Source organism: Anas acuta, chromosome 3 (assembly GCF_963932015.1).
Source record: "Anas acuta chromosome 3, bAnaAcu1.1, whole genome shotgun sequence".
NCBI lineage: Eukaryota > Metazoa > Chordata > Aves > Anseriformes > Anatidae > Anas > Anas acuta.
In genome coordinates, this window is record NC_088981.1 from 35,020,026 (window position 1) to 35,164,204 (window position 144,179).

At 38.3% G+C, this 144,179-nt stretch overlaps 3 long non-coding RNA genes across 4 annotated transcripts; 1 reads left to right on the top strand and 2 right to left on the bottom strand.

The window, feature by feature from the left end:
* Window positions 1-6,912: 6,912 nt before the first annotated feature.
* Window positions 6,913-19,752, bottom strand: LOC137853812 (uncharacterized). 2 transcript variants are annotated; one of them, XR_011094725.1, is made up of 4 exons: window positions 19,574-19,752; window positions 14,971-15,031; window positions 11,559-11,681; window positions 6,913-7,257 (listed from the first exon to the last, which is right to left on the bottom strand). It is a non-coding gene; the product is annotated as an uncharacterized lncRNA (long non-coding RNA). The 2 variants fall into 2 exon arrangements; XR_011094726.1 differs by lacking the exon at window positions 14,971-15,031 and having other exon boundaries at window positions 19,574-19,748.
* An 80-nt stretch (window positions 19,753-19,832) lies between these two features.
* On the top strand, window positions 19,833-21,194 carry LOC137853814 (uncharacterized). Its single transcript, XR_011094728.1, has 3 exons — window positions 19,833-20,121; window positions 20,450-20,539; window positions 20,782-21,194. It is a non-coding gene; the product is annotated as an uncharacterized lncRNA (long non-coding RNA).
* A 68-nt stretch (window positions 21,195-21,262) lies between these two features.
* Window positions 21,263-60,465, bottom strand: LOC137853813 (uncharacterized). Its single transcript, XR_011094727.1, has 3 exons — window positions 60,338-60,465; window positions 51,121-51,226; window positions 21,263-21,394 (listed from the first exon to the last, which is right to left on the bottom strand). It is a non-coding gene; the product is annotated as an uncharacterized lncRNA (long non-coding RNA).
* Between the last annotated feature and the right edge of the window lie 83,714 nt (window positions 60,466-144,179).

Consider the following 144,179-nt stretch of genomic DNA (forward strand, 5'->3'; position numbering starts at 1 on the left):
TCAGAAGGGACTGTGCCATGTAAAATACTGCAGGAGTAGCAAACTCCTGCAACAAAAGGGAGATAATAGCTTTTTTTTTTTTTTTTTTTTTTTTTTAATTCCCTGAGTAAATTTCTTCCTCCTTTTTTAGTTTGGGAAGAAATTATATTCCTTTTCAGTGCTTTATATTCCTGTGCTGTAACAAATTTCTTTTATCTCTCAAAGTTTGCCCTTTCAAACTGAGTAGCTAAGGACTTTAATTTTAAATGAATACAGTAATGGGGAGTATAGCCATTTTCTTTGGATTCTTTTGTAATATCCTTTCATACCAAAACCAAGTCTAAGCAGCAGCAGTTATTAGTTAAGGGGCTGGTGGAAAAAAATAAATAAAATCTCTTGTCCATTGGATCAAGGAATGTCTAGGACAAACAGATATTTTATTTTATTTTATTTTATTTTATTTATTTTATTTTATTTTATTTTATTTTATTTTATTTTATTTTATTTTATTTTATTATTTTATTTTATTTTATTTTATTTTTTTCTTATCCAATTTCTATGTGGGAAACCGTATCCAATAGTATGGATGCATACTGCAACAGTATGTTTTTCTTTTACCCTTGTGTCCTCTGGCATGTTAAGTTGCCCCAAATGTATTTATTTTCTCACCTTTCCCTAAACTTATATTGCATAGAGCCACAGAATAGTTTGTGTTTCAAGGAACCTCTGGAGGTTCTGGACCATCCTCTGCCTCTTGGGTCCACGTCCAGTTGAGCTTTGAGAACCAGTAAGTATAGAGATTTCCAGACCCCCTTTGGGCTCCTGGTCCAACAATTAATTACCCACATTTCTTTATAATCTTTTACATCATTAAAGCACAGAGTTAGTCTACTGCCTTTATCTTTCCTGAACAGACTACAGCTAGCACGTGCTCCCTTGTAATCACTACTGCAGCAGGTTTCTATCATTTAGGATTGGACATGGCATCATTTTCATTGTTTAGATTCCCTGTATTAATATGCAGATTCAATTACCTCTCCCTGACCTGTATCCTTATCTTGACATAAGCAGGAGTCTAAAGGCCTCCAAATTAAAGGTAAATCCTTTCCAGAATTTAAGGATCAGAGATAGATCATTTCCAGCTAATAGCAGCACGTAAACAGCAGTGGCATAAATCACCCAGCACAGGAGAGCATATAAACAAGCATATGCACATGAATCCTCAGAATATTGTATAGTGGGACCTTTCCCTGGGAGAATCAGGAGCCATTTATGGAGTGTTAACATGAGACTGCATCACGCAGTAAGGAATTATTACATGAGGAACAGGAAATCAAGAACTCATCAACAGAAAGTGGAAGAAAAGGGAAGTGACTGTTCCTGTTATTCTTTTCTTGGGGGAGTTTGGTTGGACTTTATGTCTGCCTTTATTTTTTTTTAAATATTTTTTTTATTTGTGTGTGTGTGTGTGTATGTGTGTGTGCATACACACACAATAGCTTGCTTACTTGTTAGCAGTTACCCCCACTTACTTAGTCTGGAAGCATGAGCCATTAAGAATACTGAATTCTGTCCCAAACCATTGCCCTGAAATTCATTCTAAACCTTCTTGAAAGCTGGAAAGAACACATGACTTATTCAAAAGTTTTCTCCTCCTTTAATTTTTGGGAAATTTCAAGAGCAGCTGGGAAGAGCTGTCAATGCACTCGTGTTGTAAGGAGGATGCGATAACTTCACTAAGCTTTGGAAAAGCAGTTGTGTATACTGTGCAGGTAAATGTTGATTTCTGAGTCCCATTAAGTTTCTACGTCAATAGAACTGATGAAATGCAAGGCAATCACCTCTCTGGTTCAAACGGCTTGCCTTACTGCAGTGCAACAGCCTTGCTGTGCTTAATAAAAATCTTACAACTCTGGGTCACTGCGTGGTTAATTGCTAACAGAAAACTTGCTTGGGGAGAAAGTGTGCACATTTTGTTGTGTTTGTGGTAGCAGTCTTTGAGGACTGGAGCATGAGATTTAAGGTATTGGTGTTATGATCTCTTGCTTTTGCTTCCTTCAGCTTCCAAAATAAATCTTCTGAAGCACCAGAGATGGGTCTAGGAGCTGGCTGCATGCTGAGAAAGCACAGATCCAACTGTACTAAAGCTATCATTTCAACTTCTCTGAAGGACCTTTGATAATAATATGGAAAGAAAAGCCTCTGTTGTTTATAAATCTCTCCAAGTAATTTTTCACAATGTCCTAAGTGAATCCTGTATCCATATTATGAAGACAAAAGAAAGCTGACATGTCTAAAATGATATCTTTAAGAAAAAGAAATTCCCCAAACTATTCTCTGTACTCTAAAGCATGTACTCTATCTTCCTTGAAGGCATTTTTCTGAACTTTTTTTAAGATGAACACTGACAAAGTAAAACCTCCACTTCCTGTTCTTTCACCAAATCTAATAACGTCCCCTGATACAATGATCACTCACTCATGAAGACCTTTCCATTACCACTCAAGCATCTTTGCTGACTGCAAGGCCACTGAGTACATAAAAGACCAATTTTGTAAATGTCAAATTTTACTTCTTTTATGCCAGGTTTCTGGGAAACAAATCAAGAGCAATGAAGATACTAATACATCTTGATGTGTCTCCAGCCTTCTTTGTGCAGTTGGCTAAATAACATGGTATTTGATTTTGTTTGGTGGCTGTGCGAAGTGCTTCAGAATAGAAAAAGAAGGAACATTGGTTTAGTTTAACATAGAAATTAATATCCATTTAAAGAAAATAGAGAAAACACCATTTTCTATTAAGTAAAAATATTTCTTTTGGCTCCCTCAACTGTTTCATTTCTAAGTTTACTTTTTCCTTTAAACTTGAATATTATAATGCTTCATTTTGTTTTTAAACAAAAATACATTTGTCATGTTTTTAAGAAGTTAAATGAAAGAGACACCATTTGGTACACTTACCCCTTTATGAGAAATTGAAACTCTTTTCTAAATTTGATCCACAGAAACAAGTACTTCCAATTTCCATAAAACAGCATAGTTTGGTAGACTTGTTTGTTAATATTTGAAGGACAGCCATAATTCCTACTTTAAAATAATATTTTGTGTGCTTAGTTTTAGATTCCTAAATCTTGTTTCTGTCTGGCTTGGTACCACAATTTTGTAATTAAACATAAAACTTAAGCATGTGTTCCAATTCAGAAGGAAGAAATACAAGTTAGGAACTTGGCTCAGATGAGCAGTTTTGCAATTTTTAGTTAGCCCTAGACAGCTGCATTATCTCCACTAAGTCATTGCACATAGCTGAGCACTCACGTACCACCCTATCACAGATCGATTACAAGCCAGCACATGCAGAAGACCTGGAAAATATCTGGGCAACCATAGGTCAGACCATAAGCAGATTTGTAGGAACTGCTTAGTCAACCCCTCTGTTTTGTGCTAGCTGAATTAAAGCTGACAACCAAATTGAAAGATGCTTCTTTAAGTGTAAAAATTAAAACTAATTAAACAAATAAACAAAAATCAAGTGTTTGCAGCTAGATGGTGCCATAGCCTTATGCAAGCCTGACAAAATCATCAATGCTGTGTAAGAGCACTTGCACTTTACACGTGATATTGTACAAAAGCTGGCTATGATCTGAGTCAGAAATTGCTTCAGAGTCTATTTTGCCATCTCTAGTGCTGCAGAAATAGCAGGTACTTTAGAATTCTTCCCTGTCCTACAACACCCCCAAGGCAAATGAGAATCACTGCAAGATCCCCCTGTGCAGCAGCAGAATTGGTGTAATAATGGAGAATTTCTGTACCAGAAGAGAGATGTTTCCTGACATACTTAAGTTCTGTACGAGCTCTTCATCAAGCTCATTCACATGAGTGCTAGATGTGAAATGAGATCTGCCAGAAACACACAGCAGATCATCTTGCTTGGACTGGAGTTGAACGTTACGAAATCCTAGAAGAGATTACATGCACTGAGGATTTGTGTTAATGCTTGTGGTCTTGTTGTGCACATGGAAGAATGTGCTCTAATGACATCCTCCTGAATGTCATATATAAATTTTATTCTTTTTCCTGAATAGTTATCCAGTTCTTTCAGTTACTTTTCCTCGACTCCCCTAATTCCTCAAAAAGAGTATGAATTTTGTCAAGAAACTCCCACAGCAATCTTATGTAGCTGGGGGAATGAGTTAAGTACATTTATAAATATTATTTTCCAAAGAGAGTGATTCAATACTGCTCTTGAGGTTCACAGAACCATTTTAGTTGGAACTTTTCCATCCTTTCTAACAACTTAAAATTTGAGGTCATCTCCTAATTTTTAGATTATGACATAGTACAGTATAAATGACATGGAGTGCAAATGCATCATTACTACATGAATGCATTTAATAGAGCACTGGGATCGTGTGGCTCACCAGCTTGAACTTAATGGCAAAACCCAAAGAGAAGCAATGCAATTGTTAGAAGGCAGTGTTCAGTTGACCTAGGTGGTGTGCTTCATTTCTAATTTTAGTCAGAAACTAAAGGCAGACTTCAGCTAGACACAAATTTTGTATCTGTATTTAATAAGGAAAAATTCAAAGTTGCATCCCAGAGGAAGATTCACTCTCCTCTTACAGCTATTGAGTAAGTCTCTCCTTTTCTGCCCTGATTGAAATCTCTTTGCTCACTTCACAAAATATGCAGGTTATGGATTTAGATGAAGTCTGACTGCAAAGAGGTACGGCTCTGTCCCTTTGTGTGTCCTAGGAAGATGCAGTGTCAGGGTAGTAGGTAGGCCCTTGTCAGTCTCTGAACTTTTATTACTGTTAAGATATTCAAGACATTACTTCCAGTTTCTGTAGCTTCCTGTTGATCACACAATTTTAAAGACAGGAACAGCATTTTATAGGGCTTAAATAATAGAACATCACTGGCTATAAGTAGATATTATAACACTCAAATTTTAGTTATCTTGAATCTCTCCATATACTGCATGCATCCCTCTAGAAGTCAGGCTCATTTTCTCTGTTGTTCTAGAGCTCACTGCAGCTCATGTGGTCACATAGCCCCTTTGGGAATTATGCGCAAGCGCACTGGGAGTAGGATTCCATCTGAATTGAGACTGAAATTCAGATGAGTTTCAATGAGCCACAGAGACCAGCTGCTTTCAAGCACTGCCTAGATATTATACTCCTATTTTTGGGCTACTAAGGAAGGATTCTTAGTGTCTAAGCTTAAATTCATGTGCTTGCTTTGAAGAATCCCTGTCAGAGCAGGCACGTACCTAGGCTGGGCTGAAACTCCACAACACAGATGTGAGCAGGAGAGGGGCTGTACCTCTCTGCTCAAGGCCCTAGCAGCAAACTTGAGGAATGCTCTGAAAATACCAGACACATCTGGTAAATTAAATTCAGCAGAGAGCAAAATAGTCAGTTATATAAGAGGTTAAAAGGCAGAGGAGAAAAGTTTTAGATCTATAAGCCCTTTTAAGCAAAATAATGAGCATTCATATGCATAAGAGAGCATTCATAGGGGCAACAGAATCCCTAAGGGCAACAGAACATTGCTGGCTACATGTATTGTTTACAAAACTTAGCCTTTAGTTTCAAGGGGATTGAAATCACTTAATGGATTGAAATCTGTGACTTCCCCCTGCACTAGAAGGGTCTCAAAACCCAATTTCTTAGCTAGGTCGCCCTTCCACTAATTTATGTTTCACATTCCTCCTGTGATGGAGAGATATGTTCCTTCATTCCCTTTCTAATTCTTCTACCTCCCTCCCTGCTCTTGAGTCACCACGTCACGTAGAACCATATCATCATAGGAAAAGCAATCTCACCACAGGTGATCCATTTCTCAGTGTTCAGTACACTCTTTACACTTCAATAAGTACAAGCTGTATGTCTTGCAGCAAGAGGGCTATTGTATTTATTCTGTGCTCTTTATTTGTGCCGTGATTATATAGTTCTTTCTTGTAGTGACATTTGCAGTGAAAATGTGTACAGAGGAATTGTATAGAAAAATGTTACCTACTACTTATCTGTGCTGTGTCTTGTTTAGTTTTATGCCTTTACCAGTCAAAACTTCCTGAATGTAAAAAATAAAATAAAATTACTAATGCCATTAGAAAATCCATTATTCTTATCACAGGGAACATGAGGTAGACAGGATAGTGACAGGAATGAGGAAGGTTTCCATTAGTGCTTCTCCTAATCACACTTGCAAGCTATGTGTGACAGTCAGGTGCTTGGCTCCCACTCAGTGAAGGCCATACAGGTTTATTTTACCCTAGAAGTTGTGCACATCAACCTGAGAATGCAGCCCTTCAAGTTGGATACACATCTGTGGGCTGCTGCAGGCTGCTGGCCTCTATTTTCCATGGAAACTCTGCGAGGATAGCCTCACGCACAACCAGAGCACTCCAGAGGCTTGCAGGCATCCTGCCAGGCCCACTTATGCACGTATCCATCTTGGAGGTGGCAGGCTGATGAAATGGCAAACAGGGCAAGTACTGAGCCCACACTGAAGCCTCTTTGTCACTGTGGTATCAGTGTGGCCGCAGTTATTCATCAGAGGATTGTGCTCTGGTGTTCAGCAGAACTATTTTTCCACTGCTGTCACACAGATGTTGGGGCAGATGGGTGGGTCATTGGTTACGCCTGGTCTTTCACAACACAGAGCTTTTCACAGGCATTAGCCAGCTGGTTTGGAAGAGTTTTAGCTGTACAGGTAGAGGTGTCAATAAAAAGTAAGTCAATTTAGGTTACTCAAGAACAAATAGACTATGAGGGCTATCTGTTGGGATATCTGTAAATATAGTAAATATAGGAAAACCCTCAGAGGTAATATATGGATGCCAAATACAGGATACACCATTTTGTATGTTTAATCATCCAAACATTAATTGGAAATTAGATCCCTTAAGTGTAAGAAATAACAGTCTACAGAACTGAATGCCAGAGATTTGCTTTCCTCTATGTAAAAGCTTCAAGATATGACATGCAAATCATCTTGCTCCATCCAGCATTTGGGAATGCTGCACACTCTGCAACATCAACAGAAATCAGACATAAGAATTTCTTTTCATCATGTCTTCTTTGCTGGCAACACACAGTTAGCTGTCAAGATGACCAAGAAACTGCTACAAAAAGGTAACTCCCCCAGGCTGTATTTCTAAACTGCAGGAATACAGTGAGAGCAGGCAGCATCCAGGTGTAGCACATGATGGCATTCCTGTCGTGTCCTCCTTTGCCTGTGATGACAAATGTTTGAAATCAGCAACAATGAAGGGAGGCTGGAAAGCAACAGGACAAATTTAGTAGTTGTGCCTACAAGCCAATGCTACTTTGCAAGAGAAACCAGATTTTTTTTCCTTGAGGTCCAGAACAGCTGAAATCAGTACAAACAGTACTGAAATGACCCAGTGGTTGGAGATAGCAATACTCTGATGAGCACTGTCATCAAAGACACTTTAGTTTGGTCATAGATTTAAATTAATTCCTTATACAGAAAGATTTCCTCATTTATTGACTTCAGTGTTGCAGCAATGCTATAAAGACCTGAGAAGAACCTAATGTGTTTGTTGCAGGTTTTAAAATGAAATACAGAATGACTTTGAGAAAATGATGAGTAAGCAGGTAGACACAGATCAATAACTTGGGTGTCAATTGTCCTTCAAAATGCCAATAAAACTCCACAAAAAGAAGTTCTTGTTTGAAGGAATGGATGCAAAACAACAACAACAACAAAAAAAAAAAAACAAAAAATGTCCCAAAGAAATACATATGTAAAAAACCCGAGGTTGTTTGCATAATATGATTCATAAAGAGTGAAAATGGATTAATCTGTATGAACAGCCATTTTTCCTGCCTCCTCTAAAATCTTTCTGGAGAAGCTGAAAATGTTTTTCCTCCTCCCTGGCACCTTTAGAGAGGCTATGAAGTTACTTCTCTTAAATAAATCTTCTGTATTTGCCATTCCACTAGAACCCTCAGTTTCCAATGAACTGCAAACCTTCAAGGAATTTTACACACATTTAATAAACACATTTAGAATTGTTTTCCATATATATTTTATTCATTGCAACTTTCTACTACCATAGTGTAAGACCTTTCTCTACTTTTGTGTTAAAGCTGTATCTTTCTGCCTCATGAGCTGAATAAAATTCCTAATTTCCTCTCCTGCCTTTTAATTTCTTGATCCTTCTATCTAATTTAAATTCATAAAGTACTTTGAGATCCCATTTACATCAAAGACATTCTGCAGGATACCTCTGAATTGTATTCTGTTCATTCATCAAATTCTCGCCCACTCCATTTGGAACACACACTATTGAGTTTCTCCTTCCTTTCAGAACACCAGGAATTAAAGAAAGAGAACTGGCTTTTTAAAGCCCAGATGTTTGCGTATTTTAAACGAGACACATCACATTATTTGGACGCTTTCTTCTGTTTATCAGAAAGGTTTGCATCAGCTGGAAATGAAAACATCAAGCTTCAATGAATTGAGTTGGTGATAAAAATTGAAAAAGACGTAGAAACCTTTCAAAGACAGTAAAAATGAAGTGACACTTATCTCGTATTATTTGAGTGACTGCACTATAAGTCTAAATAATGTATTCTCTATGCCCAGGTCCTGATTAGAATTTTGTTCTAAAGAAAAAAAAGAAAAAAGTATAGTTTTAAATACCCTTTGCTTTCTCCCACCCTTCCTCCCCCCTTCCTTCTCCACAGACCACATGAAAGCCATTTCCAACATCACATTTTTGTATATGACCTTGCCTTCTGCCCCTACATGTGCATCATGTTATGTTAAATTCCCTGGGATCTGTACACCCTGGAAGTGCAATAACAAGTCAATGTTTTATTTATAAGTGTGGCAAATGCATATACCATTATATTATCTCAGCTGGGCTAGTTCATTTCATTTCACCTCATTTCCTATGTAACTTAAATTTTGTTTCTTTCTACCCTCCAATTTTGGCAGCTGCCTCTAATCACATTCTCTTTTCCTGTAATTCTCCTCTGGGCACATAGGAGACCACAATAAGCTTATCAGGAGCAGTTGTTTAAAAGTAAAATGCCATCAGTAAATGAGTGATAATAGGAACATAAACAAAGGGAGTGATCAGTGTAGCTTCAGCTCTGTACAGCATGGGGAAGTTAGCAAGTTATCCTGTACTGCATTTTCTGTCTTGATCTTGCAGCATGCTATTATTTCAGTCCTGAGATTGCTGTTATGGTTGCCTACCATACCTCAGTTCTGATTTGCATTTTTCTGCTACATCTCTAATACATGTATAGCTCCTGCCATCTGACTGAAACAATCCATAAGCTATTTTAACCTTCCCTTCCTGTAGAACATAATTATCATCTCCATTTTAGAGGTGGGGAGTAAAAGAACATCCCTACAAACCTGGAGGCAAGGGGGAAGTAGGCTCGTGGGACCAAATACCTTGTTCACAGTCCTGTTTTATTCCTAATGGAAACATGAGCTGTCAAGAAGGCAGTACAAAGAATTTGCTGACATTTAAAAGAAAATGTTTTTAGTGAGCTGCTGTCAGTAATGAGGTGATCAGTAGTAGAAACAGCAGAAATTAAAACTGAAAATGAAGGAAAGACCTGCTACTAACCAGTCCTTTTGGTTTACTAGAAGAACAGTGCAAGGAATGACTAGATGACATGACAGAATGGGGTGGGAGTAATTCCAATTTAGACAGAAAACAAGCAGTGCAAGGTAGAACACAATAGTTTGAATACATAGAGACAAGCTGTACGTTAAGCATTAGAAGAGAGAGTACTCAGCTTTGGCCAGAAGTGGGCTATGTGATAGTTTCATACATAAATTTGCAAGTTCCTTATTTCTATGGTAATAAGCCTGGTGTTTTCTGTGTTGTCTCTAGATGTCTGGCTGATGCTTAGAAAGATACACAGTAGAGAACACATTACATTTTTGAGTGTTCTGCGACTTACTGTCAGCTGACTTAAAACTCCCCTGCCAAAGCACACACTCACCTAACCAACACAACTCTAAATGAGCATCTGTAGAGTCACTTGCTGCATACTTACCTGATGCTGTTATCTGTTATTGCAAAATTCAGGCTGGGACTTCATGATGAAATACATCAGTCTGGTGTCCCTAATCTACGTAATTTAAAGTAAAAATAAATTGAAAGAATGAAGCAGAGAAAAATATTTTTAGCTGGATATCATTTATTCTGGTCTATACTAATCACTCCCTGCCTTTGTTAATTAAGTGACTCATTTTTAACACTGTGTTTTTAAGCTCATGCTGGTTAATACCCTGTGTGACCAGGATCTAGCTTGTGTTAGTCACTGAATCCCACTGTTCAAGAGTGAGTGAAATTCAACAACATTCTCTCCCCACAACAAACACCTATTAATGTATCCAAATATGCAACAAAAGAGGGAACAAACTTAATTCTGTTGCAAAATAAAAGAAGTCAATAGAATGACTTCTGTGAAAAAAAAACAAAAACAAAAACAAAAACAACAGCGTGCAACCAGAACAAGATTCCAGAGGACTAATGATCATCATGCCCTCATCAGATCAAAGTCCCAAGAGTATATTGCATTGCTATTTGTTGACCTTCTCATCCAGATTCCTCTTCAGGGCAAGTCCAGTGATATCAGTAAGATCTAGAACAAGTTGTAATGGTAGGAAGACAGGCTTACTGACTAACACACAGCAGTTTGCAAAACTAAGTTAGACCATTGCACAAATTTCATAAGATGAACTGCAAAGTCTTGTATGAGCGCACGCATTTGAATCAGAAGAATTCATGGAATACCATTTCAAAAGGTAAAGAAAGTATCCCCTATGCTTCCTATTACAGGCATCAAATCAGGAAGACATTTAATGAATGTTAAAAGGTTTTGTTTGCCTCACTGAAGCAAGCGGGCTTGCCAGAATTCTTAAAACTATATTTTGATCAGGTTATTCCTGAATCAGATCTATTTTACCCACAGAAACAGATAGATGCATGCTTTTGGCATTGTATTCTTGAATCTGCTTGTTTATGAGAAATTGCCAAAAGCAACTTATTAGTCCACTTAAATGGATGTTCTTTTTTCTCCCCATAATGAAGTCATGATCACAGCTGAATATTTCATTGTGCATTGTGACCAAAAAAAAACAGCCAAAAAAAACAAAAAAAAACAATCCAACCAAAAAAAAAAAAAACCCCAAAAAACTGAAAATAAAATCACAATACCAAACCAAAGCCAGTATTGACAGTATTCATTTATTCCAAAGCAAAACTGAAGACATCCACAGAAATGGTCTTTTCTTATTCATATATTTTCTTATTCATTCCCAATGATTTAAATAAGAATTTACCTATAACTTAAAATATCTTGCATCTTCGTTTGTATCTTGAGATTAATGTATCTATTCAAATAACACATTTCCTACACCAGGCTGTAGTGGTTACTGTTGTATAAAAACCCATGGGATTCATCTTAGCATATCATGGGAGGCAGGGTGGGGGGAAAAGACATAGTGGAAAGCTTCTTCACATATCTAGATGATCTGGCTCTTTTTGAACATCAAACAACAGAAAAACATGACACTGACCTTTCTCAATACACCACAAGACATAGGCTGAATTCTGTCCATAGTGTCAACATCTCCTGGGTGAATAGGATACTGGCTGCTTCCACTTTTGTGAACATTGTTCTACTGATGACTCAGAGCCAACTAGCAAATGGAAAACCACCATCAGCTTTGATATAGTAGCAAAACCCTCAAAAATACCATTCTGGAATAAAACAAACCCAATGAAATACTCCAAAAGAATAGAAGGCTTAAAATGAAGTGACATGCAAATGCACATTTATATTAAAATAAAGAAAAAAAATGCAAGTGAATATTTAAAGTAAGAGAAGAGACAATCAAAAAGAAAACAGTATAGCTTATTGAACAGGAGGTAAGGGAGGGACCCTTAAAGATTTGACTTCTTTAAGTTTCATGCAGTCACATATCAAAACAGGCTGTTGACTGACCTCAGGGGAATCATTGTTTTCCTACACCACTTGTAAAAATATTGATTCTCATCTGCTTTATGAAATGAGCTCTGCTTTGAAAAACAAGCCTCTAAAGGCTGCTACATAAATATATGACTACTTGGCATAAACCAAGCTGAGAGTAGGATATGCACTACAACTAGAAATACCATACCTGCACATGAAATAGAACTATGTGCTTGGAAGCAAGGTTAACAGCTAATACACTCCAATCTCCTATTCTTTCAAAAGACCAGCTAGCTGGAAACCATTCTCAGATTGTTTAGCTTCTCTTTTAAGCTATGCATAAAGGCGATTCCACATCTCTGAACAGCCTGGTATAGTTTTTCATTAGTCCACTAGATAGAATGCAACTCCTTGTATGTAGCCCAAATCTCTTTGCTAAAAATAGTCAACTTTTCTCAATTTCCCTTGGTGTATATGTAGAAAATCTTTTATTTATTGGAAAGCTTATATCTCTCTTTGCAATGCTTTTATAAATGATGAAAACAAATCCAAATCTTTGAAGAAATCCTCAGTTGTTATTTTCACAGCCCCGATTTTTCTATTTTGCACCCTAAAGGGCTCTTCACCACAACTATCTTATTTGTTTTTGGGATTATCAGCGGTTTTGTGATTACTTGTAACATTTTAGCCAAATACCACATTAGTTATAAGGAGCAAAAAAAGCATCTGAGATTTCATCTGTGTGTGTTAGGCAGGATTAGGAAAAGAAATGGACTTATTTTGTAAGGAAGGAAGAAAGTAGCAGAAAAATTAGAACAAGGATCAAAACCTTTCTGTACTTAAAAGCTGTATTCCAAAACCATGCTATTGCCAAGAGGCATGCGGCACATATATAGCGTAACCTGGTATTAGTTTGGGTGGATTTCACTTCCATTATCACCTAAGTATGGGGAAAGCATAAGCTGGTGCATGGTGTGGTGGTGGGGTATATGACTCTTTTTGGAGCTGTGTGATCCAATGTATGTTGAAGACTTCAGGTGTGCCATTTACATTTGTCCTGTTAACAGTGATTAGTTACGGACTTGAGAAATAAATACGGACTTGAAGGTCTCACTGTTCTCAGTAGGCAGGCAAAATTTTTAGATAAACCGTATACATACAGAACTAGAGAATTAGACTTTTCATGCCTTATCTTTACAGACCTTTACTGTCAAAGCTAAAAGACAACTCTGATAGCAAGATTTGAGTGTTCTTGGTACCAGGGTCTAGAAGGGGACATTCCTCTTCTTTAGAAAGATAACATCATTTGACAGCTATGGGGAAAATGTCTGCTTAAGTTAAGCTTTCTCTTAGCCTGTCCACTGCATGAAGAAAATAAATAAATAAATATGTTTTGGATTCTAATTGGAATATGCATTTTCTCCAAAACCTGACATAGAATCTCAAAAAACATGCATTTGTGTCATTAAGTCCTTTGTTTCCTTTATGTGCACTGAGAATTTCAGGCTAAGATAAACAGAAGATGTTAAAGACAATATATGTTCTTAGAAGGAAAAGCAAGTAAGCAAGCTTTTATATATTATCTGAATTAAACTGGTGTGTCAATCCCCAAATTTTATCATCTTTCACATATTGTGAACAAAGAAGGACTGGTCTTGAGAAAAGTCTGTTTATCCAGCAATACAACAATACTTTGAATTTGTGTACAGACCCACATCTAAGGCTTTCAAAGAGCTTTACAAATGTTAATCCATTAAGTATCGGTGTAAAGCATTCCCCTGAGGTAGGCATTTTTAATTACCTCCATAGTACAGAGCAGAAGAAAGCAAGGCACAAGCAAATCTGACCAACTGGTTTGTAAGGTAACACAGCAAATCAGAGCATAACTGCGGAAAGAACCAAAGAGTTTTGACACAGACCTGTTGCAAAGCTTGCTTCTTTGTAGGACTTTCATTAATTTTTACATGCTAGGAGGAAAAGAGGGAAGTTTTAGCAAGTGGATAAACTAGCTAGACTTTGGTATGAAGTTACACCATAGACTGAACAGAATCTTTGCCCCAGAGATCATTGGTTAGATTGCTGTCCTGAATGTCTTTAAAAGAACTTTCCTGCAGAAAATATTTAAAAAAAAAAAAAAAAAGAAAGAAAAAAACATGAGTGAGAGAGAAATAAACTATCTGATTTCCCTAGAGGATAATGTAGAAGTAGGCCTTACTTCTTCACTTGAAACAAGTAGTGTATGAGTTTAGAATTAGTCAATTCACCTGTCATCAAGTGCTATTACCTTCAAGAAATGCTGGTATCCCTCTTGGTTCTGCTGGGGGGGACTTACTAAACAATCTTATTGATGCGGTTGTAGAATAACCTTATGACCCCACTCTTACAATTCTACACTTTACAAGCTATTATCAGTGATTTCTTATTTTTAGAGGAGGCAAAAAAGTATTAGAAGGTCACATGTAATGGTGTTTATGCTTCATATAAGAAAGATGACAAAACATTTTTTATGAAGAAATGAGTTTTGTTATCCTCCCCCCAATGGATCTGTTGAAGGGTTTCCTTTCATATTTGTTTTCATAATTTTATGGAAAAACAGATACACATACACAAACAACCACCCTCCTCCTCCATGGAGCAAGAAATGTCTCTACAGAGAACCCATTTGAATATTCATAGACACTTCCGCCCCCCCCCTCAACTCCTCACACAGCTCTGTGTGATGGATGAAGAGAAGTAGCTTCTTAATTGAACTTATTGGAAACTGATTACTTAAGTATTTAAGTGGAGTTATAAGGAGAGGGCAATATATTAATATTAAAGATATGCACAAGTCTTCCTTAGATAACCCCTGAACTGACATAGATAGTTAAGGGTATGCTATCCATATATATGAGTGTATATATATATATATATATATATATATATATATACACACACATATAAACATATATAAATATATATATATATGGTATATGAGTATATATGAGTAAAGTATTCCTCCTCTTCAGTGATCTTACCAGGGCTACTTTCACTGAGTATCTTGGAGCAGGAATACAAGCCCTCTTCCCAGTTTTCTTCCTAGCAGGGATATGCAGCATTAAAATACACTTCTTAATAATGTTATTCTTTATAATAACTCTGAATAAGCTTACTCTTTTTTATATCTAACATTACCTTAAATCTCTTTATCTTCCTCAAGTAGCTTTCCTGTGATTGAATCAATAAAGACTGCATAGCTACAATCATTTTTTACCTTTAGGCCTCTGTCATGATGTATCTTTCTCAACCCTTTGAAATATTCCTACTACCCAGAATACTTTCACTTTGAAATTAAGTCAAGCATTCTGGTTTGCTCAGAGCTGCTGACTCTCTGAGGTATTTGACACCAGCAGTATCATCATTTGCCATCAACCTGGACTCTGTAATCTGAATAAGATAGATACATTCCAGCTCTCTCATCTCCTGCTGTTTTTTGTTGTTCTTTGGTTGTTTTTTTTTAAACATGGTGAAGAACAATGTAATGATAGTGGGTGACATTTACACAGGGTAACATTTGCTGAAGTTATTTGCTCGAAATGCAAATCTACAGTCACTTGGGAATTCAAGGATGCCTTGTTTTTGTGTAGTATGCCAGAGGAAAAAAAAAAAAATCTGTGATCTATCTGCTCCAAGAGTGAGTAGTGTTGAATGAAGTTCTACTTCTTGCTAGTAACAAAGCAGCTCTGGAAGAATTACCCATCACTACTCACATTTACTCTGCCTGCCTTTTTCAGCCTAATTGTTTCAGATCTTCCTTGCCACATATTTGAATTAGTACCAGAACCACCATTTAGATGTCTTTGCTTTGGCAAAGACAAACATGAAGTAGCACAGCATTCATGTGCTCCTGTGAAGTGACTCTTCATACAGTAGCTAGAACCCAACGCATGCTTGCCAGGACTTCCTACATACAAAAACTTATGCTCTGTCACTGCATGATCGGTTTGCTGAGGGCTCCAAGTGTGTTTAAATATTAAACTATCCGCTGTCTGATAAGGGCATCAATTGTGTGTTTGGCATATATCTTCCCTGTTACCTTCAGAAGGATTTTGACAAAAATATGCTGTTTTGGAAAAAGCTGATAAATAAGTCTAACTTTGTTCAGGTGAACTACAGACCTCTTTCTGCTAGCATTACTGAATTCAGCATAGGTCTCTTTAGAAGCTGAGAGCTTTTCTGCTAGTTGCCATGCATAATTTCAATGATCAGTTCAGCCCAGGTCTGCAAAATATGTCAAGGGGCTGCTGAGAAAAATAGCAAGCAATCACAGAACTGAAGTGTGCCATGACAGAGACACAAGAGAAATGAAGTTCTGTTTTTGTCATCATTCTGCCACTTTCTAACTTTGCATTGTGAATTTTCAACCGTAATAAAATGCTTTTTGCTTCTTAAAGTGTGTATAGATCTAATTTACAATCAGGATGGAAGTGTATTGTTGCTTTCCCAGACATGGCATTTAAATGCCCATGCTTTATCTTGTACCACAAAAAACACAGAGCAGTTCATGTGGGGAGCTTGGAGAGGCCTTTGGGGGAGGTGATGGACACAGAAGTGATAGACAGTCTCCATTCATCCTCCTTGCTCATCTCTGTCTGGTGTTATTTCTTTGCACTACAAATGAAATGACTTTCCTTTCACCTCAGTTTATTTCAGATTATTAATTTAGACCTGGGGCTCTTTTATACTTTTGCTCGATGCTTGGCACAGCAAAGGTCTGATCTCAGCTGGGGCCTCTGGATACTTAAATTTTAACAATTGCCCTCAAGATGCAGAGTTTAGAAAGAAGCCCCTTGCAGTCTACCTGTAGGCCATACAAAAATAGGCTCAGAGTAGTGTGTAATAGTTTGCAAAATGAACACTCTTAGCCAAGCTATTGATATTTACAGGGACAAGAATAAGAATTTGAACGGTACGTATGTGGCTATGGCAGCTACACTCCTTCTCCTGTGCTTCTGTCCTCAAAAGGACAGCTCTTGTGGGAATAAGTAGCATTTCTGTATAGTAAATCCTCAGGTTTTAAATACCTGCCATTAATCATACAAGCACAGCTGAGGCAGAATTCCACATTTGGCTTTGTGTCACAATCACAAGTTTTTATAGCCCAGTTAGGACTGGACTGTTCTGTTTCAGTCAGTGAACTGATGCAAAGGCCAAAAGACCAAATCCCTGGGTTCCCCCAAATTTATCTTGTACCCATCACTGCCATTTGATGGTGATGATTCTGGTGGGGAAGTGACACAAGCAGAGCTCCAAAAGACTGAAGTTTTGTGACTGAGATCAGAGATTTGCTGCTGACCTGGCTCGGAATAGGTGACACTCTTCCTCTGTAGCACACTTTATCACCACCTCACTTATGAAAGCAGTCAGTCCACCCACAAACCGCTGGCATGAAGATGCAGTTTTCCCTCTGAACCACTAGATGCCCTTAGATCTCTTTGGTTTAAGATTTCTTCCACCAACCAGAACTGTTAATAGGGAGAAGAAAGCAGCAGCATCTCAGCTAAGCCATTAAAACAATAGCACGTTCGCTGGTGGGGTAAGTTTTCCAGATTAGAATAATATCTGCTCTATAAATGTATTCAGTTTAAGCACTGAAAAGGAGAGCTGTATACATAGTAAGGAATTTATCAGTATCACTCAGGGATGAAAGATGGCTCCTCAGGGCCACTCCGATAGAAGCAAAGAAATTAATATTACCAAGATAGAAGTCTCTCAGTTGCCCCAAATAATAGACAACTCTGCAGAAATTTAACATCTCTGGCAAAGGTATCCTCAGAAGTGCAGAGCACAATAAGAGACAGTTAATACAGCCAAGTTCTGGTATTATTGCACAGTGGTATAAGCTAAAGTAATGCCACTAATTTCAGTGGAGTTATTGTAGGTTTACATCAGTGTTATGTGAAAGTAGAATCTGACTGCTTGAGTACTGAACTTAGGGCATGGGGGCCCTTTGCCACGTACAGCAAAAGTACGTACTAGTCTTTAATCCTTGCACGGAGTCCGTTGCTGACTGTGACAAGAGCACCCTTCTGCTTAAGCATACCAAGCTTCACCCTAGATCTGATCAATAGGCATCTTGGTGTAGACTTGGGGAAGATAAAGATCATATGTCAGGTATTCCTCAAGAATTTAAAGATTTGTGATAAATATTTGTTAGGCACCTCCACCTCATGTTCCAGGACTTTGTCTGAGCCAGCATAAACTGACAGAGCTTCCTTGGCTTCCCCTGGGTTTTCTCAGCCTGCATGCTCTGTTTGGCGAGGCGGCCTTCAGTTTTCATAACACAGGTGTTTCTGCCCAAACATTTCAGCAGCCTTCACATAGTAAGGAAGTATCGTGAGGTCTGATTTCAAAAAAACAGCTTGCAGTGATCAGTTCTGCCACTGAAAATTAGTACTAGAGGAGGAAAAATAGCAAAGCTAGCTGGACTCATACCTTTTTGCTTGAGTGCTGCATTGGTATAGCTGCAAAAGATCACCTTTCTTTATTCTCAGCTTAGGGGATCCCTACTACAGAAGAAAATTCTTCTGGTAAGATAGGTAAATCTGTTCTTAATTGAACAGTTGTTCCTGATTTCTACAAAAGCAATCATATTACAGGAAACACCTTCCTATTGCAAAAAGGATGTTGAACCAGGCTAACATACACCAAGATTTAAGGCACCACCTCTCCATTTTTATTTATATTTATTTTTGATGGAAGAATGTATTCGCTTCAGTTTGCAGCTTCAGGGCCTTGTGAGACCAAACTTTTCTGAGGAACTCAACAATAAATCACTTGGCAAGCGATTCTCAGAATTGCCTAACACAGAGATGAAACTCAGCCAGGCTGTGTTGTTGTATAATCACTGTAATCTGGTTTACACTTATGACTTTATACATTATGCATCTATCCACCTGGATTCTTTTTGAAATCTGACCTTTCTGAGCATGAGGGGGGAAAAGCAGCTTGGTGACCTGAAGACTGTGGTTTTTTCAGCATGACTCAGAATGTCCTGTCCCTTTGAGAAGTGCAATATTCAAATTGGATTTGACAGAGAGTGATTAGCTAATTTAGAAGTTCCTTTAGATGCACAGATGTTGTCTATTTCCTAAGGAGCTCTCCGTTACTGGATATGAATACACTGAAAAGCTTGCTAAGTTGAGGTCTTAAACTTGTCACATACAGAGGCTGGCTAAGGTCTATGTCTTTGTAGATGTTCAGGGATTTATACGAAACCGTTCTCAACTTACCCCATCCACCAACATTCCCCTCCAGATTTGCTAGCACATTTCCTTCAACTTCTGTTTGTGGTTTTTTTTTTTTTTTTTTTCTTCTAAGTTTCTCACCTCTCACAGAAGCTTAAGGGACCTTATATTTTCAATATTTAATCCAGTTAATCCAGGAGCCATAGCAGCTTTGTGCTTGAACAACAGTATCATACAGGAAACATTGCCCTGTGAGTGGAGCTATCAGCAAGAAACACAGATAGGTCTTAAGCCCCAAATGCCTGCTACCTTTTAGCTGAAGGATTGCCTCCTTTCATCACCACTGTAGTAAAGTCTCAGCAGTTCTAGCCAAGAAAAGCAAATAAGGACTTACTTTTCTCCAGACCCTCTCACCAATGCTGGAGTGTAGAGAAATCACTTTGCTGTTCTTGTGTAAAAAGACTTTGTAAAAACACTTGCTGCTCCTAGAAGACCATATGGAGAGGTCAGGTTAATGGCTCTGATGAGCAGAGACCCCATGAGCTTAGGTGTTCCCTCCTTAGGTTTTCATTTGATTCTGAACACCTGATTTTATAAGAGTGAAAGCAGAGGGTGGCTCTTTCAGAGTTAAAGGGTGCTTTCTGAATCAAAAAGACAGAGACACTAGAGATAAAAGGAAGGCAGATTTTGCTTGGTACACTTTACTACTAGGAAGGAGAGGGTTGTTTTTTTTTGCTGCAGCTCTTTCCTTGTGAAATAAGTGGCCAGTGGTTATAGATTTTGACCTGCAGAGAAAGGCATGGATACTCAAGCCTTATACTTTCCTAGGTATTAATACCAGAATAGACCATGAGGGTTATTCAGTGGGGCTTTATGTGCTACAGGTATTAGTTTTTGTGAGATGATTCCTGCCTCTTAGCACAGGGGCTTATGAATAAGCAGGTAAGGGGTGACTGTAAAATTACTTTATAGAAGCTGTTATGGACTCGTGGTGTAGTACATACTGTGTAGATGATTCAGTCCATGAATCCTGACACCAGATAACCAGACAAACTTTATGGAGGACGATACTGAGTAGGCCCAGAATCTGTGGAAAGGGGCTTTGTAACTTCATTTTCTTAGTAGGGATAGGACTTGACAACCATCCCAGTGGCTGCTAAACAGCTCTGATACTTAATGATATTCAAATGGAGTCTTTGGGAGCAGCATAGCAGGAGTAGTAGTCTTTCAAGCTATGCTCAACTCCTAAGAATTGTGTTCTCTTTCCCAGTGTAAGTTTTTTAAGACCAGTTGACGTTACTCTCTGCGACTGTAAGACCCATGAGGATATGTTACATGTGTTTCCTGTTACTTCTCCTAGGTAAGGTAATACTCCTTGGGTGACCTAAAGATCTCAAAGATGAGACCCAGGCATGATCTTCAGGGTTTAGGCTAGACGAGACATTTTTATTTATTTATTTTTCCTCAACCACTTGCCTCAACTTCTTGCCTCCTGACTAGGGTAGCATTCATCATGCGTTTCACATTTGCCACATGTATTCTTTGGAGGCAAACCAGGCTGCATGAAACTGGTTTAAAAGTACCCTGTGCCTTCTTTACCAGGGATCCTGACTAGGATGAAGGGAAGCCCACCTGTCTCCATTAGATGTCCTGCAGCCTACAGAGCAATGCAGATCTCAGGCTCAGCATGCTCACACAAGAAGGTTTGGGCTTCTGCTCCAGTATGAGATAATGACAGAGTCAGAGGAAACTATGTCATCCTGTGATCTGATTTTCATCTTGAAGGCTTCGCTCGGGTTTTGGAAAAAAAGTGACATTTTTCCAGTGACATTTAATCCACCCTCATGCACACTGTTTTTTGTCTTTCCTGACTGAGTTCTGTTCAGGCAGAAACTTTTCTCAGCTACAAATAGCTGCATTTATTACAGGCATCTGTGCTTCCTTTAGGATACATTGGAAAATCCATTACAAATATATAATAGGACAGAGTCCAAACTTTTATGTTTTGGGGGATTGGAGAAGAGGACCCATTACCTGGAAGAAGCTTGGAGTAGGCACAGTTCTGATGCAGTTGTAACGTCCACAGTAACATATGTTGCATAAGCCATTTGTCCATCTTTTATGCCTGTTCCTTAGCCAAGCATGGCACAGTCCTGATCCCTTCTGGATGGCAAAAACACGGAGGAGAGAACAATGCTCTCTCTCTTTCTGGTTACTACAAAAGGGAAGCAATTAAGATTTAAATGAATGTAGGAGAATCAATCTTTAAGTATTTGGAAGTGGGAGTCCCAAAGAGAATCACGAAGGAGTGATTTTAAAGTGAGTACAAGAAGGTAGGGGGAGGATAAATATATTAAGAAGGGAATGCTTTAGCAGAACAGCAAGAAATGAGAGAGAGCTGTTTGATTACGGGATAGATATTAAGGGTCTGGTGGCGGCTCTGTTACACAGACCATTTGAAAAAGCAGACTAGACAGAGTGCTATTGCATATACTCCAAGGAACCATCCCGTCTCTGCAGGGAGCCTGCCTGTTACCTGGTAAATGGTCTGATTTTCTAAATGTGTCACGTGGCTATGCCTACAGTTGGCTTTAGCAGGACTTCTGACAGTTGAATTCTTTGAGGAGAAAATGGCTTATCAGCAATGGCCTTGTTCCCATCTATGTGACCATGAAAGCTGCAATGGATTATTATTTTTTTTTGTCATGATACATGCCTGAGATTCATGGCTTGTCCTGGATGCAGTAGACAACGCCACTTTTTTTGAAGGGCTGGTGTCCCACTGCCCTTTGCTTGTATCTGAGATAATATAAAGTGCACCAGCAGAAGCACCTGGCACCACCTGCCTCATTCGTATGGCATTTGAACCACCATCTGCAGCTGCCTGAGGCTGGTGGAGTTGCCAGGAGCAGAAGAGGTAGATGCATTGCAGAGCCAAGCAGCCCCATGCAGTGGAGAGCAGCAGGGCTACTTTAGTTCTGCAAGGTTTCCCCTGCCTCCCTGGGCTGGGGATGGCACACGCTGCGGGCGTTGTGACGCCAGCACTCTGGTTAAATATTTAAATTTCATTTACTAGAGCAACAGGGGAAGCTGCAATTATGCTTTACTGGGAAAATTATTTTCCAGCGTGCAGGTTAATTTTTAATTTGTCAGATCTTTTGCTACCCCATTCTCCTCTGTTAGCCATTGTCCCTCTTCGACCTCCATTTTTAATTCCCTTTTAATTTGCTTCAGTGACAGAGAAAAAGGAGGAAGACTGGAGGTAAAAAGCAGGCTTCTTTGGACTGAGCAACATGTGCTTCCCACCTGCACGGTAACAAAAAATAAATCTGCAACACAGCCAGTAAATTAAAAAGATTACAAATAGACCAATTTCTGAGCCATTTAAAATATGTGCTGTTGGTGCCCTGTTTAGCAATATATATACACAGAGAGCAGGATTTATGACGGTTTGCTATGCACTTTAAATATCATGAAAACCAGTCAATTTCTTTTTGTTACAGGCTAAATCTATCTTGGCAGCTCCTGCTACAGCCTAGTTCCCGTTGCAAAACAGAGAAGTGAAAATGGTGTAGACTGCTTGCTAACTGGATTTAGTTAGAGACTCTGCTAAGGACTGTAGTTCTTTATTATTTAACAAAATGTCAGGAGGCAAAACAGAGCTTTAGATTTCAGTCAGTATGAATTAAGGGACCTTCTTTACTGGTCTGAATGGATATTCTCATCTCTGTGTACGTATCCTAACGTACGTGGTCTGGTTTCTTATGCTAGTGAGTCACAATGGCATCTGAGCTGTTTGATGGAGGAATGCGTGTGCTATACAATGTGCAGTAAGTGTTGCTCCTCCCTGAACTTAAATTAATTTTACCATATCTGTCCTTTCTTGTATTTTCAACCTTCTTTGAGATAATCATGTAAAGCAGATCTGCAAACTTCAGTGTGCAGCAGGGAAGAGGGAAAGACACAGCTTGGGCAGTAACTAGGAAATGTCTAGATAAAGAAAATTCAGGGTGAGCACCAGAAATACCATCTTTCTAGTGAACTGTGGTTTCAGTAGAGTCTCCAGGTACATCTTGGGGCCTAAAATTACTGAATGTCTTAACTCAGTGCAGCCCTCACAAGATTAGCCCTAATGGAAGAGCAGTATGGGTAAACACTGGCTGCTCATTTACCTTTTGCTTTTTTGAAAGCTTCACAAAAATGACTTCTGTGCTGAAATGAAGTATAGGAGGGAACTGCAGTGCAGTGTTTGCAGGACTGCAGTCACAACACTTTTCCTGACAGCAATAATTATGCATCTGTATTTCACAGCTGTAGGAATCCTTCCAGAGAGTCACTGTCAGACAGGTGTAGGACTCTGCAGGGCAAAACTCTAGATAGCAGCTTCATGTGGGTTGCACCGATCCTCCAGGAGGCTTTAAATCACTTATTGAACAGACACAAATAAATTGTTCCACTTTCACCAGAGGTGTCAGGCAGCAGAAAGCTTGTGAGTCTACTGCTCTGCAGCAGGGTGGATCCATTGCTGCACTGCAGCAAGGCATAGCAGGAGTAGGAGTGCCTGATTTGAAGCCATTTTTCCAGATTCATCATGTATAATTTCTACATGTCTTTTCTTTGATGTCTCAATCAGAAACAGAAAAAGAAGAGTGTAGCTGTGGATGTAAGGATTTGCCAGGAAAGCACAGCAATTTTTATAGCTACTCTGCTACCTGGTTATACAGATGACTGAGTTTAGTCTTCATTAACAGAGTTTTACAGCAGCTGTTAGGTAGATTTACAGGTAAATCTATAACGCTACATGTTAAGAAAGTTTTTGTATGCCCATCCAGAGGCATTCCATCCAGATGATCCCACTGAATGAAAGAAGACCATTGCCTGATCATTTTGGCAGTCCATTTAACATTGCATTATCTCTGAAACAGGACTCTGCAGTGAGTACTGTAAGTGTCTGAATGATAGACAGTTGCAAACAACTTACCTTCAGGTTAGTATTATCCCATTTTCAGAGCTGGTAATAAAGTCATAAAGGTTTCCAAGTCCCTTAATTTCTGTAGACTTTCAAATTAGCATATGGATGTCCTCATTACCTGTGTCAATATCCAGTTATTTTTCAGTACTGCTAAATATTAGGTTTTGTGAGTTTTCATGATGCAACAGGCTTCACAGATTAACTTTGGATTGCTCTAAAATCTTTTTCTTTAAGCAGCTGCTGCCCTTACTGCGTCTTATGTTATCTTTTGATAAGAATATTTTCCCTGTAAAGTCCTTAGCATCTTCCAGGAAGTACCAGTATGACAGCAAATTTGCAAAATGTGTCTCTATCATAGATTATACCTCAGCTTAGGCTAGTGGAGAGCTGGCATTCTGATCTAATGCCTGTGCAATTACTCTGTGAAATGAGTTCCTGTTATGCCCAGTCTAGACAAGAGAGCTCAGCAAAAAACAGGGCTTCTGTTTTGTACCAAAACCTTCTTGTGTTCCTGGATTTATAAGAACGTGAAATACTGAGCCTTTTCCACATGACCAAAACTTCATTGCATTTTTTAAAATTCAGATAGAGTGCAGTATTTCATTTTCAGTTTTCTCAAGGAACAAGACATTTCCATACTTCTAAATCTGAACTTGGTTGCAATGACTTAAATCTTTCCCTCATTAAATTGTATTTCCTTTGAGTGCTGTAGTGATGAAGATATTTGCTAGAGTGGAAAGAGAATGTATGTCTTGCACACCTACTTATTCTCATGAGCCAGGCACTTTGCAGTTTTTCAGATGTTGCTTTTCTGTTCTCAAGTCATGTTGGTTGAAAATTTCTTCTCAGATCTTCTAGACACCATTTTTTACCATGCAAATGGCCATTGTAATTCACACTAATTGTCGTGTCTGTTGCCAGCTTCAGCAGTGAGGCTGGTGATTAAGTGGTCATGAAAGAGTAAGTCCCAGCCTTAGTGATGATCACAGTGGGTCTGAGCTCAGGCATATTGCAGGGCAGCAAAAGACAAAGGTGTGTGTGAGCAGTCGAACTGAATAGCATCTTGAAACCAGTGATCTAGATGGCTTGTCAGGACAAAAGTAGAATTGAAATATTGTTGAGCTGTAATCTGATGACAAAATGGATCACTTTTGGGGGCAAGCTCATATAGCAATAAGTAAGCTACTAACATTAAAATATTAAGAAAAACATAAAAATGTTTTTTTTTTCTTCTCCCCATAATTCAGTGCAAATGTGAGATGTTGATACAGCCATGTTATAATACTGTTGTCCTCTTTTGAGCAACCTGGCTTTATTTTTGAGTACCCAAACCCATCTATATTGCCTAGATCAAATGCAGGTGATAAAACAGGTGATAGCAGGAGAGGCCTTTAAAACCTCAGGCCAGTGTTTTCCTTTAAGATCACAAATGTATTTGTGCCATATAATCTAAGTTTGAAGGTATCTTTTCCCTTCTGACAAATTGTATTTACCATTAGATTTGAACTCCCCTGCATTTATTGATTACTAAGCAAATCAAAATGCAGTTTTTGAGGTATTAATAGCATCAAAAGAAGGGACTGGATAGAAATGATAGCCATGAACCCTGCAGGTTAAAACCCTCCAACTCCTCCTCCCCACTTCCAACCAAGTATAAAGACAAATGAAGATGAGAAAAGTGAGCATTCAATGTGTCAAGTGTAAAATCTGAAACTGCAGCTGCTTGCATATTAGTTCTGTTAAGACTTAGTGGTTCATACCACAGGTCAGTGTTTTTCCCCAGTGCTGTAAGACTGGGTAACCTGGAGTCCTGTGGAATCAGTATGTCAGAGGCTGGGCCTGGGTCTCAGCCATCATGTCATGTACATGTAAAGTAACCTTCGCTCTCTTATTGTAAGATAAGGCTGTTGGAGAAGCTGATCCATACAGACTAGAAGATATTAAAGCTGAAAGGGATTATCACTAGGTGCATCTGACTTTCTGCACAGCACAAACTCTGTGTTTCAGTAGTCAAATTCTGTATCAATTTCATAACTCTTGCTGGAGATATAATATATTTCAATGGCACAAGACAATATTAGAAGTATCATTGAGGGTGGGAGGAGAATTTGTCCATGCCTCAGAAGTCAGGGATATCGTTAGAAAGAAAGGACAGATGGATTTACTGCTAAAGTGATGACATGTAGTATTGCCATCAGCTGTGTTCCATCTCCCAGTTCTTCTGAATTCCTTTCTCCTTACTCTTAGTTTGTCGCTTCTTCTAGACATCTTCCTTGTTATGCCTGATGCACAAATATGCTCTTTTTTGTTTTCCCTACATACGCTGTTACTCCATTGTCTACTTTCTCTGTGGTTTAGGATAATTGTGTTGCTTAAAGGCTGCTGACAAAGCTGATGGTTTTGAAGGGTGGATAGTAGAAAGGGGCATCTACATGTAGTTTCTGACCAATCCCTTATTTCCAGTCTTTCCAAGCTTCCTGTATTTTGTGTTTGAATAATTCACAAATTACAAGCTAGGCCTTATTACAAATTGGGTCAAACTGTTAACTCTCTATGGCTTAAACTTCAGCCAAAATCCAGCCTAAACCCTGTCAGCTGTGTGTCCTTACAGCAGCTGGTTGTTTTCTGCAAGGTATGAGCTAACAGCCTGTGACTGGAAGCAGGAAATGCATGTCCCTTGCTTTGTCTCACTTGGCTTTTCTGGATCCAATCTTTATAGACTTCTGCTGTCTCCATGATCTCACAGTGAAGCTTCTTCAGAAACAATTTCCTTTTATTTGATAAGCAGTTATAACTGTTTAACTGTTTGTTTTTGTTTGTTTGTTTGTTTGTTTTTCTCATAGTGCACGCTTCAGTTACTGTTAAGTTTCCTTCAGTGTTGGTGTTGCACCTGTTGATTCTCAGCGTGGGCACCGTAGATGTTAAAGGTGCCATCCTTCAACAGCTTCTCTGGTTCTACATTGTTTTCAGGAAAGCAATGTAATTTTTAGTTTTTAAGAATCTTTGTTGGAATGACATTTCCCTGGCTTTTAAATTTGTCTTGAAGACTCAGCACCAAGGTTTAGCACATTGGATGCCAATTGCAAAAGATTTTACATGAGTTGATAGGCAGCAGGATAAATGCCCAATCTGCCTAGTATACAGCTATTCTGTGCTAGTTTGAAAAGAAAGAAATAGCTTTTGATTGGTGCCAGTTTTCCCCCTTCTCTTCCTACCTGATAGAGCTTTCTCTGAAAATGCTATTGAGCCCAAAGTTTGCCTTTTCTCTGTTGGATTGCTGCATTATGCTAAGTTTCCAGGTTTTAAAGTACCTACCTTATGTTCTGTCTCCAATCTGTTAATTTTGCATAACTTGAATCCGAGAAAAGATGCATCTTCAGCCCTCATGTCAAATCCTTATATCATATAAATCCATATTATATTTTCCCAAGCAGAATATAGTACTTATTGCATGCTAACCTTTTCCATATCACTATTGACAGTTTAATCATGGATTGTTAGAATCTATTTTTTTCCTAAAATACTAAATTTAACTTTGCTGATCAAAAGTGGTATTTTATACACTTTGGCATGCCATATCAATTTATTACAGCTGAAAAAACATGGAAACATTTATATTAAGTGTGTGTATGTATATATATATAGATAGATAGATGTCAATAGGTGGAAGCAGTTTTCAGGAATATAGAAAAGCATAAATGTATTCAAATATTTCTTTTTGGTGTTTGGAGAGAATATCCACTTACATGAATTGCATAATGTAATCATATATGATGTCACCGAAATAGTGTTTGATTTATTTATTTTTTTGTCAGTAATAACTCAGCAGAAAATTACTGCTTTAAATTACTTACTAGAGGTATCAGCAGGGTCTAATTAGATAAGTGCATTCCCTCTGCATTTGACCATAGTGGAGTTACTCCTACAAAGTGGTGTCCTGGTTTGATGTCTGAAAGTGGAAAAAGTGACTGATAAATCTCATAATTCAGTATTTCTCACTCTACATCAGATATCCTTGCATGAGTATACAGATTGCAGTTCATCCTCCTCTGGCCCAGAGCTGCAGAGATATGTCAATGCCTTACCTCATTGTAATTATTATTTTCTTAGTAAGTTAAGTTTGTGTGACTGGTACTTCCGCTGTGGCTGTACAACACGGTAGAAAGTCACTGATCAGAAGGGATTTTTTATTTTTTATTTTTTTTAAATCCTTTTAATCTATCCTATCATGAAATTTCAATCTACAATGTTGATAAACAATTCTATGTCAATTTTAAACAAGAAATTTCCATATTAAAGCATAGAATTTTCTACTTTATTTCAGGGAATGAAATCTGGAACAGCTGGCAGAAGAAGTTAGCTTCTTTTTCATGTAAGCCAACTTCTGTATTGGAACATGGCACACTTAGCCAGGAATGTGAAAATATATTTGTGCTTTTCTTTGAGGCGTTCTCAACAAATTATGAGGTCTAAGACATTTGTCTCTTAAATGCACATGTCAAGTCTTGTGAATGCTGGGAGAGCTAACTTCTGCCTACAACCTTGACAGTAGTGAGGTAAAGATGTATAAAGTCCTGACATAGTCTAAGGAGAAGTCAGCAGAGCTACACTAAAAAGAAGCTAGAACAGAGGCCTTTGCATGAGGAAAGGTTAAACACAGTAGGTTTTTTGGCTTGCAAAAGAGAGCCAAAGAGAGGTTCGGTAGAGCTCTATACATTGAATAGTGTAGAGGAACTAGAGTACAAGTGAAAGAATCAGCTGGATGCTTTTAAATTAAGAAAGGAAAAAAAGAAAGGAAAGTATCTTTCATACAATGAAACTGAAGAATTTGCTGGTTCAAATTGCTGCAGGGCTCCGACATGTGTTTAAATATATATATATATACACGTGTGTGTGTGTGTGTGTGTATATATATTAATGGAAGACAAGTCCACCGACTGCTATGAAGTTTGAAGGTGTTGAAGGTGGAGGTACAGTGGCTCAGGAAGTCTGTAAACCAGTGACTGAGGAAATCTTGGATGTTATAAAAGGGAAGTTTTATTGCAGACTTATCCTTTTCTTATATTTTTACCCCTTTGTGCCACTGACCAGTGATAGATTGCTGTTCAGTATGGCTATTCAGTTATTTTTATTTTCTGTAACAACACAAGTGCATTTTTTTTACAGGCTAATTCAGTCTAGCTGGGGTAATGATCCACTGTGCTTTAATAAGGGAAAATGCTGTATTCTCTCCTGGATAGTGAGCAGGATTAACAAGGTTGACTACAAGAAAGTGAAAGCTTTTCTTATTATTATTTAAATAAGTGTAAAAAATAATAATAAAAAAAAAAAAACTGTGAGTGAAATAGAGCACCAGAAGCAGCAGCAAGTCCAGCATGATGCAGGGAAAGCTTCATGATATGAATAATAAATACAGCATATAAGATGAGAGACATGTAGGGAAAGTGCTGTATTGAATAGTTTGACTCTTGATGCTCTGAAAAACATAGGGTCTGCTCAGCAGACCTTTGAAGGTTAGTTGCCAAAATTCAGAATCAGATAGAACAAGGATGTGCATGCATTTTGCACAAGAATAAGTGGGATTTGAACACTGTTCTGCTTGCCCCAGAAAATCATTTTCCCTAATGGTTAAGAAACCTTGCTTATGGTTTAGACACATGGACACGTAGTAGGGTAACAGGCAAGACAGTATTCGAGCTGTGGAAGACATTTTATGCTTTTACTTCCAGCCCTTGGCAGCTGAGAACTATTTCAGGTTATCTTGCTTTGTATTAGAGTCATTTAACGGTTTAGATGCATGCACAAAGTATCATAGGTAACAGGTTATTGTGCATCAACTGGTCTGCAGCAACTGTCTCTATTCATCCTCTTAGCCTCAAGCAGATGCAAAGTAATTCGACATAGCTGAGGACTCAGTGAAATATAGCTAAAATAACTCTCTGTCTAATGCCAGAAGATAACATAATGCAGAAAACTCGTTCCATATTTCATCCATAGCATCCACATATTCCATGCACAACACGGAGTTAGGCAATAGGTCCCACAAGAACAGACAGCTACTGGGTGCTCTGTCATTCTCATCAGTTTGATGGCCAAGGAATGGGATTCAGTTATCTTGATTGTGTGCCTTCTACTCATATAAAATGTTGGTATCTCTAGGTCCAGGATGAAGGCTCTGGGATGTGGAGACAGGACGTTCCTCAAAAGAGGCCTGTCTTTGCAAACAACGTGCATCAGAAATGCTTGGAAATATATCTGGATCTTCTCAGGAATTATTACAATTGTACTTCCATGTGTGGGCTGATCTGAAGAAATGAGCTTCTGTTTTTTTAGTTCACTGGCCAAAAACACTTTCTTTGCCTTTCAGCTATAGAGTACAGCAGAGCAGGATAGCAGGAAGGTGTATTTTTCTCTCTTTTTAGCTATTAATGACCTAATATAAGCTATAAAAAGTGCTTCCAAATATCTTGGTGATAAGTGCCTTAGAAATGCCTGTAATGATAAATAATTCAAATGATAGTGTTCTTCATGAAGCTTTTAAAGCATATTAACCAGAAACTTATATAAGCAATGAAATCTACATTACACACACATGCATATGCAAAAAGTAATGACTAGATGCAGAAGCATGTCTGCAGGAAGATAACTTTTTTTTTTTTTTTAAACTTGTTCATTCCTCTTGTTCAGTCACTTGCTCACCCTCTTCTGCTCCCCTACCTAACCAAAGCCAAAAGCCAAAGCTTCAACTCAATTTAGAAAACAGGTAATTACCACTGTCATAAATGGCAAGAGTACGTAACAACAATTTTGTGGAGGATATACTACCCATGACAAAGGATGCTCTGTTTAGGAGCTTTTTTAATAAAGTGGGCATACACATGTTGCACAGATGTGGACAGAGTGTTTAAAATCCAAAAAAAATCTGTTGGGTTCTTTGCATGCTGTAATGTTCATGGGTGATATCAGAGCTCTTGAGCAGGACAGCCAGTTGCTATTCAGATAGCAAAAGGAGTCTCTGTTTCAAGGGCAGTTGTATTCTTCAGTAGATTAGGTGAAACATTTCCAAACTGCTCTTTTCTTGAAGTCTTATATCCAGCTTGCTGACTTTCAGTGTGTTTAAATCACAGAGGTGCTTGACTGAAAGCAGAATTTTGAACTCACATCCTGGGCACTAGTAATGGGTTTCTGACTGTTAATATGTGCTCATCTCCCTGTATGTCCATATAGACACAGGAACTTATGTCTCTATGCCTCTATATGTCTGCAAAAGCTGCCTCTATATGTCTGCAAAAGCTGCACTTTGTATAAATCATGAAGTATTCACTAGGCCCAGGAGTAATATTACCTAATTCTATAGGCCATTAACAGAGTGATTTTTGGAGGTACAGAGGTTCAGGTCCTGCATCTAGTGATATTCCTTGAATGCTGGATTGAGATGCTCACTTCAAGGCTCTGAGTGTCTTCTAAAGGATACAAAACATCCTTTGGGACTGATTTTTCACGCTGTTTGGCTCCATTCACTGTCTATGAATTAGGCTCATGTCTGTAAACCCTTTACAATTATTATGTCTATAAAATATATGTCTCCAGCTGGCAACTAGTAAATGTTACATATTTACAACAGCTTAAAGAAAATGCCCCCCTTCAGCTTTTATACAATTAATTCTGAATAAAATGATTACATGTGTGACTCAGGGAGGAAAGACACCCTCCCAACACAGATGCACACAACTTTCTGAATTGCTGGCCTTCCTCAGGAAATGAGTTTTAAATTTGTGTGGGGGAGTCTGTGACACACCTTCAGCCTATGACGAACCAGAAGTGAGACCATTTCCTGCCAGAGTCTTTGGAATATCAGCAGCTGCTTTTACAACTATGCTGTGTCTCCAGTGCAGATTGCAAGTAGGAATGAACGAGAACCACTGCCCTTTGTGTTGTCGCTCCAGGCGTCCCCCACCATCACCTTGCAGGTTTCTGCACATACACATTTCTTGAAAGATGGTTGGCATGATCCTTACTTTTTTTTTTCTTGCTATGCTGCCTGAAAACTGTAGAGAACCTTCAAAGTCTTTTCATAGCTATTCAATACAAAGGCTGGGTTACGACCTCCATCTCAGGGAGCCTTTAAACTGTGGCGCTGGGATGGGAAGATGTAACAGGAGAAGAAACACCATCAGTGCGCTCTGCTTTTGCACATGATGACAGGACAACGGACATGAGGAACATACTCTACTAAAATCTCCACCAGACATCCAGTGCAGTGAAACAGTTCCTTTAAACATGAAAAAAGTAACAGAATTGCTTACTGAATTTTCTCAGTTTCCAGGAACTAAACAGATAAAAATGGACAATAGCAAAACATGCTGTAAACAGGTATTTCATATTTTGCTCCAGGGAACTGGTACAGTTCCAGGATCTCCCAGCAGCATTGACAAAGCATTTGGTATAGAGCACCGGTATTTAGGTTGCCTTTTCCTCTGTCTTTGCCTTTAGGCTCACAGGGGAAAACAAACAAACAAACAAAAACAAAACAAACAAACAAAACATTATGAAGCAAGTGTAAGATTGCTTTGGACAAACTCAGTAAGCTTCAGTGGAAGACTTCAGTAAACTGTAATATAATGAACCAAATCTACGTTTTTAACTTATTTGTAAGATTTTTTTTTTTTTTCCCCAGCAATTTGTTCAAAGACACATCTGTTCCAAAAACAACAGAGCAGGTATCTGACTTACACTTTAAATGCAGATGTATAATGAAGAAGGAAGTAGCTCAGAGAGCTGTGAGAAAATGACACATGCTGTGGATTGTGACTATTTTACTAACACTGCATGCGTTGTAGGATCAGTCATGCCACTCAGTTCTCATTGGATTTTCCCTGCAACTTTCTCAAGATTCATTCTTTTTCTGGAAGAAAAAGAGAAATATATTTAATAATCATTAAGTTCTCCATCTAAACCTGTTTCTACATATATGTTAAGAAAGGAATGATTCCACAGGACCTGTCCCCCTTCTCTCTCTTTCCCCCTCAGTATTTCAGATGTATTTTCTCTCTTAGTTGAGAAACACCTGTGAGGTCAATTCCCATTAGAGCTTCAACATGATAACTTGCATCCTTCTACAATTCACACACTGAACTCCTTGTGTCTCCGTTTATCTCTTTGTATATGGGGATAACCCTGCTGACCATCATTTGTGGAACATTTTGTGATAAATGCATGAGTAAAGTTAGAGAGAGAAGTGTAATATGTTATATGAGTCAAGTACGTCAAGTGCTTTGGTGAAAATTTGCAGAAACCATATTTGAGGTGGTTTAAAGATCTCTGGTAAGGTTACATCAAACCAACTCAAACTAGACTGAGGACATGGAATTGGAGATGAGATGTCTTTAGACAAATACACCCGTGGGTATCTGTTACTGCAGATAGTGCTGTCCTCCACCTATACAGTAGAAATAATAATAGTCTCAAAACAAGTTTAAGTTAACATAGCCTGTGTTTGAAGCAATTAGGAACTACAGAAGAGCTTCTATGAAGTAATATATACTGCTTTCTGGAAACAGGGTAACAAGGAAAAATAAAGTAAAAAGAGCAAAAAAATAAATAGAGACTAGATATCTGCTTGTCAGTCATGAGATTCATCTCTTCTAATTTAAATCCTCCGAAAGTTCTGTGTCTCAGCTAGTCATCCAGGGCAGGACTCAGTTAACCAGTTGTTAACTCCTACATTCTGCTATAAAAAGAGCATGGGGTGACTAGCTCAGAAGTGAACACCTACACAGTAGACATCAAAAGGTAGACAAGGTGAATATCAGTGCTAGTCTTCTTAAGCAATCAACACATAGGGAGGACGTTTTCAGGTAGCTTTGCTGGCAAGTCCGAAACATTTCCCCGTTTTGTTGTTGAGAAGAGGTTTACAAAGGTTTCTATTTTAAATGGGTTTTAATGGAGCAGCAACAGGAACATCCTTGCCACAGAGGTCACTTCAAATAAGTGCCCTTTCTAGAGCCTAGCACTCCAAAGAGTGCTTCCAAAATAATATTCTACAAGAAACATTCTAACATGTACATGGAAAAACAGATTCTTGAAAATTGTTGAACTCTCCCGACTGAAACTTTCAAAAAAATGATCTTGGAGTCATGGAATTCTGGTTAAAAGGGACTTCAGGAGACCTCTAGTGAGACCTCCTGCTCAAAGCAGAGAGAGCCAATAGGTCAGGCCACATTGTTCAGGGTTTCATTCCAGAACAGAGAACAGAGACTGCATAATCTGTCTGGGCAACCTGCCCCTCCGGTTGACTGTCCTCATGCTGAAAAAGTTTTTGCTTATAACCCATCCGGATCTCTCTTATTTCAGTTTGTACTTATTGTCCTTCATCCTCTCACCATGCAACACTGTGAAAAGGTTGGCTTCTTTCATGATAACTTCTTTATAGGTATCAAGAAGGTGCTGTTAGCTGCCCACAAAGCTAGCTATTTAGGCTGAATGAGCCCCAGCCTGTGCCGCTACAGGGACCCTTCCTTCCCCAGTGCAGGATTTTGCATTTTTCCTTGCTGTATTTCCTGTCAGGCCATTATTCATCCCCTCTATGTCCCTCTGAATGACAGTCCTGCCCTCATAAGTTTTGACTGTTCCCACTAACTTGGTGTCATCTGAAAAGTTCATGGCAGTGTGCTCTCCACCTCCTCCAGGTCACTGATAAAGTTTGAGACAAAAATTCAGGATAACAAATCTCAGCCTGTCAAAGTTGAGAAAAATTTCAAGAAATTGACAATATTGTCTTAGTGCCAAGCAAATCCAATGTATGTCCAGACATGCCTATTTTTGTCTCATGTCACCTAGGAATTCCATTGCAGAGATATAAGGACATAACATCTTTCAAAGGAATATAGTTTAAAAAAAAAAAAAAAAAAAAGAAGAAGAAGAAAGAAATTGGATTTTTTTTTTTCCATGAAAGACAAAACTGTGTTATGAATTATGGCAGTTAATAACACAGAGTAGCACGGGAGATAAAATGGATACATAAATATATAGGAAAAAGTGATGACTAGTACATCCAACAGAAAATAACATTATATATAGAGGAAATTTACTTTTCACATACAGGATTCATTTTCATGTTGGGGAAATAGGCTTTCTTTGGTCAACACTTAGTTGTTTTAATGACCACAAGTAATCAGTCGCACAACCTTCCTTTTGCAGGATCAGAACCCGTGTGTAATAATAAATGCTTCAGAGCTCTCTGTGTATGGGAAATTTTTACTTGCAAAGTACTAGTGCTACTTCTTTCCCTAGGCTATCTTCAGAGATTTCTCAGCCAATTTTTGAACAAGCTTGACACCATTTAAGATATTGTATGAAATCATAGTCCAGTGTGTCTTCTTACTGATATACCACCCAAGACTTTCCAAGTTACTCATGGGATCTCTCCAGATGCATGTGATTGGAAGGAAACATTTCTAGAGAGTCAGAAAGATCCCAGCTTGACTGTGGATCTGTCCACTAAAATCATGAAATTCTCATTAATGTTTGATGGTACCAGCCAGATGGTATCTAAGAGACCAAGTGCTTTAGTGCAATAGGTAGAAATACTTTCTTTCCTGGACCACATTATCACCACTTAGTAAAGGCTGATTGCCGTGGTATTTCTCCATCCATGCTTCTCCCTGTCTGATCAGAGTTGTGAGGCACCTATTGCCTAGCTGTCTTTCTCTCAGAGCAAAAGGTACCAGCCACTCTCCTTACTCTGAAATGAAATCCACGAGTAAGTCACATCACTTTCTCACTATCTCTCAGCACAGTGCTGGCTTACCGGGAATTGAATTTTCTCCCTTCTCATTAAAAGGAACACTCAGAGCTGAAAATAAGTATCAGGGCACAGCAAGTGACTTTGTCATACACAGGCTGCTTGTCACATGGGTAACCTAAATTATAATAAACAAAAAATGTTTAAATAAATGTCTAAATTACAATAAGATCAAGGCTCTTTGTCTCATATGACACTTAGTTTTTATACCATCAGTTCAGGTGGGATTGACCAGAGGTTTCTATTGACTATTCTGAAAGAGAACCAGTCCCCTACCATTAAAACTCAAGGCAGAAAATGTAGATGGGCCATATCAATGCTGGGGCCGCTGTGCTTTGGTTTTCCCTTTCACCTGAAATCTCCACTGGAGAATGGTTGAGCTCTGAATGTGAATTAACACACAGCTGCCTTCCCCAGTCCTTTGGCATGGCTCAGGCAAACAAAATCACCTGGGGTAGCATCTGAGTCAAGTCAGGCATGTTAGACACCATGCCAGGCTACTTTTAACCATGAGGACAGTAAGGCTTGGGAACTTTCATGTTTTGGATTGACCCTTGCTACTATAGCAGCTACTGCTAATCACTGAAATATTTCAAAGGTTGAGAGATCTTAGGTTTTCTTGCCTTCCACACATTATCATTATGGAGCAGACCAAAGGAGAGAGAGGAGCAGAAAGGTAGGGCTAGCCAATACTTGGAGATTATATCCTGAAATTTAGCTTAAATTGGCAATTTACCAATGTGAATACCCCCAAGTGGGCCTTAATTCTAAAGTGGGTGGTTTAATTAGCACTGTGCTCCCATTTATAATTAGGTTTCTGTTAGTTCAGTTTGAAGCATGATTTCATAATACAAAATTATTTTTAAAAATCCTGTGGGGATATTCCTGGAAAATTAATACTGTGGACTTTGATGAACTGATGCTTTTAATAGACTGTGGTATTTGGAAAGAATCTAAATCAAAGCAATAACATTACCATCCTATAAAAGTCAATGCCACACGATAATAAATCTACATGCAAGGAGAAAGAAGAGTCATAAGATTACCTGAGGAGAATATGGACTGTGTGCTTCTGTATTTCAATTCATAAAACTTGAAATATGTAAATCTGGTCAGGAAACATTGTATATATTTTTTCATTTTTTTCTTTCTTTTTTTTTTTTTTCCAAGTAATGTTAACCTCAAAACAAAATTTCATATTCCTATTCTCCAAACAGATTTTTATATCAAATTACAATGCCATTGATTTTGAAACATAAAAAATATGACTGAAAGTGAGAAATGTGCTACATCCCACACATTCCAGCATACTGTTTGTCTTCAATAAATCTGTTCTTGCTCTGTCCTATGAGACCGGAGAATTTCCTTTTTTTTTTTTTTTCTTTTAATCTCATTTTCGGGTACTTACAGGACAGGGGTTCTCTATAGAATGATAAATCATTGCTGACTCATCACAGCCAAAATAGCCATAATGTTGTTCAAGTACAATGACAAATTAATTTTGTGTGAGGGGCAGTAGTGGAGGGGAGTCTCACTCAGATAAAATGAGGTAAAGGAGTAATAGCTTTCTGGGAAGCTTGTGATGATCAAATGCTTATAAAAGGATAACCATACTAAAAGCATGCTGTGTTTACTGTTTGTTTCTAAAAATAAGACCAAAAGTGTGAATCCTTATGTTTGGAAAACATCATAGTGTGATACTAGTAGAAACTGCTGTAATTAGCTTTTGATATTTCACTTCCATAGGTAATCATGTGTACATGCTGTTTTAGAGGCAGACAGCGAGATGGGGTTCTTGCTCTCCAGGATCATCCAGGCAGAGCCCTTAACGTGAAATCCATCAGCTGGGGCCAAATAGTCTATAGATTTCAAAAGGAGGTGAATAAACATACTGAAGGAGACACTGGGAAAAGAAATAAAAAATAAGTCATTTGAATCCATCTCTTGGGCTGCAGATAGCCAGTGATTTAGTACACATATCCAACCAACAGTTGTTATCCAGTCTGTTCACTTTTGGGGTGTATGTCTCTGCAGCTGTATTCCTTTTTTATAATTCTGTCACTGCAGGTACTGGTGGCTAGTGATTGCTAAAGACCCTGGTGGCTAGTGATGGCTAAAACCCCTTTAGTACCCTCTAGCATGAGAAGTGACTTACACTGCAGTCTATCTTGGAGCTGGCCAGACACTATCCGAGGGTTTTTCTCCACCTGTGAACTACCATGTGCCTTTACATTAATGGCACATATGAGACAGTGTTTGATGTTAGGTCTGTGTTCACCAGGCTCTGCACCTGGTAGAGGTGCTACCTTTCTTTATGGTTAAATAGGCAGACTTAAGCCAGGAATGATACAACTAGTTTCTATGCTTCCAGAGGAAAGGGAAGTGTCTTGCACTTACTGTTGCACCCTAAGGACAAACTGAAGTCTGTAGGGATCTGCCCAGGAATACTTGCTACACTCACCACCAGGGAACTGCAGGGATTATCTGTAGGTTTGTGTCAATCCAGAAACAAGACAAACTCCATCCCCCTTCACCCCCCCCCCCCCCGCCCAACCCCCAGGAAAAACAGGCAGTAGGATTTTAGTTTGAGTTGCTATCAGTCCTGAGAGGATTTAATAGCACAAATGGCCACAGAGCATTTAATCAAATATATTCTGATTTTTTATTTTTACTTTTTTTTTTTTTTTTGAGAAGAAAAAGAAGAGAAGGTCAAAGTATAGGAGAGCAGGGTCTACTGTGCATTTTCATTAGTCATTAACACTTTACGTGGTATTTTTTTAAAGCATTTGGAGAGATGCCGTGAGGAAAACACACAGATGGCCAAGATAATGGGAGAGTGAGCATTTTCTCCTCTTTGCTTGTTTTACTTAACTAACCTTAGTTTAAAGGAGTAGTGGGAATCACTGCCTGCCATAACATGAAGAACCAGTGGACGGAGTAGCACTTGCATATTGAATGGTAATACACAGCAATATAAATACTAACCAGTTGTTTAAGAAATAGCAGAACAAATGCTGAATTGTTAAAATTAATACTTGCTCTCTGTGTTCTTCCTCCTACAGGGTGTGGGGGGGTGGGGGAGGACAAGACAAAACAAAGCCAGAACCATGCATTGTTTCTTTCCTTCCTATTGAATAATATTCTAAATATGTATTCCTAGAGCCACCATACATTTTTGAGAGATTTCTGATCAACTGGTGCTATTATAATGAATATAAGCATTTCAAAGAACTTCTCTACTTTCGGCAGCCATACAGAGGCTAAAATGCAGTCCAAGAGACTTAGGTAAATGTTAGAGGACGTTTTAAACATGCAGAAGCCATTCTTAATTACAATACAACTTCTAGTAAGTTCATGATAGCAGAACGTATTGGCCAGTGGAGGCTTGAAACTGAGTGACAGATCCTCATTTGGCATAAATCCTAACTCATACCTGCAAAAGGTCTATATCATAGCTGTCTTATTACTTCCATGCCCTTTGTCAACCCAACTGCTGGGTCACTGACATATATTTAAACCTCTAAGTTCAATTTCGTGCACTTCTGGTACAATAAGTCCATGTAGACCCAGTAAATTAAGCTTCTAGCTCAGTGTCGTGGTGCAATCAAATCCCCACTTACATAGGTCTAATTAATAGATAAATAAATTACAAGAACTGAAAGGACATAGTGATTATCCCACCTGATCTTCTTCCTGTAATAGGCCTTAAGGATTTCTGGAGTTAATTGCTTCTTTCCCAAATATTTTTAAAATTTAACTCCTTATTTGATGATCAGTCTTCACACAGTTCCCTGTGGAAACGGGTAGAACTACTTAAGCTCAAATATTTACTAAGCCTTTTCTGACATTTCTTACCCTTCTCCCTTTTGGTTTTCCATAACGTCTTGGAGAATCATGATGCAAAGTTTAAGAAGATAATCATAACTTGAAGGACATTAAAAAAAATGCCAGAGGTAGGAACTCCACAACAGCCCCAGTAAAATGTATAATGTATCCTTTGCTTAGATAACCTAAGTGTTTAAAGTACACTTTCGAATTATGTATTCCCTCCTTTTCTCTAGTTCTTTTTTTTTTTTTTTTTTTTTTTGATTTAACTAGATACTTACAGACTGCTATGCAGTAAACCTTTTTGATGAGCTCTTGAAATCTCTTTTAGAAGGGCGTGTTTTCATTTCTTTGACCATTCTCAGGGTAATTCCCTGAGCTTTCTCCAATTATTCCATATCTTACATGGTTACAGACCCCAGAGCTGAGCATGGTGTTGCAGGTAGTGCTACAAGGCTGCTAAGTGTAGATAGAGGCAATGCAACTGCTCTACAGCTGCTTGACCTGTTTATATGTATGGTGGTCTAATTAGCCACTCTATTCCCTTTTACTTCACTTTCCTAATATTTTTGTTATCTGAAAACATTAATAGTTTTTTATGTTTTCTTCAGAGCTGCCAATAAAAGAAGTACTATTTGAGGGCAACTGTTTAAAGTAGACCATCTAGGCCACCTTATCTCCAACAATGGCCAGCAAAAAATATTTAATGAAAACTTACAAGGAATAGGATACATTTGAAATGATATATTTTTTTTCTTGGTTTGCTCACATTCTCATACTCCTGAGACTTTCAGAGTCTGCAATTACATCAGGCAGACAGCTTAGGAAAAAGAACGGATCCTGACTAGATGATACTGATAGCTGGTCTTTTACAGAAATATAATTCACAAGTACCTTCTTGAAGCTTGCCAATTAGACAACTTTTAATTCAAGTAATATGTGACTGTTTGATTTAATGTAACTGTAATTTGATTTTTAAATTTTTCATGTCATACCATACCTTTTCAAATCAAATTGAAATACATCTTATCTACTATATTTATGAGGTTTTAATTTTATCAGAGTTCTGATGTTAGATTGACAGGATCTGGTTTGCACAAAACCACAGTGATTGTAATTAAGTGTATTTCCCTCCTTTAATTTGGTTTTAATCTAGATCTGGATCAGCCTTCCCATTACTGTGTTTGTGATCAGTGTCAGACTGACAATGACTCAGGTCATTTCATCTAAGTAACCTCTGGAAATCTGCTTTTTTCCAAGACGTAAAGAAAATCAACTTTTATATCAAAGATAACTTAGTTTAATACTTGTGCATACTTGTGCATAATTATGTAGGTCTGCTGCTTAAATAAATATTTAGTAGTAGTAGCTCTCTTATTATCTTCTCGTGTTACTGGCACAAATGAAAGTATTGAAAGACCATCAGTTGTTAAGAATACATTTTTTTTTTTTTCCCCAGAAACAGAAATATTTACTGTATCCACATGTCCCTTGCACTTCTTTATCAATGTTTGTATTGTTTCCTGGTAGGAATAAGCCAGGACTGTGTTCATGTTTTTATTTTGCCACCAAAATCTTTCTTATCTGCCAAATCTCACAGGCTACAGATTTTTCCATTATCCTTTTCCTCCCCCATCAACCTTCTGCAATTGCTAATATCTGAGTTTTATTAATTACTATCAACTTTTATTCTGTGTTCATTTAATCTTTGCAGCCCCTTTCTCTAAACCAGGTTGTTTTTAATTTCTTTTCAGCTGTGGGCAGTAGAAACACCCCCATAACAGAGAGTAAGAGTTCAAAAAACTGTTGGATTAGATTTTGATGATAATTAGCTGTATGAATGTGGATTCTGCTAATATTGCATCAAAACAGTAGCATCGTTTTCTCCCTGTGATACCTCCAGGTGTTTTAACCTTTAAATTACTGGAACACATACAGAATAGTACTCTCAAGAAATCCTACATTACTTTGAGGGGTTTTTCAAAGGCATCACATACTAATTCAAAGCATATCACAGTGATTTTTTTTTTCAGTACCCTGGAAGCAAATTCACTCACTTAGAATTCAATGGATTAATCTTTTATGAAAACTAATTAACATTTTGCCACCTGACTGAGCAAGTCAATTCTATTACGGCACCTTCACCTTTAGTGGCAAGACAGAAGAAGAAATTATGTGGTGTTCTGCTGTATGGTCATATGAGAAATACATAAATAATGAAACTGTTGACACTAAGAATATATGTATGATATGTATATCATCTTTGCTTAAAAATCCCTCAAAAACACTCGCATGCTGTTTGTTGGATGGAACAATTTGCTTTATTTAACAGATGCTTTCAGGTAGGGAATTCATAACTAAAGTTTCTGATACTGTTTGTCTTTCTTATACAGACTGTGCACCTGGACAGAGACTGTGTTCTCACACTTTGCCATAATAGGCTTGGGAGTTGTTCAACATTTGAATGATATTTATCGATGAATAGGAACTACTATAATATCCTTTAGCATCACAAGTAACAAATCTGGCAAGACTCCAAGTGTCAAAGCATAATGATGTGCTTTGAAACAAAAGAGATCTTGTTTCCTATCGGTTACAAAATGGTGATAATGATGTGAGTTTTTCAGGTGAACAGAGTGAGGTTCAAGCTGTGGCATTCAGAACCACACTCTAGGTCTGAAGAGGTTGCAGGAAGAGAAAGCACCTCTATTTGAATACTGCATGGACTTTGTACTTCAATAAATAAAGCTACTCCAAATGTCAGAAGTATATCTGGTTAATAAAAAAAAAAAAAAAAAAAAAAAAAAAAAAAAGTCATATCTTCTAGAAAGAAATATTCCTTTACTGGAGACAGCAATTCACAATGTTGACAAAAATGTCATTGACATTTTAAGCATTTTTTGACAGATTCTTTTCATCTGGGTTTTCTACTCATCTTCAGCTTAATGCAGCTCTTCCTGGCAGAGTTTCCCTCTGTCTTTTTGTAAATTAAACCTGAATATATCAAGGCTGTGCAGAGGTTGAGCACAATGAAAGACTGTGAGGGAAGCAGCTAATGCAAAGTAATTTGGGGAGCAAAGCTTTGCTAGCTAAGAAAAAGATAAAAGGGAAAAGTGAGAAATGTTATTTTAGCCAAACCTATTTTTCTCTGTCCTTGATTTGAATCCAGCCGAATGCTACAGAACCTTAATAGATAATCAATATCTGCACTTCATTCCCTCAGTGCTTATAAATGGCTTACACTCTATTTCATGTCCTGAAACCCAAATCTGAAAGTTCAAGATGTGTGAATGATTCATAGATTTTGGGGACTGCTTATTGCTGGGGGAAGAAAGGGGATTCAGCAGTGATATGTATAGATTATTGTAGAATCAGTATGTCTTTTCCTCAAGGGTTAGCATTTATAAAAATAAAGTAGGATAGTGCAATATAGTCAGAAATGAAACCAGAAACTCTTCAGATATTTGGCCTAGAACAGACACTTTCAAAATCTTTCTAAGTGGTTTCCTGTGAACACTTGATCGCTCTATGTCTTTCTTTCCCACTGGAAACATAAACATTGCAATATGTATGATGCAGGGACTTCTGTGAAGCATGCATGCAATTTTAGGAAGGGTTAGTGATCTGTGGCAGGGTTGTAGATCATGGTTCCAATCCACTTACAGCTTCCACAGCACAAGGCTTTTTCAAGGGGAGAACAGATTTCATGAATAAAAACTAACACTTCTTAGTTTTCCTCCTGCATCTGCCACACCAGGGACTTCCTTGTGTCTGGACTGCAGGATGAAGATCTTAAAGTCCTGAACTAGGATAATCTCAGTGCTGCAAGGGAGAAAGAATCAGGCCTTCTGTTTGCAGTAGGAGTATATATTTGCATTTGCTCGTTCTCTTGAAGGCTGATGTGAATTTTCATCCCCTCAGCAACTGGCATTGGGTTGAGAGGTAGCAATAAAGCAGTAAAGTAACTTGTTATTTCTACAACCTATTGTGTTATCCCTTTAGAAAGGACTGTAGCAGGTCAGAAAACCACATTCCCATTCTTCATAAATTTTACATTATCAGAAATATTTTTATCTTGAGAAAGAGAGAAAGGCCAAGAATTTAAAGGTGTTCTTCAAAATCAAATTCTGAAGTATTTTGTTTCAGAGATGTTCCTGAAAATAAGTAAATAAATAGGTAAAAATCTGCTTCCCCAATTCTTGAGGTCTACTGACTCAAAGCGGACATATTTCTGGCCAATTGCATGGTGCTCCAACAGGACCAGATATCTGCTGTACTTTCAGGGTAACTGTTTCCCCAAGATGTAGTGGTCAGGGCAACAAGAGGCCACAGGGCCATTAGTAGCCAGGCTGAGCAATGGAAACGCGGTTCCTCATACTTCATTCTGGATGGGGGGACCAGGAGCCCATCCCAGATTTGCAGGCTCTGACCACTGCAGTAACAAGACTGGAAACAATACATTTCCCTCGCTGTTTATGAAGACAAGTTTCCTGAGCTAAAAATGTGGGCAGCAGCTCTGAGAGGCAAATAGCCCAGAAGTTTAAAACCCCTGGGGATCTGAGCTGTGAGCCAGTCCTTCAGCAAGATCTGAGCAGCTGGGTGGGTGAGCCAAGAAGACAGGAGGCAGAGAACTGCTGAGTTTTGTTTGCAGCCTTGTTCAAACCAGCACATTCTGCAAAACATTTCACTTTCAGTGGACTGGCATTTTCTGTCAGAAGTTGTTTTTTTCGAACATTTCTGACTATTACCAGTCAAATCATCATGGAATCCCAAGAGGCTCAGCAGCCCAGCTTGCTGCTTTGCAAGAGAGGTTTACGCATCTCGCGTGAATTGGTATGGCCTTTTTTGTTTGAACTTGTTACACTGCAGGTCCTCTGGGTACTATTTGTGCCTCCCTGGGGCTGCTCTGCCACATGCTATTTTTTACAAGACTTTGTACTAAAGCAATAACCTGTGCGTGCCTGCTTTGGGGATTTATGACCCATTTCGCACCTCTGACCACAGAGCTATGTGAAGAAGTTCATGTTTTTAACAGTTCTCCCCAGATAGTGAGAAGCTCCTCCAAGAGTTGGTGCTCTCAGAATAAAAAAAGTAGGTACTGCTGGAAGCTGAGCCAGGGCCAGCAGAGGGAGAAGTATTAAAGCAGTCAGGGAGAAAGTGGAGTTTTGTTTTCCAAATGAAGACTGACACATTCAAATTGCTGTTCACTTCAGACAAAAAGTAAAATAAAATGAAATGAAATAAAATTAACTCAGCCTTAGGTAAACTGGATGTTTTATGCCAGATCTTAAAACTGATTTCTGGCAGAAGACAGTATTCTCTGCCAGCCCCAAAACACACATCACATTAGTGCCAAAAGGGTAAACATGTTCCTTTTTGAGTTTCCTGCTTTTGTTTTGACTAAAAGAAGAACCATGGAGTGACCTACAGTTCAAGTTCTCTTCTCTTTCTCATCTATTTCTGAAGTTTTGTTTCCATTTTGAAGTGAAACATCAAAGTTTTTATCCCCCTTTTTAGCAGATAAGAGAATGAGCAAGAAAAATAAGAGATGTTGATATCTTCACACAAGACCTCTGAAAATAATGAATCCTTGTTTCGTCTGATCCAGATCCCTCACTCTGGAAAGTAGAAGTAGATTATGTCTATGTTTAACAGAGCTTCTAAATGTGTGATTTTTCCAGCTTTCTGCAGAAGATGCCATATTTCTCGCTTTTCTCAAGGAACAGATGCAGTGTGATACCATAGTTCCAAGGTGCCCTACTTGACTGCAATGTCTGGTTGGCCTCATATTTTTGTTTTTCTTGAATAAACCTCTGTAAAATTAATCTTAATAAAACCTGAATAGCCTGCTCTGCATCTGACAGTTAAAAATATTTAGGGCATACAAGGGACCTAGTTTCAGGTGTTAATGAGATTTAATACTGCCTTGATTCAGGATGAAGAGGGTCTGGAATTGATCTCATAGCTCTCAGTGGGGTATGTTAGCTGTTACATGACTCATCTCTGGACATTTTGACAACTCTTACTGATCAGTCCAGGAGCTTTCTGTTTGGAAGTAGAAAATCTGATACAATTTCACTGCTTTTAAAAGCAAACAAACAACATCCAGTCACTTACGAAAGGTTTCATTTGTGTTTCAGGTATGAACAAGGATGTACTCAGAAATATGAAAGATTGTCACAAATGAGAATTCTCAGCCACAGCTCTATCACAGAATAGAGATTCCGTTTGCTCTAAAGTACCATTCAGACCAACAAATGCCACTTACCATGATGAAAAAGACAGATATAGTTAGCAAGGAAGATGCTAGAAAGGTTGAACTCAAAAAAAAAAAAAAAAAAAAAAACATAAAAATAACCCACAAAATAATAATAAAAAAAATAACAAAAACAACAAAAACCCACCACCAAATGCCCACCATTCTGTTGCAATCCTGGAATAAAGAGAGCTAAGGAAACAATAGCTCTCCATGACTGCATAAGATGATTTCAGGGATCTTCAAAAAATTGTATATGTATCACTTGAAACCATCTTCAAGTATAGGGTGCACTGCACTATACATAATACACTAGATGAACAAACATTAAATACCACTGAATAGCACCAATTTCAGTAGAATCATTAAATATTGATGTTTCAACCGTGAAATATTTAAAAAGTGCACCACTTAATCATTTTAGTGCCATAAAATATTTTTGAAAACCCTGAAAAACAATGTGGATTCCTGGAAAAGGTATTCATATTTTAAGGAGTTGGATCAGATATTACTTTTGAATTTGTTTTCTGCTTGAGAAAGTAGGTAGCTGAGAAGAGGAAATAGTTGTGAATACTCTACATTAATAATTAAATAAACATACAACTTGCAGGGGAGTTAAAATCTGATTCCAAGACTGGTATTCATCCAGTGCAAGAACAAAAATACAGCATGGGATACATGAAAAGAGTATAATGGAACACTAATTTTAAATCAACAATGTATTCAAGAAATTAGTGATGTCTTCAAGAATAATGCACGGAGAAAGGGAAAATGAGTTGAAAGTACATTATTCAAATCACTCTGCTACTTCTGTCTTTGAACAATTAGACAGTGCTAATGTGTTTTTGACTATCTTTTGCAATCCCGGAATATACACTTAAAGATATTTTTATCACTTTTTTTTTTCTCATCAGGACTAGATTTTATTCTGGTAGTCTGTTTTGCATCATTCCTTTTTTTTTTTTTTTTTTTTTTTTTTTTCTTTTTCTCAATAGTTTTTTGATATAATAGGATATCTGTGTTGGGAAGCTAGTTTTGTATTTTGGTTTGAAGATGTTTATATATGGTAGTCATTTATATTTCCTTTAGATCTGAGCTCCACATTCATAAAGTAGCTGTTGAATTGACTGTACTGGTTACATACAGATTACTTGCATTTCTTAGCCTGGATGTTGCTAGTTCCACTATAGCACCATGAGACCCAGAGTTATACTTATTAGGTCCTCAGGCAGGACTTCAGGCACCTTCCTCTCTTCCCATAGCATGATGAATGACTAAATCTATCAGATAGGATGTAAAGCAATTGCCATGCCTGGGAGTCAGGGCCAGAAAGAAGATCATTTCCAGGTATCTTGGGTACAGCTTCAGGGAAGCTGCGAGGAGGTTCAAAAGATTTTAAACACTTTCTATAGAATACTGAGATGAATGAACCTGAGGGCATTTAAAGTGTGACGGCACCCTTTTTATACAGGATGTTGTTGTTTGGAAAAATGAAGAACACTCATTTGAAAGAAAAGGCAGATATTTACAGATGTAGGGGGAGTATTATCTGCAAGCAGAATCTTTGTTGCTGGCACTGTTAGCTTCCTCAGGTCATATTCCTCTGAGCCATTCATCATATCTATTTCTAGAGTCACTGCTGTGCTGCCTGGAAAAAAGTGAAAAGAAATCCCTCACATCATAATTAATATGTGAAAGTGTATTGGAAAATATTATAAATGCCAGTCAGGGCCCAGATATAATAAAAAAGGATCTACAGGTTAAAACACGGGCAGAAAATAGCATGCAAACTAAATTATCTGGAGAATAGTGTTTGAAATCCATGCTATTCAAGTGAAGACAGATAAATGAAAGAGAAGCAAGGCTGAAAGAATCCTAGGGGTGGCCGCAGAAAACAAATTAAATTACTTTGTAATGAAACACAATGGTATTAAGAATCAATGTGTTTGGAGGAAAAGGGAGAAGGAAAGGGTAAGTTGAATTTACAGATCAATCCTTGCCTGCTGCTGACTGGATAGCGCTTGTGAAACAGTAAGTCCCACCTTATTTTAAATTCTAAACCTGGGAATATCAGAAAAAGATCAGCAGACGGGAAAAAGAATACGTGGAGACATTTTAGTCACTTCAAATCTGTCAGTCCTCTTTCGCCATATGCAATCTTAAATCTATGCTTTGGTTAAATCTTCCTTTCTACAGATATCCCGGCATCCTGATGTTAAGTGTCTATCAGGACACAAAAACCCAGGGCCATCATTGCTGGGAGGCTGTAACACCGTTGGCAGTAAGAGTCTTCTTAAACAGTGATTTCTTCATTGTTCCCTGGCTGTTTTCCAGGTAATGGTGTGTGTAAGCCTTTGGCCACTGGAGCTTTCTCTGGAAGCTGTAATATTGCAAACGTTTCCAAGCTCCTTAACAAGGGAGTCCTCTTGCAAGAGGAGGCAAGCCTGGGCTTGCCCCCTGCTCCCAGAGCTCTTGCCCTGCCCCTGGGAAGCCCACCTTCAATGGGGAGTGTGGCCTTCTGCTGGAGGAGATCGGGTAGTTATGGCAGCTCTGTGGGCTTGCATGAAGTAATCACTGCTTCCCTTTATTACAAGAAGCTTCACTGAGGTTTAATCTCTGTGAAGTATTCTGAGGCCTTTGGGTGGTGATCTTCACAGGGAAAAATAATGATTGTTCTGTGCTTGCGATGCGCCAAATTATCTTCTGTGGCCTGCTACATAGCCTCCTGTGGTCTGTGATCGGGCTGCTCTGACATAGACACATTACCCAAAATGGAGTGGGGTGGACTGTGCAATACTGAAGCCGAATGGCATTATATAAATGGAGCAGGGAGGAAAAAGAGAAAGCCATTGGCACTGTGGTTAAACATGTCATGTAAGTAGCCCTGGGAGACAGAAGCACAGCACCATGTCAAGATAATTACAGCGGATGGTGCCTGCTGGTGTTGCCTTTATTGTTTATAAGAACACTGTCTGTTTGCGTTCATGTTCTTGTCTCTCAAGTTTGTTTCAGCATTCAAGTCCCTTTTAAAAATTAACATTAAAGAAGCCCAGAAAGGAAAAGTCACACTTGCATACACACATGCGCACACAAAATAAAATCTGACAGAATGTGATACGAGGAGTGTCAGCTCTTAGCTGTCAGTTTCCTGGCTTTTTGTCAGCTGCAATAAGACCTTAAGATAATTTAAAAATGTGAACTTCTAATCTCTACTTATGTGTGCCTGTGTCGTTCATGCTTGTATAAATAGGTTTTAGACTGAAAAGCAACACATTGCTTATGGCAGTGGTAAATAAACACAGAAAGATCTTTTCTAGAATGAGGATGCAAAGTCAGTTGACTTCCTAAAATATCAGGTATGCGTGACTGCCAAAAAGCAGGCTGTGGGTTGCACGTGGACATTCTCCCTTCCCCTGTGTCATTAAGCTGATGAGACTATTTATTCTAAGGAAGGACCACGCATATAAAGCAAGTTAATGTCATAAGTTAAAAGATATCAGGAAATAGAAGCAAAATTTATGTCGGTTTAAATCTGTCCTTGGTTACAGATATAGGACTTGAGCACTAAAGAGCTCTGACCAACCTTTAATGAACTCAAAGTGTCATTTTTCCATTTTTTTACAGAGCAATGGGTAGGCTTGCTGTCAGCTTTGTGACACAGAAGCTGACTTTTACAGGAGTGGTGATGACAGTGGCTAAGGAAAGAACAGTCATAACTCGCATGAGTTAAGCTACTGGCAGAGCTGAGAATGGAATTTGAGTCTCTTAATGCGCAGAATTATGGTCTGGTCTCTATCACCTGCTCACTTTACAGACAAAAATTATGTGCAATGGGAATAAAAATAAACGTTCGATTGCTGAAGCAGTGGTTTCTGCCAGTGGAGTTGTAGCACAAGGATATAGCTATAGCTCAGTTTGTAATAAGATGTTGAGGCCCACTGAAAAATTATACCATGTCCACCATCAAATGGTGGACTTGGCAGTACTAGGTTAAAAGTTGGACTAGACTATCTTAGAGGTTTTTTCCAATCTAAATGATTCTATGATTCTATCTTTGTTGATCAAGAATCACCCATTTATCATGGCTGCATCAGTGTTGGTGCAAATGAGCTTCACATGCTCAAGAACTCCACATTCTGGCAAAAGGGTTCAGTGGGCACAATCCATTAATTTTGCCAACAAGTGATCTCTGGTTAAGAACAGATTTCATCGTAGGTTGAGGAAAGTGCTGAGTGATGCTATAGGAACAGAGAACCTACTGCTGTTCTTCATGTAAATTCTACAAATCCCATATATTCCAGTTTGTGTAAATCAGAAATGTAGAGTTCTTGTGGGGTACTTGTCCAAGAGGAAAATGAGCATTTACAAAAGGAGCAAAACATTGAAGGAATCAACTCTAACGATCCAAGTGCTGCCCCTTAGCGTGAGCGTGGTTAAGTCTGCTTTAAATCTGAACCTTCAGAGTAAGACCTGTGAGCCTGCAGTGCCTAGCATAAATGCCTCAGCAGAGCTTCCTTGCTTGTTTCACCAATTCAGTGCGTGTGGTTTTATTTACTTCCAAAGGCCAGCCTACAGATTTATAAAAGCCTGCTATTCCCAGCTCCTGGGTTCAGGGGCCCTGTCTTCACACTTCTCCTGTGGAAAAGAAAACAGGTTGTGTGGGCAGGAAGACTGCAAGGATACTCCAGCAAGTCTCTAATCTACACAGTCAGAGAAAAATCAGTATGACGTATTTCAAGATGAAATGTAATCTGCCCCGCATTTTAGTCTGCATTGGAGAATCTTTAGATTTGCCTTTACATAGCTAACAGCACTGTAATTTTCAAAGTGGTAGCAGGCTTCAGTCACCCCTGACTCACTGTCAGACAAGTCTCAATAAAGAATTCATAATAAACGAAATTAATCTATTCCTTTCATATCCTTTTATTAACTGATGAGATCAGCTGACAGTTTGATCTTGAAATGCAAGTGTAACAAGAAATCCACTCTGGGATTTGCATGTTGTCATAATAATTGGGAAGGAGATTATATATCCAAAGGATTAAAAGATTTGGTAATAGTTTAGTTAAGTACAAGAGATGTTACCTGGAAAGTGATGAAGACAGTCAATACCCTGAGGGGAAGGGAGGTAGGAAGATGAGAAAGAGCTTTCAGTCCCTTTTATTTTCATTCGTCTGGAGTTAATAATGATCTGAAAGAAAATTGCCTTGAATTAGTGCATTCCACACTGCTGGCTCTGAAGCTTTTTACCCCTAGGATGTGGGATCACTTGTGCAGAGCTCAAACCATCCAAAACATTTAGTCTAAGTATTAAAAAATAAAAAATTAAAAAAAAAAGTCCCCTTAATGAAGAAAGGTGTGGAGAAGTAATGTTTATCTTCCATTACACAGTATTAGCCAGACAAGTTCTTCACAGATGGCAAGGCAGAAAGGAATCTAACTGAACTCCAGATATTTTGATGTTTTTTATAATATTGTTACAAATCAAGATTATGGGACAACACTCATAGACAGCCCAGGTCCCAGATAAAGTATTCTGTTAAATAGTTTTGTCTTGACTTTGACTTTGGCCTCCACTATGAACTTAGAGACTTCTAGTCTTTAAAGAAGAAACTATAATTTGGCAAATGAAATTCTAGCCATAATTATATCTCCAAATGTTTCACTCCAAGAGGAGAATCAGTATTAATGATTAGAAGCGTTTCATTGATTTTACTGTGAAAAGCCAAACAGAGTTCAGACAGGGATGGGAAGATTAGTAAAGCATTGATTAAATGTTTCAGCAACAAGCAGTGGATGGAGTTTACACCTTTATCTGTTCTGAGCTGTTTCATTTCAAAAGCAGTATAAAATCGAAATAATTGGTGCACACCATCCTTTAAATTTATGGGTTGAGTTACAAGCCTCACCAGAGCAATCTACATAATGTTCTGACCTTGTGTTTCTTTGGCTGTTCTCGTGTTTGTTACTTAGACTTTTCTTTCTTTCATCACTGTTGAAGTCTTCACCCCACTACGTCTTTCATTATATGGATCAATTACATTGCTTTCAATGGATGATCAGTCATTTCCCTTCATCTTTGAAATAGATGATTATTAGACTTTCTGAGGATAAAAATAATTTCTAGGCTTTCATTTATATATAAAATTTCCATTTTGTCTTGAAACAATATACTGCAAGTTATGAATTTAGTGCAAGGGAATTTGGCATTGATGAAAGATACTCAACTAATATCTTTATTTCTTTCTCCAGTGTTAGCAATTGCATGGCATACTTTTCTTATAAATTTCACTGATATATTTTTTGTTTGGATGCAGGATGTACAAGAAGACTTCAAGCTTACTCAGTATATTGGTATTAAGAGGTCACACGTGAAAGAGGAACCCTATTTTTCATGGTGTTATCTTCACACAAACAGATAGGAAAAGACAATGCTTACCTTAAAGACATAATGGCAGGTAATGTCTGGGAAGTACAAGGTCACAGAACAACCATTACCGTACTCTAAATCCTTATACCCTGTTCTGGGTCCTTGTGCCCTATTCTGTTTTCTTGGCCAGTGTTTTAACTACAGGATGCACAGTACTCCTTCTCTGGAACTCAAATACTTTAAAGTTGATAGCACTGCTCTCTCATCACACAGACTACTTGCCTCTTTTATTACCTTTGAGTACCATTTCCTTGAAGATGTTCAGAAAAGCTGATAATGCTATCAGTCTGCAGTGACTGTTATTAGCCGCTTCAGCTGCATGTAGGAAAGAAATCCATGGAACAAAATAGAGCTGTGCCTGCTTTCTCAGTTGCTGCGTTCAGAATACTGATAACCTGTGTAAATATAACTTGCTAATTGCAATGTTGATCTCGCTTTGTTTGCTTGGTAACCGAGGAGTTGATAACCTACATTCTGACAGATGTTTTTGAGACTTCATTTTCTTATATTAACAGCCAACCATGGCTAAAATTCCAAAAAGACAGTACTCTGTAAAACTGTCCTCCCTTCCTTCAAGTAATCTGAGGATATCTTATGCATTATAGGTTAAGGCAAACCTTGCACAAATGAGTGCCAGTTGTTGGATTGCCGTGCCATTTGATATTGCAGACCTACACATTTAGAACTGAGATGGAAAATTATCCAAATCTCTGGATAAGGGAGAGGGGGGCTTGCAGTTTCTCTCCTCTAATAAAGCTGTCAAAATAAGAACAAGTAGCACAGAATGGCAAGCTATGCTACCAGGTGTTGCCTCTCTGGTTTTGGATTACCAATTCCAAATAATATTAGCTATATAGCACATTAGACTGATACAGAATTAAACTCTCCACTGTCATAATGTTAAGATTAAAGAATCATTAATAATTATGACAGAAAAATGAGAGCAACCCCCAGTTATTTATATTTTCATCTGGCTTTCTTTGTCCTGATCTCCTTGATTAGTGGATCAAGGAGACAAGGACAGTCCTTTGCTGTGTCATGGAAATGACTCTATGTTCTCTAAGGTAGGAACTACCAGCCCAATCTGTCACTGGTCCTGATGACATTGTATGATCTGAGAATCTGATGGAGGGAATTATTTATAACTGCCTAGAATACTTTACAGTACTATAAAGTAGATGATTAATTTACTACTGAAAAGGTTGAGCATTGCTGTAAAAACAGCAGTGTGCTGGACTTAGTAACATATTGTAAATATTTTACTAGACCTCCATCTACTCCATCTAGAATGATTCCTGAGTACCTCACAATTTTTAATGTGCTATCTTCACGTCTCACCTTCTAAGAGATATGGCACTGTACGATAATATTCATTTTACAAAAGGGAGTAGGGTCTCAGGAAGAATAAATGGCCTGCATAAAATCACAATGAAATTTAATGGTTAAGAGTAAGATTGGCTCCTGATGTTCACAATGTCAGGCTAATTATTTGGACATTTCTGTATGTAAAATAAAAAGGTATAGTGTTTTGATTTGACTATTCAAAAGATATTCAGCATTTTCACACCTAATGTTTGGATGTGATGTGTTTTTGGACCTTTCTAATAAGTTTTCATATGTTAATTAAAAGAGTGGAACTACAGCTTCTAGACTCCCAGCAGATTTTGCCATAAGATGATGTTCAATGATCTCCAAAATCCACCCTAAAATTGAATGAAAGCCTGTCTTTCCAGACTGTGCAAACTCAGTGCAGTTACACTAAGTACTGGAAGGCCACTATTAGGTCTGCCCAGACCCTTCTCTTCTCCAGACTGAACGACCCCAACTCCCTCAGCCTGTCTTTAGAGGAGAGGTGCTCCATCCCTCTGACTATCTTGTGGCCCAACTCTGGACTCACTCTGATAGGAAGGAAGGAAGGAAGGATGGACGGATGAACGGGCGGACTTGTACAATAACACAGAACAGATCTTGAAAAAATTGTCAACATGGTTAGTTTAGTTGACTCTTCAGGAGTCAGGTACTCTGTCAGCCTCGTATAATATACTTTCATTAATCCAGCTGCCACAAGTAATATTGTCACAACACCGCGAAGTGTCTGATGTCCTCTAAAGGAAGCTGCAATTTGGCCTAATTGAAACCTTTGTAATAGTTATGTGTGGAAGGTTCTGTCCTCTCAGAAGGACTTCTAGGAATTGACATAGAGTGAATTATGACATTCCAATCATACAAAAACCAATGCACAAAGCCTTTGAAGAACTGCAACATACACTGGCTTTGAAGTCTGGTCACGTGTGATGGACAAGAAGACAGCAAACATGGCCTGCTTTGCAATTGCCTTTTAAAAAACACAGAGTGAAAGTACAAAAAAACAATCTTCCTTATTTATACCCTTGTCTTTTAGCACTTTGACTTTGGTGGACAAATCCCAGTTGGTGGTGGTGTTTTGTGTGTGTGTTTATGTTTTGTAATTCAGCATTGCAAAGTATTTTTTTTTCTGCTTTCAGTGTCTTTCTCCAAAGGCTTTGAAAATTTAGTGCACAGGATGTCTTTTTGCCATTTCAGCAATGCTGTCTAGTCATTCCTCTCCCAGAAACCTAATGTGTCCCAGTGCAGTTTATGGAGGGTAAAGGTATCTTCTAGTTCCGTACAAAATATCATCGTTAATTGCTTTCAAATGTTAGGACCTCTGATATTTAAAGGGACATTGACAAACTGCTTGATTTCTTGTGTTGTACTGCAAACTAATCTGCTAGCTAGGTTGTTTACAGCTGAGTATACCAGAAGCTGCCTTCTTGATTGCCATCCATTTGAAATCATCTTATCCCTCTAGTTTCCTCCAACCGGTTTCTTAGTCTGAAGTTTGTTGACTTCTATTGAAGCTGAGGATGCCAGGAGAAGAATTTATTTCCTTAATTCCTGTTAATAACTTGGTGAACTCTCCCAGTCAAGATCATTTTAGGTGCCTCACTGTGCAATGCAGAGCTTAAAGATCCTGACATGTTGCCACTATATAAATTCATTTGGATCCTTGGAGGACAACTGATGATTGAACAGTTTGTATTGAATGTACAGCCCAGTGGAAATACCTCCTTGCAGTTTTTAGAGGCTATCCTAGCACACCTGAAACTCTGATTTGAATGTGTAAGAATGAGGGGAATCAGCAGGAAAGGCAAGTATGGAAAAGTGAGGGGCTGACTGAATTCCAACTTTTGATGGAACTGTCTTGGCCAAACACAGCATAGACAGAGATGAATAACTATGAGAGAAAAGACTACAGGACAGAGCACAGACCTGCTTTGCCTTTTATATATGTTAAAGCAAAACAGCAGCAAGTCTACTGATGTCAATAATTTCTTTTGGCATCAAATCAGTTATGGGACCAACTACAAGCTAAAGAAATAGCTAATAGATAAAGCTAAATATACAAAATGCTCTTTCTCTTAAGTAAATCTCAGCACATTCAAGCTTTTTCTAAAATTATTCATCACTTTGGAGAAACAGATTTTAAACATCGAGAAATTTGAAACTTTCAGTCTATACCAGCCTATGCATCAGCCTGTTTGTGGTATAGTTTAGCTGAAAGGACAACATGGGCCCAGCTGACCTAGCCATTGGAGGGAGTCACCTATGTTGTGTTCCCACTGCCCATAGGAATAAGAACTATTGTAAGCTAGATAACCAGAGGATTTATTTCAGAAACAAGCCAAAGGTGAGAATCAACAGAATTTTGTACCTTAACATCTTTAAGGACCTAGCCAATTATTAGCTAATTTGCATGCCCAAATGCCTCTTCGCTAGGACACAGTGTTGTTTTTTTTTTTAATGCATAATCAACTTATAAATGAAAGCACAGAACTCACAAAATGCTTAGATAGGTTAAAGTTGATACAGGCAAAGGAGAAACTGATGAGTAACTACAGACATGAGAGGTGCTTTGAGGGAAAGGGATTTCATTGTATAATTTACAGTCAGGAGAATGAAAAGAGAAGCTAAAAAGCTGTGAGAACCGCTTGGCTAAATTCCTGTTAAAAACTTTGAAACTATATTCCCCATAATCTTATGGAAAAACAAAACCAACCTAACCATTTAACAGATGATCCCCTTTGCTATAAAAAGCTGCCAGCTTGTATCATTTTGGCTCACGTACTTGGCTTGGAGATAGGAACAGCTGGAGCAAAGCAAAAGGAAAAACCCCAAAGTACTCTCTTCTTTGCTTTGCTCACAGGCACTGAGCTTTAATTAACTTCATCATCCTCTTATTAAAATCAAACTCTTCTAATGGGGCTCCCCCTTTTCCCTAGTCTTTCTATTCATGCTGCATTGATAGCAAAGAACTTCTCTCTTGGAGGCTGAAATTATCTGGATATCTCTCAAGACATTCACAACACCCTTCAGATTAAGATTGTCTCTGAGAAAGCCAATACTAAGATCCCACCAGAGAAAGAAGCAAAGACTTAAAAATTCTCTTGAATGGGAATGATATTCTTCATCTTGAAGTAATCTTCCTCTGTTAATTATATGGGAACATTATTGACAACAGACCAATGAATGGTGTTATGGGAGTGCAGAAGAGCTCCAGAGACAAAACCAAAGCAGAGTTTTCTCTCCATCAGTATCTTTATGTTCTGCAAAAGGAAGAACCGTTCCTTGCAGACTGTGCTAGTGATCTGCTCACACTGACCTCAGGAATACCTTCAGGTAATATGTACTACCGTTCCTTACTTTATTGCTCTTGGATTGAGGGCACATGAAAGAGACCCTTGGATATTCATATCTCTACCTTAACATCTGAACAAGAACTGACAGATATTAAAGGACATTATGAGCACCATTGATTATTTGCACAGGGATTTGTACTGACAGTGTAAGCCCTCATATTCTAAATTGGCACACAAGCTCACAAACATCCTTTAGGGTGATAAGCTCAGTGGATATGCATATTGCTTGATAACAAGATAACACAAAAAGAAACTAGTCACATTTGGTTTCTTATTTATTGCTTGGAATTTATTCTTTCAATTCCCTCTATTCATTTTTAATGCCTGAATAAAAGTCTACTCTCCACAGCTCCAAGTAAATATTGTTTGTTCTCCTCCTGTGCTTCCCCATCTTCCCCTTTAGTCTTTGCTTTATTTAGGAAAAAACAGCATTTCAGCTCTAAAATGAGTCTTGTATCCCAGCCATAGGTTCTGCTAAGTCTGTGCACTTTGCTAGCTTCCACACATGCCTACCTGAGCATTAGTTGCTCTCTAGCTGGGATTAATATGTGGTATCAGGATTAAAAAGGAAACCCTCACCTTTCCTTGGTGATGCTTTCTCTATGGATACCTCATGTCTGACTGTGTCCTCATGATGCTAATCTGATAAACCACGACCTTTAAAAATGAGCTTTGAGATAATTCTACAGTGGATAAGAATTTAAATGAGAAAAGGCCATTCTGATTTTAAAGCTGTCAGTGTAAAAAACAACAAAACGTACGAAGGATGACTGTAGAAAGAAGGGTCTTGGGCTGAAAATTTCTGACATCCTCTCATGTGCAAATATATTTAGGTAGCTTGGATGGGCCACTCCCTGTGCATTTTCTATATTCTAAATATGTATGCAGAAACATCAGAGAAATTGTTAGAGAATAGGCACCCACTCCTCTGCCTATAAAGCCAGGTGCCTTCATTATCTGATCCAAGCTCTTCAGCATCATTGACTCAAGGGACATCTGTGAGTATTCAGCACTTTGGGGGAAAAAAAATTACACCATTTATGTTTGCATTCATTCTCCCCACACATATCTGTACCTGCTTTATTTTGATGCACTGTGTATTACCCAACTGTTAAGAATCACTGTGTCAGTTCCAGTCACGCTGTGATCCTTGGTGAACATGGGAGGTGCTGTGAAGCTCATGTCTTACTTGATTATAAATACCTCATGCTTAAGACTGATCCCATATGTTTTGGTGCTGTCTGACCCACTTGCTTCCAGAGATGTCTCAACTGGCTGACAGCACTGTTTATTTCCGTATTTGCCAGTCACATTCTCAAGCCACTTTCCTTTTTAACTTGCACGCCCTACTGTTTGTTTGCTGATTTTTGAATGAGTAAGTGCGCTATGCTCCTTTTGTACCAACCAATCCATCACATTCCAATATGAAATTAAAGTGATCACACCTCCTTTTTAATAACTGTTATTTTGCCATAGAATAAATTAAGATTTCAGTTTTGTAGGAATTTTAAGAGAATGGAGCAACATATCTCCCACTTTAGGTCGAAAGAGTAATGGAGACTGATTACTTTTCCAGTTTGGACCACATTTCAAAGGTTTTAGTAGCTGTAAACTAGAGTTAGACCTATACTGCTCTGGTTCATTGCATATCATTAAAATCATGTGCATTTGACAAATTATATAAAAACTATATAAAAACAAATAACATCAGATAACAATTATTTGAATATTTGTTAAATAACCTAAAAGAAGTTTAGATCCACGTTTTGGAAGCAACTCTTCTGAAAGTCTCAGAATATATAGAAGCTTATTCTTGATGGCAGCCTACAGAATTTTGGCATATGTCTATAGAAACACAATGCTTACAGACGTGTTACATTTGTTAGGAATTCTTCTTGAAGAATTACATATCATCCAGTACATACCATTAGGAAATGATTACTTGGACTACAGAAGATGATCAGTTGTTTATTAACTTGGAAGATAAAAACCATATATTTTCATTATTTTTTTTTCTGCAATCTCTTCCTGTTTTGGCTCAGTTCTTTTTGTATTGGGGATGTCAGAAAGGCTCTTCAGACTGTGGAGGAGACATTCTGTGCAGAATGGAGATGATGGCTGTATGAATGTAAGCAATGGGCTTAGAATCACAATAGGCTAAGCTTGTAATTTGGACCTGACTATAAGGCCCTCCAAAAATTAAATGAGCACATAGTCTTCACAAAATTAGAATTTGCATTTCAATGGAAATTCCAATTTTTCAATGATATTTCCCTGATTTGCATAAATTATGAATTATGAAGTGATAACATTTAGCAAAAAATATTCTTTTTAAACTTCAAAAAGTCTGTATTAAAGCACGTTAACAACCAAATCATAATAGTTTGTATTTTGGAAGTAACATGTATTTTAAACATATTCACTTCTGTCCAAAAAAATGTCAGAAGAGAACCAAGTTAGAAAATCAAAATGAGACACCACATTTTTACATCAAATCACTTTAAAATGCTTACTACAGAAAGAATTCAATCAAAAATCAACACATTCTAGAACAGACAAGATAGTATTTTATCAGTGAAATATGATTGAACTGTTTCTGATTAACAGTAGTATGCAGTTTCACTTCAGTTACAAGAGCAAGGTGATTTAGTGCAATTTTGCTCTTGTAGAACAAAATATTCTCTACCCTATTAAAAAAAAGGGAGGGGGGGATAAGGGGGCATTACGGGTTCTGGAAGTGAAGAGAGCAGTTTTGCAGACTCTGTCAAAAACTTCTGTAACAACTCACGTAGTACCTGATTTCTGGAAATATCATGGACTGAGTTTGTTAATGTTTGCAAAGCAAATTGAGAGACCAAGCAAAAATCCCCTTCCAAGTACTGAGTTCTAAGTATTTAGAAAACCTGAGTCAAAGTTAAAGTTGAGAGTTGAGGTTAGAGGAGAATGGAGAATAAACAATGTCATGAATAAAATTTTCAGAGTAAATGCACAGTTTAGTTTCAGGATAAGTGGAGGAAATTGAAATAAGCTGTAGGATTAAGTAGTTGCTATAAGGAATTATATTTGTGTTGTGAACACTTTTAATCTTTTCTCCTTTTACTACTGAAAAAAAAAAAAAAGTCTTTCTTAGCAATGTACTGTAATAATCTTTTACCTTGTGAACTAGCTGCTTGGAAAGGGCAGTACTCATCACAGGACTGAAGCTTGTGCACCCGACAGAACTGGGAGGGCTGTTGTTTCAGATACAAACTCTGTTGACTGTGGTTGGAGACTTAGGCAGAGACTGCCCTTAAGCACTTTGAACCCTCCTATCTAGGTTCCAGTGCCACAAAGTCTCGTTCCTGAAAATTACCATACTGAGACATTCATAGCTAGGCTGACACTAACTCATGCTTTGGCACAACTGCATGGTGATGGAAGGTTGTGCTGGTTCTCTTACACTTTAATTTCCCCTACGCTAAACTAGTCAAGGAAAGGAAATCCCCATTCCTGGAAATTAGTTTCTGGTTTAGGAATCAGCTGGTGTAGTATGTGGGTAGAGAGTCACAGAATTTATGCTCCTGAATGCTTCACAGTTTTGGAAATTACCACAGGTCAGCCTATCCCTCTCTTTCTTTACGTGATAAGAATTTGCCAGTATGGGGAATCTTTATCAGCTCTTTTCAGTTGCACCTAACACCTTTGTGTTCTGTTTGGATTGTAGACCCCAAGAATCTTGTCAGGTATGGATAGGAAACCTAGTCTATGTCTATACCATAAGTGAAGGTGTGATTGCACAGTGGGTAGGAGCTTCCACTTCATTTTAACCTGACTCTCAGAAGGTGTACAACTGCTGTCCCTCCTGGGACAGCCAGCTTTAAACATTTAGCAGTTCAGCTATTGAATCATTTCACTTACAGCATCATCATTTTGATTCTAAGTGATTTTTTTCTTTGACAATACAATTTGAATACCTTTTTAGGGCTGACTGCTTCTTAATGAACAAAATAAATGTTCTAGAGCTTTAAAAGTCGTGAGGCCAACAATTTTCTTTTTTTTTTTTTTTTTTTTTTTTTTTTGTTTAAAGTGTGGAAGTGTGGGTGTATTACTGAAAGCAATTCATTCTTTGCATTTAGCACAAAATGAGCTGATTTGATTTGTTTCTATTGCCACATGCTACAGGCAAAGAATAAAATTGAAAGAAAGGAACATATTGTGCCTGGGATGGAAGAATGTATTTAAATAAGAGGCAGACCCCTAATTTGATCAGGGCTGGCATTATTCCAAGTGGGTGTTATCTCAAAAATTGGAAGTTATCATGGTTTTCTTCTTGTTACATTCTTCAAAAGAAAATAGAAGAAAAGAACAACAACAATAATTTTACCATCTAAATGCAAATTTATTTTGTTGTTTGTTTGTGGGTTGGTTTTTTTTTTGTTTTGCTTTGTTTTGTTTTGTTTCATTTCATCTTGTTTTGCTTTCACTCAAGGGCTACTGTGGTACATTTCCTAGATATGTGGTCTAGGAAATGTCAGTCCAATTAAAATTTTAATTCTAAAACTATCCAGTTCTGTTGAGGGAAAGAAGTGTTTCTAGAAGACCCACACAACAACAAATGACGACTCTTATCTGATATAAAACCCCATGAAACAGGACTCTGCTGGATTGTATGGCACTTTCCCCATACCCAACTGAAACCTGTGATTTCTTTACAGCTCTAAAGCCCCATGATCTGGGATTGTGAAAGAGGCAAAGGGGCTTGGAAAGTTAAAATAATTCTACTTACTTGGCTGAATTTTTAAAACACTCATTGACTTGTGCTTGGACAAGAACACTTGACTAGACTTAAAACTAGTGGAACAAATGTGGTGACAGGCAGGATTATTCCAAGAATCACTGTGAGCAACAACTCAAAATCTGTGAGGCATGAAGAGGGCTGAAAGCTGCTCTTTCTTTGGAGCTTTATTGTTTTGACTTACTCTGTTGAAAGGTCTAGCTTATCCCTTTTAATCCCCTATTATTGTTAAAACTATTATTATGACAGTAATGTCTTAAGTGTGGACAAGGCACACAGGAATGTATGGTTTATGGCTCAAAAATCTTACAAGTGTGAATACACTGTTGTGTACCAACTCAATAAACCTCAATCTTAGTGCTATATATTGGGCTTATGTGGAAAGGCTTTGGTAGCAGGAGGGCTGCAGGGGTGGCTTCTGTGAGAAGAGTTCTGCAGCTGCCCCATGTTAGATAAGGGCCAGTTTCATCTGGCTCCAAAAGGACCTGCTGCTGGCCAGAGCCAAGCCAATAAGCAGTGTTTGTGCCTCTGTGAGAGCAGATTTAAGAAAGGGAAAACAAAATAAAACAAAACACCTGCTGCAAAACATCTGCTGGGAGAACGAGGAGTCAGAACTAGCCCTGCAGACCCAGGTGAGTGCAGCAGGAGGGCAGGAGGTGCTCCAGGCACAGAACAGCAGTTCCCCTGCGGCCTGTGGAGAGGCCCATGGTGGAGCAGGCTGTCCCCCTGCAGCCCATAGGTCCCACATGGAGCAGATCTCCATGCTGCAGCTTGTGGAGGAGCCCCCGTTGGAGCAGGTGGATGTGGCCTGGAGGAGGCTGCGGCCCATGGAGAGCCCCCACAGGAGCAGGCCCCGGGCTGGAGCTGCAGCCTGTGGAGAGGAGCCCACGCAGGAGCAGGGGGTCTGGGGGGAACTACCGCCTATGGGGGACCCATGCTGGAGCAGTTTGCTCCTGGGGGATGGACCCTGTGGTGCAGAGCCATATTGGAGCAGTTTATAGAAACAATACCGGTTGTTGAGCGTACTGCTGTTTTCTGATCTGGGGTACTTGATTTACTGCTTCAGTAACAGTAAGAAATTTAATGTTAGATCAAAACCAAAAGTTTTCTAGAGTTTTAGAAGCTGGATGCCAGCTGGATTTCCCTGACTGCTAATCCAGACCTGAGCAAAATTGACAGAATTTGAGGAGCTGGGCTAGTGAAGATAACTTTGCACCTTTCAGAGCAAACCCAACCATTTCTCAGATCCTCAGACAAGATTCACCAATATTAAACTCCTGAACTGCAAATGAATACATCTCATGCTAGAGTTTCTGAACCTCTCTGTGACTGGACCTTTTGCAAGGTGGTGAGTTGCTCTCTAAAGTCATCTTTTGCTTCTTGGTCCTTTCCTCCCTTTTCCTCTCCTTCTCTGCCTTTTTTTTTCTTTTTTTTTCTTTTTTTTTTTTTTTTTTTTTACTCCAAAGCAGTATAAAGGCATTACAATTTTCTTGAAGACAGCCTACTTTGGATTCATCCCACTTTTCCCACTTTTGAATAAGTTCTTTGACTATCTTTTTTTTTTTTTTTTTTTTTAAGACACTTTCAACATCATTATACATCCTTTAGAGACACACAAGTTGTAAAAAGTTACATAATCTAGAAACTCTTCACTCAGTTTGATGACATCCTCTCTCATCAGTTTCAACCTTTCCAGATGTTTTCCCTTTCCTTCTACTTAAAAAATAGGAAGTACTTAAAAGCCTGTGTTTTCCAATTTAGATTTCCGTTATTGTTTGTACTGTCAATTTTCAGCCAATAAAACATTCCACAGGGACTTTTCAAGGTTTCTTATGCTGAAAATAAATAATCTCAAACTCACATTTAAAATTCATTCTAATTTTGTTTACCAAAATATTCATAAAGTGCACAAAGGCTCTCTCAAGCACACAAGCTCTACTCTGAAAGGACAAAGGATCATTCAAACCTACTTTCTAACAGTTTGAATCTAGACTAGAAGAGACCAGAATGGAGAGCTGACAGCATAGGAAACTTCGATGAACTATAGCTCTCCACTTCTACTTATGAAGTTTATGGTTTATTTAGCCATTTTTCTTTGGTTAGTTGAACATTTCTGAATTTATTGTAGAGGCATGCCCGCATATAATTTTATCCAATGCAAGTTTTAGTTATATATTTTTAATAGTGGGTCAGAACATAAATAAAATCAGCTACGTAACATCCATTGTCTCTTTTTTTCAAGCCATTGATGTTTTCCCCATTTCCACATCTCTTTTGCTGATTTCAGGAAAGATTTAATACATTTATCATTGAAAGAATACGAGAACTTTAGAAGAAGGAGAGAGATGTATGACCTATATAAAAAATCACTGGAAAACACTCATTTTGCATCTTCTTTATATTCAAATGCAACCAGAACTCAAGATGAAGCTATTCCAAATGATCAAATCTTTGTATGAAAAGAGTGCTCTTTGCATATGGTGTTAAATCACAGTTAGTATGCCAACTCATTTTCTGCCTGCCTAGCCTAATCTTTGGTCATCACAGTGGCCATTAACAGAGATTCAATATAAAATTAAGTAATTTCCCAGAAATCAATTTCCTAGAAACCTCAGATATCAGCAAACTACACAGAAAAGAAGCAAAAAGCAAGCGAGAATACAGGAAAGAGTAGAGTTCTAGAAAGGGAGATGTCTTTTGATTGAATTTGTTGTTGTTAATAACAGCATTCTGAAATACCATGAGGTTCACCTTTGTTTTTCTGTCTTTGTTTTATATTAGGAGACATACAACAGAAGAACACATATAAACAAAAAACAAGTTGTGAAGAAGGTGACATCCTGGTCAAGTAATGATCTGTAACTACACAATGGAAAAGAGATAGAGTTTGCACAAGTTTCTTAATCATATATAAATCAATCCAATAAATTCCCTAATCCTAACCTTCCTTAGCTTTCAGTATTTCAGGCACTGTTCCCAACGGAGCTCTTCCAATGCCCCTCAGTTCCACATTGTCCTGTGATAAGATATCTCGTTTGTGTTCACCAATGCTGACAACAGCCTTGTTAGAGAATATTAGGAAATGCCCAGCATTGGTTTTGTCTGTCTGTCTGAAGACACAAAAATCTGTGTTGTTCCAGGCCTCCACTTTCTCTGGGACAATGTTTGGTATAAAACTTTGATTATATTCCCAGTTTTTCTGTAAAACAGCTCTACCAGATATTTTCCTGAACTATAAAGAAGAGCTCCATTGTTCATCCTCAAACCCTCTCTGTTTTACTGGAGCCAGATATTAACTTTTCTGAGTGTTGGGCAGATTTGTTTAAAGAGCTTTTGGATCCCATCTCTTTTCCACGCTGCATATCGCTGGAACATGTGACAGCTCAGTTACAGCATGTGGTCTCTTTATCCGTGCTGCCCCCTGATGCCTGTGTGTGGTAACTACTCTATAGTGTCTAATCAGACAACCCGTTAACTAATAAAACTCCCCAATAATTTCCAGAATTACAGAAGCAGCTGCACAGCTGGCTGACTGTTCTTAATCACCTATTGTAGCAGTTATGCATATATTGCAGACAAGTAATGACTGGGCTGCAACTTGGCTTATAGAATACCACCCACGTTCAAATGAAGATTTTATGCAATCTCTGCCTTTAATGACAGTTTATATATATATATAATTAATATATATATATATACTTTCTATATTTAGTACCTAATAGACTGAAATATCTTCAGTCTGCTATTGATTTCCAAGGTGAAGCAGCCAGCCAAATCAGATGAGAGCAATTTGCCAGCTGCTGTTGAGTGATAAATATTAGTCCCCAAATGTCATGTTTCTTTGCATGGTTCCCTGGAAGAAGATGTCAATATTTTCATCAGGAGACTGGTTCTAAATACCCTTCAGTGGTAAGGGTTTCCCTGGGGTATTCAGCACCTGTGAACAACAATTAAGCAGCCCCACCAGAGGGTGTGTCCAGTGATTATCCAGGCAAGATGAAGAGCCATTTTCTTCTAGCTTGTAGGTGAGGAATTTGCTTGGCTTGTTAGCCTGTGGTAACTTAGATGAGGGAAAATTCTCTGGGTAGAAATGAGAAGGAAAACTCAATGCCATATGAGAATCGAGACTTATTTTTCCTGCCACGAACCACTGATTTAAACAGTACTCTAGGCATGCAACTTGAATTATGATACTACAGGTGTGACAGAAGATTTATATTTGTTTATCAATCATTTAAAAATGCTGCTCAGTGTCTGATGAAGGTCTTTGGAAAGTTTGCTTTTAATTTATTGCAGTTCTCGGTTTGATTCAGGAGAATGCTATAATAGATACTTTTTCTCTTACTTACCTTTTTTTTTTTTATTATTATTTTTTTAGCCTGAATTCTGCCTTACAAGGTTAAGTAATCTGAGCCAACTGTCTGCATAAACATTGTTTCTTGTATATGTGCTCTGTCACCATGTCACCACCTGTCTTGATGTTCCTCACTTATAAATTTGTACCCACAAAAAATTATTAGTTGCAACCCAGCTCTCCACCATGGGAGAGTACAGTCTCTTTACAGGACTCTAAGGAAGTGGCTGCAGGACAGAGGACATGACTGAGGGAACATCAACGAATTACAGCCCTCCTATTAGTCCTGTCCTGATGCTAAACAAAAGACAGGAACTTAAGCATTATTTTAAAACATCTCCTCTTTTCTCCAGCCTCTCCCTCCCCACAGTTGTCTCTCACCACAACCATACATTCCATCATTTTTCTTCAGATTATTAAACTGTTAATTTTTTCAAGTGGCAAGACTGATTTACGGTTCTAAGGTACCTCAGTATAAGTACAACCTGTACAATGCCTGCTGAAAATGTGAGAGGGCAAAAGGAGGGATGGTGGAACATAACATCAAGTGAACCGATGAGTTAGGAAGTTGTTCTTTCAGCTGTAGCCTAATTAAAAGCAACAGTTTGCCAGTTTCTGTTTCTACCCCAGAGGAAACCTGACTCACGCTCTATTACAGCTTTTCCACTTTCTTAGAAAACTCACGGAGCTTGAACATAAAAGCAGGCACCTCTCAAAAGATCTCTTAAAAAGACAGCTGTCCCAAATTAGCCTGACTAAGAAGAAAGCAACAACACAATAAACAGGACATCTGTTTTTGAGATTGTGTTCCTTGTCAGCTCCTGGCTCTGCAGGTTGTTAATCATGTAATGGAGAAAACAGGGATGATTGTTGCCACAATGAAGCCATGTTTTTCAAGGTACTTAGGTGCCAGCAAGATTTTCAGAAATAGATTTTTATTTTCCACTAGATCTAGAAATGATGCATAGGTGTGCTTTTGCAAATATTGCAACTGTGGTCTCCAAAATATGCCTTTAAAATATGACCATTGCTGCGTAAGAGTGTCAGAAAGCTGTCTTCCAATGTAATACACAACACCATTTGAATCAGTATCTCATGTAAAGGTCATGTTAAAGTCTACTTCTCAGTTTGACTGAGACCTGATATAAGGACATATGAGAAATACAGTGACACTGACTAAGGCATGTTTGATCACAAGGTGAAAACAGATTTTGCAATCAGTTAAGTGGGGAGACAGGGTAGAGTGTTACTTAGTCTATCTTTTTCTGCTCTTGGGTTTCCTATGGCCTCAGAGCTAGTCTCATAGGTGCCAGGACTGAGTTGCGCATGAGCAGCAGATGTGGTATGTTTTGAGGTTGCATACACTTGTACATTTGCCTAGCCTCCTATGGATTTCAGCTTTACCTCGTCTCCTTCAAAAAGTGTACAAAATGCTACCAAAAGGAAAACATTGGGATAGCAATCTAGGTCTTCTGTGACTGTGGTCAGAATCCAGTAAGTTTGATGATTTAGAGACATGTTTCTGCTGCCCAATTCAAAATATGACCACCTGGGTCTGTTGGCTGTCTGTGTGAAAATCCGTTATGGCAGAGCCCAGCTCTCTGTCATCCAAGTGTCTCACTGTCTGGCTAAAATCAGCAAGTGGCTTTGAAGCAACTGGCTAAACCTAAGTCCATCCAGTGGGGTGCTAGAGAGAAGAAGGAAGGTAGCCTTTTAATGTTGCCACATTTGTATGCATTGACAGTGTCTGTTCCCAAAAGTCAAACTGTTTTGCAGCCTGAGTGGTTTTGGATTCCTTTGATTCTTGATACAAAAACTTATTTCAATGCCAGAAAGACATTTGTCCATCCATGATTGGGAAAGGGACCTAGTATTTCACTCTCTGGCTATTCTACTATTAACCCATTCTCTGCTGGAAAGCACACATGATTTATAAAACTCTAAATGGTCCGGAACAGACTAGGCCTCATCTGGAGCTGTATCACTGAATGGAAATATATTTACTGAGTACTTTATGCATCACTTTGGCTCCACACGCAAGACATGGATCTTTATTTTGGCACAGTAATGAAACTACATAGAAGACCAGCTTTCAAAACTGAAGAAAAACTTGTGTTTGATCCAGGATTTTCTGGGTCTAATTCTATGACATATATTATGCAGTGATTTAGGTGAATAATCATAATCATCTTTTCTGGATTTAATATACAATTCAGCAGTTTTGGCTTTCAATTTTGCATATTTTTTGATGTTCCATAATGCTATCTTTATACTCTATAATGCTATTTTTTTTCATTTCATATATATATATATAATATAATATATATTATATACATGTGTATTATATATAATATATATAATATATTATTATATCATATATGGATTATATATATTAATATATTAATATATATAATATATATTATATATATAATATGATATATATAATATATATGTGTGTATATATATAATACAATATATATATAAACACACATCTTACTACTTCTAATAAGACATTCTAGAAGGCCCTTCAGCAGAACAGGGAGACTTACTTGTTTGTGCTTTACTTCTGATTTGCCTCCATTTGTGTTTTTATTTGATTGAAACTACCATGAATATGGAGGAATATGTTGCAGAGAATTTAATGTTAAAAAGTTATTGAAAGATTATAAAAGGTCTATCAATCTCTAAATTTAATATGTGTGCCCAGTCTGAATTCTGTAGAATAACCTTTTTCTCATTAAGCATACCATTTTAATGAATTAGATTTATAAGGGGCACTGGCTTGGACCTTACTGGCAATAAATTGCTTAAAACAGCCAGACCTTTGAGCTATAGAAACCACATATTGTATTTAATTAAGGCAGGCACATTAGTAGGACTTTTATTAATCAGAAATGATATTATCACCCTTGCAGCCTCTTGCTGAATGTTTCTATATCAGTGTTTCAGTGAATAATGAATCAACCTTCCAAACAAATATGGCCTAAGTTGATACCATTAAAACGGATGTGCATTAAAATGTGGTGCGTTTTCTTCTTTCTTTTCACTGAACTACCTCTCCAAAAACATAATGTGATATATATATATATATATATATATATCACACTATGTTTTTGTATATATATATATATATATATATATATATACACATGTATATTGAAATATTTGACTCAAAGTAACTTCATCCAAGTAACTCCTTACACTATCCTAGCCTTACCTCCAGGAAGTTCCTCTGTAGCCAGCTGAACCCGATGATCTCTAGACATGTTCACAAAGAATCATATCTGTTAGCATGACAGATCTTTGTCATGAACTCTGGTGACTCTGGTGAGATACATGTGAAGGAACTCTCTAAAATGGATACTCCATTGTAATAAGAGAATGGTTTTTCCAGGAGAAGAATAACTGAAAAAAATGTTATTTGTCTCCAGGGGAACCCTATTGCTCTAAGTTTTCTTCCAGCACATGTATACATACTTGAAAAATCCTTTGTATATTCTGTAATACTTGTCCAATTCAACTGTGCATTTTTTTTGCACAGTCTAAAAAATTGAATATAATGGGAAAAATGGAGAAAATTGCTTTTTATATATAAAAAAGTCAGTAATCATGCCCATTTTTTCTTTTTTTTTTCTTTTTTTTTTTAAAAAAAAAAAAAAAAAAGGAAAAAAGAAAGAAGTTAAATGCCATGTGTCCAAATTAGAAATAGACAAATTCTTAATCCATGTTCAGACTGGAATCTTCTATGTTTCCATTTCTACTCATGACCCATGAAAGAAAATGGGAAATGTGATTCTGAACTTGACAATGATCTGAGTCAACAGGTTCAAATGGAGAGTGACTCCACATAGAAAGGGATCATCCAAGAAAACATCTGAAATCTTCAGAAAACTTTTCACTTTAGGAAGATTAAACTTGGGTTCCCAAATCACCCTATTTCAAATACTTTAAGCGTAGCAGCATGCAAGCATCCATCTGTGGAAAGGGCAGGAGAAGCATACCACAGACAGACAGATAAGGAGACGGTCTTTGACTTAGAGAGTTTCTAATTTAAAATACTGGGTGTTCTTGAATGTTAGAATAGAATCTGTCTGACCTTTATTGTGCTTTCTGCTTTGAAACTAATTATTTATTTTTCAGACAGAAAACTTCTTACCTGGTATTTTTCCACTGAAGCACTGAACAAATATGAATTGCCTTTCTTAAGAAAGTTTTTCTTAAGCTTCTCTATCCTCAATAAACATAGAAAATGATCAACTTGAGGAGTCACAAGCTTGCCCACTAACCTTATTAATTTTAAAATCTTCTTGAATCCCATTGCTGTTTGCTTTTTACATGATAGTTTCAGTTTTAGTGGGTATTGCAATGCTCTGTATTTTGAGCAGAAGCCTGGGGTCTATTTCTATCTCTACCCAAAGCTGTTTTGCTGTGATTGCTAGTGCTATATGACAATTCATTATTTTATTTTTTTTTTAATGTTTATAAATGCAAGGTGTATTATCCTCACAGCTGATACTATATCAACTGTACTTGGACAGGATAGCTGCTCCTGCAGATTGCAAGAATGTTGAACTTCACAGTTTAAGAAGAGAACTTTCTCATAAAGCTCTATAAAATATTAGTTATATCTTGTTGCATATAACTATTCATTTTACAATAGTCGGCCTCTTCCATTTTAACGTTGTACTTTGAGTGTTCTCTTCTTTTACATGTGTTGTTTTTTTGTTTGTTTGTTTGTTTTGTTTGTTTGTTTGTTTTTCCCAGTGTACATGTACAGGTACATGTTCCCCTGTTCCCTCTACTTAATTTTGTTTCTTTGTAATTTTTTTTTCTATGTGTACTATTCACTTAACCCAGTTTATATTCACCATTTCAGTCCCTGCTTGAGCCCTTGCTATAAAAGACCACATATGATTGACAAAAATAGATGTGGGCTTCATCTTGCCCTCTTTCCTCTCCTTTCCTGTAGTTCTTTATTCTCACTGGCACTGGGATAGATATTTGAGTGCAGAAGGACAGAGAGATGGGTAAAAGAAAGTGTTGAGCAGAATAAAGCAAGGATACATTTGCAACTGACTCATCACTTCTTCTGAATGTGCTTGATAAGAACATAAAATCAAACGTGAATTTCTACTAGAAGACCTGCTATTTTAAAAACAAGATGACCATAACTCTTCTAATTGTTTGAGACTCTGCAATGTCTGCAAGTAATAGCTAAAAAGTGTCCACAGCCCATTTTGTTCTATCATTTTCTGCCTGTTTTATTATATTCTGAGCATCTTCAATTCCCAAAGGTAACATATTAAAAATGTAACACATTCACATTTTGTAAGATCCAGGCCTGTATAGAACTCCAGCTATACACAAATTTAAAGTTTCCTGGAAATACAACAGTAACTGAATTGAGGCATCTGAGACATCATTCAAGACACAAAGAAGAAAAAAAAAAGAAACTTTGAAAAACATTTTTCACTGATGTACCATTGAGATGCTATGTCATATTCCAGGTCACCTTTTAAGGAAAACTTCAAATGTATTCAGATCATCTGGTATTGTTCTTTTGGGATCTTATATCTTCTCCCTGTGCTTTCAACATATGTACCCTCCTCATTAAAGACCAAAGAAGTTGAGGTACAGAGAAATATTTGACTTCTCAAAGAGCTTTTCCAATAAGACAGTTTCAGAATTGGTCTGCCATATTTTCTTCTCAAGTTGTTTCAGAGCAGAGATCTTTGAGTCATTAAAGGTTTCTTCTTCCTTACTTCAAAAATAACATACAAGTTTTTTTAAGAACAAGTATAATCCCTGCCTGAAGTACCACCACTGTTTCTCTGAAGGGTCACACACAAGTGTTCTGCGTAGTTCAATACAACGTACAGGAGAAGGTTAGTTACCCTCAGAGGACCAGTTTCAAATTCCACTGCAGTCAATGGGGCATTCAGTTTGATGTCAAAAGGATTAAACTACAGTACTGCCTGTTTATATGTTCCACTGCAGTGCAGCAATCACACCCTACTGAAAATATAAACACACGTTTATCAGTTCTAGTTTCAAGTATCTCTGGAAATGACATTAACAGAAATCACAGTAATTTTCCTGGTGTCCAGATATGCTTCTATCACCTTTTTCTACCTGATCACCATTTTCTTCCTGATATGCCATCTATGCTGCTGGTAGGACAGTTTAGTGCACAGACCAGCTGTGTGTGGTACACGTGTCCCACTCTAGCTTCACTTTCTTTAGTGCAAAAATGTAGTCTTTGGTTGCTTAATATTAGTCTGTCTAGCTTATCATCAAGTTCCAGCGGTGGTCATGCTCCTTTTTTGTACTTTAAGTGCATTTCAGTCTGCCTTAATACACAGTCTTACTGTAAGCTTTTTTCCCCTTTTTTCTACTGTCCCCATTCCTACTTTATGTGACTAACATAATGCCAGCTCTTGGGTCAGTGATATTTAGCTTTTCTTCTTAAGGCTCCTGCCTGCTCCTAGAAACATATAACATAAAGCAAACAACTGACAAGCCAATCTGTCCTTTGAGATTCTAGTGTACAGTAGTTTTCTAGTTTAGAAAATGTAAAGATTTGTCCATAAAGGCTCAGATTTAGAGTGCAAACTGATATATTTAAACTACAATCAAACTTCAAGATTATTATTACTATTGTGTCTGTAATTATCCTAGGTTCTGGTTACTGATACTGAACACCTGATATTTAACAGCAAGGTATGGGAAAGGCAAGGCTCTGTAGAAGTTTGTTCACTCTTGCTTCAAACTCCAGTCTTGAGCCAGAAGAAAAATACAGACATCTCCAAAAGGTGCAGTGGCACACCCCTCTGCTATCCTAAGTCCTTATTTTTAAACTGCAGACATCTTGGGAAACTAAAGGCTCTTGCTTTCAACTCGTCATGACAACACTCTTAAAGAGAGAAGAAAACATCTCTTTTCATAACACATATATTTCAGACAGAAGTCTTGTTACCCTATTGTATGAGCCCTATGACATTTTTGTTCCTGATAGTTTTGCCCAGGAGGAACACATCAGTATAGGTGAGGCAAGACTCCTGTCAAGGTCCAATTCATTTTATGACAAGAATAATTTCAGTGTTTAAAAAATCTAATTTAAAGAATGAATGTCACAATACAGAAGAAATGAACACAAATGCATTAAGGTGCTTGAATGTGCTGTGTTCCTCTGCAGCTCAACCATATGAGTAATATTGGCTTGCAATTCAGATATTCATACTAGGAACCATGTTGCTGTCATGTGTTTGATCATATGAGTCATGGTATAGAGTTTTCATTTTATGATTGGCTGATTGTAACTCATTTCAAATGTCAATGCATGAAGAAAGTACATTTTAAAATTGTTACTTTCAAGCATTTAGATATGCAGGCCAGTAATATATATTTTGCATGAAATATGCATTTCAGAGAAATTCAGTCATAGAAGCGCTTCTGGGAGACAATCATAGACAATAAATAAAGTACATATGAACATACAGGCACTGCACTGAAAACTGTGATTCTCCAAAGACTTGCTCAGTTACCACCTAAAATCTCTATGCACTTCAGCTTTTGCCAGAATAATCTGCTGTGACAAAAGGCTTGCTTTATTGAAGTGGATAATAGATTTAGATTTCCTCTTCTTATCTTCAGTGACTGACTAATCTCCTAGGCTTTATATAGGCTTGGTGTAGGTTCAGTTAGAGATGCTGAGAGGTTGTGCTTTCCCTTGGCTCCTTTACTGTCCTCAGTCCCCTTACCTAACTTTAAGAAAGAATGCATGGTCAAGTAATAGGGCCCTTCCTGAGCTATGGAAGGACCTACATTCATAAGCCTTCAGCAAGGGAACAGAAGAGTTTAGGCATGTAGGGATAAATGTTAAATAGGCTGCCTAACCTTTAATTTAATCTTACCCCTAGATACCCATTGAGACATACTTTTTTTGTCCTTTTAAAGAATACTAGGAGAAAAGCTTTTCCTATCATAATTCAGTTTGTTGTTGAAAGTAGTAAAACAAAAGAAAAATAATAATCTGTGTGGCAGCCTAAGTCTTTGTTACCTGCCACGTACTACTGACTATTTAGTTTATTTGGTTCAATAGTTTCCTCATCTTGATTTGGAAGAGGGACTCCTACTGTTCAGAGGAGTATCTTAACCCTAGAGCACCCTAGACTGATGATGTTCTGATGTCAAGTACTCTGAAGCTTCCCATTTAAGACTCTTGGACTGGAAATAGTAAACTGTTTACTGAAGCAGAACCTTATCTACCTATGATTTTAACTACTGGTCTCTTCAGTCATTTGTATGTTCCCATTGACGCAATATTTTTTGTTTTTGCTACAAAATTGAAGGATTCAGTGGGAGGGAAGGAAAAAACTGTACTTCAAATTACACGTGGTGGCATATAAGCACCTCCTTATATGGTGGATGTTGTAGCTTTCTTTTTTAAAATGAAGGACTGCCTGGGCATAGGCCCTGGACTCTATATAATAGTTTACAGCTCTGAAACACAAGTCAGGGGAAGTACTGCCTTTCAGCTCAGACATTAAAATCTCTTTGAGATGTAGAGTCTAAATAATTTCTCCCTTCATCTTTTTCCTCGGCTGAGTTCTGCTTTTCCTCAGTTGTGCTATCAACTTTGTTGAATTAAATATTAGGTATCTTTCTCTTCCTATGTGTTACACAGGCCTTTTTGCTCTGATCTGTACCTAAATGGCAAACCATTTACAAAATAGTGATGGAGGGGCAAATACTGCTACATGGAGATTCCTCTGGAAAAGTCTGTACTCTTTAGTTGTTTTTATTTGCAATTATAATATGACCCCTCACCTGTGACCAGAATTTTCTTATAAGTAACTGTACCATAGTTTTTTGCTTTTGCAGTCCCATGAGATACGGTAGTATGGGAAGGTTCACTGGAAAATGTGGGAGGTAATGTTCTGTCACCTCTCATATTTCCCAATTGCTTTACAATAAAGGATAAAGCATTACAATGCGTCATGCTATTACATTGTCATGTTTTCATTGGTGCTATCATTGCACAGTCCATAAATTCTTGCAATGAGAAAAGACTACTAAACTATCTATACAGACAATGTTAAATTCAATGTGTTGCCTTCCGTTTCATCTCAATTAGCAGCACCTAAATGGTTGGAACCAATTCTGCATCTTCATTTGCACTGCCTGTCTAATAGCCTGATTTACATCAGTAACACCAGCACAGAATTTTAGTTAATTGGGATTTCAGTAGCTAAACAGCACTTCATTGTCCTAGCAAAACAAACACGTGTTTATGAGGTTTTAAGCAAAACTGCAAAAGCTTCAAATGATGCTTAGTTTGTCAAGCAGTAAAACTGCTTTCTATCACATTTCAGTATTTCTAATGCACACAACTCTAATGTACTCTTTGGGGAGGGGATGCCTACAGCTACAACAGTAACAGAAGAAGTGTAAACACTGCATAGAAACTCACCTGATAGTTGCTTCATAATAAAACCGTTCATTAGATACTTCTGTTATACTGTAGAGGTGGAAACTTTTCTCCTTGTGAGCAGAATTAATTCCACAGAAGCTGTGATGTTTTATCGCAAAGGCTTAGACGCGTTGTGAAATTCACTTCTTTTTATGCTCTGCTTAAGTCCTGCTGACACCCAGAGGGACCTAGAAATAGCTTCATAGCTATATGATAGTGTTTGTTTTATTGCTACAGTATTGCCTAAGGGCTTATGCTATGATGGAGCTTTGTTTTTGCTGTCATTCAGTATTGTTAATTCCAAGCATTCTAGAATGATGAGTCACACCCTTGAAAATGATGAGACAGTCTTAAAAATAATGAATTTTTAAACCGTAATAATAACGTGCCTTAGGGTTTTATTATTTTACCTCTAGTTTTTGAGATTAGGATGGATTTGTGTTCAACACTATTCTCCCATTTAAAACAAAGCAAAACAAAAGAGCAAAACTTACATTATCAAGGTACAGGGGTGATAAATTCCTGTGAATATGGGAGAGTGGCTTTTGAAGAAAATATTAAACGATGTGAGGCTTTTTCATTACTATTAAAGTATATGTATATACATATCTATAACGTGGTGAATATGTGATTGTCAAGAGCTAAGTCAAGAGCTAAGGTCTTGTTGAATCAAGCAAGCAGGAAGAGTGAGGAGGGACGGTGTCTCAAAGTGGACTAAACGCTCAATGTGAATAAATGAGCTAGTCCTTATTTGGGGCTAACAGAGACAGAGCAGTCTGCTTGCACTGAAACCTGGCCTGTTCTGTGTACAATTTCTAGCATGTCAGATGCAACATACAACCTTGCATAGCCTTTAGTTGCTGTTTCCTTCCAGGCACAAATCTTGAAAGTACATCACAAAACTCAGTCCCACTCAGGGGTAATAGAGCAGATCAGTAGATCTTTCCCAACCTAGTTCCTACTGTTACAAAGAAGAGACAAGATCTATACAGGAAACAGAGAAGAGAAATCTGCAAGGCCCTCTAAGAAATTCTGAAGGTGTTTTTTTATGATTTTCAACAAGCTGAATTAGTGAGCAAGGAGAAGAGGTGTATATAAAGATGGAGAGGCAAGGAAAAATGAATCTGTAGCAATTAAAAAGAAGAAGAAAGAAAGAAGGAAAAAAACTTTCAAGTATTAGAATTTGTGATTAGAATTCAGCACAGACTCAGATGTCCTGGAAGGGACAGTTGGCATATACTATATGAGGCATCCTTAAGGCATAGCTCAGAATAAAGTGACTGATGACTACAATAATGACCATTATTTCAATTCTCCATGTCAGCATTCAGAACTGAAAAAATGCTCCTGCTTAGAGCTACAGAGAGCATTAATGAAAATTCAACAGACAAAGTCAAGAATCTCATTTTACCTTTGGGGAGAGGCAGTTTAATACCCTTCACTTTTCAGAAGTAATAGAATTTCTTAAAAGTGATGACAATGTTGCAAGATGGTGACAACTTCAATGAAAGTCAAGGAAAGCAGATAAAATTTTTCATGAGAATACAATTAAAACCCCAACAATTGTGAAAGATATTGGTGTCAAAACAAAACAGCATGCCAAATTTTCTCTGAATCTCAAGGGGACACTTAAGCCTTCCGCAAGAACTAATGAAAGGTGCATAGCTGAAATCCGTGCAATTATTTTAAAACTGCACGTGTCAGTGTGATGTCAGGGAAAAATGATCATGAAAATTTGATTCAGAGAGTTTTCAATTTACAATAATATTTGTCTAATTGAAATTGGTTTTCTTTTGCATTGCTTCTTTTGGTTTGTTTCTTTTTGTTTTGCATTTCTTTTTTTGTGTTTTTAGTTGGCTATATTCAAACACTTCTAAAAGTGGTAAACTTCCCTGTTAAATTTCCTTCCTCACAGTCACCAGTGGGTAGGAAGCCACAGAAATCTCAATGGACTGATTAGAAAGCCAATAACTACATTTGCTTTCAGACAAAATCTGTAGTTTCAGTCTCCTATGACTTGTCTGTGTCTTTCTCCTTGTACTTGCTTGCTTTTTATTATCATTTTTTATTATTATTATTTATTATTCTTTTGGCCTTTGGTTAAATTTGACAAGATTTCCCTGAACTCTTAATAGGCAAACTGAGGGGTTTTTGATTAAATCTTTGTTCCCAGATGACATTTAATTCTGCTTTAACAGCTTCACATCTCTGCTCTATTCCCTCTAATGTTTCCATTAAGAAAAATATTAAGTCAGAGAAAGTAACACATCACCAAGATGCTGCCACCACCGGCAAACAGCTGTCTGACTGCATTGAAATCATTGAAATTAGTGAAGGAATTGTGATGAATTAATTTGTCTTGTCCATCCTGACTGGACTGTCACCGGAAGCACGCGGTGTTTATGCTGCTACAAATGTTCAGATGGATAGATGTAATTTAAAGTGGAAAAAAAAAAAAAAAAGACTGAGCTCAAAGTATACAAACATTTGGTAGAAGCAGTTGGGATAGGTAATAAGACTTTTTTTTTTTTTTTTTTTTTTTTATGTATGCCTCAGAAGATGTAGCTAGAATGTACTTACACCAGTGGCATGACTTCTGGTTCCTCTGGTGATGTATCTCATATCCTACACCATGGTATCCAGGTTACTGACCATGATTCTGCAATTTTTTATTCAGGTTGTGGGTTAATCAGGTCCCGAGCTGTTCCCCTCCCTGGGTACCTCCAGCTGCTGTTCTGTAATGCACAACATATGTCATATATAGCACTAATCTCAAACTCAGTTCTGCTGGCTGCTGTTGGAGCTCCTTGCTTACTACAGAAATCTGCTTTCAGAGATGAACGCAATTTAAAATGCTGTGATCTACCATAGTTTTGTGTTATGTATGTTTTCCTTTTTTCCTTTTGTTTGGGTTCTCACCTGGTCCCCTGCTTCTGCGGGTTGAATTAAACAGCAAGGACTGTGTTACAAGTGTCATCAAGAGGTGATTATCTAAGGTCAGCTGAAGAGCCGATAACACTAAGGAGCTCTGAGATTTATCATAATAAATAAATAAATAATACAAAAAAGAGTTTGCAGAACTGGATTTGGGGTGCAAGACCATAGTTTCATGGTAACAGAAGGCTGGAACTGTTCATTCTTTTCCATAGTGAAGAAGTATGCTGATGTGTTTGTTGTCAGTCTCTTTCTGTCTCCCTCTGAACATGAAGAGACGGACAATACAGGAACCTGTGCTGACAACTACGCAGAACATGACTGAAAGTAAAGAGTGTAGCACTTGTTACTTTAATAGTTTAATGGATTTTAAACTGAAGAGATTGTACTGATGGGTCCTGGCTAGAATTATAGACAGATGAGCCTATTGTTTTTTATTTGCACAATACTTTTCTCAGGAATAGTTTTATGGCAGATACATCTTTGCTCTGAGCTCAGAATGGCCTCCTATTCAGAGGGCAATTTTCTGCCTCTAACCTCTTTTGGATGACTTGAAACAAAACTCCGAAGTGGGAAGAGTAGTCTTCTATTCACAAAACCCACTGATACTCCTTTTCCCTACTGTTTGATCTACTACTAGTATCTTCATAGTGGAGGTGAAAAGGCATTGTTGGTCATCACTACCAATTTGAGCTAAAAACCCTCCACTTCTCTACCTCTGTGTTGAACATTGGCTGTGGCAGGTCCGTTCCTTCAACAGGGCTGCTTTGGAAATCCCAAATGAACTCTCCTATGGCTGAGGACTTGCTGGCAGGACAAAAAAGAAAAAAAATAACTCCTGGGAGGTAATTCACTGAAGCCAGACTCAGATCAGTAGTTACAGATGAAAAGAGTCTTATTAAGTAAATTAATTCCCTATTAGAACAAGTTATGTTCACTGATTGGAATATTATATTCCACTAATACTCATTCCTCTTTTTTTCTATTGATATAATTTACTTATGGAAGCAAATGATGCAGAAAACAGATGAACCCTGCCCTGAACACCGTCCCCTTTATGTGAGGCAGACAAAGCAAAGACAAATGCAAGAGGGAATGATTAAACATTTGGATTTCCATTTAATCAATATTAATATTATTGCAATAGGCAAAGACGAAGAAATTCCATGGGGCATCTGACTTATGAACTTAGAGAGAGAGCTTTATGCTCCAGTGCAGAAATGCTAAGGCTGAAATAATTACAGGGTAATGTTTGTGGAGGAGGTGGTTATGGCAGTAAACAGCTTTTGCACATGATTCTCTGAGGCACTCGATAAACACTGACTATCAGCCTACTCTAATGCATTTAACATTATTTAAGCTATGTTGCTTGGAAAAAAAAAAAAAAAAAAACAACTAGCAAAATGCTGTGTAAGTCAAAGAATAATGGAGGTACCCTCATTTCCAGGTTATAGTGTCTTCTGGTACTCTGGAAGACTCACTGCAGCAAATGATCTCACAGGGTGATTTCAGCTAACACAGGCTGCCTGCCAGCCATCAGCCATCGAGGGGCCATTTCAGCATGAAATTAGGCTATTGAGGGGAAAAGGGACACGTGTCCTCCAACCACTTCCTCAATACGCTGCACTTTCCTGCCACCTATACCTACCTCTACCACCTCTACCTGCCCACATTATTTTGCAGGACCTAGTCACTCCCAGCAGCACTGAGCCAAGAAATTTAAGTTCCTCTGATGGTGCAACTGTTTCTCAACACAGGAATCACATGGATTTAGCTGGATGCACAGTGCTCACAGCACCTTCTCATAACTGACTTGTTCACAAACATATCACAGTACTCTGCTTTTGACAGCTAACCATGCAACATGTTTCAGCTGAGCTGTAAAGACTGGTACTGCTAGTGCCAGGTTCAGCTTCACAGACCCTTTCAGGGCTTCTTTGTGTTTTGGAGTGTGTCTGTGGTGTTGTTTCTTTGTTTTGTTTTGTTTTTAAGGCAGGTGCACAAAATCTAATTTGATATAGGTGATCCTAGATTTTTAATGGCTTTGTCATGGTATTACATCATCATTCTCCTGCAGACAACCAGATTCATAGCTCTTTATTGGAGTAAAATGAAGCTGTCTGGGAAAGTTCTCCCGTTGGTTTCTATTCTGTAAGGAGTTCTGGGAATTCAAACTGAAAAATATGGATACAATTTCTAGTCTACAGATAAATAAACAGCACTGCTGTTTAACCACCTGTGATACAGCATGCTGTTCAATTTTACCAATGAAAAACACCAAAAAGCAAAGAGGAAGAGTAGACAACATTTATTTATTTATTTACTTTAAGCAGTAATGAGACTTTCCTTCTTATTCTCATTTACTAGTGTTGTTATAAAGCAGTTCTAACAATTATGCAATCTTAGGAAAAAGAATTAAAAAAAAAAAAGAAAAAAGAAAAAAGAAAAAAAAAAGAAAAAAGAAAAAAGAAAAAAGAAAAGAAAATAAGTAGAAGGGAAATAACTAAAACTAAGTCAAATTGTTTAAATGTTTGTTTCTGCAACCTCTGTGAAACAGAGCTGAAGTTCCCTGTTGTGAAGTTGGGGGAAGCATTAGGCCACATGAAAGATTTCGTTCCAGGGTGAAATTCACAGAAACAGGCTTTGAGTTAATATGCTGAAATATGCAACATTTATCCTGAAAAATTGTGAACTTTTTGAAGGCAGAGGTGTGAGCTCCACTTAGACCAGCGGCATGTCACCTCTCTTTCATGGAGGCCTTCTACTGGTGCTCCTGTGAGTGAAAGACCCTCACTGAGGAAGAGAAGTAACATTCTCAGTTGCAGTGCAATTCTATAGATTTTGTACTCACTCTTCTAGTCCAGTGTCCTGTGTATCCAAGAACTGCAGTTCTCACATTTGGATTCATGCCTGTCCTAAAGAATCATTAATTTTTGGACAGAAAATCCATGCTCATACCCTAATCACATTGCAATCTGTGCACTGACTATGTAGTTTTGAGGAGAGAAGAAACCCAGATCCCCTCATACTATGTCTTAAAACATTTTTGTCTGCAATTCCAAAGTGTGTAAGAGAAAGAGGTCACAGCTTTATGCTGCAAAAATGTGAAATGTGAAGTAAGACTCCACAACACAGGTCTGATAGACGGTTTCAAATCTAGATGGTTCTGTATTGAGTTCTGTACGGGTGCTTTGATTGTCTTTCTACTCTTTCCCTAGTCTTCTTTCTCTCCCTTTTTTCACTTCACAGACTTAAAGCTGGAGGAGAGGCACTGTCATCTCCCTTTCTGGTAGCTGCTGTAGACACTAAGGGTTGGATTAGAATAGAGGCCTCTCTAATGTTATGAAGGAACACATGCTAACAGGAACTGTTATACTGTGGGAGGTTTTAAGCTCTGAAGTATAGGAAAGGAGTGCTAATGCTATAAATAAAATCGGAGTCCATTTTTTTTTCCAGAGGATGTGGCTAGTAATGAAATGCGATACAGAATTTAGATTTACCTTAGAAGGCAACAGAGATACTATTGATGAGCTTTTTCTTGAGATTCGCCTTGGAACAAGTGCTCACATATAAACTGAAGCTGAAATTGAATAGAAGGTTAAATAAAACAGAGCCCTTATCACCTGCTTGCTGAAAGGAAGGTTTCTCTCTTCTGTTGTCTCTTGCCTGTTTTGGAAAATGGCTCCTGAGTTTCTGATACTCTGTTTTCAGAAGAAATCTCTGCCATATGATTGAAATCAAATTTTGAAAATTTAATACAATTCAAAGAATTTAATATATGCTCATTTATACAAATAATAGCTTCAAATATATACTTTTAATTACCCACCCTCTATTTTTCTTCAGCTACTACACAGACATATATTCCTGTTACTACACAGACAGAATATTCATTTACAAAACCACAAATATATTTATTTATTTGTGTCTGTTTATGACCAGTTGCTTCTTTTTTATTTTTTTTCCCTTTTTTTTTCTTTTTTTTCACTTTTTTCCTTTTTTTTTTTTTTTTCCCTAAATTGATTTTTATCTGTCTCCCCTTTCTGTGCCTTTGGGATCTTCCAGGATTTGAAACAGTTCCTACCTGTCATTTTGATTTCTCTATTTTTTTTCCATTGACTTTAGATTACAAGTATAGAGGTAGGTTATGTGTTTTCCCAGTACAAAACAGAATCTCCAAAAAGTCAGTATATTCCACTCTAATATATAATTCAGTGTGCTGATAAGAAATAAAATGCAACCTCTCCCTAACTAAAGGTACCTTTTGTTACCATTATCTTGACCTCAAGTTCCAGTTATATCCTGTAGATTGTTTATTAAGGTGAATGAAAAAAGAGAGAGAGAGATAAAATATATTTAACCATAACATTCAAACACACTTCATTGGTAAGTCCAGATGTATTGTTTGGCAGCACAATTGACTATTTGGTGATTTTTTTCCCCCCAGAGTGTGTAATAAAGTGCTTTGTGATGAATGAAGTAATCCACCAGGTAGCATAAGAAATGCCACTCCTAAAATATGAATTTCTGCTGACCATATCTATTTTGCTTCTGCAAGTATAAGATAGCCTCCTGTGTGCAGTCTATTTCTTTTCCAAGACTAATGGCTATTTTACTTCAAGATAGCTGAACAACAGTTTACAAAGAAAGTTACCAAGGATGTTGATCAGATCTCATGGGAAAAAGCCTCTTTCTAATGCCACAATCGTTTGTTGTAAGGTGTCTTTTGGAAACAAATGACCATAATTTGCAAGATAATCCATTAACATTATTGTTGTAGAAGCTGTCATGGGAATTAAGGGTTTTAGAAGTAGGATCTTTATATTTATGAAAAACAAAACTATCATTGATCAAAAATAAAATAATTATACCATTTTTGATTGCAGACATTTTATTAATGACAGGTCCCCATTGTAAATGAAAGTCAGCACACACAAAAATGATTAATTTATTGATGCAGCAATACCCAAGTAAATTAATTTTGCCCAACATTAATGCCGAGTTTGACACAATCCCTGTATCAATCTCTGTACCTAGAGAGTGAAGCAGATACTAGTAGTACAAATATCAGATGGAGATGGAAGCTTTCTGGGTGCTGTGAAAAACTTTGCATTTGAAGGTCTTTTGGTCTCCTGTACTTTTTTTCTTTTTTTTCTCTTTAGTTAAAGAACAGCATATAGCAGGCTACCACATGCTGAGGCTTTTACAAAAGCATCAACCGAATGTGTAAGGCTTTGCTCAGATATGTAACTAAGGACAAAACTTGCTCCAGACACAGTTATTTAAACAGATAAGAGACTTGAGAAATAATAAAGAATTAAAGTGTGGAAACTTTTCATCTACCAGTGTGTTTACAGTGAGGAAGGACAGCACTCTCTTACAAGATAGAATTCCTATCCCCTTAAATCACATTAGCATCCATTTCTTGCACCTGTTCCAGTTGTTGTTTTTTTATTACTATTATTTTTTGTAGTAAGGGTGACTAAGGCTGTATAACCTACATGTATTCCAGATAAGGCCTTTTTCACTATTTTAACACTATAACTTTGTGTACCTGAAGTTTCAGTTTTAGGACTTGTCTTTTTTTTTTTCTTTTTTTTTTTTGGGGGGGGGGGGGGGGGAGGAAGGGTAAGGCCTGCCTGTGGTTTTAAGATCACTGGAACCCTCAGACATTTGCACATCTGTAGATCAAATGTTTTGTGAGCTTCAGCTGACAGGTGTTCAGTTTTAGGCACTATCATTATATAAGAAAATTAAGATAATGCATATGGATGAAACACAAATGAATATGGAAAAATTCTTCATCGATGAAACTTGTGGAAGCTGTGGCAGTGAGGAGACCTGCTTTTATGTTACTGGTACAAACTTCATTACTTCATCTGTAGCACAGAAGATAGCTGTTTGTACCACATACTAACTTTTCAAATGTCAGATTTACTTAAATCTGTGGATGAAATTTTGCAGATAAATCAGAGGTAGAGAATGACCTATATGGAGTCACCATCATCTTCTAGCAACTCAGTGTAACACAAATCCTGGCTTCCTACCGCATCTGGAAAAGGACACCTCCAGCAGATGTGACACCTACCAGCATTAAAAGCATTGGGAATTTCCTATCTCAGAACCCTAACTAGTATCATAACCTTTGGCACCTGAACATTCCTGATGGCAGCACTGTGATCAGGAAGCAAATTAGCTAGAAAAGGGAAATATTGTCAATAATTGTTAATTATTATCCCATTATGTAAGGAAGCAATCATGCAATGGAAATGTATGTACAAGCCTGGAGGATAGAAAAGGCTACAAAGAAGCTTATGAACATAAATCATTCCAGATACAGGAGGCTAAGAATAAATAAGAGGCCAAATACTAACATTAAGGGACATATTGCACTCATGAATACTTGGCTTGTTTGAAGAGAGTGCCCACTGGTGAAAGAGTAACAATCACTTTAGTAAATTGTTGAGCCGCATGTAGTGGGGAATGTAACAAGAAAAGTAAGTGGATAAATCGCAGCCTCTAAGGTCAGCAACACAATGTGTTTTTCTCCTCAGTATTTAACAATAGCACATTGAAGTATTGTGAAGTTTTCTAGCTGTTATGAGATTAAATGTGGAATAGTCCTTCTTTTACCTCTCTCTCTTTCCTGACTTTTTTTCTTTTGATGCAGATCCTTAGCTGGAGTAAAGCCTTACAAGCATGCTCTTCCTTATGGAGCCACTTCATGTCATGTAAGTTGATAAGGTGGTCATGTCAATGGAAGCATAATTTACGTTGGAATATTATGGTACTGATTCCAGCATGGATTTACTTTTTTTGAGGATTATATCTAGAATTAGTTCTTTATTTCAATATATATAGTTTAGAAATGAGCAAATAACATCTAAAGTAACTTGACATGTGTTTGTTTGTTTGTTTTCTTCTACTCCTTAGGAGAATATGTAATGATATAACTTTCTATGAAGCACTACGTGCCAATAACTCTTAGTCTTTAGCTCTTCAAGAAAATAAACTCTGAAAATATTTGCAAATATTACCTGAATCTTTTATTTAATCCATCAAACTCACATACTGAAATCAACAAAGATGACAAACTAAATACCTAAGTAGTTGAAGCAGGTTTTTTCTTTTTACCATTTTTGATGATTGGAAATGAGTTTTTACTCAGTTTACCTTTTCAAGTTAATAAAACACCACTTTGGAGTTGTACTTACTGAAGCTTACGCTTAGATTTAAAATCTTACGCTCTGGTTCTAATAATATTTTTATTATTTTGTAAAGTGCCATTAATATTTACTCCAAGTCAGATTTTACTGCTTTTGATGGTGCTGAATAGCACTTCCTTGCCTGAACAGACAATGAGAATTCTCATACAGAGAAGTGTTATTTAGTGAGAGTGATACGTATCGATAGACTAAGAAGAGTACTTACCATTTAACAAGATGGTATATGTTTCATGTTTAAACAGTGGTACTTTATACGAAGATGCATGCAACATTACTCCTCAGAAAAGTGTAAGAAGACAATGTTCTTTCAAGAGCATATAACCAATTTCAGGTGAGGATCACATGTTGCCACGGAAACCAAGAACTTCAATTACTTTGTGAAACTGCTAAACAGAACATACTAAACACACGATTAAGAGCAAACTATGAATCAAATATACATTCCAAAACAACTTGTTTGCCAAGTGGAGACCCCACCTAATCTGTGCCAAACCTTCATTCAGGAACATGCTATATAACTCCATACCCTCACCTTTGCATACTCACCTTTGCTGAACTGCTGGCCCACAATGTATGATGGACTGCAAAAAGGAATTTGGCCTCAACATGGGATCCTTTGGTTGATAAATCTTCTCTGCTAACCATGAAATCAAAATGGAGTGGATGAAATCTAAGGTGTTCAGGCCTAAGAATAGCTACACTAGGTAAATGAACCATATCAAGTCATTTAACAGTCTGTTTAGCTTAGTACACTCTTCTTCGTGGTGTCCAGTAGACACTGAATATGAAAAAGTATACGAACAAAACAGTATAAAATGATATTTTCTCCCATTCTTATTCCCAGGTTCTGGAAATCGTTGGTATAAGAATTTCCTGAGACAGGTGTTATAACCTCATCTTTGTGTTTAATACTCCTTGAAGAATTTTCTTGCATGAATAAATCTATTTACTTTCTTAACCATTTATAATTCTGATCCCTGTAATATCCTGAAGCAATGAAATGTGAAGAGAATACTGCCTTCCTTTAGTTTAAAACTCTTGCTCAGTCATTGTATTGGGTTCCCTCCAGCCCTTTCATTGTGTGAAATGGCAAATGTTCTCTGTTCACCTTCTCCATGCCAGTCATGGTATTTTTGCTGGCTCTAATATGTCTTTTTTTTTTTTTTCCTGTATTGAGATCTCTGATCTTCTAATTTGTCCTCATCTGAAATCTTCTTCTTATCTTTCATTGGCCTTATTTAACTGCTCCCTGACATTATAGCAAGTAATGCTGCTTTCTCTCTCTGTTTTTTTCCCTCCACTATTTTCTCCCACTTCTTTCTAGTAGCCAGTTTCACTGTTTGCCTGATGCTGAGCACTGAATTATCACTTTCAATGAATTCCAGGATCTTTTTTTTTTTTTTTTTTTTTAGTAGTAAATGTTAACTTACGGACCAACACTGTACATGTCTAACTAAAGTTATATTTTCCTTGTGCTTCAGATTGTATTTACTGACATTGAATTTCACCTGAAGCTTTGTTTCTCAGTTACTTAGCATTAAGAGCCCTCTGCAACTCTTAGATTTCAATTCTTATTTTCACTGCCCTGGGCATTTTTGTTCCACATCTTATATGAATACCCTGAAACGTATTGGGGCCACTTATTTTATCTTTCTACTGTAAAAATTATCCATTTATAGCTACTTCTTTCCTGTCTTTTATGACCTCTCATGAGACGGTCCTTTCTCATGCCCTGTGTCAATGTGTCTTCCAACAAACAGCTGGATAAACCGCTTTGCAAATCAGATCAGCTGGAATTGGACAGTGCAATGGGAAGCCCTCATGTGCTCTTGGGGTCTTCAGGAAGCTGACAATCTGTACCAGTAGCCTAGAATAAACTCAGGAAAAACAAAGAAACAAAAAAAAACCCTCTCCTCAGCAGTGACACCATGGACTACAAATGGAAGACAGAGATATGAAAATGAAGTCCTTCAGCACTGCAGAGGGATTCAGCACAAGATGGTAAAACAAAACATAAGGAAGTTCCAGGCAGGGATTTCAAGAAAAAAAAAAAAGTTCTTATGAATTAAATGAGGAAACCTGCACCCGATTTTTGTGATAGTTGCCTTGCATTTGGGAGAAAGACAAGTGAGAACAGTTCTAGTTGCACTCCTCATGTGCAGATCAACAACTGTACTTAGGCCTGTGTACAGCTAGCAGGGGCATGGAAAGATGGTTTGCATTTGCGGGATGTGACGAGTAAAATAATTCATACAGCCTCCTCACCGTTGCAACTTTTCCTGTTGCTTTTCTCAGTGATTCTGTGATTCCTGGGAGCAGGATAAGTAGTAGGGGATGAAATGCAGGATCAGGTTGTGCCTGGGAGCTCTTCTACCTCTTGGGCCCCTCAGCCCTTCTTGCAGTTTACAATCACACAGATACTTGACATAGAAAAAGATGTTTGGGGAGAGGTAGCAATATGTCTTCAGAAAAAAACAATCCTGCTTTACAAACTGCTGTTTGCTCAGACTGAGACCCCTGAAAGAGAATCCAGAAGCAGACTACAGTCTGAGTTAACTGACATATAAGTCTACAGATGGTTTGTGGGCTGAAATCCCTTGTAATGCATGATAACATGGAGCACTGCTTCATTATTAAGTGCCTAATTGGTTACATGGTAATTTTAGTATGATAGTTTGAATCAGTCACTTTAAATGTTTTAATTTTTTCCTTTAGCCAAGCAAATTCTTTCAGTTAGATTTTTTTTCTCCTCAAGGTCACTGATGAGTTGTTGACTTGTGAGGGGAAAAATGCGTATCTTCAGGTCACTAGCTTTCAGATGAGGCCATCTGCTTCAAATTGGTGGAAAAAAAATGGTAGAGTCTCTCGCTGGAAATTAATAAATTGATTCAGACATGCTCAGGAAATTATATTGTGCCACAGGGAAAAATTTATTTATGACCTCATCTGGAAATCACCTTCTGCCTCAAGTCACAAAGACTCTAGAAGTATGCTGGATAAAGACATTGGAGAATAGTTACATGGGAAATCCTGTCATTGGATATACCAGATAATGTTTGAAGGAGTCATTTGTATCTCTAAATCTGGGATAACTGCAATCTGTAGCCATTAAAATCTTTTTCTATCTAGTCTCACTACAAATGCAAAACTTATTCCTATGCGTGTCTCACCTTCCCCTTAAATTTTTGAAAGCTATCTGCTTTGATCTTGCAAAATAGGTCAAAGAAAGGATAGGTCAGGGCTTTTATTCAATTTTCCAGTCTATTAGGTGGTTTCATGTCCCCCATTGCACTTTAACTTGAGTGTCCCAAACCATCTCTGGAGAGAAGGATGTTGTTGCTTTCTCCATTTCATCTATGAAGATGAAAGATCATACAGGATGTCTCTGACACTGAACAGATCACAGCCTGGGACTTCTGAGCTCTAGCTTAAACCTTTGGCCAATTGCCTATTCTGTTATTTGCAGATCCAAGAAGAATATCAGACTAGTGTAAGACTGAAAAAGGAAACTGAGTTTGTTTATATATATTATTTATTTATTTATTTATTTATTTTTTCCCAGTGCACCTGTGCATGCCTTAGATTGTCTTATCTGGGGGCAGGGTAATAAATATAATTTATTTAATTAATTTATCCATTATGTTTGCAGAGATGTATGTATGTGTAAAGAAAATTAGTAGAACAGATTGATAGTAAACCCTCCTCTTTTGGTGTACATTGTTCAGAGTAGCAATGGTGAGCAAGAGTGGCGCTTTGAATAACAGTTGTGATTTGAAAAAAGTTGTGACTGCCCTGCTGCCACTGTTTTTCAAAAACATTCCAGGAAATATTTAATAAGATAAAATATTAATGAATATTTGCAATTTAGCAGTGTCATTATGCTTGGCCTACTATGTCTGATGCTGTATATACAAGCAGGTAAAAGCAGTCCCTAGCCCAAATAGCTTAATTTAAGCAGGCAAGAAGAACGCAGATGATGTGATCGATCTTATCTGTCAAGGAAGGTTGACAAGAGCATAGCCCACAGAAGAAATGACTGCAGATGTGCCCTGTTCACCAGCAGTCACTGGGTGAAGAACAGAGGGATGTATATATGTTGGCTGCACCAATTTCTTCCTCACCCCGATACTTTTCCACTTAGATATTCCTCTCATTTAGTTTGTAGTGGGGAAGAAATCTCTCCAGCATCAAGCGGATTTTGGCAGTAGCAGAAATAAACCCCAGAAATTAAAAAAAACACCCAGAAAAAGACAGGCACTGTATGCAGAAATAAGTGACAGCAGAATAATCCAGGCATGAATTACAACCTCAGTTGGCAGCAAAACTAAGGGAGTGGAGCATCAATCAAAGCGAGAAGAGCCATGCCCCTTGGATGTGAGACTCCTGACATGACTAGCTAGTGCCAGACAAAGCTAGGCAGACAGCCATTCTCCTAGTAATGCATTCCTGTTGAATAAAGCCTGTATCTGTGGGCTAATGGCTTGAAATTGCTCAGAGATTTAATAAAAGCTCTGAGGAAAAAGGGAAAATAATAGTCATTTAGATAAATGATAGGACTCTACCCAGAACAAAGGCATTTAATACAAATGTGTTATCATCAATGGTGGCATGTGTACTCCGCTGTAATTAGACATTTTCTACTAAGGCATCACAAAGCCAGCTGTTTGGCCCATTGTATGTGCCTCCATTCTTCAAGTCTGTGTTGTGCGCACTAGTCATAAGGCACAAAAGACTGGTTTCATAACAAAAATATGAAAACATGCAAACATACACACAGGAAAATGGCAGGGGGAACAGGCTGGCAATCACAAAATGAGCTGATTATAGACTGATAATAATAAAAGCATAATTGTTAAATTACTGCCAGATGGACCAGGTACAGCTACTCATGAGACACCTGTTTTACTGTGGTGTGAAGCAGCTCCATCCAGTCAGCGTACAGTTGCAGCGTGGATGTATTCAGACAGTTGTGTTGGGACTATACACACGTTATGTAGATTAGGTACCAGACGAGTGTGGGGTGAACCATGTCTGCTTAAACAAGAGTGTAGTTTTAAAATTTATTGCAGCTTGGAGATTTCCTACTGTGCTGGGCAAGTTTCACTAGCTAACCCTGAGTTCTTGTGAAAACAATGCCTATTTTCAGAGCGAGGTTTTGAAATTGCAATGTCTCATACAGAGCCTAGGAGGTTTGATGCATATAGGATTTAATACATTTTGGCCTCGGTTCTTGTCTGGTGTAACCTGTCAAAACTAATCTGATTTATACGATACAAGGATTTCTCTTGTCATATTTCTGAATATAATAGAAAAACATTGATATGAATACGATCTGTCTAAATGCAAAACACTTAAATATACTCCTGAATACTCACAGGATATACAGGTAGATTGCATCTATTAGTGAGACCCTGCATATAGAGACTGTAAACAACATTGCTGAGTTGTATACAACAGAGCAACTGCAGAGGAGAACACCCACTGAGCTCCTGAGTATAGCATGCTCATCCTTTGAATCCACTGATCTCATATCAATCTTTGTAAAACACAGAAATACAGAAGACTTGGTGGAGGAAGGTCAGGCAAAGGTGAAAATACCTTCAGCAAATTCTTGTTGTAAGAAATGTTTTTCCGGTCTCAAAATATGCACATCATTATTCTCTCTTAGATGCCCTGAAAGATGTCAGTACTGATTTCTTTCTTTCTTTCTCTCTTTTTTATTTATTTATTTTTAACTGTTAAAATCTTACAGTCCTCAGAAGAGCATGTGCTGATAATCTGAGGTGTAAGAAATTAGATTAAGGTTTCCTGTATTTTGTTTTCCTCAGGGTTGACTAATAAAGGAAGTATACAATTATTAATGTCATGTGTAATTAATGATACTGTGAATGCCATCACCTCAACTATCTTCAGGGAGGTCAGGAGGGAAACGAAGCAGAAAAGTGACTTGTGTTCTTTGCCATATGGATACCAGTCAGGAGCTTTGAAAGAAACATACACTGATACTAATGACCCTGGCTCTTGGTTTGCATAGTTATGTGGGGGAATGTCATGTGGTAAGATCTGGAAAATCATGGGGCAATATTCTCTGTTTCTTTCCTTTTATTTTTATTTTTTTTTTTATTTTTCTATTTTCATTATTTTCATGTTGCATCTAATTATTATTAGGAAAAATAATTAGGGGATAAAGGTTACAATTTTAAAGAAATGATTCTGCAAATAAACCTTCTTTCATTCATGGATATTATTCTGTCTCAGTGCAGCCTGACCAAGCTTCTATCTGCTAATACAGGGTGAGCCCATGAGAACCTTGAAGCCTGTGTTTTAGACCACATGCTCTACTTTTCTGAATTTCTTGAGAAATAAGCTAGGGTTTAATTTAACAGTTTGCTCTGAAGTGGAAATTTTCACTTGGGTGATAGCTCAATACAACTCACAAATATAAGAATAGAAATGGTACTCATATGAGTTATTGCAAGCAATGGGGATATGTCAGCTATTAAAAACTGATTACAGATTACAGACTAGAAATTAAAGAGGTAGGGAAGAAATGGACTGACAGAAATAACAGGTTGGAGTGAATTTTGATCCTCAGCTACTGAGTATTTGTGAAAGTATTGCAGACTGATCTTGAGTCAAGTCTGAAATGGAAATAGAATGGAACAAACTAAGCTGGGTAGATGTACATATATCAAAGTGAGTGTATACATAGAATCATAGAATATCCTGAGTTGGAAGGGACCCTTAAGGATCATCAAGTCCAACTCTTGACACCGCACAGGTCTACCCAAGTTCAGACCATGTGACTAAGTGCACAGTCCAATCTCTTCTTAAATTCAGACAGGCTCGGTGCAGTGACCACTTCCCTGGGGAGCCTGTTCCAGTGTGCAACCACTCTCTCTGTGAAGAACCCCTTCCTGATGTCCAGCCTAAACTTCCCCTGCCTCAGCTTAACTCCATTCCCGCGGGTCCTGTCGCTGGTGTTAATGGAGAAAAGGTCTCCTGCCTCTCGACACCCCCTTACGAGGAAGTTGTAGACTGTGATGAGGTCTCCCCTCAGCCTCCTCTTCTCCAGGCTGAACAGGCCCAGTGCCCTCAGCCGTTCCTCGTACGTCTTCCCCTCCAGGCCTTTCACCATCTTCATAGCCCTCCTCTGGACACTCTCCAACAGTTTCATGTCCTTTTTATACTGTGGTGCCCAGAACTGCACACAGTACTCGAGGTGAGGCCGCACCAGCGCAGAGTAGAGCGGGACAATCACCTCCCTCGACCTACTAGCGATGCTGTGCTTGATGCATCCCAGGACACGGTTGGCCCTCCTGGCTGCCAGGGCACACTGCCGGCTCATATTCAACTTGTTGTCTACCACGACCCCCAGATCCCTCTCTTCTAGGCTGCTCTCCAGCGTCTCATCGCCCAGTCTGTACGTGCACAAGTACTTTGGAAGTGACCAAGGTTAAAATGTCTCAGGAACTGGTGACCAAGCAGCATTTGGGTGATTCAAGTGAATTATCCTTAGCAAGCATTAGGGCTTATACTGGCTTTTTCAGACACATTTACTGCTCTCATCTGGTCATTTGTAGTGAACCCATTGATCTCTGAAGAAGATCAAAGGAGATCATCAAGTTCTGGCTCTTCTAAACTGTGGACTTATTGACATGTTTTCTGAAAGTGAGAATAAACATAAATAAATAAATAAATTTAAAAAACACAAAACACCTTTATATTTCACATACAGAAATGTTTTTATGATACAGGTAGAAAGAAAAGAAAAAGCATGGAAAGTGAAAAGAGGAAATTATTAACAAACCAGGACTATGTAAATATCGTTATAGGCAATGGTTTAGTTGGCATGCTAATTTATCTTCCTATTGGTGGTATTTTAATTGTCCTTATGTTGTAGCAGCCTCAGAAGTGTACAAGTAAATCCTTAAGATGGATCTTTGATTCTGCGGTGTTATTGTATTTCTTCTTGAGTTTGAAAAACCTAAAAAGCTCTATATTATGCAGAGCTGATAAATAAAAGATGAATAGTTCACCTATGTATAGCTTACATGCAGTAGTTTTACTGGCTGTATATAATAATTTTATAATGATCACCACAGCAGTAGACATTCTTATAATAGTATTTCTTGAACCGTCCACAACTGGCAGAGTATTAAAAAAAAATTCTTCATATTAGAAGAAGAAAGAGGATGGGGGAAGTTATGTTCCTAACTGAACCAATTACTAAATTCTAACCATTTCTGGCAGTTACTTGTGACCTAGCCTTGAAATCTCCAGATGTCTACATTTCTGTTATTTTCACTGTGCATGCTTGTATACTTACGCTTATTTCAATAAGTGCTTAGGTATCAATAAGTGCTGGGGTATCCATTTGCCTGTCTTTGCTTCTGGGACTGACCTTGTGTATGTGCTTTGAGCATGCTGAAGTAACAATCAACAGGAAAAAATGCCTTCCAGCCTCTTACACTTTGTGATATACAGGTAAATATAACTTTTTAGCCTATTTTACAACAGACAATTCAGGACCCTCCAGAGGGGTCCAGAAGCCTGTTATATAGGATATTCTGAGCTTTGGTGCTCCCAATCTCTCTTCCTTGCAGTTCCTTCTCTTCCTGCAAAGTAGAGTTTGATATGGGGAATTTTGCCTGAGAGAATACTCCCGAAGTCATTAAAATCCCTAATGTTCCCCCCTAGTGACACTAGCTCAGAGTTCCTGCCCAGTAGATTGAATGGATGGGGCTGTATGATTTTTTTATTTATTTTTCTGTAGACAGATCTATATCAGTTCTAAGTTAGGAAGTATTTGGAAGTTATCTGTTCTCCCTAACAACGGCCTAACAACCTTCTGTAATCAGCAAGGAGAATGGGAAGCACCGCTTCTTTGCAGGAGCCCAGAGACAGAACAAACCAAAGAAGTCATGCTTATAACAAAATTTGCTCACACTGGATTTTAGGAGAGTATTTAATATGTAGACAATCCTGAGTCTGTATTTGAAAAGTTATGTGCTGCTGTTTGTTTAATAACTTTTGCCTGTGGCTTTTAGGTAGAAAATAGCTTTGTTTTTCAAAGATTTTGAAAGATAGCAGCAGGCTGCCTCAGGTGAGAATTAACCCACACAATACTCTCTTACCAAGGGTACTGCAGAATCAAAGGAACATGAGAAACAGACTCTTTCACTTCATTTATAGACTAGCGTCATAGGATCATCTGTAATGAGAAGAAATATAACTGTTCTCTGGGGGCAATAAAAAGCTTCAAGGTGAAACCTTTATGGAGACCTTGCAGGATACACTTTTATCTTTATATTTATACAGTATATTATACCAAACAACCATGTTCCTGTCTTGAAATCTCTCCTTCTTTGCTGTCTGACTTATCCCCTGTTTCTTCCCAGACCACTACCTACAGTAAATGGCAGAGAATGAGAACTTGTTGCTATTCCTCTTAACAACCTGATAGAAACAACACCAACACCTTGATGCTGTGCAGTTCTGTGGCATGGAATATACAGTTCTCTGTTGATTCCATAGAAATACAGAACTGGTTTTAATTTCTACAAAACTTCATTATCTTCATCCTCAGTCAATCCTGCAGAGATTTTCAATACTAAGAACAGTGCTATGATAAGCATATAAAAATTGCATCAGAAGGGGTGAATTCAGACACCTTTAGATTTTACTCTCAGCTGTTTGTCTTGGTAGAGAACTAAAAAGGAGACATTTGGGTTTTTTACCAGGGCTGTAATAGCGTTACAGACTGAGGAACAAAAAGTATAGCACCATCTTTCAGAGAAAAATGCATTAGCATTAATTCCTTACCACTGTGGATGTAAATATCCCAAATTTGGCACAGCATACACATTATACCAACAATTTATTATTTTCTTTTTCCAGCAGTTTCATTTGTGAAGTTCTTTTTCATAATTACCCTAGATGGACATGTAGTATTGCTTTGCATCATCCCAGAGCTGACTGCATTTTTGTGGTGAAATCCACGGTGTTTCACACACAGCTGGATTCTGCCTTAGGTACCTTGGATGCAGTAGAAGAAGTGTGAAAGCACCACACAGAAAGTGGCATCTTTCTGCTAATGAAAATCAGAAGTGGGGCTGGGCTTTCCTTTTATAACACTTGTTGTCTTTCGGGGCTTGGTGTAAAGTGTGCATCTGTGATAGAAGGCAGGGGACCCCTGTGAACAAAATAAACTGCCCCATCCTCCTTCTTTTGTGTAGCAGTCATGTGGGAAAGGAGAGTCAAGTGTTTGGGATTCTGCTTGTTCGCAACACAGAAAGCACATCCGTACTTTCCCACTTTGTACCTGGAACCGGGTCCTTCCCTGCTAGGTCAGAATCCAGTCCCTACTTTGTAAATCTGTCCAAGCATGAAAAAAATCTGTAAAGCTAGGAAACAAACAAGCAAACAAAAACCAACTCCAAGCTAAAAGTAAAAATAAATAAAAATAATAAAAAAGAAACAGCTGATATTTGTACATCTTATTTACTACTATTTAGTAGAAAGGGGAAAAAGCATGAGGCAGGCAGCTCTGCTTTTCTGCTTGTTAATTTTTCCACTGCCACTTTGTGTCAAGGATCTCAAAGGGCCGAACCTTTCAGCAGAGAGCTTTGGTTTGTGTTCCCCACTGACTGCTGATCTAATTGCCTTCCAGCCCCGGCCACAGGAGAAGCAGTTTAGCATGAGGACCCAAGGGCTTAAAAAGCCACAGATAATGATGACAGTCACATTGGTGCTGAAAACAGGAACTCCCATATGTCGTTAAGAGCACTGGAGTTCAGTTCTACTCTGCTTCCCAGATACAGCCTGCCTCAGAGACGATGCAGTTGTCTTTATCTGGACAAAGAATCTTTTCCTCTTATGACAAAAATGACATCCACATCGACATATCTTATTAAGGACACAGCTTCCAGTCTAAGAAGACATGCCTTTGTGAAGAGAGGTTGTCATGGTGCTGTGTGCAGTGCCTGGAAATCAGGTTTGCTGAGGATTTATTGTAGCTGAAACAGACAAGAACTCACATGGTCCCTCATTACTTCTTGTCAGCAAGTCAGCCTGGGGTTGCAGATTGAAAGAGGAGAAGCTTCAGACTTAGAAGCCCAGAGCTGCTAATGATAAATTGCAATCTGCCATGTGCTTCTTGTACACGACAAACACTTGTGGCATCAAAAAGCAGAGAAAAGCTAGAAAAACTGCAGCAGATGTTTGTGCTTTGCACTGGTGTGGACATGGAAGGAGTCACGACAACACTGCTGGTACCGAAGCACATCACAACAGTCTTCTACAGCTCTGGGATTTGTTGAGGCAGGTACCAGCACTGGCAGCAAGAAGAGTTGTCAGCATTTCTTCTCTCTTTCTCTCCAGCAGGCTGGAGCTAGTGACAGGGAAAAGGTTCCGCCTCCCTCAGGGGGAGGCACATGCTTGCAGATGTTCAGCTGAGCTCCAGGATGCTCTGCTGCTGTGGGGTCTCTGTGTGCTCTACAAACAATAAAGGCGCCACATGTGAGCCTGCTCTAGTGCTGCTACCAGAAGCAGGCAGGCCATGCAGCAGGATCCCTCTAACCTGAAAGAGAAGCAGGAGTGACAAAATATCTCCAGAGGATGCAAAATGTATGTCTTACCCAAAATGATTTAAAAAAAAAATTATGTCTTGGGCATCAGAACTTGTGGGATCAGTCTCAAAACAACATTTTATTACAATACAGCAACTAGGTTAGTTCCACTCATCATCTATATTTTGAATCTTGCAGTTTGTGTTTTCAGGATTGGGGGTGGGGGCAGTGTTTGTCAGCAGTGAGGGCTAAAAATGTCCTAGAAAATTCTGGGTGTTGGTCTACGAGAAAAGTATTAGTTTTTATTGTTTTAACAAAAATGCTGATCTTCACAAAAAAAAAAAAAAAAAAAAAAGTGAATTTTAGATCTGAAAAAATGTGTTGTTGAAGAAGACAAAGATTGTATTGAAGCGGGTATTGAACATACCTGTGAGATCTGAAGAACATAAAGTTATCTATGAATAGCTGAAAAAAACAGTGTCAGAAAACAGAGATGTAGTCCTACAGATGTCAGAGCTTCATGGAGAAATGCTTAAGCTGAAGAGGAACTCTCCAGAAAAAGGGGAAAAATCACTGTAACAGAAACATAGGGAAGAATTTCCATCTTGGTAAAAATCAACAGTTTTCAAGTAGTCTGTGATGGTCATTTTATGGTAAAGATAAGAGCAGATGAATACAGGGCAATGGGAATCTTCCCAATTTTCTGGCACAAATTTTGTGTGAGAATTCTTCCTAATGAACTTCAAATTTTCTTGTGAGAACTTCAGTTTTGTCACAGTACTTTTCTTTCTTAGTAAGGTAAGCAAGGAAACAGCTCCCTGTCTGCTTGCCTGAAATGTGTGAATTTCCTTGGCCCATGTTTGTTTTGGACTCCTATATGGGTCCATCTCCCTTTCCTACAAGTGGGTGATGAGGGAAGTACAGAGACCGGCAAAGAACCAGACAGTGGAGGAAATGGCAAATTTAGGCACTGGAATAGAAGCCTGAGAAGTTCACAGAATCACAGAATCACAGAATTTCTAGGTTGGAAGAGATCTCAACATCATCGAGTCCAACCTATGACCTAACACTAACAGTCCCCACTAAACCATATCCCTAAGCTCTACATCTAAACATCTTTTAAAGACTTCCAGGGATGGTGACTCCACCTCTTCCCTGGGCAGCCTGTTCCAAGTTCTTTCTACATTGTTCAGAAAAAAAAAAAATAAATAAAGCTATTTCTTCTGTCTTATTTTATGAAATTCCAGCCTGCGAAAACTGTGTACTTGTTTGCTTTCCATTTTAATTCATGTGGCTTCCCACTCTCCCAAAGGCATTCTCTGAATCTATTCAGCTTTAATTATAGATTGCCTTGGTCAAGTGATTGATAATGACAGGACGTGAGAGGTGGATGCTGTTGGCTGCCTTGTATTTAAGAATCTGGAATCTGACAAAGCAGGAATAAGAACAGGAGAAATCATAATTGATAGGATGGCCTAAATGAAAGTTATTTAATTTGTTTCTATTGTGGAAATTTTAAAACCTGAGTAAAATGTAGACCCATTTTCCACTTCATTAACCAGAAGAGAGATATATGTGAGAGCTGAAGCTGGGAGCTCTAAGAAAATGTGCAAAACTTGAATTCTTGCTCCTTAAATATCATATAGCTGTAACTACTTTAAGTCTTGTGGATGTGTTATTTATCTCAGTCATCCTCAGGATTCATTCAGCTGGTAGTGTGCAGTATGCCAGCATGCTATAGGCTAAGCTGATTAGAAAATGTGATTGTATTTTCCCTTCTTGTCAAATTTACTGAGGATAAATAGTTCTCCTCTTTAAGAAGAGAACCAAAATTTGAGATGATCCACAGAGAAAAGACTTCAAAATGCTGTGATCCTCTAAGGACTACATAGCTTTTGTTATAATAATAACTGTGACTCCTATGTGTAACAGTTCTCAAACCCGGATACCAGCAAGGTCAGAGTCTTGGCTGTATATTCAGTTTAAGATTGATAATAATTTGATAATTATAATAAATTTTAATGCCTTCTCAATTGTGACTTTTCTCTACAGGGAACATTCTTGTAACATATTGCATTGGCAATATATGGCCTGTAAAGTAATTCTAAATACTAATGAAATAGGTGTGAAATACTTGGTCAGGATAAAAGAATAGCTATGAAGTTACACAAGTAAAAGGAACATCTTAGCCCAGATTTGATGCCTTGGGTCTCTGTGAGCTTTCCAATGCATATTCAAAATTTGCACTGGTGGTAGAGTCCAAATGCTTTTAAAAAATAAAAGTGAGAAAGGAGAGAGGAAGAAATTAAAATTAAAGGAACAACCTGTTATTATATCAGAGGATTAGTATTCAGGAGATCTGGCTTCTTTTTCTGGGCTGGACATGAATGTGCAATTTAAATATAAGCAAATAATTTCCCCCCGTACTAATATCAAGAACAACACTTTAGACAGTTGAGTCTTAAGATATTGCTTTTTATAAAGAATATCAGTGCCATGAATGGGTGTCTCACTTTATGTCACAAAGATACAGTAACTAGTATTAAAGTAGAGAACTAGGACCATATTTTTTCTTCACTGATAATCAGATATATTGTACAGATAGAACCAATATTAAGCATTAAGAAAAAGAAGTGCTGAGCATTAGTCACAGCATATTTTTCTGAATTATCCCCAGATTCTAGTATAACAATGAAGAAAATGGCAAAAGAAAACTGCCAGCTAAACTTCATCCTTAGATATAGGGAGCAGATTTCAGGGAAATTAGTAATGTATCCTGGGAATCTGCTTTTGAAGGTATTGAGGTCCATTAGTGCTGGTCACTTTTTAAGAGCCATCTCTTAAGAGTACAGGAGCAGGTGATTCCAAAATGCTGGAAGTCAACCAGGTGGCTGGCTTGGCTGAGCAGGGATCTTCTTAGTTAGGGTTTGTTAGGGTTTGGAACGGGTTGCCTTCTTCACCTCTGTTTTCAACACTAATGATGTTGGAGGACTGTGACTGTGGGAACAATAAACTCCCAGTTGTCTCTGAACTAATGTGGAATTTGCTTCTCCATGATGCATATATGCATAGATGCATATAAGTCTATGGAGCCTGATAGGATTCATTCCATGGTACTGAAAAACCTGGCTGATGTTATTGTGAAAACTCTGTTATTTTCCAGCAGTCTTGGGAATCTGGAGAGGTCCCAGCTGACTGTAAGCTGGCAAATGTTGTTTACAATGGTCACAGCACCAAGCCTGTTGGAGTTCAAGTAGCATTTGGACTCAGACATAGGGTTTGATTTTGGGGTGGTTCTGTGTTGTGCCAGGTGTTGGACTTGATCAGTCCCTTCTAACTCAGGGTATTCTGTGATTCTGCGATTCTAGAATTGATGAGAAGGATTTGAATGCCTTAATATATAATTATTTATTGGTTTATTGGCAACAGACCAACTTATCCAAGGTTCTTGTGCTTTTTATACCTACCCTTAGGGGCCTTAGGGATCCTGTCAACACAAGAGATCTCTTAAATTCCCCTCAGTGCAGTGAAATCAGTCAGCATTGCCTCTGTTCTTAATGCAGAAGACAACTAGTCATGCACATTTCTTCCCAGATAGATTATCCATCCTAATTAAACATTTCCTCTCCTGGGTCCTTGAACTTTCTAGTAGCTGAGAAGGGTAATTAATCTTGTAGGTACTATTGTTGAAACCCAAGACAAGTTTATTATGTTCCTTGAATTTCAAACTTATCATGCAACTAGGATTTGTCTATCTAAAATCCCAAGTGTCTTTGAAGCTTAAACAGTTAACACATTTTCTGAGTGCTGTTCTGCTTTTGTGCCTTACCTAGGACTGGCAATCATGAGTTAAAATGATGTCTTTTATTCTGTGTGTTCTATCTTTTGAATTTAGGCTTGTGATTTTATTTAGGCTTCTGGAGGTGTCTTAAGCAAGTTTTATAACACCTCTTGACTTTAATTTGTTGTCTGAGGGTGAGGCTGATCAACTGTTTTCTTGTGTGGTTGTTTTTTTACTTTCTCCTTAGAGGAAAAAGACAATAAGCGTGGGAGGAAGAAAAGTTACATTAAATATGTTTCTGTAGAAAGTCTTGACCCTTCGGTATATAATCAGAAATACATATTTCAGGCAATGCCCCAAAGAATTTCCCTAAAACCTGCAGTTTTAACCCATAAACTGAGGTTAAAATTGACAGATTGCTTACATCCTTAATATTTATCTAGATTTTTAGTCTTTAAATCAGTTTTGGAAGTAATCCACTGTCTGAACTGCATATGTCATTGCGCTACAATCTTGCAATCTTGTTTCTTAATAAGATAGGTATCTTTGGATGTAGAATTCCTTAGACATGTTGTACGGGTGGGGAGTCTGACTCATAAAAGAGTATTGAACCCAAACGAAAAAAAAAAAAAAAAGTCTTGTTTCCATTTTCAACTCTAATTTTCCCTAACTTTTGAATGCTTTGGGATTTTGGAGTTACAAATATATATATATATATAAATGTTGCTTTTATCATCTATAACCCTGAACTGAATTTTTACCCTGAATATTTTCTGTCTTCCACCTGTTGTATGGCTTTTCTACTCAGATTGCAGAGTGTACCAAGCTCTCGATCTCTACCTGATGTGTCTGGCTGCCAGGTAAAGAAGAACTACAAGCACACAATAACTGATTTCTAGGAAGGGACATCAAGATTGATGTATTTCACTGGGAAGCCCAGACAACTGTGGAGAATGGGTACTTTGACTTCGTGTTGTTGGTTCGTGTTGTGTTTCATCCCAAGGTCATGCTCTCCCAGACATCTGTATTTCATTTATGTTAAATTGTGCCTTGGAAATCAATCTGAGCCTGAGATGAGGAACAGATGTTTACCCTGGTATTTTCCATTTCTGCCCACTGTCTCTACTGGGAGGCTATCTGGAGTATGATAAAGTTCTTTTTCAGTCTAAACATCTGCATTTTTGTTAGGGCAGATTTGTACCCTGGTCTTGTTCTGACCTGAAGGTAGGACAGAGTCAAAACAGGTACATAGCAATGTTACTTGATTACACTTTTACAACATATATGTGATAGGATTCATTATTCTTCTGTTATTCTAGTCTTAGACCTACAGATAGATTACATAAGCTGTCCTTAATTAAAGCAGAAATGAATTCTCATCATACATAACTGTTTCTTGGGAAGACAATCACCACCACTCTAAATGTCTCCCTCTTCTACTCTACTTCTTTCCCCCAGGTTTTATCACTGAGCACAACTCCATGTGGTGTGGGACATCCCTTTGGTCAGTTAGGGCCAGCTGTCCTGGCTGTGTGCCCCCCAACCCCCAGCTCCAGGCACACACCCAGCCTGCCGGCTGGCAGGGCTGCACAAGGAGCAGAGACATCCTTGGCTCTGTGCAGGCACTGCTCTGCAACAGCTAAAACATTGGTATGGTATCACCACTGTTCCCATCAAAAATCCAAAACAGCATCACGTGAGCCTCTGTGAAGAAAATTAACTCAATTCCAGCCAAAACCATGACAATCTATCAGATTTTCTTTGCCATTCAATTAAGACAGAAGATTAGAACTGGAAATGTTCACAAACTGGCTTTATGCATCTTATCTATTTTAAAATGTTAAAAGTGTTCTTCTTGTATATATAAATGTTCTTCTTGTATACCTAAAGCAGTGGAGAGGGATATATTTTTCTGTGTATATGTACGTATGTACTTAAAATAACCAGGAGTTGAAAGGCAAAGTATATTGTTCAACGGATATTACACATTCTTCAATGAATATTACTTTCTATTCCTAAGCCAGCTGTGATCTCGCTGCTTCTCCTTGTACTCTTCCAGTTTCTTTCTCTGAGTGCATGGCATGATCATGTTAGTAAACTGTTTTTTAATTCCAAGCCTTCTCACAGGGGAGGCTGTAGACCCAGGGGACTCTCTCCTATGCTTGTTATTTATCTATCTTCATGTGTTTACATGTGTTTACAACACACTATTAGGGGAATGAATGTCTATTGCATCTCTCAGTGTCCTACTCAGTATGTTATGTCTGGGTTTTTTTGTTTGTTTTTTTTTTTTTTACCTCTTTCCTAAAATAATTTCTGTGTAAAGAAAATCTAACTTTATGCTGAAATTCATTCTTTTTCTGTTTGTTTGTTCTCAGAAAATAGTCATTTTAACAACCCCTAGTGGGGCTGAAGATTTGAAACTAAAATTTATACTTCTGATAAATGTTGACATTTTGTCACAAGCTGGAGTCATTCAGGGTATCTAAGGATGGTAAACTAATTATCTCTTGCCCTTCTCTTATTAACATAAAAGATTAAATTAATCACATTCTGTTATAGCTGGCTTTAAGCATACAAACATGTACCCTTTTAAGGAGAGAGACAGAAATCAGTGGCTTTTATTCAATGTTTTTCTCTGTATGTCAAAATTTTCTTTAGAAAATTGGAAGTGATAAATTAGCAATTTTGCCTATCTTCTATTCATTTTATTATTTCCATATTCTTTGTCTCAAGATTGTCTTATCTTACAGCCTTTTTTTTTTATATATATATCACTGTTACATGAGTTTTATTTTATTTATTTATTTATTTTACATTTTTGTCTTTGTTCTGTGCAATGAAAGGACTTCTACATGGCAGCAGACCTATCTTGAAAACTAACAACAAACGAAAGATATCTATGATAGTGTAAGGGGCTGCAATCACAATGTAATCTCTCTGGAAACCTTTGAGCTAGCTAACCCTAACTCAGAGGAAGTTGTGCCAGACCATTACGTGGTCACTGATGCGGGACCAAAGACTCAGGAGGAATTGGGAAGATTTTCTCCTAGAAAACAAACCACATTTCTGGAACTGTTGGAGGATTTTTATTTTATTTTATTTTATTTTATTTTATTTTATTTTATTTTATTTTATTTTATTTTATTTTATTTTATTTTATTTTATTTTATTTTATTTTATTTTATTTTATTTTATTTTATTTTATTTTATTATTTTTAGCACTGACTTTAGACAGAATTATAGTATATGGTCCTATGGCTGCCAATGAAAGCATGTCACCTTGTCCAAAAAATTTGTTTCTTAAGACCTGATATGCACTTATAGACTTATTTGTGTTTTCTTCTGTTGAGAAGCTTTCTTGTCTAGAAAACTCTTCCATGCACTAGATTTTGACAGGAGTTAGAAAACATCATCTGTACTGGTTTGGGGTATGTGTAGTCTACTTTCACTGGACATCTGGGGCTGAACAGGGTTTACCAAGAAAACACTACATAGGACTGATCAAGAAACACCAGCTCTTCCATATGGATCCAAATGTTGAAGTGTACAATAACACACTCAGATAAAGACCTTGACTTTCAACTTCTAATAAAAATCAAGCCAGGATCCTTTTTAGAGGGACGAGCTATGGCTGAATTTCTGCAGCAGCACTTAATTATGTCTCATTCCAGCATGTCACACAAACTGTTCTTTGTTTTTCTGCAGTTTTAGTTTAGTACCAGATCCCATGGAAGACTGACACTTACCAATTCAAATCACTCCTACCCGCTTCTTACAACACCTTTTCTTCTTTCAGAGGTCTTGTAAACCTCCAAAATGAGATCTGTAGAAACCACAGCTGGGAGTCAGGCTCCAGCATGATGGTGAATAAAACTATCATGCACCTCACACTGAATGCAAATCAGCAAGTTCTCAATATCTGTCCAGGAAACCTTTCCCACAGTATTTATATCTTGGAAGCTTTTAGACTTTTGCTGCCATTTACATGCTGTGTGTACACTGCAGCAAATTATATTTGACTTATAAACAGCTTGAGTGGGAGGCCAGGAGATACATTCAGGGACATGGGAATGCTTCTGTGTAATGGAGCCAGTGTGGGATGGCAGCAGAGAAGAGCTACCTACCTTCCAGAGCCCCCGGTGCCCACTGACAGTGTGAGTGATGCTGCCATCCTTTGCATCCATCTCCAGCCATCCTTTCTGACGCACAAACAGAAAATCTGGCTGAGGTATAGCTAAGCCATCCATCACAGTTCCAGAAACATTGCCTTGGTTTCAAAGTGAAAGATACGCTTTGATACAGAGTTTGCAACCACTGATAAACTAATGCTACATTGGAGACTGCTGATTGTAGGTCTGTAATGGAGTCTTCTGCAATACAAATGCTTATTGGCTATTTAACACTACAGTGCTTTCAATTTCTGACATTTTATGATGGTTCTTGTGATATTTAAGTCTACCTTAAAGCTAAAGACATATCTGATCGGAGGAAAATTTCAGTCAAAATGGAAGTTGAGGGGCTGGGAGAAGACCCAGTTGTCATGGAAATTGAAAATATCCCAAGATTGTCAGGAGGGTTTAGAATTTCAAAGCAAATGAACTGTTCTTTGTAAGCCATTCTCACAACTGATTTTTCTATGAGGATTGCTAAATGTTAAATAGATTGTCTTTGGCTGAGCGCTCAATACTATGGAAAACAGAGAAAGTAGGAGAAGGTTTTGCAATCTGAAGGCTGAGCTCAGAAAGTCTCAATAATAATAAAAAAAAAAGTAATAGTAATCAAATAGTAATCAAATTCCTTCTGATTGTCTCAGTGGCAAGGCATGTTCTTGTTCTGATTAACCTTTATTCCCTGAGAAGGAAAAAAAAATGCTTAAGGGTTTTTGAGTGACAGTGTGAGTTACAGTGACTATGTTTGGAAGATTGTCTCAGTTGACACACAAAATGGAAACTCCCATTCAATTAAGAGGTAGATTTTGCTTCCTGTTTAAAGACACTGCAAAGATAATAGAAAAACAGTTTCAGTTTCACAGCTATATCTTGGAAAAGGCCAAGGATATGGTATGATAAGCAAAGAAAGTTCAGAATTCTCTCTAATTCCTTTGATGTGGATAATCAACTGCAGGTATCTCCTGAGATATCTTCTTCCTCCAACTGTTGGCGCAGCTGGAAATGCTCTAAGACCAGTTTTCTTTGTAGCAGTTTTACAGCTAGAGCCACAGAATTTAGAAACAAAAAGAAATTTAAAAGGAAAGGCTTCAGGAACACAATCAAAGGTTCACTCCACAAACTTTGACAAGTAAAACTTTGTTGGCACTGTCTCATGTACTTGCACGCTCTCTTTTTAATCCTACCAATAATAACCCTGAATTTATTCTTGCCAACTTCAAACATATTTTTAATGTATGCAGTACTATCTCAGCACCTTCCAGTAATGCAGTAGTTGCGTTGGCACTATGTAATTATTGCTTTTGTCCCCCTATCTGCCCCCCCAAAAGGAAACTGACCAAAATTTTGAATTCTGCAGTCCAAAGTTCTAAGGACCTGAATACTTTCTCCTACTGTACAGTGTGAAATATCCAAACTTTTTTGGAAATGCCTCTTGATGTTCCCATGCAGAATCATGCCTACATGTAAAACACGCTGAAAACAATTTCAGGTTATACTTCACAGACTGTTTAGCTTAAGAAGGATAGTCTGAGTTTCTGTGTTAGGGGACAGGACCAGTAACATGATTAGCACAGATGAACACTTTTGCCAAGCAAAGGAGAATGAACTACAGTGGTCTTCCAGGATGGGGAAGCAGCTGAAACATACAGCACTGATTATAGCAGCAATACATACTTCAGCTTATATTACACCTATATAAATAATATTGAGGAATGAAATTCATAATTATTTCTAAACATTTTGGCCAAGTTATGAGTTAGTTTCACCATGCAAAAAGTGCATTAAAAATACTCTGTCAAGGTAGTCATCCAACATAAATTTTATACTTGATCTTGCCTGTAGAATGAACAGTATGCTGGACTGATATTGGCGTAATGCCTTACTGGGTGGTTGTTTTTTTTTTTTCCTTTTTTTTTTTTTTTTCCTTTTTTTTCCTTTTTTTTTTCTTTGAATTTATTTTTCTTTCAATTTAGTATGAACTATGAAAGAGATTACTTTCAGCTTTATTTATGGTAGGTTTTCCTTCCTGATAAATTCTCTAAATGTAATAATGTTATTTTCCATGGAAGAAAAATGTTGCTCTTTAAAAAGTAAATGGCTCACCCATTTTGCAACACATTTCATCATAGCATTTCCACTGATGTTAGATATTGCAATAGCTCTTTCAGCTTTTAGAAACTTGGCATCACTGCATTAAAGTAACTTGACTTTATTGCCAAATCAGAAAGGGAGCACAGAATGATACATTCATGAATTTGTGATGCCTGTATCTGTGAAACTGTAAAGTCTGTCCTTTTTTTTTTTTTCTTCTTTTTTTTTTTTTTTTGACAATAGTATCAGAAAACTATGAGTTGTGATGAGTTAACTTGGTTTGTTGTTGTTGTTTTCTTTTTATGGAGATAAATGCATTACAAATGAATAGTACGTAATAGTTCAGAATGAACATAATAGTTCAGAATGAGAACATAAACAGCTGCATTGTTATATGGTCCACTTGTCCCTTGCCTCCCTTGCCTCATCTTGGCCTCTGGCAGCCTATTGGGAACCAGTTGTGATCTCTTTCCCTTCCATGGTTTTCGGAGATAGTTTCTGATGAGGATTCTCAAGTAATTTCTGCATCAGCAAGAATCATCTAATGCCGCGGACCTTATGACCTTGTGTCACATTACTTTCCAGCCATGTGGTATGGATCATCTTTTCCTCTACTATGCTTTTACTGGGAAAATTATAAGACAGGATTTCGGATTACAAAGAAATAAGGTCAACAAGTCAACTCATGTTATTTCATATGTATGCTCTCCATACTCCAGTTTGCCACTGGGGAAGATGACATTTATTGGAATAGCAGTGAAGTTTTGTTAAGTTAAACTGCTTTTTGGTGTTGGTGAAAGAAATAAGACTTTTTAGCAAGGTAAAATGCTATTCTGAAAACAATTTGCATAAACTCAAATAATTCTGTTCTCTGTCTTTGACCCATTTGTTGCCAGTGAGATGCTCAACAGGCTTAGCTTCAAGGGCCCTTGTAGAAATCCCATACAGTTAAAATTCTTTTAGTTTTCAATAGTTTTCTGACAATATTTTTTTCTGAGATGAAATATAATCATGTCTAGGGACTAGAATTTGCCCATCAAAAAAGATGTAAAATATTTTGATTTTCAATACAGAGTTCAACTACAGTTTTAGTAAAGTTAATGATACCTTTTGCAATCTGATGCACAAAATTCTCATGTCTTTTTCATCAGAATGGGATTTTCCTGGACTTAAGATCTTATACTGGTCTTTCCTATGAAGAAAAATACTGTAAGTGATCTTTTGTATGGCAGAGGACTAGTTACTCTGTTAGTATGGTCTACAAATACCTACTTTTCCTTCTGATTTTTATAGCACAGGAGGATATAACATCATTGTTAACATCCATGACATGTCTAAAGGTGTGATGGGCAACCATGGGAAAGGAGAGGAGATTTCTGGAGCAGCAAAAGCTCTGATCATACAGCTACAAGAGTGATAGATTAGCCATGACTTCCATTAAAAGTTAGCAAGCACAATTAAAAAAAAAAAAAAAAAAAAGAAGAGTACAACTTTTCCACAATTAAAACAATTAGGAGACGTTTCTTCTCAGAAAGAGTGGTCAGGCATTGGAACGGTTTCCCCAGGAAAGCGATCAAATCACCATCCCTGGGGGTGTTCAAGGAAATCAGAATCATAGAATATCCCGAGTTGGAAGGGACCAATAAGGATCATTGCTTAGTAGCCAAGGAAAGGTTTGACCTGGTGCGCAGGGACATGGTTTAGTGTGTGACATTGGTAGCAGGGTGATGGTTGGACCAGATGAACCTGAAGGTCATTTCCAACCTTAATGTTTCTATGATTCTATATCCCAGAGTGCTGCACTGATGATCATGACTTTTCCCTTGCTGTGACTGATTGTGCTTCAGTCACAGAACCTCTGTGCTTGACCACTCCATAACTTAGTAATCATAATCCTCAAATATATTTAAGGTGCTTTAGCAGATATCACATCTGCTCTAACGAGCAACCAAACACATTAATATATCCTTAAGACGCAATAGCCCTTTGATATTTTACCCCTTTCTCCTTCACTACCAGCGAAACTGGAAGAAACAATGGATGAAATAAAGAATATTAAGAAGGAAGAATGATGCAGAATCTCAGCTTGACTCCATCTTCTCTATTGGGCAATGTTAACAAGTGTTAAAGATGTTGCAGGTGCATTTCCACCTACCATTTATATTTATTGTATGAGTTTGTAGGTGGATGAGACGTGCTATTGCCCATTCAATCCAATACTTATTTAAAAGAATCGTTTGAAATGATAATTTTTATTTCTATTGCTAGTGTGAGATATCCTGACACGCTGGTATTCACACCCTGTTTCTTCAAGCGATGACAGGAGGTCAGGTAGGGATGAGGAGTGGTTTGAAAATTTGCAGAAAGACATGATGTCTTGCTGTGTCTGGAAAATATTGATTGAAATAAATCTGAATATGGAAGGGAAGATTTAGTTTGTTTATTTATTTATTCTGCAGTTGGTATACAGATTTCCAAAGCTTGCAAATGTAAGAAACAGTGTTCTTCCTTCTGAGTCAGCTGTGAAAATAGACTCCAGAGAGATGTAAGTAGACAGACACTAAAACTTGATATATATATGTATATAAATGTATATATATATATATATAACTTAATATAAAAGCCAGCTTAAATCTAGTAATTAAAATGTCTTTGGGATTTTCTTTCATGACCTTTACTTGTAGTCATCTTCTCAATACACTCAACATATTCTATAACTGTATTCCCTATTCTACATTTGTCCATGTAAATTAGAAAGAATTCTGCACCACTGCATTCTGTCTTCAGTTTTCCCCTGAATTTTTAATTTGTCAAATTATATTTGGGTTCCTGATCTATGTTATGTTAAACGATTGTTCTGTTATTATTCATGCCAGAAATATTGTTTCCAGCAACATGGATTATGATTCCTGTTAGTGGGATCCTTTGTGATCCTTTGGAGACGCTTTGGAATTGTAATAATAATAAGAAAAATAAAATGTTATGTGAATGTAAATTCTAAGTTATTTTGTTAAGAATTCTTGTAATTTGTGTTGTTCATGTTCTTGTAATCTTTTAGATTGTCTACCAGTAAAGTAGTATTATATCACTTCTGTGTGTCAGGTGGCTGGGGCTTGGAGGAACACCAGCAATCATGGGAAAACAGCTCTGTATCACATAGAATGTGTCTGACACTTTGAAATGCATTGGATTTGTGTCACAATTCATTAGTTTGTCAGTATTCAGTGAAGCCAATCCATTCTGGAAGCTCTAATTCACTATAGATATACAGCTAAACTGAGAGAATACACACTGTGAGGTGCCTTTGGTCACCCTCTTTTGATTTTCCCAGCACTGACAGAGTTGTAGAAAATTTGCTCAGAGGAATTAAGTGTCTGCGGAGCCCACTGAAGTTGTTCACAGGTTGGTGTGTAGTAGCAATTAGATTACTAAATTTAGTCACTTGTATATGTAGCTATCACACTTTCTAAAGTGTGGAGCTGGATAGCAGGGTATGATCACAGGAAACGAGAAAATGTTTGGGGTTCAGCATTTTTAAAAATTACACTACTCCAATGTTTCAACAGAGGATTAAAAACTTGAGTATGGCATTTGTAAATCATCTCTGCTGATAGGAGATGTATTGTGAAGCTGCTGAGGATGAGGTGGGATCTCATGCTGAAGCACTGCTTAGTTAGGGCTAACTGGATAGGAAGTGAGGATGCACAGCATGCACAGGATGACTTGTTCATAAAAACAGATCCAATAGAGGGTTTAGTCACAGATGACTGTAAAACAAACAAACAAACAAACAAAAAAAAACAACCTGTCGGGTATCATCTCTGCAGGCAGTGAATGGAGTGAAATTGCCAGGCCCCAGAGCACTGCCTACACAGGCCTAGGAGCCATTAACCTCTGCCTGGTGAGGCCACAGCAGGGCCTGTCTCCAGCTCCCCAAAGCCCTGCCCAGCCCTGGGCCCTGCCAAGCTGGGCCCAAGTTGGACCCATGTCCCAGCCTGGGCTTGGCCTGTCCCCAATCCCACGGAGGTGACTGGAGCTGCAGCTGGGGCTGTCTTGGTGCCCTGCACCTGCCTGGGTGACGCTGCAGCTCCCAGCACTCCCAGGCCTTGGGAGCTGCCGGCCTGCACAGCATGAAGACAGACCTAAAGCAAATGTACTGTTCAGGATTACAAGGGGTTCAGAGGTTACAGAAAATAAAGACTGGTGAAAGATAAGAAAACCCCATGCAAATGCACTGCTCTATAAACAAGAGTGTTTGCAAAACAGAATGTTTTTTAAAATGCTTTTGATGCATCTGACCCTCTAAGGAAATTCACCCTGGCCTTGCTGTCATTTTGAAATCTGCTGTGGGCTGTCTATGACATTAATTCTCTTCCTTTCAAAATGTCCAACCATTTTAGAAGTACCACTAACTCTTAATGCTGAATTACGATAGAAACTCATTTACACACAATTAATTGGGTTACCAGCTAGGTATTTGCTTACAAAGACACAAGAGAATAGTCTGAAAAGCTTTGTTTGTAACATAGAAATATCAGAGGACAAAGAATTTTGTTCTTTGTGAAGGCACAGTAATCATGCTGAGAAAAAGTGATTTCTAAAAATTTCATTTTTGGCCAATAGTTTTCGGAAAAACAAACAAATAAACAAATATGATCATTGTAGTTTTAGATTAGAAAAGCTTCACAAAGTGATCAGAAAGGTAGATCTGGGATATAGTAACAAAATCTGTTTTCAGCCTATCTTACAGTATTTGATTTTGCATGTTGGCTAGGTGCTTCTGCTGGCCAGGTGGCAGATAATACCCAAAAGAGGTCCCAGGCCTGCAGTAAGCAGCTGTCTGGACAGGAAATACAAGCCTGATATGTGCTTTGACTGCAGTCACCATGGCACACAATGCTGCTTGGGCTGTCCAGCCAGGGAGAAGAAATAACATGCTTCTTAGTCAGCTGCAAACCCTATCAGCTAATATCAGACAAACCACTGAGTATTTTCAGTGGATGAAATTCCTTCTTCTGTAATGAGTCAATGTGAAGTCTGTATGGCAGTTGAGATCCGCCTACGTAAAATTATTGCCATTTATATAAATACTGGCTAGCACAAAGATAGGGCCCAGATGACACGATAGTAAAGTTCAATACATATATAATCCCCTAAAACTGTAATAAACATGTCTATAAAGTTGTTTGTCCACTGGCTTCAGGCTGCCAAATCAATAAGACAGCAGGAAAAGGGGCTCAATTAATCAATCTGATAAATAGCTTGGCAAGCTCTATTTCTAATGACCACTCCTGATTTAATACATTGTAATCACAGAAAGACAGTGTGATAAGATAAACATGAAAGACGAACATTGTAGATCCATTTATCTGGCAATTTTAGCCAATGTGAAAACCTGCCAGTAAGGCAAACTACAGTGTTTCAGTCTGAATGGCAAGGATTATTATTCTAAAGCATAAGTGTAGGCACTGCTACTAACACTTAGGAGGAGAAACAAAGATATCTGAAAGCTTCCTAGTCTGAAGCGTTTGTGTATTATATATAGCACACCTATAAGATTAGACAGCTTCACCTTGCCTGCCTCTATAAAGTAAAGCTGTGTATCCGTAATCAATGTACAGTTTTGAATACTACCCTAAGAAAAATGTGTTTGGAGATTTTTCTTGATATGGCATGGGCAATTTGAACAATCTTTTATTCAAATGGCAAGAAAAGATTTGAAGGTTCTCACAGATTAATTAAAAGTTGTATCCTCTCTGTGTGACACGTTTAATGTAAGGGACACAGGAATGCTTTCTTGCTCAAGTGTCAAAGTATTGGTCCTGGCAGCATCTTGCTCCATACTGAGTTGAGCCCTGAGTCTCATCAGCTGTTCCTGTGTGCTATTTTCCACATAAAGGAAATTAATGAGAAGTGTTTCTGGAGTTGCATTGGGTCTACTAGATCACTGTTGTGCTGGTGTCCTGATATAGTACACACCAGCAGTTGAATTTAAAAGTAACCACAGGTAACCTCAGAGATCTTCCTTTCCAATGAACCTGTCTAGTCTAGACCCAGACTCCATCACTCTGAGCATGAAAGTACCACCAAAGTGACAGCCCTAGAAAAGTTCCTTCTTTAGTAGAAACACTTCACAGTGAAGAACTGCTATATCAGTGCCAGAATAAGACATCTGGAAACTAGCTGCTGCTGTAAACTAGTAGTGAAATTACATGCTGTCACTGAATCAAAATAGGTAATAATCTCGTGTAAGGTAATGAGGAAGGAGAGTTCTTGAGGGCGTGAATGGGTCATGACAAATCTAAGGAACAAAGTCAAAAAGTACAACTGGACATAAAACTTCAGGAGTAGCAACTGTCAGTTACTCTAAGAGAGTTTGTCCAAACAGTTCAGCAAAGATTTTCCTTTAAAACTGACTTAATTAATGTACAAAGATTTTAGAAAGAATTTCCTTTTTGAAAAAGCCTTTTGTCGTCTCTGTATGACTGAAAAGGCTTGTGAATAGCACTGAGGCTGCGAAATCTCTGGTGCAAATGAAATGGCACACTGTTAAACATGGCTATTAAGCTATTTTCTTGGGAGTTGTTTTTGATTCATGTGGAATAGATTAAAAGTCTGTTTCAAATCCCCCAAGATTTCCCATGGAGTATAATTATACATGAAACAGAATAAGAAATGCAGTCCAACAATTACTTTAATTAGATGGTGGTTACTGAAGCTGTCAGTGTGCCTAGTCCCACAAAGAACTAAGAGGGAAGAGTTAGGTAATGGAATTGTTGATAAATGTTTGTACTTCAGAGGAATTAATTATCTGTGTAAATAAATAATGGGCTAGAAACTCTGCAGTCAGCTGATGGGGTCTTGCCCTTCATCATCACTGATGATATAATACCTATCTTAAAGACCAATTTGCTTCATTAATAAAGCAGACCTCAAGGGTCAGACTTGCTCCTTTTGCACAATACAACCTTCTTCAGTTTTCTGGGGTCTGAAACTTGAAGTAATAAAGCTGATCTCTAGGAGCAATAGAAGACTGACATCAGTAGAATCTGAGATCTCCTTTTCTTCTACTTTCATTTTGACACTGAAATTAATGTGAATAATTCTCACTTCAATAGAAGGTGTAAAGATATTAATTTTCCTTGACTGGTCAATGTTAGTTATTCTATAAATGCACTGTAGAGCCTCTGTCTTCACTCTGAAGCATCTGTCAATGTCCTCTGCCAGGTGAGGAGGTCACATTGGAGAGTACAACATTTGGTTCCAGACTGGTCATTTTTATGTTGCTATATACATGTAAATGACTACACCTGTGTTGTTGGAGTGGTACACAGTAAAGGTGGTAAAATACTAGACCTGAGTTTGTAGCTGTGGGCTTTTTCAAACACTGTAGCTCTTCAGAACTGAGTAACTTGAGTGATTCTTGCCTCCAGGTTCTGTTTCAAACCCATTCTAAGTCAAAACATGTGGAAATTCTTATAGCTGATGATGCAGTTGACCCTGTCCTGGGCATGCGTTCCATTAGTGCCTTTGCACCACTTTAATGGACAGTCCTGGTTCAGAGGAATGGCCAAAACCTTGCTGAACCAATAAACTCTTCCTCATTATTTCTCTTTTCCTCTATATATTGTCCTTCCACCAGCAGGAATTAAGTACACTGAAGGCAGAGTATGGGAGTAATACTGCTGTAACTGCACCTATAGATCTGCATCTAAATAGTATTGTGGATTCCTTTCTTCCTTGTGGGAGATAAGACATAGCAAGGAGAGAAATGTAAAGTAACTATACTTTTGAAGGTGAGAAGGTATTGATTTTCATCTCTAGGAAAGGCAGCTGCAGCTATATGAATGTGCTCACTTTCGAAGCTGTTAGATGATATCAGCTTGCCACAATCATAAAAATACCCCAGTGAAACAATAAGCTTCAGTCTTGCCTGCTGATGATCCATCTGTTTATGCTACTCTGTGCAGTCAAAGAACAATAAATAGTGTACAGTAATCTTCAAGAGGGAATTGGGGACACTACTTGGGCTTGATTACATTTCGGTGAGCTATTAGCATCAAAATCCAAGCTAGTAGTTTTGAGTTTGTAAAGAAACAGAGAAGGGAATAGTACCATAAGAGAAAGCTTTCCTTGTAGAATAAATCTGATTCTCAGATGTAAGCCATTTAGAGAGTTATGTAGTTTGGTGTGTGTTCTTGACACTGACAATAAAGTGGTTTCCTACTTCTGTGGACAAATACCCAAGAAAGGGATTCAATTCCGTAGATTACAGGATCTTTTGGTTTGCCTCTCAACTTAACTGATATAATTCTTGTTCACAGTTTCAATACGGGTAAAGAGGAACACTGGAGCAAAGTAAAAAAGAATCACCTCTTGCTTAATAGCATATTAAATCTTCATAGACAGGAAAATTTGAACCTCTTTAGGGAGGTTTTAAGACTTGTAAAAGTCTATAATTAAAGAGAAAGAAATGTGCTGGCCACTTCAGCAAATGAAGAACAACTGCGTATCACTCACAATTTTCTTTTCACCTACCTTTTTCTTCCTCCCGTCACATCTTGAGCAGGGACGTGATTGAAGCAATAAACCAATAAACACATATGTGTGTGTGTGTATATATATATATACATATATTTTTTTTCCAAAGACTTTCAGTTTTCAGCATTAACAATGTTCTCTTCCTTGGTAACATAATGAGAATTTCAGTAATGGGATTTTTAATGGTATTTAGACCTCAGATTTAGGTTGCAGATTTTTAAAGATACTCTGGTGCCAAAATGAAATCAGATGTGATATTAAATCTTTACTGATAGTCCTTCACATCTGGTGGGCAGTGAGGATGAATTCTTACAGTCTGTTCTCTTAGAAGGCACACAACTGGAAGAAGTCTTGCAGACTGCTGGGTTGATCTGAAGTTCTGTCTGAGTTCTGCCAGAGTGTTGTCACCTAATGTCTGTTTTTGCTCTTAAACCCCACGTCCACTTCTACATTTCTACCTCCCACCTGTCCAGGACAGTGTCTATCTCTAAAAACTTTCTCCAAATGTCTTCTGCAAAAGACTTGCCAGATTAAGATTTGAGCTGATTGTCCTCATATTCCAACGTGTTGTCATAGCTGGTCACTTGAGATCAAGGCATGAAATATAAAATCCCACCCCCTACTATGGCCATTTGAACATTTCTAGCTTCACTGTAATGTCACCAGGAGTTCAGCCATCCGAGAAAATATGACTGCAAAATGCGCTGTGTTCAAGGTTCAAAAGAACAACATTCTGTTGGTGACAGTGATGCCAGCATCTCCCATAATGGAGAGATGGGGGACAGCATTTTTTTGACCTGGTCACTAAGCTTTTACATCTCATCCATCCCATAATAGAGTGGCCAGGACTATCATATCAAGAGGGAATTTCTGATGCCTTGGCACTTTGAGAGGTAGGCTTGGTAGAAGTAACTGCTGCACCTTCTCCAAGTCTGGATGTACTGGTGTCCCGATGTGCCAGGCATGGCTTACAGAAGCTGGGATACAATTGGTGTTCATTCAGTGGAAAGTATGTCTTTCCTAAATATTGGACTAAGCAAAGAAAGAAATCAAAAGATCTTGTTTTGTTCAAAGATCTTTTATCATGTATTGTTGAAGTGTTAGAAGACAGAAAATGTGTAGTGAGATGGGAGGAATTGGTGAATGGATAGGATCAATTGCCCAAATCAATGACTAGAACAGGCTTCATTTCCAGTCTGAGTCTTAATGTCCTAGCAAGTCCTTTACTGACGGTTCACTCCATTTCTTGGTACCAACCCAGGGCTTTATAATGCCATTCCGCTGCTGGGGATTTCCTGCTGTGGGAACTGAGTCTCAGTGAATGGCAATGAGCCCAGATAAAAAAAGACTTCCCTTCTCTGCAATAAAGGTGGGATTTTTCTGACCATAGGATGGAGTTTGAACAAAAGCAGAGGTCATTCCAATTACTTGGAAGCCACGTGTTGCAAGCAGATATTTTATTTCTTCTGAAGGTTTTTACATTTTTAATATATTTTTTCCCGACTTGTGTTCCACTGGGCAATATCTAAATAAGCCTTGGTGATTAGCAGAGATGTTCAAGCATACCCAGAACTGGCTTTCATAAATTATTCAGCAGATAAATTCAGCAAGAGTTCTGAATCCTGACTTTTTCATTTGCAGGTAGTGCCTTCTAAAGGTGGGAAGGTGAGGAATTCCTTTGTATTATTCAGCCTTTTAAGAAACTATTTTCTTCTTTATTATGCAACCTCTGGTTTTTATTTCCACCCCATATATGCCATTTCACAGCCATTAATAGGTGCAATATGCCTTGCCTGGCTTCTGCAATACAGTCAGCTTCTGCAGCAGGACAGCTGGTTGAAGAAAAGAGCAAAAGCATAATACCTGGAGCAAGCTGCCAAGGGAAAAGTTGTTTTGCTTGGCACAGTCAGGAAGACCAGAAGGCAAGATGAAGTCTCACCATGAATGAGTTGTGAAATGTGCATGACAGAATCAGAAAGGTCCTCAGCCCACCAGTGCTGAAAGCTGGGTGGGGAGTTGAGAGGAAGATTGAAAAGATCTTGGAAGATTTGGAAGACTGGAAGGCTTGGTGTCAAAGGAGTAAGGGGCATAAACACTGCAAATTTCTCGCCTTTGAGAGCTTTATCAGCTGTTGAAGACCTAGAGTAGGGTGTTCCATCTTTGGGGGATTTCATGTCATAAAAGCAGTGTAAGTCATGTGTTCAGAGAGAAGCAGAATTGAATGTGTAATGGATCCCTCTCTGTTTCGATGGTGGAAGGAAACTACATTGCCTTTTTCTTCTCATCTGAATGGAATACCTAGAGTTATGACCACTTACCAGTGCAATAAACAGAATAATATTCTGTTTTTGAGCATATGAAAGAGATTTTGAAGAGGGCTGTGTGCATTGCTCAGCTACATTGGAAACCATTTCTCAGTGTGTGTGTTTGGGGAGGAGTGGTAAATGGGAATAGGAGCTCTGTTAAGAAACAGCATGTCCAAGAGGGCACATGAATGATTAGCTTCTATGAGGTCATCTCCATCTTTAGTAAAATGAAGGGTTGTTTTTTTTTGGCTTAACAGGTATGCACCATTATGAGCAGCCTTGAAAGCCTCTAATCAGTAGGTTCTCAGGCTGCAGAAATCCTTTAACAGTTCTTTCTACAGTAAAGTGGCCCTTTTATCTCCTTCCTTACAGGCTTTTCGCAAAAAGACTTAATAGCAGTATATATAAACCAAAGTTTTTCAGAGAGGTGCCTTAATTTAGGCTAAAGTTGTTCCCTCAGTAGGACTTCTCAAAATGCAGCATTTTTTGAAAACCAGTTTTATGTGCTATAGTGAAGGTTTCCATGCCAACATCCTAAATGAGGTGTGCCTATCAATTTCTTCCCAAGGATGGCCAAATAGAAGTGAGGACAAGTGCTGCGCCTGCTGTGCAGCAGCCTCTGATGATGGGCAAAGAGAGGAGATGTTCTACCTTGCTGGGTGCATTTGGAAAGTGAGACCTGCTATAATATGTAGCTCCTTACCAAAGAGCTGTGGACTCACATGATCCTAAAGATTACCTTGATATAGGATCTTAAGCTTTCCTACTCCCTTGATTAGTAATAAGTCAATTCCGGTTTCAATTTCACATAATTTCTGATTTGTGAAAATAAGAAAGAAAAGGATCTTAAAAAGTCAGTTAATATTTCCTTTGAGCCCAGAGCTGGCCCAGCTGTGTAGCTGGAGCCCCTGTACTTGCCTGGGCAATGGGGGTCAGTTATATGGCTAACTGGGGCTTCAGAGAGCATCTGGGGAAAGACATTACCTCACCTCCCCTTCTGGATGCTCTTAGATGTGTGTTAGCCATTCTTTTTCCCACCTAATTGGAAACCAACACCTAGGAGTTAATAGGGTAGCTGTGAAAGCAGAGATGGAGAAGTATAGGAAAAAAAAAAACAAACAACAACAACAAAACATATTGGGACGTGACATTTGTTTCTGTTTTTCTGAAGATTTAGCTGCTAGTGTGAGGGAATAAAGCTGATACGAATGGACTGATTTTTTTTCCCTGATTTTTTTTTCTTTTCACCTCTCCTGACTTGCCTGCAAAGCTCTGCCCATTCTGCAGAGCCCAGTCTGCACATGTTTCTGAGCAGAAATAAAAGTGAATGAAAGGAAGGCATGACATTATGCACTTACATCATTGTTAAATGCCAGGCAAGCACACAGCAGAGAAAGTGCCTTGTAGGCATATGTGTTCCCTTAAACTCCATCTTCCTGTCACCATGACTATCAGACCTTTGTGATATGGAAATGTGAGAAAAATAGCCAAAAAAGGATCTGTAAGGACAAACTGGCGTGATTTAGCTGTTGATGGAGATAGAACTGTTTTTGTGTTTATATGAGGTCCCCAGAGTAAACAGAGATGTGACTCAATTCTACCATCTTCCTCACATGAATAGCATTTGTCTCTTTGTTAATAAGCCTGACATTAAATCGTATGTGCTCTCTCTCTCTCTCTTTTGCTTTCTCTCTCTTCCTAGGAACTAATAATACAGCTCCTGGAAGTTCATTAATGCTGGCATGTCTCTTTGCTTCACTTTTGTAATGCATGAGAACACAGGCCTTAAATAAAATCTTTGTGAAGCACTTGCACTTGTCTGAAGATAAAAAGCATGTTCCTACATTTGCATTACAAAGAAACCCATATCAGCATCTTCTTTCTCTGGCACCCTCCTTCCTCTGGGCTTGTATCTGATGGAAAAGGCAATTTCCAGCTAATCATTCTAAAAGCCTGTCATTTGTGTCTGTAATGAGAGGAAAGATTTTTTGCTGTTGATTTTCAGTGGGCATTAGGCAGTGGGACTTGTGGCAGTCCTATGAGAGAACGCAATACACAGAAGCACTGCTGGGATCTATGAATTCTCTCTTCTCTTTGTAAGGATTTATTCTCCACTGGGTGACATGGAACAGCCTGGGATTCCTAGGAGGGGAAAAAACATGATGCAGAATGGGGAGGATTTTACATTACCTCCTCCTAGAGCCAAAACTTGTTTCTAGTTATGTTAGAGTAAATCTGGCATCCTCCTGCTGATGACAGAACCGTGACCTGAGATTGCTCAGGGGTAACAAAGAGCAGAATGTGCCTGCAACATGCAGGACTTGTACTGAACACCCTACTGATGGCAAGTGTCATTGGTTGGTGTGGAAATACAGAGGGCTAGTCACCAAATGTTTTTTGAGATCCAAGCTATACAGATTGACATGCAAAGGGGCAGAAGTCATGTAATCAAATAGTGTATAAATACCTGTATGTGCAGAAACATCCTGTGTAGAAATGCCTACGGGGAGGGGTGTGTGTGTGTGTGTGTGTGCGCAGAGAATAGAGCCAGACTCTTTTTGGCAGTGTCCAGTGACAAGACAAGAGGCAATAGACACAAACTGGAGCACAGGAGGCTCCACCTGAGTGTCAGGAAATACTTTTTTTTTCACTGTGAGGATGACCAAGCAGTGGCACATGTGCCCAGAGAAGCTTTGGAGACTCCCTCCTTGGAGATATTAAGAAGCAACCTGGACATGGTCCAGGGCAACTTGGTCTTGGTGGCCCTGCTGGGGGATTGGATCAGGGGACCTTCAGAGTTCCTTACCAACCTCAGCCATTCTGTGAAACCTGTCAGTGTTCTCTGGAGCAATTCATGTGCCCCCCACCCTCCCTCACCCCTGCAAAGCTAATACTGGTTAATTTTGGCACTAAACCTCTGAGAACAGCCCCTCTAAAGGGACAAGGTTTAAGGCAGACAAAGTAGCTTCACTCCTTCAGAAAAGAACTGTTATGGTGAAGAGGGCAGCAGCCTTCACTGGCAGCCTTTGTAAAGAGATTGATGAGAAACACTGTGTGTGTTTGGGTGGGAGGAGTGAGAAGAGCATGCTGCAGCATGCACTGTTGCTTTCCTCTCTAGTACAGCATAACATACATCTGGCATGTCCTAAGTCTGGGGTACCCCTCTCAACTCTGAAGCTGCACTCAGGTGCATACACCTTTAAAGAGGCCGCTAAAAAGATTGCCTGTACTTGGCGATATGTGATCTCCAGGATTAGGAGAGATTTTGGTCTCCAAAGAGCAAGGAACAGAGTTTAGCTGGGAGCAGAGCTGTCAAGGTCATAGCATTTTCCAGGATGGCAGCACAACCTGGTTGTATTTGTTTTAGATCATTCAATTTACCAAAACAGAAGTCCATTACATTAGCCCTCCTGGCTGCAGAATCCCTGCAGTGCCCAGAGGCTGCAGCCAGCAATAATAAAACTCTCTGACTGCACCTTTCAAGGTGTGCTTGACACAAGAGCAGCTATTCCTCGCAAGGTGCCCATGCACAGAGATTCACGGCATTGTTCACACTCTTCATATTTAATCATTTCATTACTAATTAATATGGTCATTACCACAGTGTGAAGGCAAAAGATGATTATTAAGGGTTAAAGTCATTGCTGCTCGTACTGTGCCTTGAATTATTACATTTTTTTCCTAGGTATTTAATTAAACCGATAAGTAACAATGCAATTACATTTAATAATGTATATGCAACCATATTTATTTGTCCCTTTGTGAGACCAGTGACTGCCTACAACAATGATAGAAATTAAGTTCATAGTGTTTTGTTTTCATTTTTCATGTCTATCTGCTTTCTGCTTTTCTCATGCTGGATCTGGCTAGAGATGAAACTCCAAAGACACGTGGTCATGATGAAAAGCCTGTGTTATATTTATGGGTCAAAAATATTGCTTATGTGTAGTGGCAGCCTGGTTTAGGGACTGGGAATGTTCTTTTCATAGTTTTTTCTCCCAACTATATCAACTATTGACTGAATTTCAGCTAAGATTTCAAATCCTTTGAACTTAGAAAAACTTATGGAATCAATGGCAAACCAAGGAGCTGCTGTATGTATCCTGCTTTGACAAGATTAACCATTACAGAACTGACACCAAGTGACAATATCACAAATAAATCCACTATTTTTCTCTCTGGTTGCAGACTGTACTCCAGGCCTGCTCATGACTGCACCAAATCTTGCCTTAGTCCAAACCCAGTGGATTGGCTGCTAGCCCACTTCAAGCCATAGCTGAGGTCTAGATGAGAGACTGTATTTGTGCTACTTATTAACACAGATTCAAGTGCTTCTACTAGCAATGCAACTAGGGTACAGATGGATAAACATGAAAAGCTGGCATTCATCACCACCTCGCTCCCAAGACTTTAAAGAAATGTCATATGATAGCTGCTGGAAGCACAAATGAGTCCCTGTCTTCTTTCTAGAAGGGAGAGATACTGTGTATAACTCCTATACCTGAGCTGGAGATGTTTTGAGAACTCTCCAGACAAACAATAATGAAAGAAAAATGTCACAGAAAAACAAAGTGCACGCATAGAGAACAACAGTCTTGAGCTTATCCTAGAGCCACTATTTCACATATAGACACGGGTCTCCTCTCTACAGTGCAAACACGTTAAAAGCACAGTAAAGATGGAGCTAGGCAAAATAAAAAGGCCATGCTGATATGCAGGTGCATATTCAGTACGTACATTTTTGAGTACGGAATCAGAACTACATGGAGATGTGTCGTAGATCTTGTACTGCTACCCCTAACAACAGTGCTTGGAGTTAAATGACTGGAAATAATCTTTTTTTGTACACATAATGGCAAACATTACATCAAAGTTGGCCACAGAACAGTTAACGAGATTTTGATTGAATATTTATGCTACTAATTTGTACCTAGAGGAAATGTATTTGTAAGTCATCTGAGTTAACACCGCAGTAGAGATCACAGATTGCAAATTTCTTTGCTTTTGTGCATTGAAGTGTTGAGATTCACTGCTATAATTACTATCATTTTCAAATTCTCTACAGTGTACGATGTAAGGAATTAAGGTATATAGGAGACCTGATCAGAATTCATAGGAGCGGATGGGAAGACTGTAACAATTTCCCCGGAAGTGTGGATCAAACACATCTTCTATTGCATGAGGACATTCTCCATGTAGAAAGGTCCATTTCTGCAGGCACTTTAGTACTGGAAGAAACTTTGGAGATTAAGGGCTGTGTCCCTTCAACACTCTCTAAACAAACACTTTTGATTTTTTTTTGGAGTGACTTGAGTTCCAGAAGATTGGAAATGGGCAAAGATAAACCCTACTTAAAAAAGGTAAAACTAGTGAAATGCAAGCTTTAATGCCTGGAGAAATGTTGGAACATCAATCTGTTGGCAAATATTTAAGGGATAACAAATAATCTTTATAGTCTTTATCATGAACAAGTGATATAAAACTATATCACAGAATCACAGAACTGTAGGAGTTGGAAGGGACCTCGAAAGATCATCGGGTCCAACCCCCCTGCCAAAGCAGGTTCCTCAGAGCAGGCTGCCCAGGTAGGCGTCCAGACAGGCCTTGAATATCTCCAGAAAAGGAGACTCCACAACCTCCCTAGGCAGCCTGTTCCAATGCTCCGTCACCCTCACCATGAGGAAGTTCTTTCGCATGTCAGTGTGGAACTTCCTGTGCTCTAACTTGCAGCCATTGCCCCTTGTCCTATCCCCACAAACCACTGAGAAGAGGTTGGCTACATCCTTCTGTCCCCCACTCCTCAGATATTTATATACACTGAGGAGATCCCTTCTCAGTGTTCTCTTTTTTCAGGCTGAACTTACCCAGGTAAGTCTCAGCCTTTCTTCCTGGGGAAGATGCTCCAGGCCCCGTATCATCTTTGTGGCCCTCCACTGGACTCTTTCCAGGAGCTCCCTGTCTTTCTTGTACCGGGAAGCCCAGAACTGGACACAGTACTCCAGGTGAGGCCTGACCAGGGCAGAGTAGAGGATATCCTGTGACAGATAACAAGCCTTTTAGATAGAAAAGAAGTAGGTTCTATGTATCTTCACATCATGTTGTTGCCTTCAACAACATGCACATAACCAGAAACATCATCCTTTGATGGCTGTTGTCACTGGAGTACGATGTGCTTCCCACTAACTACAACAGGGGTCTGAGAACAGAAATCAGGTTTTGCTCCCTGAGACCCTAAGCAATTGCAACTTTTGACTATGTTATGCCTCAATTCCTCCTCTCCCCTACATTAAAATGAATTAAAGGGGATCCAGAGGCAGAAAACAACTAAAGTAAAAAGCCTGACTGTTTTGTCCTACATTAAAAACAAACAAACAAAAAATGTTTCTCATCTCCCCTTGCAAAGCCTGCTGCAGGCAATGCAGCACAGGTTGGTTTTAATTGTTCCTGTTGTCTGCCATAAGACACGTGATGACATTTTTCCAGCTGGAAGCAGAAGAAAGATTGATAAAGAGATAAGCCAGGTTAATTGGCTTTATTTCAACAAACATCAATTAATTAAATTAAACACCAGAGGGAGGGCATCTGCTGACTGTAGTTCAGCCTGGAGTTCCTCTTTTCTTTTCTCTGCTGATCATGAAAAGCCACAGGGCTCCTTGGAATATCTCCAGGAGTGGCAACCTAATAACGAAATTAGTCCCCATTTTGGAGTTGTCACATGGCCTGCATTATTAACCTTTTTGCAACTCAGACAGCTAAAAGAGGCATTCAACATGGTTAGTCCTTCATGATTCTTCAGCTTGCTCAGCAGGAATCTAAAAATTAAAATCTCCTGGCAAGGAAACTGAGAGTAATCTTTCTCCTGCAGTTTGGCTTGCAGGGTTTGTGTTAATCTTCTTTTTAATTATGGACTACAGTCACAGAAGACATTTATTGTTAGCTTTGTTCCTTCCTCTACCTGCCAATACAAAACAAAGTTTGTAATTTGCTATGAAACATTATTTGTCATCACAACATGCCAGTTTGTCATAACTGAAACTTATTTATTTATATATTTTTTTACATAAGCTTACTGATGGGATGCTTTCTCAGAGCAGAAAGGAAGTGATATCTTTCCTTCCTTCTCGTATTACCTTGCTTTTTCTAAAGGTCTGGGTTTTGCCCTGATACAGTCAAGATAGGTAAGTGAAAGACCAAAACGAATAGTGTTATCATAGCTGATTTTTTGTAACAGTATGGAGACTCATCCTGTTCACAAAAGAGACAGACATGTATGGATGGATTTATCTAACTCTGTAAATACAATATACCATACAATCTATCATAAATTTAAAATCATAGAAAATGCAGAAGATACTCAAGAAATCATCTACTTGAAACAAATCCTCAAATTATCAAAGTACAAATACCATCCCAGACAGACACTAACCTACTCTCTTCCAAATCCAGTTCTTACAGCATTTTCTCCAAGATCGTGACTCTCAGATCACTCTTACTGCTTTCTACTTTTTCTCTAGTCAGTCCACAGCTCTCCAAAGCATTACACATAAAAGCCAACACACTGTGGTCCAGCCTAGAACTGCGCATACTGGGAGGATTACTTTGAATCTTTTGTATGCGACATTCATGATTATATATCTCTGTACTGAATTTGCTGTTTTAACCTCATTGAGTTGTGCCAGATTACTTCCAAGTTGCCATTCCCTTTACACCAGCCAAGTACCAGTTATTCGTCAGTTCATTTTTGAGTCACTAGCAGTTCTTACTGAATCACATTCATTCATTCTCATCCTTATTAGGTTGTAAATTTATTTCAGCTATTTAATCTGAATGATTTATTTATTATTTATTTATTTATGTTAAATCTTAAACCTGTCTTTCACTGTACTTCCACTATGTCTCTTCTCTAGACTGGAACTAAATATATGTGAAGTGGTGGGATTGTATTTTGCATTGTTCAATTCATTTGTGCTAGGTAATCCAGACATAAGAAAACCAAAGTGGGTCCCACCTAACATATCTTTTCCATTTTCTTGTGACCCACTGGTTATTACTCTCACCTGTTCATCTAATTTGCAGTTATATTCTGTAGCCATGATTCTGTGTCTTTGGTTATATGACTTGTTCATGACTGCAGACTAAATACTGGGATGACCACCAACTCCTGCTAAAAGCAATTCCATCTGTTCACAACCCATCACCAAACCATTCCATTCATGTGGTGAATGGTGCAGAGGTATCTAAGCCTCTCCAGAATGTTCTTTTCAGCAAAACTTGAGGTTCTTTGCAACAGGAAACAGGTGGGTTTTATTTATTTATTTTTACTTATGGATAATCCAACCCTTTAATTTTGGTTCATTAGGATAGTTTTGGATTAGTCACATATTTTACACAATAATGTTTTTGCGTTCTGACTGGACGCTTTAAACGTTTTGAGAAAGAGAATACTAAACAAACAAAAAATAAAGTGAGCAAATATCTTCCGTCTGCTGCTGCTATTTTAGATGATTTAACATTGCTTTTCATCATATCACCAGCGTTCACTGTGTTCATTCTATTTCACATGAAATGATGAAACAGAAGCTGGCTGGTTTTTTTTTGTTTGTTTTGTTTTTGTTTTTGTTTGTTTGTTTTTGTTTGTTTGTTTTTTGTTTTTTAAATTACCATTACTAGGGGTGTGTTTAGGAGTAGCCAATAGCTTCTACTATTTCCATAACACACTCATTGTATATAGATTAAAAACATAAATCAATTACTACTTTTTGCAAGAATTCACTAGCATACAAAATATGTCAGTGAAATTAAAACTGATCTTCTAGGTTTCCTGTGAAAAACTGTTAAGAGCTTTAAAATATTGCTATGATTTTCTGCAATTTCTCATATTAGTTATAGGAGCTTTGTGTTGAAATTGCCATTTTGAAAGTTTTATTTTTTTTAAAGTTTTGTTAAAAGAAGAATTTATAAGAGCAAAAATTATATACCCGAATAGCACAGGCTCTGTGGAGGAATATTATTCTGTTACTTAGAGTGCAAATTAAATATATTGACCTCTTCCCAAAGGGCTAATTTCACTTTATATTTCCTGCTTCCTTTGGGAGGAACTGCAAATGAAAAGTCAAGAGCAAATTCCGTTGGAGAAACGTCATGCGCATCTTTTTACTCTTTTCTTTTCTGCTGAGCAAAACCCAGGAGAGTGTGCAAGTTATTAGCAGCATCTTCTGCAGACGTTGAGACAGAGTATCAGTACGTAATGGCTGAAATGGGTTGCTGTAGGAAACTCCCATTCAGATCTCAGGGAGATGTTAGAGAACCTATTAGGAAAAAAATATTGATCTGAGACTCAGCCCATGAATGCAGGATGAAGGAAGGTATCTCTGCATCATGGCTTCCACTCACAACTCCGGGCTGTGGAACCAGACTTCATGTGGGAGGGTGTTGCATGTTGTCAGCTGACTCAAAGTGTTCACCTGGGCTCTTGTGGTAGGCTTTTCCACAGCTGCCAGGGCAATATTTTGCTATTGGTGTTTTGTGATTTTGTTCCCACATGGTTTTCCTCTTGGTCTTGCACCCCAAAGCCCAGATACTGATCTTTTAGTGGATTCTCATGGGATGCAATTGCTATCAGCACAGGGAATCACCACTCCTACCCTGATCCTACAACTAGGCCTATGGCTTTTAGTCTGCATTAGGGAAACCCAAAACTTAGCATATAGTGGTCACCTAGATAGTCAGGATTACCCAAAGAAATACATGCACAAAGACTAAGCAATGTGCTGTCATGCTCTAGTCAGCATGAAGAGCATCATTAATGGAAACAACCCAGTAGGGTTGGAGCAAGCCATGATGGAAACCACAAAGTGCTATAGGACAGGAATGGTGATAGCTTGTCACATACCCTGGTTGTGCTGGAAGCTGGAGAGACTGCCCAGAGGGGGACTGTCACCTGGGGCCCCAACAACTGCTTTTCCCAGCAGTTGGAAGGAAAATTCCAGTTCCAGTTGGAAGAAAAGAATGAGGAAAGGAGGCTTGTTGGTCTTAGTGTTTGTTTGTTTGTTTGTTGTTGTTTTTTTTTTGTTTGTTTGTTTTTTTCTTTCTGTTCCTCTCCCTCTTTCCCCCATTATCAGCTACTAAAAACAAAGCTTCGTACATGTAATCCTCATTAATCCTCTATCCTCATTAACAAAAACTGTTAAGAGGATATGCTCTAGTATCAGGAATACTTAAGGATAAAAAGCTGATTCTTGTATTTTCAATGAAGAACCAGTAGAAATGAACCATTCACAAATGGTGGTGACTGGCATGTCGTTCTAGTTTGCTTATACAACATTAAAGGGATGACAGGCTCAGAATTGTCTTCCTGGTGGGTGGTTTAAGTAAATGTACTTTCCACTGGGAGCAAACAGTCAGGACTGGTAAAACTTAAAGGTAGTTTGCTGCAGACAAATCAAAATAAGAGCTCAGCTCAGCTCAGAAGTCACTCACTGTATACCCACCTAATCACAATCCCTATGTAAGCATAGCACACTAGGCTTTGTAATCAGTTAAGAACAGATGAAATAGGAAAGATTAAACAGTGACTGTTTCTGTTTTACAGGTAATTTATTCTCTTCATGCTGTAGTCTAAATGGCAATGACAAATTTAAACATGATGTTAAATAATGATTAATATTGGTGGTATTAGTAATGGGCCCATCAGTGGGACAAGCTGCTGGATGAATACTTTAGCTCAAATTGTTGAGATTATTTATTCATGCCCTTCTAATAAGACTTGCTGAGTGTGAGAAACATTGTATTTCCCTTGGTTGTTAAGGCATAGCTGTGTTTAAGCCTATGAATGTTATCATTGCTTTCATAAAATAACACAGAAACTATTTCAACTATATCACTACAAGTTCCTGGGAGAATGTGATGATATGTTTATACTCAGAAAGATAAAAACGTGTACAGTCATCCAGTAAAAGGAACATTGTGTGACTGCACCTTGTTTTTTGAAACATTTCATACAGGGAAAGAAAATAATACAGAGCCACAAATCTACCCTGAAGAGATTTGAAATATATACTGCATAAAAAGTGATTTCACAGATTTCAGAAATTACAGCAAGAGATTAACAGTGCATGGTACAATGAAATGATTATATACCTCATGAAAGAGAGAAGTGAGCACAGTTGGTAGACAGAATTGCAAAATGCGGGAGCTGAAGTATCAAATAGATTATCTATCCCACCCTCCATCCTGACATGACTGTAAGATTATCCTCTGTGTGGAGGTGTTTTATCTAAACCTCACTTGGTGATGATGGGGTTTCAACATCAACCATTAGTAAATCACTGTATTTTTCCACTGGAAAAACATGGAGATACCTCACTCATTTCTCTCAATATCACCTTCAGAAATGTTTCTTTTTTTTCTATTGGTGGTTATTAGCTCTCCCTCTCTTGCACTTTCTCATGCACACACTGTTCTCTTTTCTTTAAATCAAGCACTACTTGTTAAAAAGCTGCTTTGGTGACTTGCTTTAGAATATTGACTTGATGATAGTGGTCCCACTGAAGTCAATGTTAAAGTTCCAGCTGACTTTGAAAGTGGAACTGAGCTATATAAATGAGGAATAATCAGACTGATTTATAGGCCAATTTTAAGAAGAGTCCAGGGCCCCAAGCTGAACCATATTTTCATGAAAAGCACAGTGCTGTATTTTTCTGAGTTCTTGATATTAGGTGTTATATTACAAATGACTGGATCCGGCACATTTTGTAAGATATAGCCATACCTGAAGTACATGAATGGGAGCTGATTTATTCTGAAAAAATGTCTGCAAGTGTTTTATAGGAAAGCCTGGCTGCTGAGCATATAGATATGTAAATTGTGCTGAGACTTGGCCTTGTGTTCTTGGTGAATTGAAAATGTGTCAGAGAAAATTTTTCAGGAAACGTAGCCATTAAAATGTCAACATGGGGATATTGTCAGAGTGTAAAAAGGCACATGTTTACAGCATTGACAATATATAATATATGATATGGAAAATTACCATACCTTTACTTTTAGTTAAGAACTAGGCTGCTTATTTCTGAATATTTTCCTAACTTGACTTTTCTTGCTTTGTCATGTCTCTGTTTCCAAGTAAAAAGTAAACCAAAATAAAGTGGCCTTCAAAGAACTACCTGTCTTTATGTTCATCATGTCTCTTTAGTTATCATTAAAATAACAGCTGTAATCGAATGAGCAGCTTTTATATACCTTAATGATCCCAAAGGATCAAGTTTCTGCTAGACACTAGGCTATTTCTCATAGAGTTCTCTACAGAAGCAGGTACCTGTCAGGATACCTGTGGATATTCATTCCAAAAATATCAGATTTGCTACTGATGCAATCAGAGTGCAACAATCAGAGTGCAACAGGACAATGAACTCACATCAAGAAAGGAAAGAGACTGTCACTGCTCTTGCCTGCACATCAGCTTCTCAATATGAGTTGTTCATACTGTCTTACTGAACAATTTAGATTTCCATTCCACATATGAATAACCTTGGGTGTTATCCTCTGAAGGTAAGCCTGTGTAGACTACTAGCAGAAAGTCTTTAGAATTACAGGCATTCCTGGATCACCAAATCTGGCCTCAAGTTATGTTGCCTTCAGGGGGCGATGGCGACCTGGTTCAGGACCGGCACGGCGACCAACCCCAGGCCGCTCGGTTGGGGCTCACAGACACCAACGTGGTGGATGGCAAATGGCGTTTATTGTCGAGTCACATGGCGTCATATACCCGAGGCCCATAGCGTCACTTCGGCTTGCTTACATCACAGACCACACACTACTGTCCATCAAGGGAGGGGCTCCACCTTTCTGTACAGCGCCACATCTTCCGGCCACCAGACCCTAACTACCCACAGAGTTATCACTGGTAATTTGATTTACCCTATCCATTACACAATTGAGTTCCTTCTTAAAATTATTTCTTACATTATTATTCCTGGGGAAAAGTTGTTTTAAAATCTCATTGGAAACATTTTAATTTTGGCATCATTTTACACCCATTTTTTTCCTTTAATTAAAAAAAAAAAAAAAAAATAACAGAAATTGTCTCTCTCCTCCCTGAGTATTTACCTCATGCATTTAGATCTTACACTGTTTCAGAAAAGAAACCTAACCTAGATGAGGCTATGGCAGAGTGTTCAATTCACCCTCCTATTTAGTGAGGCTAAATGAGCTAATCTCATCTCGTCTTCCACAGTAGCTCTTTTCAGACCTGTCTTTAATTTCAGCTTCCATGACTATATTTCAAAGACTGTATCCCATGTCTATACAGTGTAGTGGTGTCTTGCAGTCCTAAAATGACTAAGTCATCCACTTCTTGGTCTTTCTCTTTTTTTTTTTTTTTTTTTTTCCTCCACACCAGCATCTTGTTTACAGCAGAAACTCTGTTACTCTGAGGGTGTGGTGTGCTGCATGTGCTTTTTCATCTTCTACCCAAAACTCCAGTTAATCACACCTCATCTGTGATGACAATGCCTTCCAAATATAATGCAGTTAAGACTGGCTAGACAAAACCTTCAGAGATCTTGGCTTTGATTTACTATTACTTCACTGGATATCTTGAGGTAAACAGGATGCAGCCTATTGTAAATCTCATAAATTTGCTGTTCTTTGTCAAGTGTTTTCAGACAATCTGGCATGAATCTTGTAAAAGTAAAGTGTTATTGAAAGGACATCAATCAAGATCAGGGAGATTTTAATTTCCTTCTTCTCCTTGAAGGATGAGATTGAACAAGGTATAACAATAACTGAAACTACTGCAATAGTTTTGTCACAGGAGGATGTAGAGGCAGATGGTATCAATGTGTTTGTCCTTATTTCAGATTGGATAGAGTTAATTTTCATCCTAGTACCTGATAGGTACTAGGTGCTGTGTTTTGGATTAGGATGAGAAGAGCGCTGATAACATGCTGATGTTTTAATTGTTGCAGAGCAGTGCTTACACTAAGCCAAGGACTTGTCAGCTCTGTCCTGCCAGTGAGCAGGCTAGGGCTGCAGCAGGATCTGTGAGGGGACAGACCCAGGACAGCTGACCCAAACTGGCCAGAGGGGTATTCTGTACTATCTAACGTCATGCTAAACAATATATACAGATGGCCAGCTGGGGTGAGGGGGCTGGCTGCTAAGGGATAGGCTGGGTGAAATAGACTCTGTTCCCCAGCAGGCTGCTTTTTCTTCATGTTTTCCACCATCATTGTGAAATAGTTTTAGGGACTCTGGGTGCTAACTACATTGGTGGTGCCTTCTCAGTACAGTAAAACCATGGTGGTACAACTTCCAAGTTCCTTCACAGTGAAGTGACTCAAGTTAAGAAGCTGGCAGGTTAGTGTTCCTGGGTTCTACAGTTGTTTAATGCTGAGGAGTTTGAGTACTTCCCTCAACTTGTCTGTTTTCAGTGAAATTACTTATGTGGATTCTAAGCTCCCTTTCCAGCCCTTAAAAAATAAAATAATAATAATAAAATAAAAATACTCAGAAGCTCAAGTTCTTACAGGTAAGAATATTCTTCAAAGTCAGGCTTAAGTATTTATTAAGATAGAACAACAGACTGTGTGGAAAAGGTGCCTTAAAGTGAAATAAAATTATGCCTTTTGGTAAGTAGAAACAGACTTGGATAGATACTGGTGGCCTTATCGTTACTTTCACTAAATGGAAATTGTGAGAATGTGCTGTTCATGAAAGAAATGCTGTTTTCACAATATGTAAGTCAATACATGTGGTATAAGTCAATATGTGGCCCCCAGACACCCTGGGGGAGGCAATTCCCCACAAGTCCTCAGGCTTCCTATATAGCAAAGGTCAAATGATCCACACCTGGCAGATTTCACTTCACAAGCATGGAGCCAAGAGACCTTGTGGAATAGGCTCATCTACCTGGCTTCAGTCTTTTAAGGTCAATTGCTCCTATCACTAATAGAAATAATCTGACAAGGGGCTTAGTGGTTAGAGTTGACCTAATGAATAAAGAATTAAAATTTTGAACTGTTTGTTTTTTTGCTTTTCTGAGATCTCTTCTTTATGCCGGACTTTTCAAAATGTAGCGCCATGACCTCCGATTGCAGTATTTACTTTGGCTGCATATAAGCTATCACGTATAAATGTCAGGATCCGGATCCTCACTCCCTATTCAGGTCAAGGACCGGGCTGAAAGTTTTGGCTTTAATTTGGTTACATGCTTACACTGCTCTTTCCTGGAAGGTCATGGGCAGAAGATTTGCTGGCTTGGGGGAGCTTATGTACATGTGGCTTTTAGGCTGCAGCCAAAGAATTCCTCTACATCTGGAAGTTTGAAGAGGGTTGCAGTCTCCAAGCACAGATACAACCACATATTAGTCTGGCGCAACTGATTTTTGTGTTCCTTGCACTAGCTGTTCCTTCACCTACTCTTCAGAGGGAAGGACATGCTTCTCTTTCATGCTCCTTCACTAGTAAACAAACCAGGATAGATTAAAGCCTCTTTGTTCAAATCAGTAAGCTACTGGGCTACAAAGATGGTGAAGAGCCTAGAGGGGAAGATGTATGAGGAGCGGCTGAGGTCACTTGGCCTGTTCAGCCTGGAAAAGAGGAGGCTGAGGGGAGACCTCATCGTGGTCTACAGCTTCCTCACGAGTGGGAGCGGAGGGGCAGGCGCCAATCTATTCTCTTTAGTTACCAGTGATGGGACCCACTGGATAGGAATTGTGTCAAGCTGAGGCAGGGGAGGTTTAGGCTAGACATAAGGAAGAGGTTCTTCACTGAGAGGGTGCTTGCACACTGGAAAAGGTTCCCCAGGGAAGCAGTCACTGCACCAAGCCTGTCGGAGTTTAAGAAGCATTTGGACTGTGCACTTAGTCACATGGTCTGAAGTTTTGGGTGACCTGTGTGGTGCCAGGAGTTGGACTCGATGATCCTTAGGGGACAATTCCAACTCAGGCTACTTTATGATTCTATAGTCATCTTTGGTTTCATTCAGGCCCTAACAACTGAAGTTACTTCTGGATGGTGTTTCTTCTGAATAGGATAATTTCTTGTCCCTGTTGAAGACTTAAAAGGATGTAGTAACAAAAGCAAAGGCATAAAACAGTACCTGAGGCATAGGCTACATTTCAGCCTGCAGCAGACTATAGGTATGATATTATTGTTTCAGACAAATATGATCTACATAATGTGAAGTGTTCCGGCATGCTTACAATCTACCAAAGGCCAGAAAAAGGGATCTTCATTTTAAGATTGTATGGAAAAGAAAACAAAGACAACAACAACAACAGAGAAGGAACTTTTCCTTCACCTAAATTTTATTATTAGTTTGTAACTCTTTCAGGTGTCCACAAGGAATTTTGCCCCTCCTCCCCCATGCATATTGTTTATTCCATACCATCTGACATCATGCTAAATTATGTATAGGGGTAACTAGCCAGGGTGGGGGGTCGGCCCAGTGATAGGCTGGGCATCAGTCAGCAGGTGGTGAGCAATTTCATTCTGCATTGCTTGTTTTGTACACATTATTATTAGTAGTACTATTATTATTATTATTTTCCTGTCTTAATAAACCATCCCAATTCACAGGCTTCACTTTCCTGTTTCTCTCCCCCATCCCAGAGAGGGAGGTTGGAGGGTGAGTGAACAGCTGTGTAGCGTTTAGCTGCAGACCAAGTTAAAACACAACAGTCCTTAATAAGATTAGACAAATTCATGGACCCCAGATCCATGAACAAAACTGGGAAATATAAACAGAATTGATTGCAGGAATAGCCCAGGCTGTTTGCTCTCTTGAAATTTTGAGTAGTAGATCTATCATTGTCTTTATATCAGGGTGTGCATTTGGCTACGTGCACCAGTTGTCTGATTCAGTAGAGCTAGTCTTATGTTCTCAGATTGACTTGCAAAGCTACATGCTGTCAGTTATTCTTAAATTATTGTTAAAACTTGTCTCAGGCATGCCCATTTTTCAGTAAAGAACCAAGACTACAGATATTTTCTGTATTAAAAGGACCTCAAAAAACACACACAAAAAATCCACAGATGATGTGATATATTGCCTGTGGAATGGTATATGTATGGTTAACTTATGGAAGACTATATGTGGAAAGAGAGGCATCCTCCAAGTCACAGTCAGCTGAGCACATTGCCCTGCCTTGCATGATTTTTATTTTTTTTTTTTTCCGATGGTTGATTGGTTGATTACTTGTTCTCCTACAGATTTTTGGTGTGTCAATTTGTCACCACCTCTGTGACCAAGATATAGACTTTTCTGTCTTGAACTGCTGCTTTACTACAGATTGGAAATTATTTTTTAGGAGCTGCCAAAAATTTGATGTTTCTGAAGACAGTTAAAAAGTCAGTCATCCTCCTTGGAGGCAATATGTTTATGCAAAACTCTATCAGTGCTTTTATTATCCATAAAATTGCCTGGTCCTGCATAATTCAGCAATACTTGACCGAATGACCTCCAGCAGCCAAGGTAGCTCTGATGCACCTGTTCTAACAGTGCTCCGTAATATGAATCAAAAGATGCTTTGATCTCATTCACATATTCCTGTTCTATTATTTAATACCAGCTTTCCTTTAGCACCACAAAGTAATTAACCTTTCATCTCCAAAATTTAAGGAGAAGGCTGCTGCTCTCAGCAAAGTGCACAAGCCCACTATACCCATACATTTTTTAAATCTTATATAGGTATATAAAAATATACTGTGAGTTAAGTCAGGAAATAATAAGAATTTCACTGAATATGGGAAATGAGATGTTATGACTCAATTAGATCATAGTGGGCAGCTGCAGACATTTAGTAATATCAGAACCATCAATTCTAGTACCAAGTGTAAAAGTCATGGGTAATGGATTTAAGTAAAGGGCTTACAAAGAAACACAGTTTAAAATAAGGCAAAACAATTGTGAGTAAATTAAACACTCTTCATGAAAAGACACTAATTAAGATGTACTAATGATATAAAACTTAATTGTCATGCAATTTATGCACAATTACTCCTCAACAAATATTTAATTAAATTCCCTTTAATACCTTAAAACAGTCTTTCCTTCTCTCTCACACCCTGTATCTCTTTATTTCTGGTCATTAGGTAGGAATATGTGAGCTGTTAATTGGCATAGAGTAAGAATGACAGGTATTAAGGGAATTCAATGCACTTATATTTTTAGTTTTTGAAAGTTAGAAAGGAAATGCTTTCCACTTGGATGACTTGAGGAGTGTGTAGTGTTTTCATAGACTAATTGTTTTAATTAATTGAATTAATTAGTAGATATTTTGAAAGAGCTTTGAAGACACAAATTGCAATGTAAGCACTGTGCTGGTGCTGTTATTGTTAGTGAGTGCTGCAGAAGCTAGGCTGACAAAACCTTCAGCAGAAGGTGTAATGGTTCAAGTGACCCGGACAGAAAATGAATTTTTTTACTTCAAGTCCTGCTTCTAAATTAAAATGAATGAAAATTTTTAGGTCTGAAATCCAGGAGCCTTCCAGAGGCAAGGCTGATGCAGCTCTGTACCCCCCTGGCCAAGCAACATTGAGGCTGAGCGTGGGTTCCCAGTAGGCAGACACACACAAACACATGTACACAATACGTGTACAGACAGCTGGACGTGCTTGTCAGCACAGATGGACACAGTGAGCACTTTAAAACATAAACAGTCCCATGGGCTTCATCCTGTTCCCCTCTCTGGCTGATCAGGAGGAAGGTCCATGCGTGTAAAATATACATCTGTACACATGTGACCATATGTACGATGTGAATCCCTCCAGCAGCTGGGCTTAGACAGTAGCTGGTCCCTCGATCCCAGTCACCCCAGCTTCTGGCATCTGGACGTAGGAGCTCCTGAAGTCCACAGCCCCGCTTCAGCTGTAAAGACCTATTACTCACAGAAATGCACGTCCCAGACCATGTGCAGACCAGCTTGAAATCTGCTACTGCTCACATGCACACTTGCATTATCTTCAGTTCACCCCAAGAGTCTCTGACCCTTGATCCTTTAGAACCACATATACACATGCATGCAGGACAGGAAAAAAGGGAATTTAAGATAGGATGGTCTGCACTAATCAGGTGCTGTGCATAGCCAGAAAAACATGCTGGCCAGCAACCTGTATACAGGCAACCAGCCCTTTTTATTCTTTTTTTTTTTTTTTTTTTTTTTTCCCTGTTTTCCCATGTTTGATCCCAAATCACCTGGATCTCTCCGTTTCCCCCACTTTGTTTTTTCCCCTAAGCATCCCCTAATGAATCTTGTGCCACCCAGAAATAATACTTCTCTCACATACTCTGTGTCACGTAACCCTGAGCAGTGACCTCCCCTCTGTCTGAAAGGCTCTGCAGAGAGATGGGAGGGCACCCTCAACTCTTCTTGATGGGTGTCACCCCTAGACCACGGAGTTGAGTTTCTCCTGGGGCAGCCCTAGGAGGTGTCTGGACAGGGTGACCCTTTCTCTGAGAGCGTCATTTGGGTTGTCCAGCCAAACCCACACAGCACCAAAATTCCTGCAGTTTATAAAAAGTAATTTTTATGGAGAATATTGGAGAGAGTCCTAGACCAAGAGGTTCGTGAAGTTTTCAGATGAGTCTGAGAACACTTTGCTGGAAAGAACTTTCTGAAGGGCATCCAAATTATTAATCCATATGCAACGTGCCTGAACTCAACTAAGCATTTCTCATGCTGCATCCAAGTGATTTTTCTTTCATGTTTTTTTATGCATCAGTATTAACACATAAAGAATCTAAATGATGCCCTTGGGTTAGAAAATGTTTTCACTTTTAAGGACAGCAGATTGTTCAGGTTGGTCAGAAGTATCTACTGCATCTACCACTTACACAGCTCAGAGGCTGAAGTCTGAGATCACACCTTGCCAAAATCTGCTCTCCTCTGAAAGATTTGTAACCTGTAATTTGGAGAATCAGAGTCCAGTTTGTACTTTGGAGTTTGCACTTACTGGTCTCTTAGTTGTCATACACACTGAAGAATTCAGAGCTAAATTAAAGAAATGACCTTCAGGAGAAGACTAAAAAATTAGGCATCATGGTAGAGATACTCACTTTGACCTTTAGGAATGAAAGTAAGTATGCACAGCAGGTATTGTGTCCTACTGCACAAAAGTGAATTGCAGTCTTGAAGAACAACAATGTTTATATGATATTTCAATACAGAGAGAATAACAATATTACATATTAATAACATATTCATATTAATTACATATTAATAATAGTAACGCAGAGAGAATAACAATTTAATATTTTTATTTTAAAATAAAAAAAGTTTTCATTTAGTACTACTGTTAAAAAAACTTTCCAGATATGCTAAATAATATTTGTTTGCATATGTTGTATATATATACATCTATCCATATATAAGTATATATGCATAAAACAGAGAGAGAGTATATTTTTATTTTTTTCCAAGAGCAAGAGAATAAGCTTTTATCTATAACTGCTACTTTAAAATCAAGTAAGAAAGAGGAAAAGAAGGAAAAATCTCCTTCCCATGTGGGAGAAAGCATTGTTCATACATAGCAAAGGAAATCAGAAAGGACAGAAAAAGCAGCAGACTTTGGGAATCTGCTCTTCCAGCAGGGGAATTCAAACAGGTGGTGTATGATCTTGAAAACTAAGATTATTTTTTTCCCTGCAAGGCAGTGTTTTGTGTTGTTAATACATTTATTCCTATGCAGATTCAAGCTTTGCCTATTTACCCCTGGAGCAATAATTACATAGTATGGTCCTATAATTTTAACATTCCAACTGTCCTGAAGGAGCTTAGTGGAGGCCTTGGAGGGGACTTAATATTATTCAAAAGTGTTAATCCAGCAGTGCAGCAAAATGCCCTACAGAATGAATTTTTAATGGAATTTTCAAAGGCCTAAATGTCCTGTAGATAGCTTTGAAAATCTCTGTCCTAAGGTCTGTGGTGCTGGGCAGAAAATAGTACTTGCAATACCCACTTTCCTGGGAGAGCAGGTGGCTTGTACCAGGTGAGAATTAAATTGTGTAATTTTGATATTACATTAGCTATTTTGCAAAGCAGTTCCATTTGAGAAAGTAAAATATCATACCAAATCACAGTGAAATATTTCATTAGTATTTTTGCATCTTAGCTCCTGAATATGATGCATATAACGAGTGGAAATTGGTGGCTGGCTTATTGTAACTCCAACTCAAAAGCACGTTAAGTGGGCAAACCTCTGTCATTTTGTACATTAGCAGCCTATCATGAGGCTGTAGGGTCTTTTTCTCTGTGAGAAAGTAGCTCATGAAAATGTACCATTGACCTCTGTTCCAGGAGATGCCCAGGCCCTACAGAATATAATGGCTGTATATACCTGTGCAAGGTATGAGAGTACAGGGCAGGTAGCTGGAGAAGACAGCCTCTGTCGACAGTTAGGGGGACAGAAATGGGGTTGGAAATGAAGAAGAACAAGAACAGAATCAAAGGAGGCTTTTTAAGTCAGACCCTGGGGATAGGATTTCTCTGGACAAATGTAAATGTTAGCAATGTAGACATCTATAGCTGGGCTTCTCATTGTAGTTAATCTCCACTGTCACTTGTGCCCAATGGCTGTCAGGGGAGCAGAGGGTGACCGTTTTCAGTGCAGCTGTCTGTCGTGTAGATGTTGAGCATTAAAAGAGTTGAATGCTGCTCCACATGCTTAATTTGAGTTTTGGTAAAACTAAGATGGCAGGTGTTGGGAGAGAGATATGACACGCAGAATTTCAAAATAGCAAAGCACATAAAATAAAGCACACAGGAGCACGTACAGAACATCTAGACGGGCATAAGAGGACCATGGACTGAGATTGATTAAAGATATGCTTTTTAATGAACAGTTAGGCCACTTTTGTTCCATGTTTAGCTTCAAGTCTTTGCTGAGGTGCATTCACTTTTGCTTCTCTGGTCTCCCTATATTCAGAGCTTTATTAAACTTCTTTGCAGTGGCAGCAAGGAAACAGAGTAAATAGACCCCAGAAGTAATTTCTGTCTAGACTCAGCTAGTTTTGGAAAAAAAAAAAACATGCATCTAGCTCTGTTCATGGTAATGTTTCTCTTCATCTTGAAGGTGACAAAGAACCAGAAGAAAAAATTATGGGTTTTCTATCAGCTGTTCTAAAAACATTCAATATTGTCAAAAAACTGTGACTTTCCATGTTTTGTTTTGTGTTTGTTTTGGAAAGAGGAGAAGAGGATGAGGTGGTGGGGTAGAAAGACTTGTCTATAAGACAATTTCAGCTGCTGGTTTCATGGTGCATTTTGAGAATAGAACATGTTGCAAAAAAGTTTCATTTTATGAAAGAAAATGTTTCTAAGAGTGGGGGTTAGGATCAATTATTTTTGTTTTTGTTTTTGTTTTCCCTATCTTAAAACGTCACAGAATGTTGTTCACTATCCACACATGGATCTTTAAAAGCTTTACCTTGTGTGCTTTGCAGTGTACTCTAAATATTTAACAGTAGATTTTGGAAGGAAATGTTTTCTTGGTAGCGAGACATCTGCTTTTCTTCATATTGTAAGCAGATGATGATGAAACATGAGGGGAAGCTTGGTTTTAAAATACACAGAATTGCTGCAGAAGGGCTTACTTGTTCTTGTGAAAATACACCCTTTTTTAAAATTCACTGGCCATTTAGGTTACACTGTTTTGTGTAGTTATGTTAACCTGAAATTGCTTCAGGTTCAGTTCAGTGCTATAAGATTCTGTGTATAAACTGTAAAACATAAGACTGAAAATTTATTGTTACATGCAAGGGTAAAACAAGTTACAAAACTGAAAAAGAGAACTTGAAAAGATGCTTATCAGAAGCCAAAGAAAATCACTGAATATTCCCAGACTTCGCTCCATCAGTGCTACAAATCTCAATTATAACTTCCTTCCTGAGCAAGAGCCTGTAACTATGCTGTGTTATACCTTCTACAAGCAAAAAGGAGCTTTAGACAGCACGAAAACCAGTACAGTGTTGGCATATTCAGGTATGTAGTATATCTGAAGCTTAAGTCATCTGACTATAGGGATTGATGGAATCAGCAAAGTCCTGGATACAAATAAAATGAAGCGAAATGAGGAAATTCTTCAGGGGTAGAGATAGGGATGAAGTAGAGTCATGAATAAATTTAACTGTAGCAGGGTAAGTCTGATCAGCTATTGAGCCACAAGATACCATTGATATAAGAAATGCATATGGATAGTTAATGTTATATTTATATGAGTTCCTAACTTTCACAGTGAAAGTGCTTTGGAGGAAATTTGCATTACATAGCATTAAAATGAAGCCAGCTCTGTGTGGAACACTGCATCGGTGCAGTACAAGTGGTGAGAGGCAATGGCTCAGTGCTGAAGCTGAAGGAATAAGCAGCAAATCACACTGGTTGCTTTTAAAACCTCAACAATAATATTTTTAAAGGTAACATTAACTATTAAAGCTCCTTTACAGAAAAAAAAAGGGGGGGGGAGGGGAGGGAACTAAACACCAACCTGCTAAAACTCTTTTCTGATTAAGCTCAAAATCAAAGAAGGAAATCCCTGAATAATAATGTTGTTAATAATATCCCATACTCTTTAGAATGCGGTATGCTCACTGGCATTAGTAAGTTATGCAGGAGGAACGTGGCTCTTCATTGATAATATCCATACAGCCAAGGCAATTGTAGTTAATAATGAGAAATTGCTGGCCCTTTTCCAGTAAAACCCTTAGGGGAGGCGGAGTTCATCTTCTTTATGCATGCAAGAAATGACTTTTCAAATGGAAACTCGTGTGATGTTTGTTAATTGTCTTTGCACTTGCTCCTAAAAGGAGAGACTAAATAGTTTGCTCATTGCACATTCTGCATATACGATGTCCATCTGTATCTGGTCATTTGTAGGAGTGATTTCTGGCTGGAATTAAAACCAGAGTGACATTCTTCTTATGGGGGAGAGTGATTGCCAAGCCATGGAAAGTTCCTACCTGAATCTGAAAGGAAGGGAAATGATGGCAGATGAAAAGGATAGAAGTAGTAAGTCAGGTTTCTCTGCTTGTCTTCTATTATCCATGGTAAATCAGCATAAGCAACTTAATTTTGAAGTTTTCATTTCTGAAAACAAGATAATAGTACTCTCACATAGAGAAGGCACACTGTGAGGCTCCATCAGTTGTTTATTAAGGGCTCAGTTAACACTAGTTAGAAGGCAGGCTTGAATTCCTGATGGCTGCTAAGTAGTCACATTTTCGTTAGTCCCCTTGTGGTCTGTTCATGGTAGTCACTTGTTCTCTAACAGTGTTGTCTGGTGCAGAGGTATAACCTTTCCTGGACTTGTTTTTTTTTTTTATCTTGTCTCATTTTGGGTGGATTTCTTTTCTATTCACAATTTTTCTCAGCCTATCCATGCACTTCCCAGCTTAATCATTTAGCAGAAATATGTCATCATCTCTTACAAATCTTTGGAAAGAAGATGTTACCTTAGCTAGGATTTCATACAATTTTCATTTCAGGCAGTTTTTGGAAGTATTCTGTTGTGCAGAATCCTCCTTTGCACAAGATCAAGTGATAACTGCAGTAATGAGGGTAAATACAATAACATCACCAGTGCTCATTCATATTGACTACGGTTCCTTGTTTGCCATCAATGCAAATTGTAGCACAGCTAGACACAATAAAGCTTTAGCTGAAACAAGTTCAGCCTGGCAGCCTGGGGAGTGTCTTAGTGGGCCCCAGTGCATGGCCCCTGGGGGCTCCCTGAGCAACCTCCTGGGGGGCAGGCAGAGTAGGCAGCTCTGAGCTCTGGATTTTGGGAACTGCAGAGGGAATGACAGCATGTGCACAGGCACTGGCAGAACTGCTGATACTCTTCAGTGGGACCAGCGTGGTAGACTACTTTTTTTTTTTTTTAAATACAGACAAAGTGGGCAATGTGGCAATGGGTTATGGGTGTGAAGATTGCCTGGGTTTACAGGATCCCACTATCCATGCAGCTTTGAAAGGAAAAACACAATCTGGATAATACCAAAGCAGCAGCAGTAGCTGTATCAGTCATGTTACCAGCAAAGTACGGGGATAACTGCTCTGATGCATAATTCCTTGGTGGATGGAGATGATCAGGGAAGCTGTCAGAAAACATTTTCTGAAAAAAAAACAGTGGTTGATTTCCTGGAGGATAAGCAATTAGCTTCAACACAGCTGCAGTGGACTTATTTTATATCACTCTATCCACTTCATTTGGATCCAGATGGAAAAGGACTGAGACTGTGGTGTTCAGAAGTTATCACTGCTTTGGAAGGTCAAGCTCACAAAAAGCATTTTCAAAAAGAAACTGCAAAAATCCAAGGATGCTCTGTACAATTCCTTGATTCTTTTTTTTTTTTTTTTTTTTTATTATTATTATTAGATAAAAATATTTAGGTAGGATAAACTGGAAACAAGTTAGGACAGTGCTAGAAGCATGCCTTACAGCCTAAGTTGCATAAAAGATTTCTGATATGCCAGAGTTGGGCTTAGTTACAAGCAAGAATGGGGTTATCATCTGCAGCAGGGTGCTGAACCTCTTCTTTGGCACAGAGAAGGTGTGGGACTTGTCCTGGAAATTGCAAAATGGCTGTGAACTGTCCTCTTCTCTGTGGTAAATGCTGTAGCCCTTCTTCCTCTGCAAAATGAGATGTGCATCACTGCTGAGATATTTTATGTCACACACACTTGATGACGCTTTGATCTGGGCCATTTGCCACGTCTCTATTTCATAGTCGTTATAGTCACTGGTAATGGACTCTTGTCTCCAGATAAGGGTTTTGGAGT